Source organism: Lygodium microphyllum, chromosome 10 (assembly GCF_053477565.2).
Source record: "Lygodium microphyllum isolate KBCC chromosome 10, Lygodium_microphyllum_v1.1.10, whole genome shotgun sequence".
Classification (NCBI taxonomy): Eukaryota; Viridiplantae; Streptophyta; class Polypodiopsida; order Schizaeales; family Lygodiaceae; genus Lygodium; species Lygodium microphyllum.
Window position 1 is genome coordinate 146,763,752 of NC_141144.1, and position 144,179 is coordinate 146,907,930.

The 144,179-nt window shown below is 41.6% G+C and overlaps 1 protein-coding gene across 1 annotated transcript; it reads left to right on the forward strand.

Annotated features, from left to right (window-relative positions):
• Positions 1 to 72,215: 72,215 nt before the first annotated feature.
• On the forward strand, positions 72,216 to 73,516 carry LOC148030665 (uncharacterized). The gene is made up of 3 exons (XM_087687300.1): positions 72,216 to 72,660; positions 72,739 to 72,882; positions 73,081 to 73,516. Exons 1-3 carry the CDS (start codon positions 72,348 to 72,350, stop codon positions 73,266 to 73,268), a joined length of 645 nt encoding a protein of 214 aa, XP_087543426.1. The 5' UTR covers positions 72,216 to 72,347; the 3' UTR covers positions 73,269 to 73,516.
• The last annotated feature ends 70,663 nt before the right edge of the window (positions 73,517 to 144,179 follow it).

Sequence of the window (144,179 nt, forward strand, 5' to 3'; positions counted from 1 at the left end):
CTCTGAATGCATCCAGCATTTGATCCGGGGTCGATTGCGACTTGGCAAGATCCCTAAGGGTTTCATTGCTTGTTTACCCTTTTATCCTTTGATTAGGGTTTATATTATGTTAAGCCAAATTAACAAACACCTTAGGTTTCCTTACTTTAAGGTTAATAAATTTGGGACAAACCTCGTTGTCCTAACTTGATTGGTCAATTGCTTGTTAGGCAATACATAACTTCCCTAACTTGGCAAACCAGTCCAAAGAAGGGTGATGTAGCAGGATGTCTACTCATCCTCTTGCAAATTAGACTTGCATTAGAGCTTGCCAACCTTTTCCAAGGAGTGACAAATCTATCTTGTGATTTAAGCACAAAGCCATGTGACGTTGCAACTTGTTGCATGAGACAAGTGTTGCATCTAACTTGTGGGATAGTTTCTCCCATCAAATGATGTTCCTTGGTCAAGAAGTACGTTTGGTCAAGATGTAGGGTTTGGGAGTCCTTTTGACCCAACCCAACCCTAATCTTACTAGGTCAACAACGTTTGGCCCTAGGGTTTCTAAACTCAATCGGAAGTATAGTATTAGGCCAATTTGCCCTAGGGTAAAAACCCTAGATCGTTATTGTATGGGCGTCTAACTAACCCTAACATTCCGTGAATGTGGGTAGGATTTTTGGGGTCAGAAGTCTTGACTTGGCATCCCAAGTGCGATACTAGGCAGAATTTTTAACGTACTAAACTCTACCTAGCACTTTGAAGTGTTCGTCGTACCAACTAGTTATGCTTTTACGAATCCCTTGAGGGTTATGCCATTACAAGTGATCTACCTAAAACGATATAATTGTCTTGGGACAAGAGTGATCTTTGCTTAGAAGAGATGCAAATACTTTTCCTAAGAGATGCAAATAAATAAATTCAAGATACAACATTCCATGCAAGTATGCGAATCATAGACTTTTACTTCTATGCAACTATAAGGTTTGCAATGACCATTTCTTTTCCTTGCTAAAATCATGATGATTGACAATTTGGGAGATAACTTGCATAAAACCTACATAGATTTACATCAAGAGCTATGCCTACAAACCTTTTGTTTAATGCAATTGAATTTCAAGCTTTAATATGAAGTGCATCTTTTCCTAAATACAAACTTCAATAAAAGAAGTCCACGCATGATGAATGTCATAAGGCTATCGTTGACTTAATCCATCCTACGGCACTCAACCCGACTTAAAATGCAAGCATCTTCGCATGCAACAGGCAATTTCATGGTCTCATTTCCATGCAATGCAACTACTTGGACAACATCTAATGGACGACAACGATTATCTCATACAAATCCACAAGTAGAAATTTATTACCTAAATGCCTTTTGCGCCTTTTTTTTTCACGGCCAATCAAGGATGCATTTAAACAATTCCATCTTTTTAACCTATGCAATATGCGCTTAGGATTTGCAACTTGGAAATGCAAGCAAACCCAAATGCACGATGTCATGCTGCTGCGCATCCGAGCCGTAAACATCTCCATTTTTGTTGTGAATCTGTGTTATCTGTTCATGTGTGTTTCATTGTGTATGATTGTTGCATTATCTTTCCGTCCTTCTTAGTACCCGCATCCAATGTACATACTCCACTTGTGTGTTTGTGTTTGCGTGTGTTTGTGTTTGCGTGCATGTTGTGTGTGCTAGAAAAAAAAATATGAAAAACTGATGCCAAAGAATATTATTATGCTGTCAATTTCAATGATGAATTCCAAGAAATGCACAGGACAGGCTTCTAATTCCCAAAACAAACAAGTTGTGCTTTGGCATTGGAGACCCCCAAAAGCAATGGGGACATCGAAGTTGATATTGAGGATGGAGATGATGGTGAAATTATGAAGTTTGTCTATGGCTTTTGGGAGTCAAGCAAATCTTACATTTTCAAAAGGAATTGGGGAGTCTATAAAAAGAAGAAAAAGCACTTAAACATTTTAGAAGGCGACACAGTTGCATTTTACAGATTACAACAAAGTTATGATCAAGGAACCGATAACTCCATCCCAAGCTTTGATCGCCTTAAGGCCACAACAAGCCAATCGTAACCAACGGCACTCCACAAGACCGAGAAAAACCATGGCAGAAGCTACTTATTTGATCTAAACTATGCACCCCAGAACAAAGATGACGTGAATGATGAGAATTACGAGGATCACCTTGCTAATGGGAATGGTGAAGATTTGTCTGTGACAGGAGCCTTTTTGGGCTTAGCCTATTCTTGTCAAGGGGGGGAGCTTTTCCTGGAGGGCACTTTTTCGCAATTATCAGAACTTGGGGCTGGATGAATATCTGGGCATTCTCATCTCCTGCGGCATTTTTTACCTGTTGCTTTTTGGGGCTTCCTCCTGCTGCTCTGTCGAATGTGGGTGCCCCTGCCCACGTCCCAATTGTCGTCAACTCAGCAGTCATGGCCCCTGCAGATCTTGCCAGTCCAGTTAACAATGGTTGTCATGGCTCCCCTGCTCTGTTAGCTTGCCTATCTTGACTTGTCCTATCCGCACCCTGCTATGGTTTCCATCGGCAAATTTGCATTGCTGTGACGGTCTCTCTCGGTTTTTCAAGCCATTCCTTATCCCTGCCCAGCTTGTAGAAGAAAATTCGTGCAACAGAATGCCTTCAGGAAACACTCACAAGCGACCGACATCTTTGTCCATGCCCGGAACCATTGCGAAATAGGGGAGCTGCTGTAGGTGATGAAGAAAAAGGAAGCAGAAGACCTCAAGATTGGATCAGAGTGAGGTGATTGGTCATCACATTATCATTAATAATGGACTCTTCAAGGGGCATGCTTGCTGGAACAGTTGATAGATTTAAAAAGAACAGCACCGAATTGCAATACTCGGGTTGATCTGTCTTCTCTTCGTCCTTGGAAATACTGTTCGCGATCCTGCAGCGTCAGAGGTGCCCGTCATCAGGCCCTCATGAATTTCCGCAGGGATTAACGCAGTGGGTGATCTGCTTTGTTTGATGGGCTAGAAGAAGGTGTTAACAGAGCTTCATCATCATATGCATCACTTGAAATTTTTGAGCAAGAAAATGACAAAGACATAGTTGGACTGCAATATAGAGTGAGCATATTGAAGATGTTAACAACTGATATACATGAAGAAGTTGAGTCCCAAAATACAGTGCTGGATTGGATGGAAAACCAAATGGACTCTTCATCTTTCAGAACAAGATGAAGATGATTTCTTGGAAAGTTGAGCGGCAGCAAGAAGAACATTGAGCCTGCAGTGAAGTGACTCATGTCTAAGTTAAACGACTTACAATACTTTGTGGATGAGAGCATGAAGGATGACGCTTCTTTGGTCTTTGCATACTACAAGGAAGGAGCCACAGATCCTACGTTCCTTTACTTCACAGATGCTTTGAAGGAAGTTAAATGATGAGGATGCTCGAATGCAATTTTGAAGATGCTGTTCGTGATCTTGTACTGTTTGCTGTAAAACTGAGTGAGACTGTTAGTTAACTGTTGTTTTTTTTACACAGGCTACAGTTGATGATGAGGATGTACGAGAGCTTGTAGAAGGAGAGACATTCTGCCCAGCTTGCTTACAGATCACCCAAATCTCTATTAACACCTAAAGAAGAGTGGAGACAGGGATGCAGAAATAAAGAAGAAGGGCAAAGCCTTCATACTGAGATTGTTCAGAAAAGTTTTGACAAGGTTTTTCCAATTGGCAAATCTTTGGTTATCAAGGTGTGGCTCACTTGTTGAGATACCAGCAGGATGTATCAAAACTATTCATGACAACATATAATGAACATGGGCTTGCTCAGGATACTTTGACACTTTATGAACTGATGAAGCTACAAAATCTTTGTCCAAAAAGCTATATGCTGAGATAAAAAGGACTTGAAATTATTTTTTTTGTTGACAGTATCTTTGTTGTAATTCACTTGACAAGCAATATAGTGATCTTTGGCATCAAAGATTGAGATCTTCTTGTTAGCCTCTTTCCTTGCTGCATCTTGAACCCCGTGTTCTGCAGCTTTTGCACAAACTCCACGACATTTCTGGTGAACCCGACGTGAAAGCGTTGAGTCAATTTTCAGCAAGATGGGAGACTCGCAAGAAGAGATGACAGATGAGAATGTCATGAAGCATCTGTTTCAGTCGTTTACATCCTATATGCAGCAGCAAGCACACGCAAAATGCGATAGTGATGCCATGGATTCCTTGAAGGCTGTCCAACAGGAGATGAAGCAGTTCAATGGCCAGCAAGTTTCAACTTACCTGCATTTGTATGAAGAAAAGATGAAGTTTTTTGGGGTTTCTCAAGACATTTGGAGCCGCTACTTCTTGCGGATCGTGGTTCACGCGCTTGAGGTCTGAATTTCAGAAATTCAAGGAACACATGCTAGTTGGATAGAGTTTAAAAAGGTATTAAAAGATGAATATTTCCTGGAGGATACAGGTCTTATGAACTGCAGGAATTTCTTAGCATGGGTTTCTATGCCTAATAAGGGACTTTCAGTTACCGCCCTTCTGCGAGAGTTTGAGAGCCACTATGAACAGTTGGATGGAACTGAGCATAGCAAGCTTTGGAGATGCAGAAAGTGGAATTATTTTTACAAGCTGCTGATGCTGATTTATAGGAAAAGTTGGATGATCTTTTGGAAGATCAAGCTACTGATTCAGGTTTAAAGATCGAGTGGAGACATGTCATTGATGCTGTGAATGCGCTTGTTAAGAAGCAGCACAGGAGGGTACGATTGCATCGTAATACAGGATCTGCTTCTGAAAAATCCTTGGAGACCTCTACTTCTACCCCTGCTACAAGTTCTATGCCTAAGACTACTCCTCTTGTTGTAAATCCACCAGTTCCTGCTGCTCCAGTGCCCTTATCAGTAGATGATTTTATTAAAGGCTTGGCAGATTTGACGATAGAGGCAGTCAAAGCTGAAGTTGGGAAGTTAAAAGAGCAACTTATGTCAGTACCTGCTGTAGCACCTGCTCCAGTGACTGCTTTTCCAGCTAGCCAAAGAAAAGGGAGACGATGTATTTGGTGCGATAGTACAGAGCATCAACATTGCAGAGATTGTGATGCTTTTCAGGAAGCGCGTAAAAAGAACGTAGTGTTTTGGAGCCCCGAGAGGAACACCAAGGAAAAGGGAATTCTCTTGCAAGAAAATCTATCTTGTAACATCAACAAGCTTGTTTTTCATATTTCATATGATCACAATGAAGAAAAGAACACCAGGCATAACAAATCTTCATGCAGCATCATGTAAATCTCCCACGGTTTTAATAGAATCAACCATATTCTTCAACATCTTCACAAAATCCATCAATAGAACAAAGAAAGCAAAGAAATACACCATCTTTGAATGGAAATACATCACATAGTATTCATCTTCAATATCTCCATATAGTCTTCTCTCTCAATCTCTCATATACAATCACTCTGTTTTAGTAGAATTGGCTATCTCTGACTCTCTCTCACACACTCCATCAATAATACATCATATCCTCACTACAATCTCTCAAAAATTACTCTCAATAATCACTCTTAGGTCGTGGATACCCCTCCCAAGAGGTATGTCTGATATGAAAGGTCACCAGAGCCACTACAGTGTCTCTTCACAGCTCACTACTGTCACTTCACTCTAGTCTTCTCTTGAGTCTTCAGCAGCTACTTCTTCCACTTCCTTCAGCTCTTTTGCACTTGTATTCACCTCTTTCCAAGGCTAGAAAACTTTCCCCAAAATCACACATACATTCCACAGAACACTTACAGAACAGTCTACAGAACAGTACCAGAACAGTTACAGTACAGAACAGAACAGAAGCAGAAGCTCTACAGAAGACCTACAGAAGGTTACAGAAGGTCATCAAAACTACATAACTCATTCTCAAACCATTCAAAACTCTCACAAACCATTCACTAAGCTTTCACAATATCTCATTCTTCATCAATCCATACTCCATCCCTCCTTACAGAAGACAATCAGATCAAAAACAGACCAAAACAGAACAAAACAGAAGGTATACAGAACCTATCAGAACCTATCAGAACATCACAGAACCATCAACAAACATCATGATCTTCCAAAACACAATCAATATCATCCAAAACATTCTCAATCCACTTTTTCCCAATCAATCAATCATCCCATAAAATCAACCATTCAGCTCTCAAAAACAACAAAAATCAGCCAAAAAACAAGTCATTTCAACACTCAACATATCCCCACACTTAATAAGGAAGCGTCCTCGCGACCCAGGAAAAAGGGAATACAAGTTCATTTCAAAGCTTCACTTTGATCTTCATTATCTTCTCACAAAGAATCCATCCACCACGACCCCATCTTATAATCTGTTTCTGATATAAAAATACGAAGAAAGGAAAACTCTATTGACATTAACACCTCTTATTAAACTAAAAATCATCACAAATTTGTAAAGGATATAAGAGTTTGCTTCTTCTTCTTCTGCATCAGCTTCAACTCTCCAACCACGACCCCAACTCGAAAAATCTCCAAAATATAGCTCGTACACAAGATCCAATACGTTCGTTTGACATAAATGAACTCAGAACACGAATACACAACACAACCATCTGAATGACTTCTTCAAAAAGAAGAGTTTGGCATTAAAAAGCTTTCACCATACATTGGAAAGGTATCAATGAAGATGATCCCTCTTAAAAGATTGATGTTGTCTGAATCGATCCATAGATAAGGATTCATCTACAAAGTTTTTAGGAGGATTTTGAAAAAATTGGAGACAGCACATCCTTTCCAACAGGACTAGGTATCTGCTAGGTAAACAAAGGGCATGAAAATACAATATCTCCAACTGTTGAGAATCAATGCTAACATTGACATTCATGCACAACTTTGGAATAGGCTTTGAATCAGTATGGGAGTGCCTATGCATATACGCCAGATACCAAGCAAAGTGAGCAGTTAATCTCACTGAGGGATCTGCAGACTGTGAATATTGTTGGGCAAAATGAACATAGTTTTGATAAGCTTGACTTGAAACTGTCCATTCCCCTGGAATTACTGGCCAATTAATCTGCGGTCCTGTAAGGCAATCATCCGAACTCCATCCCCTTCTTCTGGAAATCTGAGTATCAAAACCAGCACAGTCACTAACCAACTGAGGTGGTTGAGATATGGAAGTGTTAGGAGAGGGTAATGGAATAAGGGAAAGTGGATGTAGGGAAGGATAGGAAAAATCATAAAAGGAAGAAAAGGTTAGAGAAGGAGTGGCAGAAATTTGTAAGGAATCACTAAGGAAAGGTGTTAACTGATAAATAGGAAATGTGGAGGGTACATTTATGAGGGGTGAAGGACAGGGTGGGGAAGGGGAAAATACCCTATCCTCAATAAAGGAACAGTAAGTGAAAATAGGAATTTGAGGGGAAGATGAAGGTTGGAAAAGAAGGGGTAAAATTACTGTGGAATTAGATTGACAAAGGGAAATATATACAGCATAGCGGTGAGCCAATTGTTGGTAATAAAGGAGGGTAGGAACAGAAGGTCCTAAGAGAGATCGTCTCTGATAGGCATCAAAGAAAATAGCATCAAATGGATTATGTTTGGAAAGATAGGTTAAGAGATCCATCCTCAGTTGGTTAGTACTCTGTACAAAGGTAGGAGCTATGTTTTGTCTTTGATTGAGGACCACTGACTCAAGCATGGGATGCCACGAATTATCCTGACAATCAGCTACTTTGGAGGAATAACTTTGAAACATATCAGCTATGCGCAACTCCAAATGATTGACATATAGAACAGCCTGTAAGACCACATCCCCCACATACCATGCCATATCTACTTCATCTGGAATTAACAAATCTCCTCGGAGATACATGTATGACATCAGCATGGTGTCTGGCGTGACAGAATCTTCAAAGAGCATTCTGACTACCTCTGTCAACAACTCAGCAGACCAAGCCCCACTCCAGCCATCCTCTGGAAAAGGTAAATCCATCGTGGAAAGCTTCATATAGAAGACCAGCTTCTGTAAATGGTAGTGGACAAAGAAAGAATGGTCTGGTAAGACATATTCCTGAAACTGTTCAAAGGTAGACCATAACAAGTCCATTCTGGACTGCAATCTTTCCACTTTGTCTTGGAATAGAGGGCACAAAGTAGCCTGTCTCTGTAGGGCAGCCAAGTCCTGCTGTGAAAGAGAGGGAATTAATGGAACAGGAGGGCTTGGAGGAACAGAGCGGGACTTTGCAAGCTGATCTTGCAACTGCTGGATTTGGGAGGCTTGGTTGGCCACTGTGTCATTAGCCATTTGTAAAGCTGAAAGCTTGTCATCTAATTGAACTTGGAATTCTTTCGCTTCGGTGGACATCCTCTCCTTCTCTGCTGAAAGGCTAGTAACCTGTGACTGAGCCTCGAATAACTGGGTCTTCAATGAAGAAATCTCATCACTTTGAGTGGCAACCACTTGGGTTTGCTGTTCCATTTGCTTGAATAGATCTGCTAGGGTATCCTTAGTAGAAGCTAATTCAGATGTTGCCTTATGCAACTGGTCTTTGGACTGCATGAGCTCCTCATAGAAAGATGCGTACAGCTGTTGAACACAGGCTGTCACTGACAACTCAATGGAACTTTGAATATCCTTGCAGAGGAAAGGAATGGCATCTCCTGAAACGAGACTGTTCAGGGAAGGAACTGAGATCTCCAAGGATCCTTCTCTATGTGCCCTGAATAGGTTATTGCAAGTGAGATACCCAGGGAGTTCACTGCCAGAAGTAGCAGGGATAGGCACTGAGGGAAGTACAGCAGGGGCTTTGTCCGCTACCCTCTTCAAGCGTTTACGCTGTATGACCAGGGGAGGCGGAGAATCATCATCCTCAATGTCAATAGGTGCTGACTCTTGTGAAGGTGGAGGAGGAGGTACTGGATCTGATGGAGGAGGTGGAGGTACAGTCTTCTGTAAACCTGAATAGGTCAAGAAGGCAGACAAATATGATCCGTAGGTAACATTGGTAACATTACCCCTCGTGACTTTAACAAAATGCTGATCCATCTTAGTAAGGAGGTATGTGCTCCAATCAATGGCAACTCCTTTTAGCACCATCCTGGAAGCTGTGAAAAGCTCTTTGGACAAATAGTGGGATGGCGTTTTGGCAGGCATGAACCTGTCCTGAAGGAACTGGCACATCGTCTTCCAGACGGGATCAGTGATCATAGAAAACAAAACTCCGGAAGAGTTTATCACTTTCTTAACATCAAGGACTTCCCTTGTCTACTTCTGCAACAGTTTGAGAATCTCTTCATTAGAGAAGAGCTGTCGAGTGGTCACGAAAGGTTCTCCTTTGAAGGGTAAAGACTGAGCCTTCCCTAAGCCTCGAGACGTCAATGTCATAGACATTCCTTGAAATACTCCTGTCTTCTTGCTGTAAGAGGCCAAGAACTCATCACATACGGACGGATCCTTTGGAAGTAATGGAAAAGGAGTGGCCACAAAAGCAGCAAGTCCTGCCTTCGTGAGGGGCTCAAAAGTAAGTAGGGACGAGTAATCCCTACTAACTAATGGGACGTACTGGATAGGGGGAGGAGCATGAGAAGGCGCCATTCAGATGGTTACACACACACCACAAACACAGACAATCAAAGAGAATGCCTGCAAACCAACAGACAAAAAACGAAGGATAAGAGAATTACCAATAAAACGTGACCCGACCTACTAACCCCAGGCAAACCACATCCTAGAAAAAATTTGACATGACCTCGAGACAAATGCGACCGAAAGCTTCATGCGATGCATCAAACAAACACCCTGAACCCCGTATCAGGCAATAAAAGAAAAAACTGCATACCGTACTCGTAACCGTAACTAAGACAGGAAACCAAAACCAGACCATATCCAACACATATCAATACGACATCTGTGATAGAACCAAGACTGGACCATCGAAAATAACACTAATGACTGCGTATACCCATCCCACGAAACGGTTCATTAAAAAGGGAATTAAGTGCAGTGAGGGGGGATTAATTGAATGAAGGATTGATTTTAATCAATTATTAAAAATGGGTGAATTTTTATTAGGTGATAAACCTTAATAAGAAAACGGCGGTTCCTTATTATAAATTTAATTACCAATTATTAGGTTAAACGGTGCAGTTATACGAGTCCCGGACTTCGATTCTCGACTGGGTCTCTAAATGCAATTCATTGATTATAATTAAAGTGATGTGGAGCGCTTTTTTGCCAGCGCGTGCTCATGTGACGGCTGGTTGATTTTATTAAAATTTTAGAGTGCCTCTGTAGCGCACGTAGCGCGTGCTAAGTGAACGGCTGGTTTATTTTATTAAAAAAGGATGTGTATTTAGCGCGAATGCGCGTGGAAATGGTGGGTGGATTAAAGGGTGTATTTTAACAATTAATTCGTGATTAAGGGGGAAAAGAAATAAATAAATAACAGAAAATAAATACCTGGCAGGGTGTGTATGAAATGCAGGAATGCGCACGAAAGAGTCCCAGGAAAGGAAAAGCAAAAAGCACTGATGAAACAACAAATAACACCTTAGCAGATGTATTAAGTTGATTGATGTTGGGTTTTTATTTTTATTTATTTAATTTGATTTTTAGGTATGATTTTTTATGTTGGAATAAATGGAAAATGAGCAAGGGAGGTGAGGGAAATTTTTTAGAATGTTGTTATAATTTTTTTAGAATTTTTTATAATTTTTAAAATGATTTTTCTATATTTTTTGGCAATTTATGGGTAATTTAGGAAAGATGGATTTTTCTAAAATTATAGGAAAGGCAATTCCTAGCAGAAAAAGGTCCAAAAATTAACAAAAGACAGAAGGAATTTTTTAGAATTTTTTTGAAATTTTTTTATGAAAAAAATGAATGTTGTGATTAAGTAAGTCACATTAATCACATAAATCACATAAGTCACATTAGTCACAAGTCACGTAAGTCACTTAAGTAAAGCTAATCAGTTAAGGCAGGAGTTCCCTTACTCTAGTGGTCATGATTTGGAGTCCCATACCCTACCATGGCTAGGCCTCATCCTTATGATTGAAGTTGTTTTACTAACAATTTTGGAAGTTGTTTGTGTTAGACAGTGGTTCTTCTTTGACAAGGTTCGCGAGGACGCTTCACATTTTAGTGTGGGAGGAATATGATGACACTCAAAAGAAGCATAAAAACAAGGCACAAAAGAATCCAAGCATGCATCATATTTTCATTTTTTGTCAAGAGAATAACATTTACATTGTTTCAAAATCACTAAAATTCACACTTATATGAGGGGGCCACATCCACATCCACATCCACATCCACATCCACATCCACATCCATAATAAATAAATGGTATACAACAAAAGTATTATGTGCATGCATTTGTAAAGGGTAGGAATACTCAAAATTAAAGGCCAAAGGTCTTATAATATCAAATGTATCAAAGTTTCAAAGAAATAATAAAAATACGAAGGGGTGTGCTTTTTGGGGAAGAGGTGGGGTGGAGTGCACGAATGGTTATGTGCCTCTTTTCCTTCCTTCTCTTGTCCAATCGCACATTCTCCTTTTTGGTGGTGCAAAAAGTTGTTCTCTCTCCTCTCTCCTCTGTCTTTTGTGCAGAAATTCTTCTTTTCCCTTTTGTTCTTGTATAATTGTTGAAGCTATGGATGAAGATGATGAAGATAAAGAGTTTGTTCATTATTAAGTGAAAGATTTATGGTTTCTTTTTAGTTTTGAGATTAATGGCTCAGCCATGTGCATAGATTTTGCATGCTTCTACCTTGGTTTCATGTTTATTTCCTGCCGTGGGAGGGTTGCTGTCATTTTGGTGCGAAGCCGGGGAACGAAGCTGATCTCAAGTCTTGATTGAGGCTATTCATGGATGGCCTTGCTGCACCTTTGCCGCTTTGGGATATGTCCTGTGAAAACATTATAGTCCAATCCATTATCATCCACAGCATGAGCAGTGACTTTTATATTCGAGCTTTGAAGAGCATAATCGGATGAGGGACTGGAAGCATCCTTGACAATCATGTGACTAGATTTGTGCTTTATGACCAACTCTTCTTCACAAAGACACCAGTTACAAACTGAGACAACATTATGAGGGTAGGACCTGCTGCAGTACATGTTAACAATGCAGATCTGGGACAAAATGGAACATTTGAGTGCTCTCATTGCAAACATGAAGTCATGTGATGGTTGCATGGCTGTACATTGAGGGAGAAAATTTGAAGAGAGAGAGAGAAAACCGCCTTAGGTCAAGCTCGGTGAGAGAAAGCAGAGAGACTAGGGATTCGACTGTATAAACAAAGGCTACCTACAAAGAGAAAGGAAGAGAAAACGGTTGCATTCAGAACGTGTGACACAGAGAGAGAGAATGTCCTCGAGTAGTGGTGGGAAGTATAGAGAATTGTCATCATATCCTCGACCCAACAAAGGCCTTTACCCTTTGCCTGAATCAACCTGTGGGAGATGTCAGCAGCAGATCAATTCGAGAAGGGTTTGGCTCCCTCGAGGCACCTTCGTGGCACCTCTTCGACAAAAGTGGAACACAGAGAGTGGTCCTCCTACGCTTGTGAGCATGATGACTTGCGTGACAACCTCATGCCCTTGTCTTCTTCCGACTTCAAGCACCATTGATGTCGTGCAGTGCAGACGTCCTTGGAGGAAGAAGAAAACGAGGATGAGAAAGAAGAAGAAGAAGCAGGTCGCCCATGCCTTCTCCTTCCTCTTCTTACGCAACGTCCTACGGTTCTTCCAAGGAGCATTCCCAACGCCAGGAGCACGACGATTCAGGGATAGAAGAACAGAAGACACAGAGAGAGGCAGTCGCGGAAGAAGAGAGTGTGTACCAGAAAGACAGATCAGAGACGTTTTTGTGAGAGAGAGACATAGATTAGAATATCACGATTTCATCAACATCCTATGGAATTATGATAGATTTGCCACAACGACTTAGCTCCTAATGAAGACCTGCAGTAGGAGACAAGTTAACAATCATCATCTACGATCGAATATTGATCTATGTCCAAGTGTTTCAAAACTTTGGCCTTGGATTCCAACTGCGAGGAAAATGCCATGGCATCTACAGTGTGTAGCCATAAGAAGAACGAAGCAGAAGAGAGAGATGGAAAGCTGTAACAGATCATGAAGATGCATCAGAGGAATGGAGAGACAAGAGAGAAAGAATGTGCAACAGCAATGCACCAGCCCCAAACACATCCTGCTCCCCTGCATCTGCCATAGCTAAGACCATGGTTTTCTTGGTGTAGCAGTATAAAAATGCACTAATAACCTCTATTCACCATCCCCCATTCCTGCCATAATAGCCATATAGGCGTATGCCATAAAGGAAGGGCAAAATAATGAAAATTCCTTCTTCATCGACCTCATTCCAGTGCATTTGCAAGGCCTGGTCAGATCTCTGTCGATTCCTTGCCTTCCGGCTGTGCATCAGTGACATCGCATTTTGCTGTGAGATGATGCATGTTAAGCGTGTCACAATTCTAGGTAGCAGGCTCACCAAGCTCCTCGACACCTCTCATATCTCTCTTTTGACTGAACATGGTGATCCTCATGCCTATCCGTCCTATCCTCCTATGGTTTTACCTAAATGTTGCTATCGTTGGCCTCAAATCCCAGTAGCTCACCCATTCTAACTTTGTCTTATCCTCTCCATGCGGCATCTTGTTTTCCCTAACCCTAAGGCTTTCACCTAAACAAAAAGAAAACCGGTAATATATGCCTATTTAATTCAATAAATCACCTTTGAAAAAGGGAGGCCCTTTTGTAGTCCCACGTTTGGCCCTCAAACGAATTCCCTAGAGTACACATCTCAACAACCACAACCTACCAGCTTACTTAGAATCCCCAATATTTTCCCCCTTTCACTCTCTCCGAATTCCCTTGTCCCGCACCATTCCTAACTTTCCCTTTCCTTCATCTCACATTGGCAACAACCACAAGGAAGCGCAAGAAAAGGTTTAATAAAGAATAACCTTTTTTTTAAAAAAATACACTCTTCACGAAAAAAAAAAAACCTTATCTCAAGAGGAACAACCAAGCCCTATTCCCAAAGTATCCTTGGGCCTACATGATGGAGTCTTATTTCTTCCTTCATTGGAATGGAGGAGTTGTGCTTGTGATCCCTTGTCAACGACAAAACCCTATCCTTTGAAGACTAGTAAAGTTTTTCAGTGTGGGAGTATTGGAGGCAGGAGTTCCCTTACTCTAGTGGTCATGATTTGGAGTCCCATACCCTACCATGGCTAGGCCTCATCCTTATGATTGAAGTTGTTTTACTAACAATTTTGGAAGTTGTTTGTGTTAGACAGTGGTTCTTCTTTGACAAGGTTCGCGAGGACGCTTCACATTTTAGTGTGGGAGGAATATGATGACACTCAAAAGAAGCATAAAAACAAGGCACAAAAGAATCCAAGCATGCATCATATTTTCATTTTTTGTCAAGAGAATAACATTTACATTGTTTCAAAATCACTAAAATTCACACTTATATGAGGGGGCCACATCCACATCCACATCCACATCCATAATAAATAAATGGTATACAACAAAAGTATTATGTGCATGCATTTGTAAAGGGTAGGAAATTAGGAATACTCAAAATTAAAGGCCAAAGGTCTTATAATATCAAATGTATCAAAGTTTCAAAGAAATAATAAAAATACGAAGGGGTGTGCTTTTTGGGGAAGAGGTGGGGTGGAGTGCACGAATGGTTATGTGCCTCTTTTCCTTCCTTCTCTTGTCCAATCGCACATTCTCCTTTTTGGTGGTGCAAAAAGTTGTTCTCTCTCCTCTCTCCTCTGTCTTTTGTGCAGAAATTCTTCTTTTCCCTTTTGTTCTTGTATAATTGTTGAAGCTATGGATGAAGATGATGAAGATAAAGAGTTTGTTCATTATTAAGTGAAAGATTTATGGTTTCTTTTTAGTTTTGAGATTAATGGCTCAGCCATGTGCATAGATTTTGCATGCTTCTACCTTGGTTTCATGTTTATTTCCTGCCATGGGAGGGTTGCTGTCATGTTTTGGGGACAAGATGGGAAGATATGGCTGACAGAGAATGGTGCTCCTCTTGACACGAACTTTGGTAAGGGAGGCATGAAGAAGCTCATTGATGATATGGCTGCGCGATCAGCTTATGTGAGTGTTAGAGGAGATGCTTCAGCTTGAGCAAAAATCAGATGGAGACTCTGCCTTATGGTCCTCTGCCTTGGAGATAGCGAGAAGAGGAAAAGTTCAGGCATCCACTATGACTTGTGTGGGCTCCAGCATCCGAGGAGAAACGGGATGGGATTCTCCTGTTGACAGGTATTCTATTTTTGCTTATATGGTGAAAAAATAGGGTTTAGATGTCATGGTTGAGGAAAAGAGAAGAAGAGATGAGGAGGGTCTCAGCACCTCCAAAAATACTAGAGGGGGTGACTTTGTTTCACCACCTGTTACAGCTCCACCTATGATGAGTTCTCCTGCACAATCAGGTCCTGAGCAACCTATGGGAGACAAATAGATGAAAGAAAAGAGACAACCAAGAAAGGAGCTAGGATTCAAGCTCTTGTCAGACCTTGATATGCAGACGGATATGAGTAAGATTTTTCATGAAAGAATTTTGAATAGTGAAGTCACTTTTACTGTTGGAGAAGCTCTTGGGATTGCTAGAAGAGAAATATAGGATCAGATGCAGGATCTTTTGCGGAGGAAACGACATGCAATGGAAGGACCTGCTTTACAGGGGTTATGGCATGGAGCTCTTGGGGAAGAGCATGATGATGCAGTGATGGTTGAGAATGCTTTTGTCAATCCGCAGTTGGAGAAAATAGTTCAGCCTACGCAGTATGAAGATGATGATACCCCTATCCTCATTCCTCGCAGTCATTTTTCACGCAGTCATTGGGCTAGAGCAACCACTGAGATGGTAGTAAGGATTGGAGAGAAACAGGTTCCTTTGGTTGCTTTAGTTGATCATGGTTCCGAGATTAATCTTATTGCTCGAGGTGTTTATGAAAGTGGCAAGTGGCCTATGGATGCAGAACATGGCTGGCGCATGAGAGCAACCAATAATACTTCTGGTGATATGTATGCTGCTTGTCCGAGCATCAGAATTTCTATTGGTAATGTTGAAGAGGATTATCATTACTTTGTTCAAGATTCTTTCTCTTATCCGATTATTCTTGGATAGCCTTTCATTACAGAAGCAAGAATGGAGACAAAAGTGATGGATGATGGCTCAGCCTATGCACGGATACGCAGTAAGGATGTTATGCGAGCTATTCAGTTTATGACTGTTGGAGTAAATCATCCGAGAAATAGGGACTCCTTGCGTGAGGCACCACTACCTGCAAAGGAGTTGGATTTTCATTAGGTACCGCTGTCTTGCGAGACACTAGTGGTACGGAGCAGAGAAAAGAGGAGATCTCGCCTCCTAGCAGCCAATCTTTCTCCACTAAGTTTTTTTGTTTTTCTTCAGATAGTTCAGTGAGTTATCAGAAAATTTCAGATTTGTCTAGAGCTGCCAGGCAGTACATTGGTCATAAGGAGAAAGAGTTGAAGACTGCAGGTATTTTGCAAGCAGAAGAGCATGTGGATGGGCTGTATGAAGGAATGCCTTATGCAGATACATTGTCTGAGATGGGAAATATGCTGAAAACTGATTTATGTAAGGGTTCAAGGATCATACCTATGCAAACCTTGGATATGTATCAGGAAATTTCTGATTTTATACTGAAAACAGAGTTAGAGGCTAAGAAAACTCAGCAAATCGAATCTATGGCTGATCTTGATCAGCTTTCAGAGTTGCAGAGGGCTGAAACCTTTCAGCCAGTAGAGTTAAATGCTGGAAAAATTTAGCATATAGAGTATGAGTCTGCATCATGGCAGTCCACAGAGCAGAGGGCTAAAACCTTTCAGCCAATAGAGTTTAATGCTGAAAATTTTCAGCATACAGAGTTTCAGACTGCACCCATGCAGTCCATGGAGCAAAGGGCTGAAATCTTTCAACCAACAAAGTTGAGAGTTGCTAAAAAATTGCAGAAATTGTAGCAAAGAAAAGAGTGCCTGACTGATTCCAAGGTTGACACGAAGTATAAAACAGTTGATAAGAAGGTTAAACCGGTTGCAGGGCCGCTTCCTCCTGATAGTGATGACCAGATAGAAAAAGCTATGAAGCAGCCTATGTTGAGAGATCCTGCAAATATTGGACATGAATTTATAGTTGAAACTCTTGCAAAATTGAAGATTGGAAATGATGATTTCTTGCTTCCAGTGGAAAAAGAATGTTTTAGAGAGATGCTTGGACGACATGGTAAGGCATTTGCTTTCTTTCCTCATGAAATTGGCTGCATTAGTCCCGAATTGGTTGCGCATATGGTCATCTTCACTGTCCCTCATGTGCCATGGAATATACGTCCTATACCTGTGCCTAGAGCACACTTGCCAAAGCTAATAGAGTTGCTGAATGAGAAGATTAAGATGGGGATTTTGGAACCCTCTTATGCGCCCTACTCTAACAAGTGGTTTACTGTACCAAAGAAGAATGGAACCTTGAGATTTATTCAGGATATGCAGCCCGTGAATAAAGTGACCATCAGGAATGTGCGAACAGGTCCAGTTGTGGATGAGTTTGCCGAGGCTTTTGCAGGATGAGCCATCTATTCCCTAGGTGACTTGTATTCTGGTTATGATCAGTTTCAGCTTGCCTTGGAAAGCAGGGATATTACCACTATGCGGACACCTATTGGTCTTGTGAGGATGTGTACCTTGCCTCAAGGTGCCACTAACTCGGTTGCTCATATGATGAATGCTATGCATAAAGTTCTGTGAGACTATATTCCGCAGTATACCATGCCTTTCTTAGATGATGTGCCTATTAAGGGTTGTGCAGAAGAAGAAAAGAATGAGAGTCTTGATTTGCGAGGATGTAGACAATTTGTGGCTGAACACTTGGTTGCTTGTGAGAAAATATTGACACGATTAGAGGAGGTGAATTTGACTCTTTCAGGGCTGAAATCTATCTTTGGTGTTAATGAAGTTATCATAGTTGGGCATATGGTTGGTTATTATGGCAGAAAGCCTTCACCTGCAAAGGTGGATGCCATAAACAGGATTGCAGAGTATTGCTCGACTACTTCAGAGGTGCGGAGATTTGTGGGAGCTTCTGTATTTTACATGATTTGGATTCCTCATTTTGCTCACATAGCAGATGTTCTCTATCAGCTGCTTCGAAAGGGGCAGAAGTTTCATTGGGATGAAAAGCATTCGAAAGCCATGCGTAAACTTAAGAAGCTGTTGCAGTCAGCTCCTACTCTTCGCAAGGCAGATTATCAGTGTGGACGGCCAATCATGTTGACAGTTGATACTAGCCCTATTGGCATAGGTTGGGCAGTGGGACAGGATGATGCTGATGGGAACAGATATGCAATCCGCTTTGGAGCTAAATTTCTTAATGAGCGGCAGAGGAGATATCCGCAGATTAAAAGAGAGTTGTGGGGAGTAGTCACTGCATTGAAGTGTGATAAAGGGTATTTTATTGGTGCTTCAGTTGTTGTGGAAACAAATTGCTTGCCTTTGCTTGGCATGATTACTAGCTGTTCCACTCCAGATATAGCGATGCTTCGGTGGATTGCCTACATCAAATCATTGAATCTAGAATTTTGACACATAGTAGGAAAAGATAATCCAGTTTTGCTGACATGCTGTCTAGAGCGAGATATGAGGATGAGGAGTCAATGCTTGCAGAAGATGATGAGATAGAGTTTGCAGCTTCTGTCCTTGTTCATGATTGTCATGTATCTATTGTTGAAGCCTTTACTGAAGAACTCTATGTTGGCGAGTGGCTGCAAATTGGTCAGTATCTGAGTTCATTGACTCGAAGAGCTGATTGGACAGATGATGCATTCAAGAAAATCAGAAGAAAGGCTTATGGGTATTTCTTGAAAGATGGTTTTCTTTGGAAGCACCCAAAGAAGAGAGGCGGCCTACCCTTGAGAGTAGTTTGTGAGGCAGCGATGCAGATACAGATTATGCGAGAGTTTCATGAGAGTTCTTGGGCTGGACATAGAGGTGTGTGGGCTACCTATGAGAAAATCAAAGAAAGATACTGGTGGAAAGGGATGTATAAGGATGTTTTCCACTTTGTGGAGACTTGCAGGGACTATCAGCTTTACTCTTTAGTGCGGCATCGTGATGAGTTGCATCCGACCTATCCGCTATGTATGCATTATAAGTGGGTGGTAGACTTGGTTACTTTGCCAGTGGGACTTTGGCAGATGAGATATCTTGTCTTGGCCAGGGAGGATCTTACAAACTATGTTGAAGGCAGATCTTTGCGGACGAAGACCACTACTACAGTATGTAAATTCTTGTTGGAAGAAATATTTTGCAGGTATGGATGTATAGGCAAGATTATTGCTGATCGTGGAGAGCTAGATGCAGATGAAGCTAGAGAATTTTTCTCACGACTTGGGATTAAGTTGACTCTTACTACTGCCTATAATCCAGAGGGGAATGGTAAGAGCGAAAGAGGACATCCACCGATAGTTAAGGCATTGGCAAAATCTTGTAGAGGTCGGATTGGAGATTGGCCGAGATTACTACCTTTTGCATTGTGGGCAGACTGCTCTACACATAGCGTGACTACTGGATATATGCCTGTAGAGTTGATGTATGGGCAAAAACCTGTCATGCCTACTGAAATTTGTGCTCTCACGTGGAGTGCTCTTCCTTGGCATGAGAATTTATCAAGAGAGGAGCTTCTAGCTCTTCGGATTCATCAACAAGAGAGAAGGGCAGAAGATGTGTAGCTAGCAGTTGATCGTTTGAAGGCAACTCGACTTAGAAACAAGGACAGGTTTGATTTGAGGCATCACTTGAGGCCTAGAGCCATAAAAGAGGGAGATTGGGTTCTAGTCTACAACAGTAGCCTAGAGAATCAGCATAGCATCATGAGAAAAATGGTTCAAAGATGGTTTGGACCGTATGAGGTGAAACAGGTTTTTGGCAATGCTACCTATGAGTTGGCTGAATTGGATGGGACGGTATTGAGGGTGCCCATTGCTAGAAAACGAGTCAAGATTTTCAAGAGAAGAGAAGATGAAGAGTATGCACTTGAAGCATTGGCAGAAGAAGAGCAGTCAGAAGAAATTCTAGCAGAAGAGGCAGAGAATATGGATGATGTAGCTGATGGAGAAACAGGTCTACTGGAAATTGATCAAGAACTGGACCTGTTTGTGGACTTAGATGATCATGGATAGTTGGCTCATCTGGAGGATGCGCAGGTTTAGAGGGGGTGGATGTCGTGCTGTTGTGCATCCGAGCCGTAAACACCTCCATTTTTGTTGTGCATCTGTGATATCTGTTCACGTGTGTTTCATTGTGTGTGATTGCTGCATTATCTTTACGTCCTTCTTAGTACCCGCATCCAATGTACATACTCCACTTGTGTGTTTGTGTTTGCATGTGTTTCTGTTTGCGTGCATGTTGTGTGTGCTAGAAAAAAATAATATGAAAAACTGATGCCAAAGAATATTATTATGCTGTCAATTTCAATGATGAATTCCAAGAAATGCGCAGGACAGGCTTCTAATTCCCAAAACAAACAAGTTGTGCTTTGGTGTTGGAGACCCCCAAAAGCAATGGGGACATCGAAGTTGATATTGAGGATGGAGATGATGGTGAAATTATGAAGTTTGTCTATGGCTTTTGGGAGTCAAGCAAATCTTATATTTTCAAAAGGAATTGGGGAGTCTATAAAAAGAAGAAAAAGCACTTAAACATTTTAGAAGGGGACACAGTTGCATTTTACAGATTACAACAAAGTTATGATCAAGGAACCGATAACTCCATCCCAAGCTTTGATCGCCTTAAGGCCACAACAAGCCAATCGTAACCAACGACACTCCACAAGACCGAGAAAAACCATGGCAGAAGCCACTTATTTGATCTAAACTATGCACCCCAGAACAAAGATGACGTGAATGATGAGAATTACGAGGATCACCTTGCTAATGGGAATGGTGAAGATTTATCTGTGATAGGAGCCTTTTTGGGCTTAGCCTATTCTTGTCAAGGGGGGGAGCTTTTCCTGGAGGGCACTTTTTCGCAATTATCAGAACTTGGGGCTGGATGAATATCTAGGCATTCTCATCTCCTGCGGCGTTCTTTACCTGCTGCTTTTTGGGGCTTCCTCCTACTACTCTGTCGAATGTGGGTGCCCCTGCCCACGTCCTAATTGTCATCAACTCAGCAGTCATGGCCCCTGCAGATCTTGCCAGTCTAGTTAACAGTGGTTGTCATGGCTCCCCTGCTCTGTTAGCTTGCCTATCTTGACTTGTCCTGTCCGCACCCTGCTATGGTTTCCATCGGGAGAATTCGCATTGCTGTGACAGTCTCTCTCGGTTTTTCAAGCCATTCCTTAGCTCTGCGTAGCTTGTAGAAGAAAATTCGTGCAACAGAATGCCTTCAGGAAACACTCACAAGCGACCGACATCTTTGTCCATGCCCGGAACCATTGCGAAATAGGGGAGCTGCTGTAGGTGATGAAGAAAAAGGAAGGAGAAGACCTCAAGATTGGATCAGAGTGAGGTGATTGGTCATCAGATTATCATTAATAATGGACTCTTCAAGGGGCATGCTTGCTGGAACAGTTGATAGATTTAAAAAGAACAGCACCGAATTGCGATACTCGGGTTGATCTGTCTTCTCTTCGTCCTTGGAAATACTGTTCGCGATCCTGCAGCGTCAGAGGTGCCCATCATCAGGCCCTCATGAATTTCTGCAGGGATTAACGCAGTGGGTGATCTGCTCTGTTTGATGGGCTAGAAGAAGGTGTTAACAGAGCTTCATCATTGTATTCATCACTTGAAATTTCTGAGCAAGAAAATGGCAAAGACATAGTTGGACTGCAATATAGAGTGAGCATATTGAAGATGTTAACAACTAATATACATGAAGAAGTTAAGTCCCAAAATAAAGTGCTGGATTGGATGGAAAACCAAATGGACTCTTCATCTTTCAGAACAAGATGAAGATGATTTCTTGGAAAGCTGAGCAGCAGTAAGAAGAACATTGAGCCTGCAGTGAAGTGACTCATGTCTAAGTTAAACGACTTACAATACTTTGTGGATGAGAGCATGAAGGTTGACGCTTCTTTGGACTTTGCATACTACAAGGAAGGAGCCACAGATCCTACGTTCCTTTACTTCACAGATGCTTTGAAGGAAGTTAAATGCTGAGGATGCTCGACTGCAATTTGAAGATGCTATTCGTGATCTTGTACTGTTTGCTGTAAAACTGAGTGAGATTGTTAGTCAATTGTTGTTTTTTTACATAGGCTGCAGTTGATGATGAGGATGTACTAGAGCTTGTAGAAGGAGAGACATTCTGCCCAGCTTGCTTACAGATCACCCAAATCTCTATTAACACCTAAAGAAGTGTGGAGACAGGGATGCAGAAATAAAGAAGAAGGGAAAAGCCCTCATACTGAGATTGTTCAGAAAAGTTTTGACAAGGTTTTTCCAATTGGCAAATCTTTGGTTATCAAGGTGTGGCTCACTTGTTGAGATACCAGCAGGATGTTGCATCAAAACTGTTCATGAGAGCATATAATGAACATGGGCTTGCTCAGGATACTTTGACACTTTATGAACTAATGAAGCTACAAAATCTTTGTCCAAAAAGCTATATGCTGAGATAAAAAGGACTTGAACAAAAAAATTTTGTTGACAGTATCTTTGTTGTAATTCACTTGACAAGCAATATAGTGATCTTTGGCATCAAAGATTGAGATCTTCTTGTTAGCCTCTTTCCTTGCTGCATCTTGAACCCCGTGTTTTACAACTTTGCACGAACTCTACGACAATGACATGTAAATCGGCCAAGGAGATAAATTTTCCAAATGTATTTTAACTTGACTACGTGAATTAGAGACATGCGTAAATGCATTCTTCCCATTAAACGTGCATTCTTTTTATACAGAATTAATCTGTTAAGAACCTGGGCATGAGGACTCGAAGGGATGTCCACGCGTAGACTTGGGTTGGAGGCTCCCGCGTGTGCACCTTGCGTCTTTAACTTTGGGGCCATTTATGTAGTGTATTTTTTTGTTGCAGCAGCTTCCCTTGGGTTACTCGCGCATCCTGAAGACTCACAGTCCGCGATCTCCCTCTCTCCACGTAGGATCAGGGGCCTTGGAGGCTTGAGTTTAAATTCCTGGGGAAGCACGAGGAAACGGGACCTTAGGAAGCTTAAATTTAGAAGCTTCTAAGGAAGCTTTTATGCTTCTGTGAGACTGACAAAAAATGTGAAAGAAGGAATCGTGATGATGGAGAGGGTGAAAAAGAGGACGATGGCGATGATTATGAGGAGGTTGATGGTGAGGTGGAGTGGGTGATAGCAGCGCTGCAGTAGGCGGCAGCAGGTGGCAACACGGCATGAAGGCAGCAGCCTGGGCAGCACGACAGTTCCTCTCTCTTCTCTCCCCTTCCCCAAGCTTGGGGAGGGGGTGGTTTTATAGGGCTAAGGGAGGGGGGGGGGGGGGGGGAGATAGCCTCCCACGTGGGTGGCTTGCATGCTTCCTCTCTCCCCCATGCTATCCACATAATATCACTCCTCTCACACTCCCTCTCCCCCTGCCATGCATTGGCTGAGGGGAAGGGTTAATAATTAAAAAAATTTCCATAACTTTAACCATTATCCATTTGCCTTTCCCATAAAGGGTGTTCTCATGCAGCCTTGCGGGTTTTAGCCTTGGCCTTATTTGCACAACACGGTTGGGGTTTATTATGCACGCGCAGGGTAAGGACTTAGCCATTGACATTATTCCATTGCGGGAGATGACTTAGCACTGCTTTTTTGTGGGGCGGGTAGTGGTTAAAATTCTTTAATATTTCGTGTGGAAATATTACAGTAATTCGTATAGGACGTGGTCTCCATCATAATTTGTACTAAAGCTAGCTTGTAAGAGAAAAATTTGTTAGGTCATCCTTTCAATGGTAACAAACTAAGAATTCGACCATAAGATAGATCAAAACGCATTACACTGGAAGTAGGAGGGGATCAGAAATTCATAATGGATTCTCAAGGAGGTGGAGCCACCCTCAAATGGTCCTTGTGGATCTGAGATTGGATTATCTAGATCTTACCGAAAACTCAACCCAAGAGCTATGGAACCTAGAAAAAATTTACCATGCGAAAACTAATGGGTGTTGCTAATTGGATGTAAGAACAATTGCGTAAATTCTTATTCTTATTACATAAGAATGAGGGATGAAACAAGGGTATTCCCTATCCCCACACTGGGGTATTGCAGTTGACACCAAGTCAAGAAAAATCCGAAGGTTGAATGCTAAGTGTTCAAAAAGGAACTCCACCTTAGCAAGTGTTCTGAGCACTTGCCCACATTATTGTTTGTACTTGTAATTTTAGGAGTAGTGTTCGTGGAAGGATTGTTTGACCAAAGCTCTTATAAGAATCTTGTATAAAGAATCAAGTTAAATTCTTGAAAGGCATGCCAAGCCACCCCCAGCTGACCACCAACCCTATCCAAGGGGATTCTAAATAACCATGACGGGAATATGGACCAAACCTGTCATGAGAGGTCTCTCAGTGGATTAGTTTGATCGTAGGAGGATGCTTGGATGTCAGGGGGGACTCTTGTTGTAAAACCCCTGTCTCTAGGTCCTACTCAAACGGTCTACGTGACTTGAGATGGATTCTCAAGGCCATGTTACTAGTGCAAGGTGGAAACTTGGAGGATAATAAGATGCATCCTTATGGATTCCGGGAGTTGTCCTATGGATGGGATTTTTATCTTAGTTGACAATTAAATATAAAGTTTACTTTCAAGAAATTTTTCTGAGCTGTTTTCTTGTCAGTGCATAAAATTATGTAAAGGAACATGTGACTAACTGGTTAATTAAGAAAGTTGTTTGAATGTGTTACCACTAATGTACCCTCAGGTAAGTAGAAAACTAAAGCTATCAAGGGAAGCGAGTGGGTGGAACCCCCGACAGGTTCGTCCTATGGTAGGGTGGTCCCAGAGAATTAGGACGCTTCTCAATACCCAAACCACGATGACGTATTAACCTTAGTTAATGTAGGGTAGAACACTAGCTCATATCGTTTTAGGGGACCAGAATGGGACTTTACCCCACAAGTAGAGAGGTCAAGTGATGCATCCTTCTCATTTCCCATTCTGTTTGAACCAAGTGTGATATGAGTCCGCTTCGTTTCAAATGCTTTGCCTAAAGGAGATTGTCTAAAGACCAATGCTAGAAGGTTGTGGAATGACTTGATTATTAGAAACCTAGTAAGATTTAGGTCGATCCTAACAGGGTTGGCCAATATGTTTTGTTGGAGAATAGACTCAGGAGTCACTAACCAACAAATCCAATGACATTCCATGGGAGTGCCAAGCAGCATCTTTTAGATCAGACTCCTGATAGACTACTAAAACACGTCAAGGACCATACGTGTTACAGGAGTACAAAGCTCATGGCCACTTCTTAAATGCCAGGCAGTGTCTTTTAGATTAGACTCCCGATGGACTACTAAAACACGTCAAGATCCATACACGTCATAGGAGTATGGAGCTCATGGCCACTCTGTAAATGCATGCACTCTTAGTCCTTTTCCTTATCATTGTTTGTTTTGTTTGTTTCCTTGTTAATATATTTTCTTGTTACATAATGTCCCTATTTGATGTGATGTGTGTCACTTACCATGCTTGAGTTTGTGATGAATAGTGTAGTGTGGTGGTCTATAGTGCATTCCTAGCTAAGTGTGTAGGTCTGAGTGTGTGTGGCACTAGTGGACGTGCTATGTAAATACATGCCAACATGTGATTTAAGGCACCCTTTCACGCGGGAAGGTGTACGCTACACACCAATGCAACACCTCGTATCTCCTTCCCCGTCTCTTCTTGCTATCCTCTCATTGGTTGAATTTAAGGTCAAGGCATGGGAAAAGGTTGGTTAGCATGTGCTAACTATGAGGAGTTCCCTTGTGTAGGTGTAAGGTGTGTTCACCTCGTGTTTTGTGTGTGCAAAAAGATGACTATGTTTTGCATGTTTTGTGCAAGCAACACACATGGACAAAATGGTGACTTTTTCCCCTTCTCTTCACCACAGGGTCGTCCCTTGACAGATAGCGGCAAAGTGTATTCTTATGTGGCATTGTTTGTTACCCTTCCCACAATCTTCCCTACATGTTGCATGAGAGAGGTGACCGAGTGAGGAGGGTTCAGAGATGGGCAGTGTGAGTATGTGCCAAGGTGCTTGTGTCTCTCTATGCGTGGGTGTGTTTTCTTGTGCGTGTCAATGTGTGGAGGTGTGTGACACACCAAAGTGCCTCCTGTGTGTCTCCTCCCATAGCTGTCACCATAGAGAGTGGATCGAAGGTGGGGTGCAAAGACAAGGGAGATCGCGTGTGTGTGTGTGTGTGTGTGTAGGGGTTGCTATGTGTGTCATAGTCATCCTTGGTGAGTCTTGGGGGAGAAGAGGGGTGTCAAGTGGATCACACCATGTGTGTTGACTGACTAACTGATTTAAGTACACTTTGCCTTTATTTACATGAGCATTGTACACATTACTGAAACTATTTTGTATGGCCCAAATAAAGCAAATAGTGCTGCCCTGCCACAAATTTTTTTCCCCTATTATTGTCGCTATTAGCATCGCAAATTTATGCATGCATCACTATTAGCGTTGCAAAATGTGTCACAAAGCATCGTTATCAACGTTGTTATTTGACATTGATAACGATGCAAATAACGGCGTTGATAACAACGCTAATACCGACTGTTCTATGGAGTCGCCAATAATGATGTTTTTTGCCATGATGGGGATAAATTTCTTTATGAACATTTTTATCGCTTTTAACGTCGGTATAAGGACTATATCTTGTAGTGTATGGGGATGATTATTTAATGCTTTCTCCCTCTCTAGACATAAAAAACGTCATGTATTTTGGTCTATTTTTTCAAAAATATATTTTTCTCTTCAAAACGACTTATTATGGTGGTTTTTGGTCTAGTTACTTCATGACATATCTAGTATATAAAGTCATGTCATACTCTTTAACACTTAACTTACTCAAGATCATGCTCATTCTTGCACATTCTTCATCTATCAATTGAGGCTTTTGCGAATTATCTTGCGATTATGAAATCAATGCGATCTCCTCAATGCATTAAATGGAATTGGGAATGCCAAATCAAATATAATGTGGAAAATTTATATGATCAAGCCGTCATAATATTATTTACGAGGTGTCTTTGCTTTTTGTTGAGGAATATTGAGGCATTTGTTTGTCTCGGATTGCAGAATTGATTTCATGTGAGACTCCATATCAAGAAAAGTACGTGCGGTCATCTCTTTGTCTCAGATTGCAGAATTGATTTCATATGCTTGTCTCGCATCTGTTTGTCTCGGATTGCATAATTGATTTCATGTGAGACTCCATATTAAGAAAAGTACGTGCGGTCACTTATATGACAGCTCAATGAGTAATTTTTAAAATGCCTCAAGCTCGAATTCGTTTCTTGATATGAAGTGCTGTGGTGGTAATATTACATCAAAAGAGATATAGAATGAACCCTAACTATGCTAAATAGGTCAAAGAGAAAATTGACAAGCTTTTGAGAGTTGGGCTCATCAAACTAGTTCATGAGGTTACTTGGTTGTCTCCTATTATTGTGGTGCCCAAGAAGATTTGAGTCTATGTGGATTACAAGAAATTAAATGCAGCCACCATTAAAGATCCCTTCCAAATTTCTTTTATCAAATCTCTCCTTGATGATGTGGCAGACCATGAGATGTATAGTTTTTTGGATGGACTTTTAAGATACAATCAAATTAGGATGCATCCGGAAGATATGGATAAAAAATATTTTATCAGTGAGTGGGGAGCATATGTTAACACAATCATGAACTTTGGACTAAAGAATGGACCTCCTGAGTTTCAGGGAGCTACTCATAAGACATTTTAGCCATACCTGACAACTTTTATGTAGGTATTTATTAATGATTTATATGTTTTTAGCAAGAGGAGAGAGCATTTAAAACACCTCATGTTATGTTTTAAAAGATGTCGATGATTTGGCATGTCATTGAACCTCTTTAAATTGGTCTTTGCAGCAAAGAGGGGTGTGCTTTTAGGCCACATCTTGTCTGAAGAAGGTATGAGTATAGATCCAAGAAAGATTGCAACCATCCAAAAAACTAAGGCTCGAGTTACTATGCAGGAAGTTATGAGGTTTGTGGGGCAAGTGAAGTCACATATTTGTTCTCCTCTTACAACTGTAACTAAGAAAGGGATGCAGTTAGTTTGGAGGGAAGACCAAGACAAATCCTTCAATATTCTCAAGAAGATGTTAGTGGTAGCTTCTATGTTGCAACCTCCAATATGGGATTTACATTTCCATGTTTTTGTTGATGCATCTGATCTTGATGTGGGAGCTGTATTGATGTAGGATAAAGTACCCAACTCGTATAGACCAATCTATTATACTAGTAGAAGATTGAGTATTGCTGAAATGAATTATTCAATTACAAAAAGAGAAGCACTTGGCATGGTTTTCTCTATGCAAAAATTTAGGCATTATTTATTGGGAAATCAGGTAATCATTCATGTGGATCATTAGTCACTTTTATTCTTGATAAATCAATTTCAATTGATAGGTAGATTGTCAAGATGGATATTACTATTACAAGAACTTCAAGGTTATCCATACCCTAGGAAAAGAACATGCTATAGCTGATTATTTAAGTAGATTACAAAATGATGAGGTTGAAGAAGGTGTTTCTAATCAGCTCCTTGATGTTGAACTCTTTGAGGCTCAAGTAATAGACCCTGATTCATATTATGAACAGTTGTTGCATTTCTTGATAGAAGGGATTATGTCAGCACACACCTTACAACAGATCAAAGAAGAAGACTGGCACTAAAGAGTAGAGCATTTCAAGTTATTATGAACACAATGTATAGAAGGGGAGTAGATAATGTCTTAAGAAGGTGTGTTCCTAAGCTCATTTTGGACTATGTGGTGATCATTTCTGAGGGGAGATTATAGGCAGGAAAATAGTGCAAGCAGATCTATGGTGGCCTATTGTGTTGAAGGATGCTCATTAGTATGCTAAAGAACATTTGCAATGTTTAAAGGACAGTCAACCTGTTGATAGGGACATGATATAAGATCATCCTATACTACCACTTCAACCATTTCAGAAGTGTGGAATTGATTTTACTGGGCCTATTAAGCCAGCTCTGCAAAGAGGACAGGAATTTGATATATCTTGGTTTGCACTAACTTATGCTACAAAGTGGGTGGAAGCTCAAGCCTTGAAGGATAATAAACCATCTAGTGTAGCCAAATTTCTATATTCTAATATTATGACTAGGTTTGAATATCCTATTGAGTTGGTTAGTGATAGGGTAAATATGTTTTAAATCAAGTTATCCAGGAATGGACTATCATGCACATGATTTTACAAAAGAAGTATAACCCCCTATAACACCATATTAGAGATTTTGGGAATTTTCGAAGTCCCACTTTGAATTAATGTCTTACTTTTGTGAATGAAAGAGAGCACTATGTTTATGTTTATCTTTAAAGGGCACTTTGTATGTTACAAATATGAGATCACACATCTTGAGAGCTTAAATGATGAATGTAAGCTATGCGGCTGTTACGAGATTTGGATTTCACCTCTATCTTTTCTAGCATACTAACAAAATATGATGTTGTATGGTGGTGGAAACATCAAGAAGGCTTAACTAGTATATACCTAGGGCCAGCGCTTCCTAGGGCTAGCGCTTTGGTGCTTGATCAATCGTTTTCCGCACGTACCCATTCCAATCTACTTCGTCTAGGGTATGGGCTGCTACATTCTCTAGCACAGGTATGCTAATTCGATGCATCAAGGAATTGTAACGCTGGCTGGAGAAGAGCACATGTACCAACTTGGTCTGCAACCTGGCTTCTGCATCAGGGATGTCCTGGATGCTTATGCCGTCATTTGTGAGCACCTCTTCCTTCCTCATTTTCAGCATGGCATAAACATCCCTTTTTTGTTTCCTTTCCATCTTTGGTACCAATCCCAAAGCCTTCTCCACCAAGGCTGGATCCAACCAGACTTGTACCTGCTTTGCACCCTCTCCTCTGCCTACTGTTACAATACCACTTTCTTAGTCTAGGTTGTATGTTCTGAGGAATTCCACGCACTTTAGGTGGTCCGACTCCTACGAGAATTTTTCAATATACTTTGTGAGGTTGCATTGTTCTACCACCCTCATGGCTGCTTCCTCCTTGGCCACCACGACTTCTATGTTGTGGATGGTTCGGAACTTGAGCTGGCCGAAGGCGCGGTTCTCTAGATGGATGCGATACTGCTCCCTTTCCTCGTCTATGAACGGGAGTTGATGGGCACGTTCTTGCTGTGACATTTTATGCTTCTGCCATAATTCGTAACTTTCATTAGTATTTTTCTCATATCACTTCGCTGGTTGCGTGAGAATAAAAACTCTTGAATGAATCTCTTAGGAAGCCATTTTTTCATACTATATGCTTATGCTTTTCACTACCTTTACTTTACTGTATCCCTTTTGATTCATTTCCCATCTGATTCCTTTCACCTTCACCATACCCCCTCCCCTTCCATCTTGAAAAGAATCCTTCCTAGGATTGGGGGTCAAAAGATTAGGGGCTTTCGGCCTGTTGGGGTAGGAGTTACTTGTGAAGGAGCCAAGTATAGAAATTTGGATTGTATTCTAGTTAAGCGGCACAGTCCAGATCAAAGGGTCGAATTCCTACGTGTGTGACATATGTTAGGACATCTGTGAGGAAGTCACCAGAGTCGACCCGACTCGCGATGTGGAGCTCTTCCTCTGTTAAGAGGTGATCAAGATAGGGATGCCCCTTGATATGCTCGTCCATGGGTCGGCCCCGAAGAGTGGTTAACACTCTATACGAGGTAGGCGTGACGTAAGTGGGATCATGCTCTATCGTTTTGATGGCTCGGCGTTGCTTGACGTTGGTCATTATGCGACATCCGTCAACCTCCCATTGCAACCTAAGAGCGTACCACTGCCTCAAGAAAGGGGATCCAGTGTTAGCAAGGTGGGATAACCTTGCGATCTCTTGGTTAGTGATAGTAGAAGTGGTCCATGGATCGTATGACATGATGAGACATTGCTTAATGGCTTGCTCTTTGGAGACCTCGCTACCTAAGAGCAATCCACAGTGAGGTATTTTCCTCATAGTAGCCTTGCATATGCAAGAGGTCTTTAGGGACCCATCTTTGCTTAATTACGTGGCTCTTCCTGTGATGGCGTCTTGGCCTCCTAGGTTTAGAGTGCTGGGTCTTATGAGGATAGGCGCATCTAGTCCTAGGCGGTTCTTGAGGCTGTTTAGGCACCCACTGGAGGCGAGGCTGTTGGGTCCTTGCTTTGGTCGCTGCAGGTTGCGGTTTATGGAAGCCGAGGAGTGGCAGCCGCGTACTACCCCCCTCCTTAGTCTTGCCTACGGATGTTTCGATGGGTGGCTTTGCGGACGGTGATAGTGTCACGCAGCCCTTGCTAAAAGCTGTGACAATGCGCACGTTGCCTATTGCCAGGTGGATGCGCTGCAACTCATAATCAATATTGCAGTGAGTCTGCTTTTTGAAGGTTCGCCCCAACAGTGACTCCGTGCCTGCGTCTGTAGCACTTGGCTATACGTAAAAAAGCATTGGAATAGTCTCAGACTCGATAGAAACGACGACTTTGCACTTGTCGAGAAGTGAGTACGATTGAGCTCCATATGGGTTTAACTTGACAGTTGTGCGTTGAAGCAATGGTTTTCCAAGTTGGCTCCAATGATTGTGGGTTAAGACATTGAAGTCTGCTCCCTCATCGATCAAGGCATTGAAAGTGCATGTTTGCTTGGCAGTGACCATGACACGGAGGTAGGCGGGTTCTACGGCTTCCTCATCATCTTCGTTGATTTCTGTGATTGTGTGATGGAACCTAAAATGTGCCGGCACTGGCTTGTGCACTAGCCGGACCTCTATCTCACGCGCTCAACAACCCCACGGTCTCGCGGCCAGGAGCATTGATGACACATACATTGCCTTCCTAAATGTCTTGCGTTTGTATTACGTCGTTTGTAATCCACTCTTCTCTCACCTACTACTCCTCATAGGGAGTCCCTTACAATTGCCTAATGGCATGAAGCACAGACATAGGGGGTCCTCCAACGGCTGAATGCCGCCACCCCTCTGCGACTCTTCTACACCTTGGGGATTGGCCCCTCGATGCGTCGCTCAACATATAGACATTTCGCACAAAATCCACTCAAGGTACCATTTAATCGTATACAAGAATGTACCATTGTCCTTACTTCTCTTTCCCCTAGACCCCCCGACTAGCCTATGGCTTAGGGTGTCCTGTCTCTCACTCAACGTGGGTCAAGGTCCTAATGAAAGCAATTGATGTGCATCCAGGATTTCTGATACCTTTAAATATTTCCATGATTTATGCATATTGTGGATGCCAAGTGCTCAAACAGTTATGAAATCAATATTGTGCACATGTGCAAAACATGCTTTCAATGATTTTCAACTACCGTTCTTATGTGGCGTTGCACGAACCTAGCACCGAGGAAACCCTCGTGCTACTAGGCCCTTATTTTATAATTATTCACCGACCTATATGGCATGCAAACAAAAAAAGCAATCTTTTCCTCATTTGACTCCACATTTAGACACATTTTAACCACTCTACCCTCCCATCGATCAAATGTTGCATTGTTGTATAGATTTATAGAGCATTTTGCCATCATTTTATGTGTAAAAAGCGGAAAAAGATGCACTAGAACAAGAAGGTGGGGATGAACTGAGGCAAATCCTCATGCTTCAGTCCCCTCAAACATTCACAAACATTGTTTTTAATTTTCATTAATTTTTCGCACCCAAAATGCATTTTTTCCCTATTTTTAGTGATTTTTTCTATATTTTCCTTGTATTTTTCCTTATTTTTTGCATTATTTAATTACTGAAAATTCAAAATAGGTTATGGGCTGTGGCCCTTAGTTCCTTCTTGCAGCAAAAATGAACATTTAGTTGGTGTTCCTATTCATTTCTCCATTTTTATGCCCAAAAATATCATTTCCCTTGATTTTCCATATTTTACGTGTTTTAGTGTATTATTTTGAGCCACAAGATGCATATTTTTCTGATTTTCTGATTATGATCAACAAGTACTCATGGAAAACAGCAACATAAACAATTTTTAGCCCACATGAACAACGTTTTATCAATCAAAAGCCATGAAATCTCAAATTTCCTTTGAAAAATTTGAATTACCGCTTACTTGCATGTTTCGGGTTTCATGTCCATGGCTGCAAATCTGAAAATCAGCAACATTTCATGCTCATGACGATCACAAATCACCATTTCCAGCCCGTGGAGAAATCCAATCCATGCCGGACAAGCCTCCACCATTCTTTCTTCTTCCTTTCTCTTCCCACATGAACTTGCCTTTAGAAGAGAGAGAGGGAGGAGAGAGAAATACTAGATTTCTATCTCAGCATTCAGGCCATCAATTGACGGGCGAAGGGCGGTGATAGAGTCAGCAGGCAGAGGGGAAGCAAGGGCAATGATCACTCGGGTAGGTTGTTTGCAAGCTGCCTCCTCCCTCTCCATCTTCTTGGCGCATTTTTCGGCGCCATCCTGCGTGCTCTCTTCCCACGATTTTTCATCTTCATTCTCCACCTTTCTTTCATGTGACATTTAAAATTGGGCTCCCAAAGGTCATGCCCACTTTGGCAACTCTAATGTCCACCTCTTCGCATCTTGACCGGTTTCTTGGCCATTTCCCCGTCCGGACTCAGAATTGAGTTCTGAAAAAATCCTGGGCGTCCGGCTTGGCAAGCATTGGCTAGTAGCTCGTGTCAACCCGCACGACTGTCTGAAAAATTATGAAAAATCAACAAGTGTCGCTCGGGCACCTTTAAAGCACTTTGGCGCTTAAAATCGTCCTAGGTCGAACCGCCGCATTTGACGGTGAATTTCTGATTGCACTAATACTATGACTGCCTTGCAGGTCTAGGAGAGAGCGATCAAACATCTGCAAGGAAATCGTGATAGAGGTTGATGGGTCATCTGATCCCTTATTTAGTACACCCATATTTAGAACAGAGGTATCATCAGGGAAAGCTCATTTGGTGGAGCAAAGGATACAAGATGATTGAGCAAGAAGGCGGGACATTTATTTGGGAGATCAAGGTCTTCTTCCATCACTGCCTACAAATGTTGACAAGCATCCCTGTTGAATTCAATGATGATGGAGGGATGGAGCCTACGGTCCACCCGTTGAATATGCTGAATTTCGATTACCATAATTACGAGTAGAGTTCCGGATGGCGGGATATGTAAACCCTTTATGGACGTACACCTTGTACTTTGATGGGGCGTCCAGGGGTGCATGCAAAAAAGGAAGTGTAGGAGTTGTCATCCGAGACCCCCGACGATGCATTGTCATGAAGTTAGCTGCTTATCTCGGGGTGAATTTTACCAATAATATGGCAGAATACAAAGCTCTGATTATGGGTTTGAACATTGCAAAGAAGGGTGGTATCCGCCAGTTATTGGTGAAAGGGGACTCTCAGTTGGTTTTAAATCAACTCAATGGGACGTACATGGTGTGAAACCCCATCCTTTGCATGTACCATCATACTGCCATAGCCCTGCTAGACGAATTTGATAGAGTGTCTTTTCAGCTGATTCCATGGAATTGGAATCAGTTTGCCGATTCATTGGCTAATCTTGCGTATGAAGAAGACCTCTTCTTTAATTGTGGCCCTTGTCCCGATATATCTATTGATGGTGAGACAGGACCTGGTCGTTTGTGGGGTATGCTTTCTGAACATGCCCTCTTTGGCAGATGATGGTTGATCTGGGTGATGCAGAGGGTAAGCGAGACTCATCTGCCTTTATTATCTTGGACCCATAGACTGATTAGATGACATGTGATGCGAACACCTCTTGCAATATACGCAGGAGGGATGGGTCATAATTTAATGCACCTAGTTTAGGGCTACGAGCCATGTTCCCCTGGGAATGGTATGCTTTGATGTCTATCATAGTTGTTTCCAGGAGGATGTTATGCGAAGTCATGTTTTATTTCATTAGGCCAAGAGGGCCATTTCCCTGTCTAGTGCGGGTGCGTTTAATCGGGTTTTTGTTTTAAGTGTTATGCTGGACAGGTTTCGTGATTCGTGGAATTTGGTGGAGCCTGGAGGAGCCTTTGCTGCGATGGAAGCTTCTTGTGGCCAATCCAGGTGATATCTCTCCTTTACGAGTACCTTTCTTTTCTGTTATATGTGTTTTTGTACTTGTCGAGGGGATATATTTTTGTTGGGGACCGGCAACCAAGGCATGAAGTCCCAGGTTTAGGCTAAGTATGTTTGAGGGAGGTCGGAGTAGTCATTGCCTCCTGTAAAGACATTGTCAGGCATCGAAAGACCTGTTTTAGAAGGAAGTCCTAGTGGCCCTGTTCTGCTAGCCTGCTAGGCAGCCGTTCTAGGAGTTCTTGTTAGTAGTGAGGCAGTTAGAGAAGCCTGCCAGAAGATAATAATAATAATGCCAAGAAACCCTGAACATCCTAAAAGATGAATATAAATACGAAGGTGTGTAAAAAGGGGTTCTAACCCCTATTAAAAAAAAGAAAAAAAAAGAAAATATATAAGCAGTTAATCATTGCCTTGCGAGGGCCTGGTAGGTTCCTGGGGATGAGTCAGACCCGGGGCCGATACCTTGTCTTCCTAGGGGTGGCGTCTTGCTAGAAAAAACAAATAACAAAACAAGGAAGGTTGGAGCGAAAATAAAAGTGAGCGTTAGAAAAGGATTAAGTGTCGCCTTGCGAGGGCTTGGTAGGTTCTTGGGTGCCGAGACAGGTCCTGAGACCGATGCCCTGTTCTCCTTGGGTCACTACGCTCAGCTCCCTCCTTTTTACATGCCCAAGTATGTTCATCCAATACAAACCCTAAAAGAAGAAATGTACTGAAAAAAAATACTCCTTGATCAGGCTATAGGAGTCCTTGCCTTGTAGGAGCTCCTCGTTGTGTTGTCTTTAGTCGGTAAGTAGTTCAGACTACCACTTAGAGCAACCTCTTTGATAGGTTTTTTAGTGTGGCTGTGTTGGAGCAGCTGGTCAGTGACTTGCTTCGGCTCTTCTATTAGATAATGCTAGGCCTACTCCTTGTGGATGTCATGCCTTGGTTCTGTCCAGAGGTAGGGGGAGCATTGTGATGAGTTTTATTATATATTTGTTTTGTATCAGTTTGATGCTTCTTTGGTTGTTTATGTGCAGATATGTTCGTGGATTCGACGAGCTGAGTCGCCCTATCCCGTGGTCGCCAATGAGAGCGGAATTTCTTGGCTTTGAGGTCGTGTAACTGCTTCATTCGGCGCTTCGTCATTTCTTGGTGCAATAAGCTCTGCAACTTAAGCTCATCTAAATGTGCCAGTGTCGTCAAGCGCTCAAAAAGTGCTCAAAGAATGATTGATGGCAAACCGAATAGTCGGCAGCTCAATCTCTAAAGGCAAGACACACTCCTCCCCATATACTAGCTTGAACGGGGTATGGCCAGTGGCTCGTTTGAAAGTCGTATTATAGGCCCACACTGCCACGTATAACTTTTTATCCCAATCCCGTTTCTTTTCCGACACAATTTTGGACAGGATACCCACAAGCTGCTTATTGGTGCTTTCAACTTGCCCATTGGCTTGCGGGTTATATGGGGTTGTCTTGTTATGCTTGATTTGCCAAGACTCTGTCAATTTGATCACCTTATTCAGGAAATGGGTTCTGCGGTCCGACACTAATTCTTTCGGCGGACCAAAACGGCATATTATCTGCTCTAAAAGGAAGCTAGCAGTTTCTTTAGCATCATCTTTCCTTGTTGCACGTGCTTCTGACCACTTGGTGAAGTAGTCAGTTGCTACAATGATGTACCTCTTTTGCGTAGTCGACGACGGAGTAATAGGACCCACAAAGTCTATTCCCCACTTCTCAAATTGAAGTATCGCCATAATAGGGGTAAGTGGTCATTTCCTATTCTCTCGACTATCATGTCATTGACAAATATCGCATCTCTTAACATACGCAAACGCATCCTGGAAGATGGCAGGCCACCAATAACCTGCTCTTAAAGCCTTTTGTGCTATAAGCCGTCCAGCAAAATGGCCACCGCAAGCAGAATCATGGCACTCTTCCAAAATGAATGGCACCTCGTCAGGCATCACACACCGGCGATAGATGTCATCAACCCCTTGCCGATATAATGTACCTGCGATCAAGGCAAACTTTAACGCTTGCTGCTTAATTTTCCTTCTCTCAGCTTTAGATAATTCGGATCCCGCCTCTCCCGCCGATAAATAATGTGTTATTGCTGCATACCAGGAGGCAATAGATGCCGTATCTATTTTAAATAGCAACTCCATGTCACTACCTTCAGCCACAGATTCTTTCCGCTCCCCAAAGTCCACTAGACATTTCACGATGCCTTGCAACTTTGGTGCCTTACTCCTGATTTCATAATCAAATTCTTGCAAAGTGATCAACCACTTTGCTAGACGATCAGGCGGCTGTAGCTTATTCATCAATAATCGAAGTCCCTCCGCCTTCGTATAAAGCACAACTTTCTCATAGAGAATATAATGCCTGAATTTCTTGGTCCCAAAGACCATCGCTAAACGCAACTTCTCCATGTAGGTATAATTGATTTCGGATATCCCCAGCTTCTGGCTAGCAAAAGCAATCGGGTGGTACCACTTCTCTTCCCAAATTTGGGCTAAACAACAGCTGATACTATACATGGTGGCTGTTGAGAATATATAGAACACCTCATCTCTTTTAGGTGCTTTTAAAACGGGAGCTCTTGCTAGCTCTTGTTTCACATCCTCGAATGCTACCTTACAAGGGCCACTCCATACAAACGAACAGCTAAAGGACAATAAATTTGTAAGCGGCAACGTTCTTTCTGCCAAGGCGTTTATGAATCTACGGTAATAACCAACCGAAGACAGAAAGCTATGAACTTCTTTCGGAGTGCGTGGTGGACCCATGGAAACTTTAACTTTTACCTTCTCGGGGTCTGTCGCAATTCCTACCGAACTGACCACATGACCCAACAATAGCCCATAAGGTACTCCAAAAACACACTTCCGCGGGTTTAGAGCGATGCAAAATTGTCTACAGCGCTCAAAACATTTTCTTAAAATGATCAACTGCCTTCCTCTCACGGTGGCGGCCCCTAAGTCATCAATAAACACCTTCAACTCTTCAAGGGATATGTCACCGAATGTCTTATCTGCTGTTCATTGCCACGAACCAGGCGCATTGCATAAACCAAAGGCCATCACATGGTACGCAAAAGTACCAAATACAGTGATAAAAGTTGTTTTCAACTTGTCCTCTTCTGCAATTGCTATCTGGTTATATCCTGCAAAGTAGTCCATAAACGAATATATATCCCTACCCGCTAATTGATCCAAAATCAGGTCAATAAATGGCAATGGGTAGTAGTCCTTAACTGTCTGCTTATTCAGCTCCCTAAAGTCTACACATAATCAAATTTGATTATTCTTCTTCTTTCTGATCACAACTGGCGAACACCATTCCGTGTGTTGCACAGGAAAAATCAAACCCGCTTTTCGAAGCTTTTGTAACTCTTCAAACAGCCCATCCCTCAGTTCGAAAGGCTTACGCCTTACTTTCTGTCGTACAAGACGACTGCCCTCTTTCAACAGAATTGTATGAACAGCAAGACTAGGAGGAATGCCTCTCAACTCATCATAACTCCAGGCAAAGATATCACGGAATTCCTGGATCAAGGCCACATAGTCCTCCCTTTCTGTTGTGCTGAGCATAGAACCTAATTTGATTGGCCGTGAATCATCAGGCGTACCAAGGTCTAGCTCGATAACATCTGCATCTCTTATACGATCTTGGCCCTCTATCGGCTCGTTCAAAGTAATCTGATAGATGTCTTCCGTGGTGGATCCCTCTTTGGACTCATCACTCGATGATGTCTCACTGGCCGATAAATCTTCTAATGTCTCCAATTCTGTAGAAGATAGAGGAGCTCTCTCACTCTGCGCGGACTCAGGATAAGCATCAACCACCACACGCTGGGCACCTCTATCGAATATTAGTCGACCGGCGGGTATATCTACTTGGCAGTCCACTTGCAAGATCCAAGGTCGTCCGAGTAATACTTGGTGACTTGGACGGCCTGCAAAACAAATCACCCTAAAGTCCAACAGGCATTCTACATTTGCAACAGTGACATGGACCTTAGTAATGCAGCCTTCCGGCTGTCTCAAACTATCATTTGCCATTCTTAGAATTGTGGAGGTATCTTTCTGGATCGCAAGACCCAACCTTTCCATCAGTTCAAAACTCATAATGTTAACAGATGATCCCGTGTCGACAATGGCATAATCTACTAATATCCCATCGACATAGGCTGCAACCCTTGGGCAATGCTTCTCAGCATGCTCGAACCAGTCATCACCAACTCGCGCAATACCCAAAGGTTCTACGATATACCCGGTACGTAGGATCTTTCTAAATTCCTTGCGTACTCCTGGGGAAAGCTTAATAAGCTGTAAAAGATTCACATCCAGCTTCACTTCGCAAAGAGAGCTCGCCAAATCAAATTCATGATAGTTCGATAGAGCTCGCTTTTCACGCCAAACCATCCGCTCTTTAGGTCGCTGAACTGGCTTTATTGCCTCTTTCTTAACTTTCACTTTCTTCTTTGGTGGTTCCTTATCGGCTTTACTTTCCACGGGCTTCAAAGGTCCCCCTTCCATGGCAGGATCCAAAACTTGCGTTCCTTTGTCGCCTTGTTTAGGGTTTCCGTCGACAGGCTTATCCTTGTCGGCTTCTCTACCCTTTTGACCTCTTGTAAGAACAGCTCGCTGATTAGAGGTTTCAGCATCATTAACGCGTACAGCCTCAATCAAACTAACCCCACTACCACTAGGTAGCTCCTCCACTGTAGTCTTTGGTCGTTGAAGTATTTGTTTAGGCCCGTCTTCTCGCTGGGAATCATTTCCTTGCGCACGATGATTAACAGGCCCTGGTTGCCGACTACCTCGCTGGAGGGAACTGATCTTACTCCAGCAAGTAGCTGCTAAATGACCGGATTTTCCACAGATGTCGTACTTAACATTTGGGCAATTTCTTGGATAGTGCTGCCCACCACACCATTTGCAACTAAACCTCGAAGGTGCACCCTCATCTGGGTATCTACTTCCTATCAAATTTTGTTGTTTTTTAAGGAAGTTGACATCAACGGCTATTTGCCGATATTGCTTCGTAATCATGTTGGTATAATGCTTCATTGTGTCCTTAACCTCACCAAGAACATTGGAAGCGCTCGACTCATAGCCTTGGTCATTACCATGTCGTTCCATCGGCCTAACAATTCGATTAGGTACTAGTTGTTGAGCCACAGGCATGGTATTAGAATTGACCGCCTGGACTCCACCATTTAGAGCCATTTGACCGCCCGTAGGCATCGACATGCTAGGGGGAGCTGGTAATAAAGGGACATTCTGCATCATGTTCCCTCTCCCATTAGGGTTAGCCATCGCTATCCCTTGGCCACTACTGCCATTGGCCATCGCCATATTGTTTCCCAATACTAAAACCATATTTGAATTGCCTCGAGAAGCATAGGCTGCTTGTAGTCGGGATTCCACCTCTTGTGCTCGTGTAATGGCAGTATCTATATCCCCCAAGGGGACACTACTCAACTGCAATCAGATATTAAAGTCCAAACCATGTAGGAAATATTGCAATTGGGCAGCTGCGGGGATAGGAATAGAGGTGTCCAACTTACGGAAAACCTCTTTTATTTTCTTCGCATAAGGACGAATATCCTCGTGTGGTTCTTGACGGGTCATGTTGAGTACACGCAACCAATATTGCCCACCCCTTTCAGGGGCAAACTCCCTTCGAAAAGCTCCATAAAATGAATCAATATTCAATATGGTTCCGGCTTCTAAACCATGATACCATATAGCGGCTCTTCCTTTGAGAGTCATGTTGAAGAACATCATTAAATGTCCTTCTTCTTGGATGCGACAGTTAAACATCAGCTTTTGAAACTCCCTAATGTGGAGTTCCGCATCCTCCTCAACTAGCCTATTAAAAATGGGTAGCGGATAACCTAGAGCCGGCAAATCCGTCGTTCCTGCTGGAATTGCAATAGGCTGCGCCATGACGAGGATTGGATTTGCACTAGGAATAAGGGATGGTGGGGTTACACCTCCCGCACTTGATGACTGGCTTATGGAAGAAAGGGGAGCACTAGAGCTTCCACCTTCTCCTGACTTACTACTTGTGGCCCCTAGACCACTAGATCCACTCCCTCGTAAGGGTTCAGCACCGCTACGCTTAGGGGAATATTTTCTAAAAATTTCAGCACGTCGCCTAGCTCTTTCGTCTCTCTCTTGCTTTTGGATTTCTGCTAGACGATGCTTATCGATAAATAACGGATCAATCACAGTATCCTTTGGCATAAACTGCTAGTTGGTTCCTAGACAACCAAGATTCGAGGACCGCCACTTTTAAGCGGCTCTCGGCAGACGCACCACTGATGGAACCTAAAACGGGCCGGCACTGGCTCGTGCACTAGCCGGACCTCTATCTCACACGCTCAACAACCCCACGGCCTCGCGTCCAGGAGCGTTGATGACACATACATTGCCTTCCTAAATGTCTTGCGTTTGTATTACGTCGTTTGTAATCCACTCTTCTCTCACCTACTACTCCTCAGAGGGAGTCCCTTACACATTTCCTAATGGCACGAAGCACAGACATAGGGGGTCCTCCAACGGCTGAATGCCACCATACCTCTGCGACTCTCCTACACCTTGGGGATTGGCCCCTCGATGCGTCGCTCAACATATAGACATTTCGCACAAAATCCACTCAAGGTACCATTTAATCGTATACAGGAATGTACCATTGTCCTTACTTCTCTTTCCCCTAGACCCCCGACTAGCCTATGGCTTAGGGTGTCCTGTCTCTCACTCAACGTGGGTCAAGGTCCTAATGAAAGCAATTGATGTGCATCCAGGATTTCTGATACCTTTAAATATTTCTATGATTTATGCATATTGTGGATGCCAAGTGCTCAAACAGTTATGAAATCAATATTGTGCACATGTGCAAAACATCCTTTCAATGATTTTCAACTACCGTTCTTATGCGGCGTTGCACGAACCTAGCACCGAGGAAACCCTCATGCTACTAGGCCCTTATTTTATAATTATTCATCGACCTATATGGCATGCAAACAAAAACAGCAATCTTTTCCTCATTTGACTCCACATTTAGACACATTTTAACCACTCTACCCTCCCATCGATCAAATGTTGCATTGTTGTATAGATTTATAGGGCATTTTGCCATCATTTTATATGTAAAAAGCGGAAAAAGACGCACTAGAACAAGAAGGTGGGGATGAACTGAGGCAAATCCTCATGCTTCAGTCCCCTCAAATATTCACAAACATTGTTCTTAATTTTGATTAATTTTTCGCACCCAAAATGCATTTTTTCCCTATTTTTAGTGATTTTTTCTATATTTTCCTTGTATTTTCCCTTATTTTTTGCATTATTTAATTACTAAAAATTCAAAATAGGTTATGGGCTGTGGCCCTTAGTTCCTTCTTGCAGCAAAAATGAAAATTTAGTTGGTGTTCTTATTCATTTCTCCATTTTTATGCCCAAAAATATCATTTCCCCTTGATTTTCCATATTTTACGTGTTTTAGTGTATTATTTTGAGCCACAAGATGCATATTTTTCTGATTTTCTGATTATGATCAACAAGTACTCATGGAAAACAGCAACATAAACAATTTTTAGCCCACATGAACAACGTTTTATCAATCAAAAGCCATGAAATCTCAAATTTCCTTTGAAAAAATTGAATTACCGCTTATTTGCGTGTTTCGGGTTTCATGTCCATGGCTGCAAATCTGAAAATCAGCAATACTTCATGCTCATGACGATCACAAATCACTATTTCCAGCCCGTGGAGCAATCCGATCCATGCCGAACAAGCCTCCACCATTCTTTCTTCTTCCTTTCTCTTCCCACATGAACTTGCCTTTAGAAGAGAGAGAGAGAGGAGAGAGAAAGACTATATTTCTATCTCAGCATTCAGGCCATCAATTGACGGGCGAAGGGCGGCGATAGAGTCAACAGGCAGAGGGGAAGTAAGGGCAATGATCACTCGGGTAGGTTGTTTGCAGGCTGCCTCCTCCCTCTCCATCTTCTTGGCGCATTTTTCGGCGCCATCCTGTGTGCTCTCTTCCCACGATTTTTCATCTTCAGTCTCCACCTTTCTTTCATGTGACATTTAAAATTGGGCTCCCAAAGGTCATGCCCACTTTGGCCACTCTAATGTCCACCTCTTCGCATCTTGACCGGTTTCTTGGCCATTTCCCCGTCCGAACTCGGAATTGAGTTCTGAAAAAATCCTGGGCGTCCAGCTTGGCATCCCGCATTGGCCAGTAGCTCGTGTCAACCCGCACGACTATCTGAAAAATTATGAAAAATCAACAAGTGTCGCTCGGGCACCTTTAAAGCACTTTGGCGCTTAAAATCGTCCTAGGTCGAACCGCCGCCTTTGACGGTGAATATTTTTCCCTTGATATTCATAATTTTTAGCTATTTTTAAGCAATTTCCGGCACCAAAATTCCGCTCTCATTGTGGCTACTCGTACTTTGACTGGCGGTTCTAACATGGGCGGCTCATGCAAAGGATGCGTGGGAGGGTAGTACTTCTTAACACGACTGCCATTGAAGAAGCCTATTCCCTCTCCGTCTAGTGTCTCAAGCTCGACATTGCTGGTTCGACTGATCGCACGAACCTTGAAGGGTCCGAGACCTCTAAATTTTATTTTTTGCTTATGCCCCTTAACTGAGTAAAGGAGCACTAAGTCCCCCCGTTCGAATTCTCGCTGCTTGACATGCTTGTCGAACCAGCTTTTGCGTCGGGCTTTCTTACAAATAAGCGTGTGGGTGGCTAGAAGACGTTTCTGATAGGCGTTCAAGCTCGACCAGGCGTTGCGTCCATGTCTTCTGCCCTTCCCATCATTCTTGAAGTGCTATTCTCAGGCTAGGAATGAATAATTCTAATGGTAGAATTGCCTTAGTCCCATAGGTCAGCCTAAAGGGTGCCAAGAATTGCGTGGTGAAGGGGGTTGCTCAAGATGCTGCGCCGAACACACACAGAATGCACAAGGAGAAGCTCACTCAAGAGACAAGAAGAGAGATGGAGGCCAAAACGTTTTCTTGCTGATTTCTTCTTCTTCTTCCACACTCTTTACAATGTACACAAAGTATAGATAAGATACAACATAAAAGGAAAGTGGCTTACTAAGTCAAACAATGCATAACCGACTACACTAGTCGACTGGCGCTATAACTATGCCAGCTGTAAATAGGTGTAACAACCTGAATATAATAAGTAATGAGTCAGTGGTGGCCATGTGAGAGTCATAATGACCACCGACGTACTAAGTGTAGACGTGTGGACCCATCTAACCAGGCGGTCCATCATCAATGTCCGCATGTGTTGAGCTTGTCATCTCAACACTCCCCCTCAAGCTCAACTGCATCTCTGCAACTCCAAGTAAGCTTCGAAACTTTTGAAGCTTCTCTGTATCCAAGGCCTTCGTGAAGATGTCAGCTATCTGATCATGTGTGCTGACATACACCAAGTCAATCTCACCTGCTAGTACCTTCTCTCTCACAAAGTGGTAGTGTACCTCAATATGTTTTGTCCTGGCATGGAACACAGGGTTCCTAGCCAACTGTATACTGCTCATGTTGTCACAATAAATGACAACTGGACCTTCCACCTGGACATCCAAATCAGCCAATAGCTTTTGCAGCCATACTACCTCACATGCTGCAACAGCAGCACCTCTGTACTCAGCCTCTGTACTCGACAAAGCAACTGTAGATTGCTTTTTGCTGCTCCATGCAATTGATGCACTACCAAGAGAGAACATGTATCCGCTGGTAGATCTTCTATCAGACATACTACCTATGTATCCACACAGATGCATCTACCAGAGAACATGTATCCGCTGGTAGATCTGCATCTGTGTATCCAAACACCTGTACATCTGTACCTGCCTCATAGAAAAGTCCATAATGTAATGTGGACTTCACATATCTCAATATGCGTCTGACTGCATCCAAATGTGGCTTTCTAGGTACTTGCATAAACTGACTCACAAGACCAACAGCATAGCTCAAGTCTGGCCTTGTAATGGTCATGTAGATCAAACTCCCCACTATCCTCCTGAACATAGTAGGGTCTTCTATCTCATCCCCAACATCAGCACTCAGCTTTACATTCTGCTCCAACGGGATTGAAAGTGGTTTGCATGCAGTCATACCATACTTGGACAACATATCCAAGCCATACTATCTTTGGAACAGCCATATACCATCATCACATCTGATCACCTCAATGCCAAGGAAGCACCTTTGTTCACCTAAATCCTTCATCTCAAACTTCATCTTCAAACAGCCCTTGACTTCAGCAATCCCACTATCACTATCACCTGTAATAATCAAGTTATCCACATAGATGACTATGATGACCAAACCTCCATCTCCCTTTCTCACATAAAGTGAGTGATCAGCATCAGAAACATAAAAGCCAATATTGACAAGATACTCTCTGATCTTGTCAGACCATGCTCTAGGTGCTTGCTTGAGCCCATAGAGTGCCTTCTTCAACCTGCACACATACGTGGGATGCTCTAAATCTTCATAACCTGCTGGCTGATCCATATACACTTCTTCCTGCAAATCACCATGCAAGAAGGCATTCTTTACATCCATTTGCTGCAACCTCCAACCTTTGGCTGCTGCCAAAGCAATCACACATCTGACAGTTGCCATCCTAGCAACTGGACTGAAGGTTTCATCATAATCTATGCCATATGTTTGGGCATAGCCTTTTGCAACCAACCTAGCTTTGTGCCTGCTAATAGAACCATCTGCATTGTGCTTAATCTTATAAACCCACTTACATCCAATAGCTTTCTTTTCCTTCGGCAATGATACTAGATCCCAAGTCTTATTAGCCTCTAATGCAGCAATCTCCTCATCCATTGCTGCATCCCAATGAGCATGACCAACAGCCTCCTCAAAACATGTGGGCTCAACAACCTCAACTAGTTTCACCATATAAGCATAATGGTGAGCTGCATAACCCTCAAAACCAAATCTTTTAACAGGGTATCTCACCCTGCTAGACCTACGTACCACTGGATCACTCAATGGATTCTTTGCATTAACACATGCTCTCTGCACACCTGGAGTCCTCAGTGAAGGAATGCCAAGCTCATCATCCAAGCTCTCTGAGCCACTGGAGTCTCTATCAAGAACTACATCAATGCCTTCTAACACTTTATTCTTTCCTTTGTCTTTACCTGTAGTGCTACTAGATGCACTCGAAGATGTAGAGGTACTCCTTAGTCTCCCAGACCAAGGACTACCAGATGATGTCTCTGGTCCACTAAGAGTCCGTGATTCTTGCCTTTCAGCCTGCACATGAGTGTCATGATCATCATCAACATCCAATGTATCACCACTAGATGCATACCAACTGCTCATTTCATCAAAGATGACATCCCTGCTCACTCTGAACTTACATGTGACAGGGTTGTAACAGCGATACCCTGTCTGCTCTAAAGAGTATCCAATAAAGATACACTTTTCAGCCTTTGGATCCAGTTTCTTCCGCAACTCATCTGGGACATGAACATACGCAATGCAGCCAAATACTTTCAAGTGTGAAACATCAGGCTTCTTACCTGTAAAACATTCTTCGGGGGTCATACCATGAACTGCAGCTGTGGGAGTTCTGTTCATAATATAAACAGTAGTATGAACAGCCTTAGACCAAAAATGCTTAGGCATATTCTTTTCAGCCATCAAGGCACGTGCAACTTCTGCAATATGCCTATTTTTCCTTTCTGCAATCCCATTTTGCTGTGGGGTATACCTGCATGTGAACTGTCTCTTTATCCCATGAGACCTCAGAAAATCACTGAACTCATTTGAGAGGTACTCTCCCCCTCCATCTGACCTCAGGCACTTTACTTTCAAGCCTGTTTCTCTTTCAACTGCAGCCTTGAAAGTTCTAAAGTGCTCAAATGCTTCACTCTTTTCCTTCATAAAATATACCCACAGCTTTCTAGAACAATCATCAATGAATGTGACGAAGTATGAACTACCTCCAAGAGATACATTTTGTGTAGGCCCCCAAATGTCTGTATGCACAACATCAAGGATATTTCTGCTTACATCTCTGTCATGTGAAAAGGGTTGTCTTGCCTGCTTACCAAACTGACATGCTTCACATACCTTCTGAAATTCTGCAACTTTAAATGTAGGAAAACCTGTAACCAACCCTTTGGACTGCATTAATTTCAGCCTTTGTACATTTGCATGTCCAATGCGTTTGTGCCAAATTTCAATGTCTGCAACAACACCTTTTCCTTTAGCATACATAGCTGCATTCATAGTAGGAATTTCAGCATCTAGAGTGAACATACGTCCAACCCTACTTCCCTTTGCTACCAACCTGCACTTGTCATTGAAGTCTTCTACAAAGCAGCCCTTTGCATTAAATCTGACTTGCAGCCCTTGCTCTACCATTTGACCAACTGACACCAAGTTCTTTGTAATAGATGGTACATGTAATACATCTGAAAGACTCTTTGTCTTACCATCATGCAAGGACAAGGGAACTTTTCCAATGTGTGAAATTGGGTGGTATGAGTCATCACCCGTCTGCACATAACCTGCATTCTGCAAATCCTGCATCTCTCCAAACCATTCTGCATGGCTGCTCATATGATTGGATGCACCTGAATCAACATACCAAACATCTTCATGTGTTCCCTTTCCTGTAACAGCATTCAGCATATGCTGCATAACGAACAAATGTTCAATTTTGTCTTCATTCTGTCGTGAAGACGATGCATAGTTTCCTTGCTGCAACTTACCACTGCGGATATTATCTCTCTTAGCATAACATTGGGCTGCAATATGACCTGTTTTGCCACAGTAGTGGCACACAATACCAGAGTTGTTAGAACCTCTATTCTGCCATCCACCTCTTCCTCTAAAGCTCCCCCTGCCTCTAAAGTTACCACGACCTCCTGAAACCTGCATATCGCCAAATTGCTGATTCAATCTATTTTGCTGGTTGTCACTACCACGTCCTGTACCACGGCCTCTTGAAGAGAACCTGCCACGTCCCCTTCCTGAACTGGAGTAGAAAGCTTGGACCTGTTCACCACTTCTTTCAGATGTCTCACTCTGCATGTTGATCTCTTCAGTGATCATAAGGGAGACCAACTCATCGAAATCTGGAAATGGCTTTCTGACATATACAGAAGTTACAAAAGACTTCCAAGCCTTTTCATTGTTAAGTCTACCCAAGGTAGACGACACCAAATCATCATCATCGGGCATTGCATCAATCGCTGCCAATGCATCTGCAATGCTTCTTACCTTCAGTGCATACTCATTGATAGACATCTTCCCTTTCTTTAATGTATTCAACTCTTGCTTGAGTTGAATCTTTCGTGCCTTTGTATTTACAGAGAACATACTTTCAAGTATGGTCCAAGCTGCATATGAATTCTCTGCATTTCTAATGTGTCCCAGCATATTATTGTCAATTACTGCAGACAACCAATACATGACCTTTTTATCCTTTGCATTCCATTCCTTCCGTGCCTTTGTCTCTTCTGCAGTTGGAGGATCACTCATCTCCGGTTCCTTTTCTTCACCTGAAACAAACTCGTAGAGGCCTTTTCCAATAAGGAAGTTCGTGACACGGAACTTCCATGAAGGGTAGTTGTTCTTGTCGAGCTTCTCAATGATAGGGCTTCCACTGTTCTCTGCCATTATCACAAAATTAATACCAACAGCAAGTAAATCTTCTGCAACCCTGGACCTGTAGTGCACAGCAATACATCAGACAGCCTTTTTAACTGTCTGCTCAACAATACATGCAATCTGCAACCTTTTTGCAGATAAACCTTGTGTTTACTCACTGGTAAAGACCTTTGAACTTAGAGATCTGAAATCTGTAACCTGAGCACCCACTTTCGGTCAATACAGTCGAAGTCACAGCATACCCTGAAACTGCTATCCGCAACCTTGCGGCTCTAAAACGGGCCCTGAAACGGCCTCAGATGCAGAATACACAGAGCTCTTCGCGCACACCAAATCTCACTGCAATCTGAGATTTTTGCTCTGCCCTGCTTCCAGTGCCTCCACAGGCACTATCCAAGAGAAAGAGTTGAAGGATGGGAGAGCTTCTTACCCGTGGCTTGCTTGCTCGAACCTTGCTTCTTCTCCTTTGCTTCAACCTTCGAAATCAGCCTCTCTCAATGGCGCGGCTCTGATACCATGTCAAGAATCGCGTGATGAAGGGGGTTGCTCAAGATGCTGCGCCGAACACACACAGAATGCACAAGGAGAAGCTCACTCAAGAGACAAGAAGAGAGATGGAGGCCAAAACGTTTTCTTGCTGATTTCTTCTTCTTCTTCCACACTCTTTACAATGTACACAAAGTATAGATAAGATACAACATAAAAGGAAAGTGGCCTACTAAGTCAAACAATGCATAACCGACTACACTAGTCGACTGACGCTATAACTATGCCAGCTGTAAATAGGTGTAACAACCTGAATATAATAAGTAATGAGTCAGTGGCCATGTGAGAGTCATAATGACCACCGACGTGCTAAGTCTAGACGTGTGGACCCATCTAACCAGGCGGTCCATTATCAATGTCCGCATATGTTGAGCTTGTCATCTCAACAAAGGGGGTTTGGCCGACAGCTGTTTTATAAGCTATGCGGTAGGCCCACAAGGCTGCCATCAACTTGTTATCCCAGTCGCTTCGTGAGGCTGAGACTACTTTAGTCAGGACGTTGATAAGAATCTTGTCAGTTGATTCTTCCTGGCCATTAGCTTGAGGGTAGTATGGTGAGGATTTGCAATGGATGATGAGAAAGGTGGATAGGAGATGTGCTATAACTTCATTGATGAAGTGTGTGCCTTGGTTGCTAACCAGTTCGATGGGGCAACCGAAGCGTGAGATCACTTGCTCCCATAAGAACTTGGCAGTCGTCCTAGCGTCGTTTTTTTGTATGGCTCTTGCCTCTGCCCATTTTGTGAGATAATCTGTGGCCACCACAATGTACTTGGCTTGTGAGTACTGCGCCGCAGGGCTGATGGGTCCTATGAAGTCAATTCTCCATTTTTCGAAGGGTTGGCGGGGTTAACTCCATTTTATCTTTACAAATCGGGACTTTTGTCCGTTGGCACTCGTCACAATGCTTGACGAATCGCTTGGCATCGTGGAAAAGTGTGAGCCATCATAGTTGAGACTGTAGCACCTTCCGTGCTGTCGTGTCTCCGCTAAAGTGTCCTCCCGCGATGCCACTATGCGCCTCCGAGAGCACATGGTGCATCTCATGCTCACACATGCACCTACGTAGCAATCCGTCTTGCCCCAGCCTATAGAGTTGGCCTGCAATCAGCTGGTAGGGCTGGATCTTTAGGATCAAGCGCCTAAGTCGGGCCGTTTCTATTGATCGCTCAAGTAGTCCATGCTTGAGCACTTGGACTATGTCGTCCACCCAGTAAGGCGTTAGATCAGCCTTAAATAAGTCTCTCTCGCTGGACAAGTGGAATAAGTGGGCGTCAGGTAACTCGTCAACGATGCCTTGTCTAGCGGCTTCTCTTGTGGGGATGCATGACATGTGATCAGCCATGTAATGTTGTTTTCCCTTTCGTACTACCACAGAGAAATCAAACTCTAGGAGCAGAAGGAACCATCAAGCTATGCGTCCTGTAGCACAAGGTTTGTTCACTAAATAGATCAGGGCTTGATGGTCCACGAAAAAGATGAAGGGTGTGGCCAATAGATAATGCCGGAATTTCTTCACAGTGAACACCATGGCTAATCCCTCCCTTTCTGTTGTCGAGTAATTCATCTCCGTCTCAGTGAGTTGTCTGCTAGCAAATCTCAATGGGTAATCTAAGTTATGCTCACCAGGTTGGCACAACACTGCCCCCACGGACAACTTAGAAGCATCGATGTGCACGTGGAAGGTAATGGTCCAATCTGGTCCTCGTAGAATTGGTGCTATTGTTAGAGCATTTTCCATTTCTTCGTATGCTTGTTGGCATGCCTCGGTCCACTCGAAGACAATCAGTAGCTTGTACAATGGCCTAGTGATCAGCGTGTAGTTTAGTACAAATCGCCGATAGTATCCTGTATGGCCTAAAAAACATTGAACTCCGTTGTAATTAATTGGGGGTGGAAGGTCAACAATAACCCTGACCTTCGAGAAGTTAGTGGCAATCCCGTTCTTCGACACCACGTGTCCTAAGATGCATCCGTGCTTTACCCAAAACTGACACTTCAAGGGGTTCAAGGAGAGACGATATAAGTGGCACCGTTCAAAGACTGTGCGGAGTTTGTCTAGGTGTTCGATCTAGATCGAATGGACACACAGGTCATCGACAAAGACCTCTAACTCTTTGTGAAGCATGTCCTTAAAGATAGTGCACATGAGACGTTGAAAAGTGGTGGGGGCATTGGTCAACCCGAAGGGCATGACTATGTATGCAAAGACTCCCCACTCCCTGGCAAAGGTGGTCTTATGCCTGTCTGCAGGATGCACTTGCACCTGGTTGTACCCTGAGAAGCCATCCAGAAAACTATAGGCTTCCTTGCCTGCCACCGTCTCAAGCTTGTGCTCGATGTACGGCAATGGATAGTTGTCTCTCTTCATAGCAGCGTTCACTTTCTTGTAATTGACGCACACTCGGGATTTTCTGTTCTTCTTCATCACAATGACTATGGGTGATACCTAGTCTGTGTGCTCAATTTTGTAAATGAATCCAGCTCTCATCAGCTTGTCAATTTCCTCTTTGACAGCATGAGTGTGTTTTGGATTCATAGGGTACGGTCACTGCTTGACCAGCGTTGCGTCCGACGTCATGGGTATGTTGTGAGTCACAACACTCGGATCTACCCCATGTAGCTCCTCTAAGGACCAGGCAAACACATCTATATACTCTCGCATGAGAGCGACAAGACATGTTTCTTCTTCACCCGTTAGGTCGTTGGCAATGAACACTGGTCAGGGTGTTTCCCCTTCCTGGGCTAGGTCTACCTCCTTGACCTTGGCTGGTCCTTTGATTGGTTCGCTCGTCTGCCCTTGACGTTTGGCACCCAACAGAACTACTACCCTATCCCCTTTTTTGAATTTCATAAAGCGTTTAGGAAGGTCTTGTGGCTTTCGCTGCTCTTCCAATCGTGTATCCCTGGGTTGCCTTGCCTTTTCCTGTTTTAACTGTCTGCGCCTCAGGTGGACAGGTAGGCCCCCCTTGGTGCGTGTGGTCATGGGCAGCCTAGGGATCTCTAGATCATTATCCGAAGTAACTTCCGATTCAGATTCAAACCCTCCATCTTCACTAGGCGAGGTGGTCTCCCTTGGTGGCCGCAGTTCAAATGGCTATTTAGTCCTAAGTATTGATGTCATTCCTAGCTGGGCTAGGCCTGCTTGCTCAAGGTCTATGGCTCCTATGCATTCCAACCAAGTGCGATCACATTCCATGCGCATGACTCCTCGCTCTACTCTCAGGACCTACCTTTTCTGCGGCTTGGCATCTCCTCGTATCTGCTCAATTTCTCGTCCTTTAGTGTCGTATTCTATGATATCTATTTCACCCTCACTCTCATCACTGAAGGATTGGCAGTCTTTGTATTCGTCGCTGGAATCTTTGTCATTCGACTACTCGTCGTCTCCTAGGCCTTGGTATGCCTCGTGTCATCGATCAGGAACCAGGGCCCAGTTATACATGAGGTTTAACTCGTGCACCCTGGTCCATTACCACTTGGAATCCTCTAAAAGATCCTGGAGTGGTTTGAATTTTGCAGCTAGGTTGCCAGCTAGCTGGTCTGTTAGGTATTCCAGTATCCCTTGGAGTTCCCTTTTGTTGGAAGGTACATGGAAGGTGACATGCTTAGGTTTTCCCCGACGGCTTACTGCCATCATGCAGACTGGTGTAATGAGTGCTTCATTGGTCTTGCCGATCATTTTGATGGCTTGCTTGTACGCCTCATGGTCTGAGAATGGCAAGTCGATTGTAGCGAGAACGTGCATCCAATCCTGCTTATCCTCTGGGCATGGGATATACTTGGTCAAGGACCCATAGGGCTTCTTGACCTGAGTGTTCCCCTTGAGCATAGTAGAGATGGCGTCTAGGTCGACTGATGAGGTCTTCCCAGTGTCCATCTCTATTCTTACGGCGCCCGTTCTATTGCCAAGGAAGATCAAGTCGTTACCCCAATCTTCGATGACTCTAGCGTTGCGCATCCAGGGTTGGCCTAATAGGATATCGTAGTCCACTCCCTTCATGACTATAAAGTCAATAGAGAACTGGACACGTGCGATCTTCACTGGCCAATTCTTCAGTACCCCGAATGGCTTCACTCTCATACCATTTGCTAGCGTGACATTAAACCTAGCAGCTTCGACAGGCGGGTTTCCCCAACTCTGAAGCACTGCGTGGCTAAGCACACTAACCCCCGCTCCCGTATCTACGATTCCCTTCCTTGTTGTGTCACCCAGGGCTAGGACCGGCAGGACCGCGTGCATCTCAGAGCCTTCCCAAAAGGCATTGACGTGCAAGGATTTAGGCACGGAGTGCAGCGTCAAACTTGGCAATTGTGTTTTTGCATCCTGGCCTTGAGGGTTTGCCGTGACCTACTCTTGTGACCCTTTGACCCATTGCTTAAGGTCTTGCCATAGGGTAGGGTGCTAGTTAAGCAGATCTCCCAAGCTAAGTGTTACAGGGGTGGTCACTAGCGTGGTCAGGAGATCGTTAATTACTCGTCCTTCCCTCAACCTAGATTGTCTGGGCCAATGGCCGCGGTTGATCTGTGGCTCTGTCGCGTCTAGGCTTGGTCTCAACGGCACTGCTTGTGGCACAGTTGCTTCTGCCGACTTAGGTTGAGGAGGTGATATTGGCGTGCTTACGCTAGAGAGATCATTGATCTCGTCCTCTATGATGGGCTCAGCATCTTTGAGATGCTGTTGAGCCTCCCTCACCCATTCCTTCACCTTTTCTATGGCCTCTAATTGTCACTTCGGATGCGGGTATTCCCCTACCTTAGCGCTTCCCTTTTCAGCTATCTTAGGGGCTGAAGTCTCTACCTCCGGGTCTGAGACCTTCTTCCTCGTAGGTAGAGTCGTAGCACTCTCAGTCTTTAGTGCAACCTTAGCTTCCGATCTCTTCTTTTTCTTCCTGCGGCTTTTCTTTCCTATCAAGGTTGTGTCAAGATTGCTAGGTCCTGGTAGAGAGATGTCGGCCTGCTTCGTTTGGGCTCGAGTCATAACCTGCAATGGAATAGGTGTGGCTTCCCCATCGGGGTTTTCGACACCAAACAGTCCCAATGGGACAGATGGCAAGTTGGTTGAACTAGAGGGTGGCTTTCGCTTTGGGTAATCTATGAAAAGATGGTGATTCTGCACTCTGTGCACCTTTGGTCAGCCTTATCTCTGTTTTGCTGCTCTCTTTCAGGGCAGCGTGATGAGACATGACCGGGGTGACCACAAGTCCAACAAGTGACCGGATCCTGTGGCTGCCCTCCTAGGCCTCTACCTCGCCCTCGTCCTAGCGCCATCACCGACACGGGTCGATAATCCATGAGGACTGCGTTGCCCTTGTCGTCGTGCGAGATGTAAGGGTATATATAAGTCTCTTCATCGTTCGGCTCCTCCACGTAGTGTACTGAAGCATCGCTCGGTGGGTGGGTCACGTAAGGACTAGGTGGTCTAGGAATGCATGTAGGATTTATGTCCATTCTAGGGATGGTTGGTTTCATATCGTTAGGTGCAGGAAGAGCCAATGGGGCTCCCCTTCCGAAGAATGGCTGCGGCCTGTTCGCTAGGTAAGGCTGGCCGTAAGGTTGCGAGTATGGAAGTCTTCTTGGTAATCTACAATGTGCGACATCATGGCCGAACCTACCGCAGTTAGCGCAAGGTCTTGACCTAGGGTCTTGACACTCAGCCGGCAAGTGGTTTCCGCCACAATACATGCATTGGACATGCGGGCACATTGGTCATCTTAACATGTCTTGTAACTTGGCTAATTCCATCTTGACCTCAGCCAATGTCTTGGTGGCCTTCCCCTTATCTTGGGATAATGGAATGGACCGCTCACTAGAGGCTGACATTCTCTCTAAGCTTGCAAGTTGGGTTCTTCTAGATTTGAGCTCCTAGAGCTCCGCTCTTTCAGTTGGTCATCGACTCTGATGGCTTCCTCAAACACTCTAGCCACCACGTCCCGTTGCAAGCTTGAATTGCCTGCCAAAGCTTTATATAACTCCTCGTCCCGAATTCCGCTGATGAATACAATCGAAACTGCTCTGTTAGTCGGTCGCTCGCCTAGAGGGATTCTCTTAAAGAGACTCCTCACATGGGTCACGTAGTCGCAGATATCCTCCTTCTCTTTCTACTTGACGTTCATCAAGCGCACCAGCAGATTATCGGAGTATCCGAGCTCGGCAAATCTCTTGACGAAGAGATCCTTGAGATTATTGAAGTTGGCTCGTTCTACGGCATTGAAGCTTGTATACCACGTCCTACCCTTGTCGCCGAGGCAAAGCTCGAATGCTTGTGAATGTTGAGTCTGGTCGTTGAGGCCGTTGGCTTTGCAGACTTGTTCAAACTGCTCAACAAAGCTGTAGGGATCGTCATGAGGTTGGTACTTATCGAGTTGCTTGGCAACAATGGGTATTTTGGTCTGGCTCTTTGAGCCTTGGTTTTCCCCTAATCCTGCAAGCAGCGACGTCCCTAGTGCGGTGGCACTCTGCTCTACTGCGGTATTATCGAGCAGCCGTTTCATGAGGAGCTCGCTTAACATCAAGTCTCCCTCTAGCGCTCTCTCATGGTCCGTTCGGTTTCGGCCAGCCAAGTTCAGCACTCGCTGCACCTCATGCAGCTTTATGCTTTGCCTTTGGCTCCTAGCCTGCTGATCCCTATTATAATCAGCTATTCCCTGCAATGCCTTGCGGGCTAGCCTTCTCTCCTCCTCTAGATCTGCAATGATTGCGTCCACTGTCCTGCCTCGGTGCTCGTACCAGGCGTGCGCGTCGTAATTGCTCACCATCTGCTGGATAGCATTTGGGAATACACTCAAATTGAGCTCCTCATTAGACTGATGATCTGAGCTTTCTTCCATCATGGTCAAATTCTTGCGCTCCACTGCGCTGTCGATCAGGTTGAATAGTCTTGACAGATCCTCGTCGTTGGCGCTCCTTGCTTGGTCCTACCCTGTGCTTCAATTGTTTGTCTATGTCTTGGGTCCTCTCCTATTGGTGGGTTCCTTTGGTTATTGAATACAAACCTCAATTTATGGTCACTCGGTGAGTGTGTCATTCCTCGTGCACTTGTCCCCAATCAGGCTTTCAGCTTTCTTAAGTGTACTTCAAGTGTAAAAATTCCGTGTGAGTGCAGCGACCAATTCCTCAGCGTCCTGCACACTCGCTTGTTTCGGGCCTGATAGGCTTGTAGGTCCATTTTATGGCCGTTTAGTCAGGGTTTAGCATTTCCTTGTATATTGCCTTGTTCACTTTTGGTCGATCAGGTTTTACGGTTCAGCGGCTCGCGTCCGAGTCCTTGGGGTCCTGCAACTGTCCACTTCTAGCCGCTAAGCGACTGCGCACTACAATTTCTCTTGTCACGTGTGCCAGAATCAAGTTCTGAGCGCCCGAAGGGTTTTGACAGTTTGCGCTAATGCGTATTTGCTGGGTCGGGTCAAATTTCTGACAGATTTGACAAAAAGTTGCACTCCGACCAACTGGTCCGAATTGCAGGGTCCAAGTAGGTCACTTGGACGGGCCGAGGCACGGGGTCGAGGGCCGAATTTCCAGATTTGACTCAGACGATTTTGATTCAGACGGGCTGAATGGCGGGTTTGGACAGGGTAATTCGGACGGGCTGAACGGCACTTGGCCGAGGGCTGAATCCCGGGTGTGGCCGAAGGCCGAATTTGAGACTCGGATGGGTGGCTCAGACGGACCGAGGCCGGATGTTCCACGTGGCAAAGAGCTTTGACTCGAACGGCCGAGTGGGTTGACTCAGACAGTTGCCTCGGACAGCAGTCCGAGGGCCGACTAGGGTTTGGCCAAGTGGGCTGAGTGACAAGGGCCGAGGGCCAATTCTGGGACTCAGCCCAGGAGAGGCCACTCAGACGGGCCGAATGCGGCGCACGTAACCCGCGCGAACGTGATTTCGATCGTTTCACCCAATGTAGGCCAGCACCATGGTCATGCACTTCCAGATCCTATCTAGGGAAGTAGAGGGAGAGGTTTGTATACCTGAACGCGGGCCGGTAAGTGCGTCGATGATGCGATCGAATCAACACGGCCTAGAGCTCTCTATCTCTCTCTCTCTCACTGAAATGGCACAAATGAGCTCTCTTTTGGCCTCCTGGCTCTTATATGCCTTCCCAAATGTGGCGTTGACGCCCCCAATCACTCACTTGCCGATCTTAGGCCTCATTAGCGAGCATTTTACATATTTTGCACGATTTTTTCCCTGTTTTGCCCTATTTTGAAACCGTAAACCCTACCCTTTTCCGGTTCGATTTCCTAACTCTAACCTACGCTAAATGCAACAAAGATCGAAGGCCAAAAACTGAAATAGATTCTCCATGCTTTCCAATCATCAAACAACCAAAATATCCCAAAATACTTACTTGTTTTGAAGATTAAAAACACCCAAACTTCCTACCTATCTCAAGCTCCATTTCGGGGATGAGTACCCTACTTCGATGCTCGATATGAGGCACGCAAGTGCTCAAGCTTGAATCCGTTAGTCCCGACAACGGAACCAAAATGTGGGAGCTCACACTTAACAACCAAGACCCATGGACCACTTATTGTTTCAAGCGTTCCAAGCGAGCTCTAATGGCTATCTCTCACCTACCCGACGCACCGTCGATCCTACGAGTGTAGTGAGCTTACCTTGATGCTTGATCGAGTACCCTCCTCTCTCTTGCACTCCGGTAGCTCCACGATTCTTGATGCTAGCTCAAGCATCCTCAAGCCTCCTCCATCTCCAAGCTCCATCCTCCATAGTCGCGCACGCAAGAGAAGAGAAGAGAAGAGAAGAGAAGAGAAAAGAAGAAGAGGAGAGGAGATGGTGAAGAGCTTCACCCTCTTGATCCCTCACTCCCACACGCACTCACTCCCTCACACTCTCACACTCCCTCTCTCAAGAGCACACACAAGTAAGAAGGAGAGAAGAAGAGAGGAAGAAGAAGACTCTTTTTGCCACACACCAAAGAATGAGCTTCTCATTCACTTTTCAACTTTATATACAAAGCCCTAAATCATTTTTGGACGGTCATCCCCTTTTCCCTTTTTTACATGGCCGGCCGTAGCCTAGGCCCTTTTTCCCATTTTCCACCATTCTAATTTATCCTATTCCCAACTAATGTGTACACTTTGCACAGGAGTGAGCCTGGCACTCTTTTACAAAGATTCGGGGGCGCTCCCACATTTTAATGGTGCGCCCTTTTACTCTTTTGTTGTCTCGGGGCGACACCGAGGCTTTTTGAGGGTCGTGCCCGAACATTTAAAATTTTCAGGGTCTAGTTACCGGTCAAGGCGCCTTCTTCTGCTTTTATCCTACGCCTTTTCTGCTATTTCCTTTTTTTCCATTTTCCGCTCCTCTGTGTTGCGGGAAACACGGTAACATGAGGACTTGGTCTTCTGAGATCTCCATTGCCAAGTCCTAGTGAGGGTTAGAGCTAGATTGAGACTACGCAATGTCTGATGCTGGTGGAGTCTACAAAGGAAGCAATGGAAGCTATCATGCCGGGTCAATGATAGTGGGCAAGGGAAAAGAGCAAAGAAAAATGATGGTCACACATTCCCATCCGGCCTATCTCCCGCGTCCGGCCTCAGATTTGGCCATTGAAAAATTCTGGGCATTCGTCTCGAAGTCCCGCACTGCCAAACATCTCTAGAAGTCCCATCTGACAGTCAGAAAAAATATAAAAATTTCCCAACTGCCACTTGATGGGTCTTTAAAGCACTTTTGGGCATTGCCACTTAAAATCATACTTATTGCAGCTGCCGCCTTCTCGACAAAGTCTATTTTTTCCTGAAATTTGGATTTTTTGGCTATTTTTAAGCACTTCTCGGTGTCAAAAATCATCTATCACATAGACCCCAAACAAACTTAAACTGAGTAAGACGGCGCAGCAAGAAACCCTAAAACCTACCAAGATGGCCAAAAATTGATCGAATAAGCCTATCAGGCCTAACACAAGATGAGAGTGCACATGCCACTTAGACACTTGCTCTTCGCACTCACCTTGACTTCCAGCACTTAAAGTACACCTAAAAATAGCCGAAAGCCTGAGCAAGAAGAGGACCAATCCAAAACAACCTTCACCACAGAATGGGGGACCTATGCCTACAGAGTGATGCCACTTGGGCTCTGTAATGCGCCTGCCACCTTCCAACGAGTAATGATGGTTGCCTTCCAAAATCATCTTCATGATTTCATTGAGGTGTATCTTGATGACTTTTGTGTCTATAGTTTGATCCGTGAGCATTGGGGACACCTAGAGCAATGTCTTGACAGATGCCGAGAGTATGGGATTTCTCTGAACCCCAACAAATGTGTCTTTGGTGTCTCCTCAGGAGTTCTTTTGGGCCATATTGTCTCTGCACAAGGGATTGCAATAGACCTGGCGAAGATTGAGAAGATTGCTGCCTTGACAGCACCAACAAACCTCAAGCGATTGAGAGGATTTCTTGGCCATGTGGGCTACTACAGAAGATTTATTACACATTTTGCAACCAAGGCAGCCCCTCTGCACAAGTTCCTAAGGAAAGATGCGGATTTTCTTTGGACTAATGATTGTGAAAAAGCCTTGAATACCCTAAAAGAGTGCCTTATCCAAGCACCTATCTTGCAACCTCCTGAATGGACGAAGGAGTTCCATGTGCACACAGATGCATCAGTTGAAGGGCTAGGTATTGTCTTATGTCAAAAGGGCCCCTCTAAATTAGATCAACCAATATATTATGCAAGACGGAAGGTCACTGATAGGGAACAAAACTAGACAGTGCTAGAGCTTGAGTGCTTGGTAATGGTGTTTGCACTAGACAAGTTTCGAAACTATCTATTGTCAACACATTTCAAGTTCTATGTGGATCATGAAGCCCTATCCTTCCTGATGAACAAAGCAAATGCTAAAGGACGACTGATGAGATGGTTTCTCCTATTCTAGAAGTTCGATTTTGAAGTGGTCACTAAGCTTGGCCATCCCCATGTCCTAGCCGATCATCTACTATCGCAGATCCCTCAAACTGTAGAAGAGAAACAGGATGATCCAGACCTTCTTGGTGCTTCCTTGTTTCTAATTGAAATAGTAACTCCTTGGTATGCAGACATAGCCAACCTCCTAGTAACTTAACAATATCCTCCTCGCATCTCAAGATGTGAGAAGAAGAAGCTTATATTAGAATAAGCCCCCTACACCTTGCTAGGCAGTGCACTGTACAAGAGAGGCAAATATGAAGTGTTGTGAAGATGTGTTGGCGGGAATGAAATCAGCATAGTATTGAAAGCATGCCATGACGAACCATGTGGTGGATACTTTGCAAGAGAAGCAACAACCAGGAAGGCTCTATTAGCAAGATACTAGTGGTCGACCCTCCACAAGGATGCATATGACTATTGTAAGAGATGTGATACAAGTGTCAGCGAATGGGGAAACCCACCAAAACAAGTGCCATGCCACTGCAACCTATTCTTCCCCTAAATCTGTTCGAGAAATGGGGGGATTGATTTTGTGGGTCCCATTGATCCACCTACCAAACGGAAGCAGAACAGATACATCTTAGTATGTATAGATTATGTTACAAAGTGGTGTGAAGCTAAAGCACTAAAGCGGGACGATGGTAATAGCGTAGCCCTGTTCATATACGAGAATATTATCACCCGTTTTGGCACTCCCCTTGAGTTGGTAAGTGGCAGAGGTACTTATTTCCTTAACAAAATCATGGAGGACCTGACAGAGTTGTATAAGATCCGCCATCGCAAGTCCACTCCTTATTACCCCAGAGCCAACGGCCAAGTTGAAGTCACCAATCACATCCTTTGCTTGATCCTGACAAGAACGATTGCCGCATATCGTTGTGACTGGGACAATCGACTTACAGAGGCCCTCTAGGCATACAGAACCTCCCATAAGGTAGCTACATGACATACCCCTTTCTAGCTAGTGTATGGTACATAAGCCATCTTCCCTGTTGAACTAGAATTGTCCTCTTTGCGAGTGGTAGTTAAAGAACTCTTGGGAGATGATGAGTCACTACAACACCACCTCTTGCACTTGGAATACTTGGATGAGATATGGCGGATGGCCCTACAGTGTATGGAAACCACTCAAGCATGACGCAAGGCCTATCATGATAGTTTCATCAAGCACAAGGAGTTCAAAGAAGGTGATCTTGTCCTAGCCTATGATTCAAGATTTGGCAAGTTTCCTCGCAAGCTTCAACAATGGTGGATGGGCCCGTACAAGATACTTGCTGTCAATCCTAATGGCTTTGCTCAGGTGTAGACTGTTGATGCCTCTGATGATCCTTTCCTGATCAATGGCTATCGTCTAAAGAAGTACTTCCCTCCCTGGGGATCTTGACAATCACAGTCGACCTACCCTTCCCCTTTTGGGCGTTGCATTGTCCTTCTCTTCGTGCTTCTGATAGCCCTTATAATTCTCCTCATGAGGCGGTCTCATTCTGTTAGCCCCTCACAGATACCTCTCAACCCGACCTTGTTCTCTTCTCCTCTGATTCAACAACGGTGGTGAGGTTGGTCCTGACACATGGTATTTCTACCATTCTCTTTCTTAACGAAAAACACCAAAAAAAGGGAAAAATAAAAAGAAAAAGAAAAACAAACAAAACTGTTATGGGAGAAAAGGAAGAAATTCCCTGTCATAACAAGCCTCGTTCCAAGAAAAGGTGGAAACACCCTTGGGCGGGAAGCTGACTGTCAAAAAGGTGCAGTTCAGGATAGCTAACTCACCAGCTGTACCTTTTCAGCAAGTAATTTGAAGCCACCTCCCTGGGCGCGCTGTCTCTGCAATATCAGTCCGCATATCCTTCTTAACAAATTATCTTTCTTACAAATCATTGAAGTACGAGACTTGTTGGTTGCCTCCTTATGTACGCCTCGTCTTCAAGATCCTTATGACAATAGCCAACATGATCTTAATCACCAATCCTTTGAGTGATGTTAACTTTCATCCTAACAGGGTGGGGATGTGAGTATGGGCTGCCCTCTGTATATATCAGCAAGTGAGACAGAGGGTGGGGTGAGTGACCAGTCTTTCCCTTCAAATCAAATGAGAGGTGAGATGTGTGAACGGAGTGTTGCACACAAGGGATGGGCCTCTCAATGCACAACACACGATCTGTTCATGTGCACTGCACCATAAGGCTCCCTGTCCTTCCTTCTTGCACTGTATACCGGCATAGGGCGGGATGCGCTGTTACACCATCAAATGCGCACAAAAGGCATACAACCTCTGCATAAGTGATAGCAAGAATTATATCAATGGATTTCAGGAATAGGCTGCCCTCCTGTATCTATCAACAGAGCGTGAGACAGAAGGGGGATTGAGTGTGATGTATGTTTCTTCAATCAAGTATTGAGAGGTGAGGATTGAGGGACATTACGATAATCGGAGTCCGGTATGTTCACATTTCCCTCTACACCCACGGGATGGGTCTCTGCCACCATCAGCACAGGACTTGTCACTCTGTTCTATACACTGCACTGCAAGGCTCCCTAGCCTTCTTGCTTGCACCTATGCCAGACGGGTTGGAGGCACTAATGCACCATCAATTGTGCACCGTGGTATACTCCCTCTGCACCACCCCCTTGTCAGTTCCTAAATCGGGTGTGAGATCTGGGTTTCCATCAATATTACCTCGAGTGATGTAAGTTATGGGGTGAGCGATTGTTCTCTCATTTCTCTTGAGTGCTAGTGAGTTGAGTGAATATCCTTCGTCAACGATACCTCCCTCGATGGGATTCATCAACCAGCTACCTCCCTGGGTGCTGCTGCCTGGTCCCTGCCATTGTGGTTGAACGCTAGAGCGAGCCGTGGTACCTCTTGCAGCCGACTCCAACCCTTCTGTAGTAGTGACGGTTCCTTCGACCATCTGCGAAATGGGCCAAGTGTTTCTAACCCTACTTTTCTGTTTGCAAGTGTACGTGATGTCTTAAGTGTGGGGACGCTAATGTTTAGTCAGTTGACAAGTTCTAGGTTATGTTGTTGCATCTAACCCTGCCCGATAAGGTCTTAAGTGTGGGGACATTTCCCTACACATCAGTTCTGCATATCATCATGGAAATACATCTATCCACGTCCAAATGTGGAAATTCATTTTTTATGCTCTGATGGGGTCCCTTACCCACTCCTTCGTTCTATTTCACCCTATCCCTGGGGCTATTCCTTGTTCGTTTTCCTTTATCCTTTATTTTACCATTTTTCCATGTGAACGTATCCTACATTTACTAAGAATCACATCCAACCTTACAGCCATGTTCATCCCTTTGAACTGCCCATTTTTCCTTTATACCAACCCCTGTTCCGACCACTAGTTCTTGAGTTACTAATTTTTGAAGCAATTCCCATAAATTGGATGGTTTTCCATGTGAATGTACTTTTATTACTTTGGAACACTAATCTGATGTGCCAGCCCTGTCCTACCCATTTCTCCTAATATTTTTCCTTTTTTCACCTTGTCCTTCTGATGAACGGTTGGTCCGCTATTAATTTTTGCAGGTTTTCAAGCCCTTTTCGTGCCTATTTTTCGCATTTTTCCATGTGAACATGCCCTATTTTCACTGGAATTCCAGTTTCATTTGACAACCATGTCCCTCCAGCCTTTCCTCCACTTTTTCATTTTTCCTCCCCCCTCTTCTGACCGCTGAATTTTTAGTTATTAATTTTTCCATGTGTTTTCGGGTGTCGTTTTTGTATTTTTTGCCTGTGAACCCCTCCTCACTCCACCAACAGTGCGTTTTGACATGACAGTCCTGTGCATTCCCTTCCTCTGGACATTTTTTCTTTTTCCTATCCTCTATTCCGGTGCACGGATCATTCCATATTAATTCCCAAATCCCTTTTCAGGTATGATTTTTGGATTTTTCTTATGTGAACGCGTCCTATCTCGATCGGAATTGCCATGATAGGGTTGTTGGGCACGTTATTCCACACATTTTTTCTTCTTTCCTCACTTAGTTCCAACGAGCGAATTTTCCCATATTAAAACGTATGTGTTTTCGGGTCTATTTTTTCGCATTTTTTCTATGTGAACACCCTGATTTTGCCCGAAACCTGTGTCACATTTTTCTATCATCTTCCTCTCGTCTCCCGAAAATTTTTTCCTTTTTTTTATTTTTCAATCCGATGTATGGTTTGGGTTTTATTAAATTTTATTCCTTTTTGCCGTGTGGCTGCGTCTCTCGTGTCGCGCGTGAATGCGCCTGTTTTTGGTTTTACGTGCCTCGGGACGCCCCCGTGGCCTCTGTGCCTCACGTGTCACCGTCCCCGCCCTATCTGATCCTGTAGATTCAAATTTTTTTACTTTCGCCCCGCGCATACGCGCGAGTCGGGGGTGCGCTCACTTTTTCCTGGATTTCATCAAACCCCACCAACAATAGAACGAAAAATAAACCCAAAAAACCATAATAATAATAATAATAATAATAATAATAATAACAAAATAATAATAATAACAAAAAACACAAAAAAAATCCTCAAACAAAAAATAAATAAATAACATCACACTTTCAAAAAAGGAAAAAAAAAGAATTAAAAAACACAAAAGAAAACACACAAAAAAACAAAAAAAACACAAAACCAAAAACAAAAAAAAGGCAAAACACCACCCCCAAACAACACCTCCCAACACACAAAACACACACCTAAATCTCAAAAAAACCATAATAATAATAATACAAGAAAAAAACAACAAGTTACTTGTCGATTCGGTTGCCTCCTTCCTCCCCCACGTGCCGATCTCCCTCCCCTCGGCCATGTCTCCTACCCCACGCGTCGATCTCCCTCTCCTCGGCCCTATCTCCTACTCCCTTCTCCTTCGCCGATGACTGCCTCCTCCCCTCCCACCTCACTCCAAACCTCCTCCCCTCCCTCCTCCTTCGCCGACTACCTCCTCCACTCCCTCTTTCGAACGCTCCTCCCCTCCTTCTCTTCTTTCACCACCCGCCGTCTCCCCCTCCTCTCCTCCTCCCATGCCACCCCCCCGGCGCTCTGGCAGAGCCCCTGCTGTCGCTGCCGCCTCTGCCCCCATCCCCTCCGCCCCTCCCGTCACCACCTTCGCCCCCGCCCGCTTCCTCCTCCCTTCGTGACGCTGTTTCCAACCTCCTCCTCCCCTGATCCCACCTCATGCCGAACTCCTCCTCTCCTCCTCCCACCACGACACAGGCCGCCGCCTACCTCCCCTCCTCCTCCTGGTTAGGTCCCTAACTTTCCCCAACTTAATTAACTTTCTTAACTAACCTAACTTAACTCACTTACTTAACTTTATTAACTAACCTAACCTAATTCACTTAATCACCCTACCTAACCTAACTAACTTAATTAATCTAATTTACCTAACTCATTTAATTAACCTAACTTACTTACCTCACCTAATTAACTTAATTCACCTAATTTACTTAACTAAACTAAGTTACTTAACCTAACCTAACACACTTAGATCACCTAGTTAACTAGCCTCAACTAACCCCTGTTTCCACCCGTTTTAGTCTCCCTTTCCTGCCCCTTCTCCACTCTACCCCCCCCTCTTCACACGCAGTGCGGGCGCGCGTACAGGAGTGCCAGTGGGTGTTCACACGCGAGGATGCGCATTTGGTCTTCTCCGTGCGATGGAGCGTGCCTTCCTCGAGCACACACAACTGTTCACACGCAGCCCGGGTATCTCTTTTGATTTTCCACAAACCCGAGAAAAATACATTTAAAAATACCTAAAAACACTTAAAAACATTAAAAATTTCATAAAAAATCAATTTAAAAACAAAAAAAATATTGAAAATTCCTTCCTCAATTGGGTAATTTTCTAGCTGATCTTGCTGATTATAATATAGAGAATTAGCTGATATTTGGGCTGATATCTTCAGCTATATTCACAGAATTAGCTACATCAGTGTTCGTTTAATTCATTTCTTACTCTACAGAAGACATCTTGTCAAAATATGCAAGTATTGTGTGCCCCTATGGCAGGGCAATGTTTGTAGATCATTCATAGATGCTTTGAGTTGAATTAAGAGGACATTTTTCTCTTATTTCTTGGCTGTGCTGGCTAATCTTGCTGATTATAATATAGAGAATTAATTGCAAAAAAAAAACAATATTTCAAATCCTTTTAAAATTCCCTAAAAATTCATTAAAACACTGATGTAGCTAATTCTATGAATATGGCTAAAGATATCAGTCCAAATATCTTTCGAAATTCACCTTTGATGATAGCGCAAACTTCCCCTAACACGATGTCGGTGCGAGAGTCTGCCACAGGGATAAGAGACAACAGGTGAAGGTAGATTCAGGGAGAGGAGTAGACGGAAGAGAAGGGGTTCAAAGAAATTAAAGACGTAGAAGAATACTCCCAAAAGAATTTAGAAAATGTAGAAGAATACTAACACAGATGAAGCCTGTCAATTTATTTTAGCATTATGAGAAGATAGAACTCTAATAGACAAAAACGTGTATAAAATAATACCTTTCTTTATGTTGCTCAGATCACCAATTTGATGCTTCCATTGGCTTTGAAAAAGGGTAAAATATCATCACACCTGACCAGAATTTTTCTAGATCACTCCTTCATCTCCCCCTTCAGAGTGTTGTTCACTGCTTGAAAACAACGATCGTGCATCAGGCGATTTCATCAATCTCTATTTTTACATAACATCCTCTCAAATTGGCTGAAAGCTACATGCTTTCTTTTACATGTCATCCTAATCTAGAAGTTTTCCACAGTTTTATGAATTTTTACAAGACATAATATCTAAAATATCAAAAATTGGCTACAACTTGTCTAAAAATCTAATATTTTTTAACCATGGACACTAACACTAATGCCTAAAGTAGCATTGGCTCTCTAAATCTAAAAGGAAGCCACACTCTAGATTTTTTTACACGGTGTGTGCGTAGCAGCACGACATCCACCCCCTCCTAACCTGCACATCCTGTGGCATGTGCCAAAGTCTTACAAATTCGCATTGTTAGAAGAAGTATCTTCTATCATGTCAATGTCTTCATCTTTTGCCTCTTCTTGTTCCTCTATGTCTTCATGCTCTTGAATTATATCCAAGTCTTTTTAACTCATATGTTGAACTTTCTCTTCGTTTGAAGAGCTTGATTTTTTTTCTAGCTATGGGTATCTTCATGCTTGTTCCATCCAATTTAGCCAATGAATTTGTGGCATTGTCATGAATGGGCTTTACCACATACAGGCCAAACCAATGCTTTACCATCAGCTTCCTAGAAGCACTATATTGATTGTCATGGCTGCTGTCATAGATAAGCACCCAATCATTTTCTTGACTTTCTCTTGGCCAAAGTCGATGTCGCTTATCAAATCTTCTTTTGTTCTTTATTCTTGCTGTCTTTAGCTTCTCAATAGTTGCTTGAATATCTTCAGACCTTCTTTCTGGTTGCCATATGCGCAAAGTCAGCAACTCTTCTCTTCCTCCCAAGGTAGAAGACTCCATGTGAGAATAGATTCTTCAATTGGCATAATTGGTTGTTGTCCATGCATAAGTTCAGTTGGCATATAGCCAGTCACTGTACTATGAGTAGTCCGATCAGCCCATAATGCAAAAGGTAGCATTCTAGGCCATTATTTGATCTTTCCTCTACAAGACTTTGCTAGAGTTTTGAGAATAGGCTAGTGCCCTCTCTCACTTTTCCCATTGCCTTCAGGGTTGTAGGCTGATGTTAAATCCAACTTAATACCCAATTGAGCAAAGAAGTTGCATGCCTCATCATCATCCAACTCTCCTCTATTTGCAGTTAGTTACTTTACCCACACAACCATATCTACAAAACACTTCTTCAAGCAAAAAATGACAAATAGCTTGAATGGTCTTGGTTGTAAAGGCTTTGCCTTCAACTTGATTGGTTAGATCCTCTCTTGCAAGCACTAAATATCACATATTCTATATTCTTGTCGGCATAGTTATAAGATCAATAAGCTATCTATAATGTATAGATTCAAGGGATAAGTCGGTTGTAACCCATCTCGATGCTTGACCATAGAATACATCTGACACATATAACAAGTTTCAACAAAACGTGTTATGTCCCGATATATGTTTTGCCACCAATTTTGGGTTTGTATATGCAGCGATTGAAAATGTACTTTCAGCAACGATGGAATGAAATTCAGCAAGTATAGATTCTTCAGCTTCATCTTCTTCCATAAGCTCTTCTTCATTGTCATATCTTGCATGTGATAGCATATCAGCAATTGGATTTTCCTTGCTTGCAATATGCTTTAATTCGGGGTTGAGAGATTTAATATATGCAATCCATCTTAGCATAGCAATGTCAGGTGTAGAGTAGTTAGCAATCATGCCCAAGAGTGGAAGACAATCAGTTTCTACCATTATGGAAGCACCTATAAAGTATTCATGATCACACTTTAATGTTATTATAACTCCCCACAATTCCCTTTTTACTTGTGCATACATTCTTTGACATTCATTGAGAACCTTTGTTCCAAAATGAATTACATACATGTTACTATCAAGGTCTTCTTGGCCAACATCCCATCCTATCCCAATGGGACTTGTATCCACATTAAGGATGATGGGTTGACCATTTGAATAATTAGTCCTTTTGAGAGTGGGGACTGAAATTAACAACTTTTTTAGTTTGCGTACAGTGAGAGTATGCTCTTCCCCCAATAGAATCTTTGGCCTAATGTGCTCAAACATAATTTTCAATCAGAAATATGTCGTGCACAACCAGGCTTTCCAATGCTCATTTACTAACTCGTTGAGGCAATGTAAGGATAGCATCGAGACAACGCTCATGCTACTATTCTCTAAATTAAAATACAACGAACCCTATATCATGCTATGCATCAATAAAATTGGCAATAAATAGTCCCCCAAATCACATCATTCAAACATCCCACCCCCTACTTTTAGGTAGTGTTTCCATTGCATAGGTGTAGGGGTTCATTTTGTCATGTTTTGATGTAGGAAAATTGATAAATCATGAAATTTGACAAAGAGACTCGGGGGGGTTCACTCATGAATATATGTATATATAACGTGAGTTCAAAATAAGGGGTTTTTAAAACACCATTTTTATACATTTTTTACATACAGAAGGGTATCATATAAAGGGATTACTTACATATTGAATAGATAAGGGTTGTGTTTCATTCAAGAAAAATTCATAGATTAGGATATTTATAAATAGGCCATGAACGCATGTTATATAGAGAATATATATATAGTGAACCCCCCGAGCAAAGAGATAAAGAAAACTAAGGCTAAACCTCATGCTCCACCACTACCATAATTCACAAACACTCATTGTATTTTTTCTTATTTTTATGAAGTGTAATCCTATTTTTTCCCTATTTTTTATTTATTAGTATTTACTTAATAATAATCACTATTATTTTTTATTTTTTCATGCCAAACCATTTTATATACTAAAATTTAATTTAATTTTCTATTTTTCTCCATAGAAACACATTCCACCCACCCAAAATGACAAAACTATCATTTTACCCTTAAAATTTGCATTTCGGGTTTAAAAGGGTTTAAATAGCACATGTAAATCATTATAAAATCAGAATTTTCTCATAGACAACAATTAAATATGACGCAACCAGCACTCAAACAAATTTTCATCACATGAAAACATCATTTCCATCATAAAATGTCAAAAAAGCTTCATTTCCTTCATAAAAAATAGTCATACCATGTTTCTACGAAACCCGAGACGCATTAAATGACTGCGTGATGACTAGCGGACGAAGCCTCCATTGATCTCAATTCCATGGTGTACATCAAGCTTCAGCATCTCCATTGATCTCCATCATCATTTACTTCAATCTCCTTCCTGATTCCTCCTTCAAGATAATGCACATGAACAACCCATAGAGGGGAGAGAGAGAATAAAAAATAAGATTTTTAAATCCTCCATTAAAATGGGCAAGCTTACAACCATCTTGTTCCTCTCTCTGCCCTGATCGAGAATCTCCCTCTCTCTCTCTCCAAACGGGTTTGAATCGATGAGGAGGCGCATTGACGTTTCTCTCTGTTCGATAGTTTTTGCATTAGTTTCAAGGCTTTTATTAAGCCTAAGATTCAAAACATTAAAATAACTGGTTCATGCTTTTGTGTTTACACTGTCCCGCAAGTGGATTTTTTGGTTTTGAGGGGGCAAACGAACTCCGATTTGCAATCCGACTGAATAGGCGGCTTCATGGCATCGAACTCCATCAACTTAGCCTGATCTCTCATGACACACTCTATGGCTTCCCGATTTGGTAGCTGCTTTATAATGTTGAACCTTGTGGGAATTAAATGGGAGGTCAAACGACCTTTGATTGACGAACCGAGACATGCGTTGGATTCTTGATGTCGAATTGCATCTAGGAAAACTCTAGCTTGATGGCCATCGGCCACCATTTGATTTTTCATAAAAATTGGCTCTTTAACGTCACTTGGGCACTTTCCAGCTCCAAAACGAGCTTCAACGCTTCAAGAACATGTCCAAATCGGGTCCTAAAATCTAACTCTCACATTCTCTTAAGCTTGGGTTGGTTGCATATGTTTTTAGTTCCATGGTAAAAACATTTTTAGCCACCCGCTTTTTGCCCTACCTTTATAGTCTATGATTCTTGTGCATAGTACTCTCTTTGGATCACATAACACATAATGAGACGATTGAGAATACTACCAACCAACTATGCAAAACCCTCTACCTTTAAGTCATGTAAAGACAATAAAGTATAATTTTTTCTACCCTCTTTAGTAATTTATAATTTGCAGTGTATAATTAAACAAGTGGTCACAACTATTGGCCTATTCCCACCCCATGCAAATTGACTTCCAACCTACTCCCCGGGGGGTCCACCTTATAGAACATGTAAGATATTACGCGAGTTTGAAAGAAATGGTATTATATTTAATAAAATTTATAAGATTATATTTATGAAATGAGTTTTTCAATTACAATTTTTTTAAAAATTCATAAGTTTAGTAAAGTAAAAAGTAGTTATTTTAAGGCCTTATAGCATATAAAGAAAGTGTATTTCTTAATATCTTTTGAATGCATATTATATGCATGATTTTTTATAGGTGGGAACCCCTTAGGACCTAATGGAACACGGGTTGAAAGCCAATAACAACTAGTTTGCTCATGTAAGTAAATTTTTGAGAAATAATATATGATTTTTAGAGCATGGAAAGTTGTGCTAGCCAACATAAAATCCCGCATGTGTGTAGTTGCGACTGAACCCTTTTGAAGAATGCTTTCACAATTCACAATTTGGTGGCAAACCCCACGGCATGCGAATGGGCCTGGTGGGAAGAGGTCCTAGATGGCCAACCGAGGTACCAGCCTTAGTGCGTAGAAGCCGTTCGCAGCACATGCAAATTTGGCTGCACGATGAGGGGAGGCAAAACATGCACTCTATCAACTCGTCCCTACGCCACTTTGCCTGGCGGCGAATGGCTCTAAAATGTACCTCAGCCTCATATTGTGGACAGCTTCCTGGGAAAAAGACTTGGGGTTGGTAGACGGAAATGGGTCCACGGGACCTTTGAATGCTGTCACGGCCAAAGCCAAGTTGGAGCATGGAGGGATGCAGTGGTGGTTGGATGAGCAGGTAGATTTCTCTTTCAAGGAGTTATGAGATGATTAGCAACGCTGACGCTCGGCGCCGCGGAAACGAGAGAGAGAGAGGCATACGTAGTCTACATGGTGGGCCATATAAATGAAGAGTCGATCGGGGGGAGGCAGGCATCGCTGTGAGAGCCAGCCTTGTCATGTGCACTGAAGTTGCTTAGTTTGATCTTAGCCCCTCTAGTTCTGTGGCCAGCTGCTGAAAAACTGTAGCGGAGGTAGGGGAGAGGTTTAATGGCGGGAGAGCTATGGCGGAGGAAGCTGGTCTTCGTCCTCCTGTCAGTCTTCATGGCTTCGACTTACTCAGTGGTGGCTGGTCCTGAGGAGGAGGAGGGAGCTCCGTTTGAGCTGTTTCAAGCGGACGGTTTGGAGTACGCCAAGTGCACCGGGATGGGCGAATGCTCAGGTATAGTACTGAGCTGTCCGCGGGCGTGCAGCAGCAGCGGTGTCGGTGAGATCCTGAGAGCTGGCTTCCGGAGTCTGCGAGGGAATGGAATCGGGAACAGGAGGGGTGGGGGTGGCGGTGGCGGTGGCGGAAACGGGCCGGGCAAGGGACCTGGGTTTGGGAAGGGGCCAGGGTTGGGGCCGGGACCTGGATTGGGGGGCAATAGGAATGGCCCGGGAGGAGGGGGCGGGGGAGCAGCAGGCGGTGGCGGTGGTGGTGGTGGTGGGGGAGGAGGTGGCGGCGGCGGCGCTGGTGGCGGTGGCACTGGTGGTGGGGGGGGAGGAGGTGGTGGTGGAGGTGGTGGTGGGGGAGGTGGTGGCGGTGGTGATGGCGATGGCTTCTCTACCAGCGTTAAAGGCCGAGGCCTCTCTGGTGGGGGAGGAGGTGGTGGCGGTGGTGGTGGTGGGGGGGGAGGAGGGGGTGGTGGAGGTGGCGGCGGAAATCGAAGTGGTGGTGGGGGAGGTGGTGGTGGTAGCAGTGCCTTTTCTGCTGGCATTAAAGGTCGAAGGCTCTCTGGTGGAGGAGGAGGTGGAGGTGGTGGTGGTGGCGGTGGTGGGGGAGGCGGGGGTGGTGGAGGTGGCGGTGGAAATCGAAGTGGTGGTGGGGGAGGCGGTGGCGGTGGCTTGTCTGCTGGTGTTAAAGGCCGAGGCCTCTCTGCTCGTAGCTTCTGCTATTATGACTGTGTGAGTTGCCGAGCCACCTGCCAATGATCGGCTAATTTTAGCTTCTTATATATTTGTAAAATCTTTATCTACCTACTTCTTATCATGCATAGATTATCCATCATCTCTCATTTCAAAATTGGGCCTGTCTATCTCAGTAGCATGGATGAATATCTCTTAGTTCACATCTTGGCTTTATCTTTCAAATCTTTTATATTTGTATCCAATCCTCCATATGCTTTTCTATAAAATAAAAATATCATAATTTAAATTAACTAAGAATTGTTTTTATAAAAGCTCATAATAGCAAGCTGTTATTAACATGCTTCTTTACGATATTATAGTTGGGACTTTTACGTACCTCATGGAAATCTAATGAGGGTCTCTCTCTCTCTCTCTCTCTCTCTCTCTCTCTCTCTCTCTCTCTCTCAAATTTCAATGATTGCACATCTTAGATTGGTGATGGTGCAAATTACATGTAAGAGCCTCTTCATGTAGAGGGTTGAAGAACAAAACCTTATGTGTTTGTATACAATGCCTCCACTTCTTTCTTTCCTTCCCACGGTATAATTTTCCATAGAACAAGTAGGTCACAAAATCTATATTGGTACTAGCAACTGGCATATCTCATCCAAAAGGTTACTTTACTATTATTAATGGTACACAATGTGAAGCTTGCCAAATGCATGGGTTTCCTAAACTTATGAAAACATAGCAAGAACTAATGTGTTGTGAAGCAGTTTCGTGATGAAAACAAAGTTGTCATGTGACCTTTGCTTCTCTCACTTCCTCCCTACATATTGTATTTTGGTTTTCTCACCCCACCCATGTCCTCCTCCTCCTCCTCCTTTTGTGTGTGTGTGTGTGTCTATGTGTGTATATGTGTTGTCTGCACGAGGCTACTATGGTCTTCATTGGCCCACTATGCCACTGTAGAAGAGAGAGAAAGAGAGATCGTGTGTGTGTGTGTCTCAAGGGGGGACATACCTATAAGAAATCATATATATAATGTGCATTCAAAGAATATTAAGAAGTCCCCTTTCTTTATATGCTATAAGGCAATAGAATGACCCCTCTTACTTTACTAAACTTACAGATTTGTTCTCAATTGTAATTTTATAACCCCCATTTATAAATATAATCTTGTAAATTTTACTAAATAAAGTACCCTTTCCTTTGAACTCATGTAGTATATTACATGTTCCATAAGGTACACCCTCCCAGGTTGTGTGTGTATGTATAAGTGTGTGTGTGTGTGTGTGTGTGTGCAAATGCTACCATCACCCACTTGCCAATGAGAGAGAGAGAGAGAGAGAGAGAGAGAGAGAGAGAGAGAGAGAGAGAGAGAGAGAGAGAGAGAGAGAGAGAGAGAGAGAGATTTGCCTTGTTATGAGACAACAAAGAGAAAAGAGACATGAGGGACAAAGGAAAGGAGGGAAGGAAAAGGGGGAGAGAGGAGAGGAACAAATAGTCCTCCCTTACAAAAATGGTGTAATAAAGACCATTGAAATGTGTGATTATGAGGAGAAATTTGAAATTAGGTTTGGGACTTTGTCAGGTTTGGGAGCATTTTGGTAGTTCACTTATTCCTGAGGCTATAGTCACAATAATAATATAGTATAGATGTGTAGAATAAGGATTCTTTTCCAATGATACATTGTGGAAACCCCTATGAAGTCATGCGACAAAGACATGAAAGAAAAATCACCATTTCCTAAATACACAATGGTGGATGCGATTCAACATGTGCCCAAATATGCATGTGTGAATTAGTGAGGCACCCAAGACACGAAATGGGTGTGCCCAGAAATATACATGGACAAATGATCGTGTGAGCACATGGAAGAATGTTGTAAGATTGTGTGTGGAGCAATGATTTCCATTCCAAACAAGACCTTTCCACATATTGTTTTCTACTCAATACCCAAGTCAAAGAATTCTCTAGCAAACCAAATCAAGACCTAAACAACCAAAGATATATGAGATGTACAAGGACTCCAAGTTGTAGAACATGGATGATTCTAATGATCAAAACTCTTGTTAAAACTCACCAATTGACTAGAACATAGAGTTAATAACAACTTCTTGAAATAGTATTCACCATGAGTCTTTCTCATAGCACTTCGGCTAGTGGTCTAAGACAGGGTTTCCTAGATTGGGACCTTCAAATGATTTTTTTGATACTTGTTGGGAACCAAGTCACAACAACCTATTGTTGAAAGCTAGCCACCCAATTCACTACTCCATCCAAGTTGCTTCATAGGCAGAATTTAGCTATAAAGCTATACAATGTTTGTCAAAATTTCCTTCTTAAATACTTCTAAGTCTTGCCTGATAGTAAGAAGGCATGGGGAATTGATTGTTTGGATTATCTACTCTCTAGCTTCTTGGAAAGCAACCAGAAATTGAAATTTTCACTCTAGGATAGCTTTTCTGTGGAGAATGCTAGTAGGAGCTATTTTAGTAGTAGCACAATATTTTTGATGGGACAATGCCCATGTGGAAATGAAGAGCCCCTTAAATGTCCTTTCTGGATTGGTTGTATAGTTAGAGATATATGGAATTGAGCACTAAGTCACTCTAGGATTGAAGGGGACAAGCACAAGAGAACGTTTGCATTCATTTTTGGATGATTTCTAGGATCATATGAGGTGGAAAGGTTGGCATTCCATGCTATTAGGAGCTTCACCCTTAGGTCAATTTGGGAAGCAAGAATTAACTTGGTCTTTGCAACCCCCTAGAACAAAGGTCTCTTGGTCCCAAATTGTTTATAAGGTCTTATGGTATTGGGAAGTATCTTGTAAATTGAGAAAGAGCAAATATACTGAGCTAGCTAAAACTACCCATGCTATAGCTTAGCTAGCATTTTGTTATTGCAACAATGTTTTAAACTGAAGATATTTTTGGATCTAAGTCAATATTTATTTTTTCTTTCACAAGTAATTGAATGTGTGTCAAAAGATGGAGAAGAAGCAAAAAAAAAAGAAATGATAATGACAAAGGAGGAGTTGTTGACTAAAGTTATATTCCATGTGCATGCACACACATCTCAAAGAACTGCCAAGACAAAAGCAAACACATACACTTGGGACAATAGCCTAGTACAACTGAGTTTATGGCTCAAAACACACATTGATACATGAATTATCTCTCCTAAATATAATTTAATAGCTATAGTTTTCACTCCAAATTCTCATACATACATCAATCTTCTATCGTTAGACAATATGCAGCATCCACCATTTATCAAATGCATGCACAAGAATGCATAAAAACTTGTAATACCCTGTATGGACTTTCAGTAGCACTTCGACCCTATAATTATAATTTTATTATAGCAATATATCATGGTATATCTGCCATCCCAAGTCCTAGAATAACTTGGTCTTCATTACCTAGACTATGTCTAGTAATGATAAAGACCAAGTATCTTGCTTTCAACCTTCAAAAGAACCCTATAGGGGCTTCAAAACTCCATTTCCAATATGCTTCTCTCTTTCTTAGTGTTGTGCATAATCTAAAATAGGCCTCAAGTTGCATTCCTTCATAGTGTCTATAGATACATCCAACCCAAACTCAGAAGCAACCTAGTAAAGGTGGTGGTTGTTAGCGACCTGTAAAGCTAGGAGCTGCCAGCAGCACATTGATGAGCTGACAGATGCAAAAATAGTAAATACTACCTAGCACAATACATGGGTAGAGGGAATGTTGTTGCATGAAGTCACCTATATAAAGAAAGGGAGAAAAACATTGTTGTTGTTGTTCAAGCATACACATAGCCCTAGAGATCAAGTATCAAAGGATTCTCTTGCTTCACTACCATATTGTTCCTAAGTCCCTTCCACCAGTCTCTCTTGACTAGCATCCTCAATGCTCTCTATCAGGAGAGCCTATATTGTATCGACTACAATCACTACATTCAGGAGTAGTATTGCCTTGGTCTTGTATCTTACAGTTGTCTAGTACTTATGATCCAACACTAGCTATACCCAAAGTGCTATTTATGACTATATCGGTCTCTAATAGTTGTCTTGTCCTTATTTCATCAATATATTTTGGATTGATCTTTAAATACATTTAGTGTTTGATATCTTTGTGTTGTGATTATGCCTCGCTCTGCAATGTGGATGTGGACTACTACTGAAAGTGATGTTGATGTCTGCATGTGCCAATTTTGATCACACCAATCATCTTTCATGTGGCAGTAGTGCTTGGACACTGGTTACACATGGCGAACAAGATTACAATTCCTTCATGTGCTAAGTTGAATGCATATGTGTTCGCATGATCCACGTGAGACAATCTAGCATTAGGCCCCACCCAAGTCTCGACAGTGCCAAATGATAACATGTTCTAAGGCTATTTTTATCCTCAATGAGGCTATATCAAGAGAAAACAAGCTTCTTTGAAATTTTTGGAAGTGTTGTTCACATTCCACTCGTCTAATTTGGCAACAAACTTGACCTTTCTGTCATTCCTCCCAATACGCTTTTAAACCTAACAAGTCATTTCCTAACTTTGCTTAGTAGGTGTCCCAGAAAGATCCCCAACTCTAATTGGTATCAAAATTGACCTTTATGTCATTCCTCCCACTACGCTTTTAAACTAAGAAGCCGTTTCCTAGTTCGCTTAACCTGGTAGGTGTCCCAGAAATAGCCCCAACTTCACCCTCACTTTTGATTTCAATGGCACACCAACCCAACATATCCCTCCCCAAGTTCTTTAGATTTTCTGATGAAGATTCAAGTGCTTTTATCCAACAGTTTGATGTGGCATACACATTCAACTACCTTGGCTAGGTCAATGAAGCCCACAAGATCATTGTATTCAAATCCTTGATGTAGAAAAAGGCTGAATTGGCTAGTGGCAACGTGGCTGGCCATCATGGAATGAAGCATTGAATGCATCATGTATTTGGTTCTAACCATGTCGAATGGATGTGCAGAAACTTGAAAGACTCTACCACCTTAAGTAGGGTGACAGATCTATCTAAGTGTTTAATGCTAAGTTCTCAATACTAAATAGTTACATTAATCCCAATGATTAGCCAAAAGATGAAATGTTGAATACCCTTATATTCAAGGTTTCAATAAATATATTTGGAAAGGATTTGCTTCTAATGATATATTGGGTAACATCATTGACCCATTTTGTAAGAAAGCTCTCAGCTAGAGTAGTTCTTGAAAAAAAAAAAGTGAGGAAAAGGGAATAAATACAATAAGTCTTCCCCAAAACATGTACAAGATGACAGTAGTGAATTCACTTTTGATTCTAACCTCAAAGTGGAATCGAGTAGTGTAAAATCTGACTCCAAAGAGGAGGAAGAAAAAAAGAAACCTAAGAGTAAGAAAAAGGACAAAGGAAAGAAAATAGTGGAAAACACCAAGAAGAATGTGGTCAAAAACCTCTAGTACACATAGTGCAACAGTACCAAACATGTTCAAGCTAAATGTGACCTAAACCAAAGATGGTGTAGCATTTACAACATGGCCACACACAACACTGAGTACTTTTGCTACAAAATTGCAGGTACAAGATGGACCATCTTGGAGGATGACAAGGGACCAAAGCAAACACTTTCGGGCAATGGATAAACCTCAAGGAAAATCCATTTTCTACCCCGGTTGTGGTGTATACAATTAGAACTACCAATAGCCAAGTAATGGCTATGATGGATTTGGTAAAGATGGAAGAGGCCAAGGGAATTTTTGGCCCTTTGTTGAGCATTGCTTCTTTGTATGTAGGAAGGACATTGGTGATCCAAGTGTCCATACACCCAAGCCTATGATGCTCAGAAAAGATAGGGACAAGGCCCATCATATATGCTCAATGCTAATATAGTGGAGATCAAGGAGTTATTTGAACTAGAGGTGCATGTTTACCTAGTCTGACAAAACCTACAAGGATGTTGTGTTGTGATCCACAAGCACTTTGTGTGCCCAACAAGAGAAAGTGTACCACCAAGTGATAAGATGGACCATAAGCGAGTCAACAACCATGCAACATTTGGCCTTGAGCTTTAATTCAAAGGTTAAACCTAGTAATTGACCTTGTAGCTCAAAGAAGCCACAGTCTACTCAGCATATCCCACCCAGTCCATCAAGGAATGTGACAATCTGTGAAGACTCATTCAACACCTAGTTAGTATGGAAAAGCCCAACCCCCAACTTGATCATAAATTTGGAGTTTACGAGTAAAGAACAACAAACCCAACAGATGAGAAAAATAAACAAGTTGCATGAGAAGATCTGTAACCAGGTGGAATGAGGAACCTAGGCAGTTGCCCTAGAGCTCAAATAGGAAAGCAACTAGAAGCTCATATTGGCAAGCAAAAAAATCAAATTTTGGATGCCAACATCAGAAAAGCTCACAAGAAGACTTTGAAAGATCATCCCAGACAGCGGCAAAGTAAAACCCCAAATGTTAATCTTGGAGGTACTAGAAGTCAAAAAAATGAAACCAAACTTGTATCAATAAAATGGAACATGCCAAGCACTTCGGCTGTTTCGAACATATCTAAAGCATTAGACAGATGGGGCCCTATCAATATTATCATTCCACTAGGTGATCTACTAAAAGTGGTGCCAACTTTCAAAGATCACCTATTGAAAATGTTTCAATCCGAGTGCCCCGAACTGAAAGTAGGGACCATGGCAATCCATGCTTTAAAGAAAGTAGTTCACTGTCACAATGAGAAAGAGGAGTTCTTGAAGGCTAATGCCAACCTTCAACCTTGGTGTCTCATAAATGTTATAGTACCTGCAATCCCCAAGTCTAAAGTCCCAAAATAGTAGGAAAAGGACAACAATCCACATAGTTCCAAAATTCAAAGCCCAGATTACACAAAAAAAGTAACACCAATATTGACACAATTAACAAATTGAACTATTAAAAAAATACTTGAAAAAATATCTAAAAGTAATAGAATGGATACTCACAAAAGGGTGAGAGCTGGAGGAAGCCTCCTCTGAAGGGCTCTATACCCCTCAAAAGTCGATGTTTGAATCTCTATTGTCATCGCAAGGATGACCGTAATCTTTGGTCTATTTAAAAACAGATCCAAAATTAGATTATTTTGGTTATTTTTCTTTCTTCTATTCTTCTAATTACATAAACAATAAAAACCTATGTCATATAATTACAAAAGTAGCAACAAAACCATCTCTCCCCATGCGACCCTAGGTGAGATATATGTCCACTCGAGACTGACTGCTGCTGCCTCCTATATCAATTCATTGAAATCAAATGATAAATTATATTATAAAATTTTAACTTTATAGGAATTTTGAAGTCAAAATACTTCAATAAAGCTATTAAAAAATGTACTCTCTAGTGTGGAAATGTCACTTGTAAACGGTACTCCCGACAGAAGTATGTCCACGACTCCTTGAGAAATCCAGTAGGCCTCTTGTTGCTTGGATCATGTGCATACCTCCTAGTTGTGTTTAAAAAAAGAGTGACAATATACTATTTTGATTTTATATTCCTCACACTAGCACGCACGCTCTATTTATGAGTCAATGAATAAAAAAGATCAGCACCAAGTTTAATCTCTTTTATCTCTACTTATGCTGATTCAGATTCCTCTTGTACACCATCACCTCCGCATTATAGTCGTGGTGGTCGTGCGGCATTCGTAATTCTAGAGAGTGCTCCTTCACGTGAATCAGAGTCTTCATCTTATTATGAGGATGAGAAACTTCTATGTTGGTGTGATAGATGTCGAGGCTCGTATCGGAGGCTGCGATGCCAATGTCGTTTCCCATGAGATAGAATATGGTGGTTTTGTTCATGCACTAGTGCTAGCACAATTCCATCGGCCTATGGTTAGTGTTCTTTACATCCTATTTACATTATTTTCATTTTTTTGAAGGTACATATTAGTAATCATCACATTACACATGTAGGAATATGCAACTTCATTTGATGGTGAAGATGACATCTATGGTTGAGATGCTTGTCATTCTCATTTACGGCTTGGTCAGCTACAACTTGATATCTTGTGAAGATAGCCCCTACCTTTTGGCCTTGAGAGTGATACATCTCACAATTATGCATTTCCTGATCATCTACAATCTCTTGTATAGACGTACAATCGCAGGCTCTACTATGGCAGATGGCAAGGAGAATCACTTCCTAGAGATGGGGAGACTTTTAGCTTTTGGGGTGCTCACTACATGATAGCCCCTTCTAGTACTCCAAATGGAGGATATGGTCTCTTCATTGCACAAGACCTACAAGCTCCACCCGATTCAAAGGTGACACTAAGCGCTTTTGCGGACCCATATATGGATAGGGTCCATGGCACCAACCAGTGTGTATACTTTGAGCATGAGCACTTATGGTATGTGCCTCAATGCAGTCTCTCTTTTAGATAGAGGCATCACTCATACTCAAGAACAAAAGAGACTTTATGTAGATTGGAGACCATACACACAAGGAAACATAGCAGGTCTAGTTAATAGAACTCGAGGAAGAAGTGCAAGAACCAATTGCACATTTGTGGAATGTGAAAATGGTCATGAACTTGGATACATGAGTAGAGATGTTCCAAGATATATTCTTGTCAATGCCATTAGATCATTGCATGTTGGTGATGTGAATTATTGGAGAACTATGGATTTCATTGCAAGAGCATCTCCACCTTTGGATTGAAGTTCAGATGATTTACTTCTCTTAGGATGGTCCTTTTCCTTGGATCATCCCTTTCTATGTATATTTGTTCAACTCTCTATATATGGAAGCATGAATTGTGTTCTTTGTTTTTTCGGACTTCCTCAATCTTTACATTTATATTTGATAATAACAAGATCTTTGTTTAGTCAGATTGTCTCCTTGCTTAATGATGAAGATAGAGAATGATGTGACAGGATCCAGCTTATGATATAGAGAATGATGTGTGTCTACCCTCTCATGGCACCTCTCGAATTCCAAATGAGTATATGAGACTGCTTCGCAAGAGTGATCCAAAAAGTAATGACAGTTTGAAGAAACTTTATGACACAGATTTTGAAAAAGTGCACGAAGACTTCAACAACGATGATGACATGGACGAGTTTATTAATGGTTGGTATGAAGAAGATGAAGCATGCGAGGATGAAATCTTTCTTAGAGGTGAAGCACTTCAGCAAATCTATGAAGGCTCAAAATTGTCATGATTAAATGTGACTTTACTTATCTTGAACCTCCAAAGTCGTTATGCTTGGAGTAACACATCCGTTTTAGCACTATTTAAAAAGTAAGCTACTTCTCCCATGTCAATGTTGAGTGTGTTATTTAACAAAATCTAATAGTTATCTGTACTTGAAATGCTATAAGCTAATATCACAAAAGTTTTTACCTACAAACAATGTCCTTCCTACATCAAGAGACGAGGTGAAGAAGATGATAACCAAGCTTGGATTGGACTACAATACAATTCACGCATGTCCCAATGATTGTATTTTATATAGAGGTGAATACAAGAACGAGGAGAGATGCCCAAAATGTGAAACTGATGCCAGGAGGCATATTACATGGTGGATTCCGTGCCACGGTGGATTCTGTGCCATGGTGGATTCCGTGAGGTTTTACAGTGGATTTCGTAAACTTTGTTGACTGGCGCTCATACACAAAGTGGATTCTTTGTGTGAGAAGTTGATGGGGACACCTATCCTTTTCGGGCGTTTTATTAATTTAGTGTATACATGGGTGATTCTATAGTGGGTGATTCCGCAAAATACATATTAAATTAATAAACTTTTATGAGTTTAGAGTGCGCACTCGTGATAAATTAAGGTTAGGATTGATTTCTAACCAGTTGATTTATTTATGTAGCTGAAGACTGCTAGGTATTCACTTTTGTCAGTTTAATTGTATTATTTTACTAACGATTGTGAATGCTTCAGTTGATGTGTAGAGATAGCAGCAGTGGTAGAGGAAAGCATTGGAGGATAGCGTGTATTCGAGTTATCACTTATATTTTGATGGGCGCATACCTTAGGCATGGCACCTATATTTTGTCGCGCCTATTTATTAAGGCGTTGGATATTTATTTATTATTTTATATGTGCATGGGCGCACGATTATGATATTTGTATTTGGATATTGTATTGGGTATGCTTGACTCTTTGGGCACCGCCCATTAGCTTTATTTCTATTTTGTGCTAAAGCAAACTCAAAAGCCAAAAGCGTGCTATTTTGTAATTTGGGCTATTATTTGAGCTTGAAGATGATTAATACATAAAAATACATGCTTTGTGGAGCACTCACACAGGGCATGGGGGGAGATTGCACCCAATTGGTCTCCTGTTCATATCATGCATGCTTTCTACCTTGAGTTTTGTGCAAAAAGTAGAGTTCTTTTGTTCTTGGGGACCTTCGAGAGCTTCCAATCGCTACCCATCTTACGCAAAGGCGGAGCTCCTAGAACGATCGAGCTCTACAGTCAGTCTCATCGCGAACGGTCGATATGGGTGGATTCCTGGTGGTCAAGAACCTCTGTCTACAACCTCTGATCATGAAGGACCGGCCTGGGGAAGCGGAGGACCACGTCAATATCTCCCTATTCAAGTCATTTTTATCTCAGACAAAACAGATAAGCTCCCATAATCATCAAAGTTTAAGCTTAAGTTAAAAGCTTAAGTAAGCTTAAAAGGCTTACTTAAGCCCACAAATTTGACATTTTCGTAATTCGGCATGTACTGATCTGATTCGCGGCGGAAAAAAATTGCCCCCCCCAAAATCCGTAATCAGTTTCATTCTATTCAAAAGCTTAAGTCATATAAGCTTTACAAGCTTCAATCACTTAAATCCTCCAAGTTATATTACTCTGCAAGCAATGAAGGTCCATCAAGTCAGCAGAGGTCAAAACTAACTTATGCCAAAAAAATCCCATAAGGAATGTTCTTGCACAGAAGCACTGAATTGCAAAGTTGTTCCTTGGAAGACTCTGTTCACATACGCAAACTTGCTGAACCAATTTCAGCACACGCAGAAGGTCATATACAGATTTTACGAAGACTTTAAATCCCGCAATCGCAAAAGTCGAAGACCGTGAAAGCCAAACAAAAATCTATAAGGCTTGTATACCTGACTTTGAGCTACGCTCATCCCGCTAATTGGATTTTGAGAGTGTGAGGTCTTTTGAATTTTTTACAGGATGACGGAATAAAATATGGATGATTTAATGGCTGAAGGCGATCTTCTTGAACCTACGATGGAACAAAAGTTGGATTTAATCATGACGCAGTTGGATGAAGAACGAAGAGCCCGGCAAGCCTTGCAAGTTCAATTGGCAAATTTACAACGATCGACTACCGACAAAGATGGACCACAACCCGAAGATCTTATCTGATGAACCATTGATGCGACTCTCGAAGCTCAATCCATCCACAAAGAAACAAAGATAAGTAAAAGAAATTTCAAATTCCGTACTTTCAATGGAACTCGAGATGGAAAGACTGTTCTTGCATTCATCAGTCAGTTTGATGATTACTTCCATGAAGAGACATACGCTAAAAAAGATAAAATCAAATGTGTCACTAATCATTTAGTAGATAGAGCATCTCTTTGGTGGACCGTGGTTCGTAAGAGCATAGATTGTCCCACTACCTAGGAGAGTTTCAAAAAGAAGTTTATGCAGAATTTCCTTCCTTCAAAATTCCATGAAAAAGCCATAAAGCAATGGGACATTCTTCAACAAAGAGATCGTGAGCCTATTTCCCAATACACCGAACGCTTTTGGAATGCCTTACTCCAACTACGCATGCTTGAAGACGTACCTGAAGAGACTCACAAGCGCAAGTTTATGTCTGGATTACTTGGGCATTACTACGTTGAAGTCAATATGTTCAAGCTTGCAACCTTTGAAGATGCAATTTCTTTAGCTCATGACACTGAAGACAAGATTCGAGGAAGAGACAAGAGTCCACAACAATTTCAAGCAAATGGTAACTATGGTTCAAAACAATTCAATTCAAATTTTAGAAGATTCAATCAAAGTCGATTTCCTTCATCATCTTTCCGTAAGTCTTGGACAAAACTACCTTCTTTGCCATCAAATACCAATCAAAACCCTAAGCCATCCTCACAGCCAAATCCTAATATTCCTAGACTTCCTGCCATTGCAAACAATGTATCTAAAGCCAAACCTATAGTTTGTTACAAATGCCATCAAGCTAGACATCTAGCAGCCAATTGCCAATCGAAGAAGCCACCTGTCCATATCAACTATCTTGGAGCAATGGAAGATGTAGAACATGAGGAAATGCCTGACTTTACGAAAGATGAGGATGGCATTGCTACTCCTTTGGATACTTTACCAGGTACGCCAACTCCACATTCTTTGTTGACAATGAAATGTTTAGAACATGGAAAAGAAAATATTATTTTGCATGATGATGGTAGTACACATGATTTTATTTATGCAAAGTTAGTGAAAGAATTGAAATTACAAACTATTCCTACACATTATCGCATTAAAGCAGCATTCTTAGGCACAATGTATAATGGAACACAAGAGGTGCATGATTTAGAAATTCAAATTGGTGAATACACTGAAAGAAGGAATTTCCTAGTTGTACCATTACAGTCCAGTGATATTATCCTAGGTATGCCTTGGCGTCATCAGCATAATCCTGACATAGATTATTCCACACATTCAATTAAAATTCATTTTCAAGGAAAACACATTACATTGTATGGTATGCACGCATCCAATAATTTTCCACTGCTCACTCATACTCAAGCTAAACGTGCATTATGCAAAAGTAGTAAATCTTATCTAATTTGGGTGAATGAACTTCAAGCTAAAGAAAAACATATGCACCCTAGGCATCAAGAATTCCTTGCACAATTTAAAGATTGTTTTGTTGAAGATCTACCACCTGGACTACCTCCTTCACGTCCTGAAGACCACAAAATAGATTTAATTCCTGGTACACAACCACCTTGTAAAGCACCATATAGGCATAACCAGATTGAACAGAAAGAAATTCAAAATCAAGTTGAGGAATTATTAAACAGACGATTAATTAGACCTAGTAGTTCTCCATTTGGCGCACCTGTTTTGTTAGTAAAGAAGAATAATAATACTTATCGCATGTGCATAGATTATCATGCCCTAAATAAGATTACTATAAAGAATAGATATCCAATTCCTAGGGTAGATGATCTTATGGATAAACTACAAGGTTCTGCCATATTTAGTAAAATAGATCTTAAATCTGGTTATCATCAGGTGAGATTAGATAAATCTGATATATTTAAGACTGCATTTAGAACACAATTTGGTCATTATGAATTTTTAGTGATGCCTTTTGGATTGACTAATGCACCTGCTACATTTAGTAGAATGATGAATCGCATATTTGTGAAATATCAGCATTGTGTTATAGTATTCTTCGATGATATTTTGGTATTCAGTAAAAATGAGAAAGAGCATTATGAACATTTGTCTTTGGTTTTCATGTTGTTGAAAGATAATCAATTGTATGCTAATCCGAAAAAGAGTGAGTTCTTTCAAACAGAAATTGAATATCTAGGTCATATTGTGTCATCAGAAGGTATTAAGGTTGACCCTAAGAAGATAGAAGCAATATTAAATTGGCCTATACCAAAAAATGTGCATGAGTTACGTTCTTTTCTAGGTCTTGCTAGTTTTTACAGGAAGTTTGTGCGAAATTTTTCATTACTTGCTTTGCCTTTGACTAAACTTTTAAAGAAAGGTATTGTTCATCATTGGTTTGAAAATCAACAGAAATCTTTTGATTTATTGAAACATGCATTAACCCATGCTCTTGTATTACAACTACCTGATTTTAATAGACCATTCTTTTTAGTAGTTATTGATGGTAGCGGATCTAGAATAGGAGCCGTACCTATGCAAGATAATCATCCTATAGCCTATTCTAGCTGTAAACTGAAACCATCCGAACTTAAATATTCCACATATGATAAAGAATTGTTAGCTGTTGTATAAGCTTTAAGACAATGGAAATATTACTTAATGGGTTTTGAGTTTATGATTAAGACTGACCAACAAAGCATTAGACATCTCCTTAGTCAACCCCAAATATCTGACCGACATATCAAATGGGCAGCTTTTATTCAGAGTTTTCATCCCCTTATTCAATACCAACCAGGAAAAGAAAATGTAGTAGCCGATGCTTTAAGTAGAAGATCGACCATTCATAATATTTCTGTCATATCATTTGATTCTCTAACTCCTATGAAAGATACTTATCATCAGGACATTACTTTTCATGCTGATTGAAATAAATTAGTTAGAAATAACTGGATTCCTATTGATTCACTGTCTTATAATGATGGATTCATGTTTTATGAAAAGAGATTATGTGTTACAATCCCATTTAGATCTTTTGTTTTAAATGAGATTAATTGTCCTCCATATCAAGTTCATAGAGGTATTATATCTACTTTGCGTACATTGACTGAAGATTTTTATTGGCCACATATGGACACTGATGTATCTAACTTTGTTTCTGAATGTTTGGTTTGTCAAAGAGTTAAGAGACATCATGGTAAACAGTATGGTTTACTTATGCCTTTATCTATTCCATCAAGACCATGGGAACAGATTTCTATGGACTTTATTACTGGTTTACCTAATACTAAAACTAACTATGATATGATTTGGACTGTTGTAGACAGGTTTAGTAAACAAGCATATTTCATTCCATCCAAGAAAACTTTAACAGCATCTCAGGCAGCACAATTGTTTTTGAAAATTGTTTTCATTAATCATGGATTACCAAAAGTTATTATTTCTGACCGTGATTCTAGATTTTGTAATAACTTTTGGATTACTTTGTTTGCTAACCTAGGAACAAAGATTGATTTTTCATCTGCATTTCATCCTGAAACTAATGGTCAAACAGAAGCCATTAACAGTACTATTTTAGATCTTTTACGTGCTTACACTATTTCTAAACCACAGACATGAGATACACATTTACATTTATTGAAGTTTGCATATAACAATACACCACACACAACCACAAAGAAAGCACCGTTTGAAGTGATTTATGGTTATAGATTGTCTACACCTGTTGCATCTTTATCAAATAGAATTCAGAGTGCTGATGATATTGCTAATATGCACGCTACTATTTTTGATGAGGTTAAAGACATGATTGCCAAAGCCCAGCAATCATATACAAAACAAGCCAATAAGAAAAGACAGGCCATGAATTTCAAAGTTGATGACTATGTTTGGTTAAGAATAGAAAAACGTAGATTACAAAGTGTAGATAAACACCCAGTTGTGAAATTAGCACCTAGATTATATGGACCATTCAAGATCATTCATAAAATCAATGACAATGCATTTAAGTTAGAACTACCACCACACTGGAAAATTCACAACACCTTTCACATTAGTTTATTACAACCCTTTAGAGGCCAATTACCTGTACACCTTGTTTATGAAAACCCACCTTTGCTAGATGAAGAGACTGAAATCCTTGAGCCTGAAGCTATCATAGATACTGCCTTCATGACCACTAGAACTAGCCGTAGATATTCTAGATATTTGGTCAAGTTTAAAAACCATCCTGTTGAAGAGGCCCAATGGATGCACGCTAGAGACTTAAATGCTTTCCCCACTCTGCTAGCTCCACATTGAGCTAATAGCAATTGAAAACAATTGCTATCCCACCCCGGGGGTATGATGCCAGGAGGCATATTACACGGTGGATTCCATGAGGTTTTACGGTGGATTCTGTAAACTTTGTTGACTGGGGCTCATACACAAAGTGGATTCTTTGTGCGAGAAGTTGATGGGGACGCCTATCCTTTTCGGGCGTTTCATTAATTTAGTGTGTACATGGGTGATTCTATAGCGGGTGATTCTGCAAAATACACATTAAATTAATAAACGTTTATGAGTTTAGAGTGCGCACTCATGATAAATTAAGGTTAGGATTGATTTCTAACCAATTGATTTATTTATGTAGCTGAAGACTGCTAGGTATTCACTTTTGTCGGTTTAATTGTATTATTTTACTAACGATTGTGAATGTTTCAGTTGATGTGTAGAGATAGTAGCAATGGCGGAGGAAAGCATTGGAGGATAGCATGTATTCGAGTTATCACTTATATTTTGATGGGCGCATACCTTAGACATGGCGCCTATATTTTGTCGCGCCTATTTATTAAGGCGTTGGATATTTATTTATTATTTTGTATGCGCATGGGCGCACGATTATGATATTTATATTTGGACATTGTATTGGGTATGCCTAACTCTTTGGGCGCCCACCCATTAGCTTTATTTCTATTTTGTGCTAAAGCAAACTCAAAAGCCAAAAGCGTACTATTTTGTAATTTGGGCTATTATTTGAGCTTGAAGATGATTAATACATAAAAATACATGCTTTGTGGAGCGCTCACACAAGGCATGGGGGGAGATTGCACCCAATTGGTCTCTTGTTCATGTCATGCATGCTTTCTACCTTGATTTTTGTGCAAAAAGTAGAGTTCTTTTGTTTTTGGGGACCTTCCGGTGCTCACTACGCGAGCATACATCATCCGATCTGTGCACTAGAAACATCACATTACAAAGATGCAAGTGGAAAGATCCCTCACAAGGTGCTTCGACATTTTCCATTGGCTCCCCATATACAACATATATTTTGGACCCCAGAGTTAGTAAGACTTATGGATTGGGGAGCAAAGAATGTAAGTACAGATGAGAATATGTGAATTCCCTTGGACTAGCTTGCCTTCAAGCATATCAATTCAAAGTGGCCAGCATTTGAACAAGAGTTGCGACACATTAAGATGGGTGCTGGATTGGATGGTATGAATCCTTTATCCATGCGTTCAAGTAAATGGTCCACTTGGCCAGTAGTTCTTATGAACTACAACTTGACACCATTTATTTGTTTAAAGAAACAACACCTAATTTTGTTCCTCGTAATCTTAGGAAAACATCAAGTCAAAGACGTTAATGTTTATTTGGCTCCTCTTATTGATGATCTCCTAGAGTTATGGAGAGGCATAGACATACTTGACGTGTCAAAACAAGATGACAAAGGAAGGTTTCAAGTTTGTGGAATTCTAGAATGGACTATACACGACTTTCCTAGCTATGGATTTTGTTTAGGCATTCGATTGTGATTTAAGTAGCACATGTGGGAGTATTTTCATTTCAATTTGATCTTTCATGCTTATGCTAAATATTTTACTATGGATGCATGGTGTTCAACCAAGGGTTATAAAGCTTGTCCCCTATGTGGTGATTGGTTGAAATCTACATATAGTAGGCATCTCAACAAGAACGTATATCTTTGGCATAGACAGTTCTTGCATGAAGATCACTCACTACGTCGAAAGACACAAGCTAGACACTTCAATGGAAAGATTGAGAGTGGCCAATGTCCAGTACCGATGACACCTATAGAATGGTACAAAAAGTGGACGGAAGCTCAGGTAAGGTACTCATGAATATATGTGTGCATCACGTGGGTTCAAAATAAGGTGTTTTTAAAATATCATTTTTATACATTTTTTACATACAAAAGGGTGTAATCTAAAGGGGTTATTTACAAATTGAATAGAAAAGGGTTATGATTTATTCAAGAAAAATTTATAGATAAGGATATTTATAAATAGGCCTTGAATACACGTAATATAGAGGATATACATATAGTAACTTCCCCTCTAGCTCCCTCTATCTCTATTTGGTTTCGTGTAGAGTATTGGAAGGATTTGAAGATTTGTCATCTTCTTGATCCTATGCATATATTTAAGAACGTAGGACACTCTTTATATGGAAACATCTCATTGGTTTGAAGGACATGATGCAAGATAGAAACAACTTAAAGGAGCAAAATTGCAAGCATGTTTTATGACCTCGAGCCACAAGAAGAAAAGAGTATGCACATGCACCATGGGTGTTAACCCCCATGGAGATTTCAACAATCAATTGGTGGATACGGTCTACTCAAACACCCACAGGATACGATGCATCATTACAAAACATATTTACTGTGGATGACGTGAGTCTTTTAAACTTGAAAACACATGAGTGGCATAATTTCATTAAGGTAACTCTTACTTTTTTCAGTCTGCAGTTCCTTGTTTTCCTGACAAGTCCTCTTGACTCTATCGTAAAACAAATGTATGCAACATGTCCTCCCTCTTGTCATCGATGGTTGTATGACGAGTGGTGTTCGCAATGTTACCTACTTCTTGGGAAAGATCGCAAGGTAGGTCTACACTTTGCACATGCCTATATCTATGCTTGGAATGGGATTTCACTTAATGTTCATCCATTTTTTCAGATGGATCACATCTAAGGAGATAGATGTCTTGTCAATAGCACAAAAGAAAAGGGAATGCATTGAGCTCCTTTGCTTGATATAGAAGGAGCTACCAACTTTTATTTTTGACATTCAATTCCACGTACTAATCAAATTGGTGGATGAGATAGAGATTGTAGGTGTTATTAGCACTCGTTGGATGTTTTGGGTAGAGAGGTTCATGGGAGTCATGAAAGGGCTTATTCGCCAAAGAGCCCGCGATCAGAGGGCTCAATGTTGGATGGATGGTTGCTCAGAGAGTGCATGTACTACCTTGTTGAGTACCTTGAGCATGTTGATGAGGATGCTCCTCGTAGATGGATCATGGATGAGCCCACTACATTATCAGATGAGGTATTATGTGGTAAGGGCATTCCTTTTAGGGTCTCATGTGAGGAATGTACGAACTTGTCCACATTTTTTATTCACAACTCACAATGTAAAGAAGGTCTAACCTAACAATGGGTCTTGGGCACCTTCAAGAAGACCCAATCTCCAACATCAAACTCCATGTGCTTGCAGCTATCATCAGCATAGGACTTCATGATATCTTGTGCCTTTCGAAAGTTTTCTTTACGTTGCTTCATAAGTATCTCCATTCTTTCTAACTCATCCTTTGCTTGTGGATTCACGTCTTCATGAAACATGGCTGAAGGAATTTGAACCTTGTATCCATAAAGTGCTTCAAAAGGAGCCATCCCAATGCTCATATAATATGTGTTGTTGTAGCAAAATTCAGCAAGATGCAGCCAATTATCCCAAGATGATTGCATGTCATGGCAATAGTGTCTTACGTATACTTCCACCCATCAGTTAGCTCTTTCAGTTTGACCATCGGTTTGAGAGTGGTAAGCTGTACTACGGGTAAGAGTAGTGCCCATGGAAGTAAACAAACCCTTCCAAAAATTTCCCATAAATCTAGTGTCTCCATCCCGACACTATACTCAAAGGCATACCATGTAACTTGAACACTCCTTCCATGAATTGACCGGCCACTCACTTTGCTAGAAATTGTGACTTGGTTGGAATAAAATGGGCTGATTTGGAAAGTCTATCCACCACAACAAAAATGCTATTCCAACCATGCCTTGTGGTAGGGATGCCCATAATGAAGTCCATTGAAATGTCGGTCCCTTTTCCTTGTGGGATAGGCAAGGGTTGAAGGAGACCTGCTGGTAATAAAGACGAATCTTTATTTTGTTGACATTCCAAGCAATGAGAAACATACTCCTTCACATCCCACCATAGGCCTTTCCAATAGAAACTCTTGTGCACCTTGTCAAAAGACTTAAAGAGACCAAGATGACCAACCAAGGGCAAAGAATACATTTCTTGAAGGACTTTTAGCCTAAAATTGCTTTGAGGGATCAAATAAACCTTTCCTTTGTACCATAAAAGTCCATTATGCCATTTGAAGTTTGGATATTCTTCATTTACCCCTTGCTATATTTTTTGCATTATTGTGCTAGCCTACTCCTCCATCATATATTCCTCTTGTATGTCATTTATCCAATCTTTATATATAGTGGAGATGGTAGATACACTACATCCCCACATCCTAGAGAGCGCATCTGCCACTACATTGTCTTTTCCAGTCGTGTATGCTACCTCAAAATCATATGATTGAAGATTTTCCAACCACCTTCTTTGTTTAGGAGACAAGTTGGGCTGTGAAAGGAAGTACTTCAACACCCTATGGTCACTTTTCACTTTAAAGTGACTTCCATAGAGCTAATGATGCCATTTTTTAACTGCACATAGTATAGCTAGCATCTCTTGCTCATATACATGAATTTGTCTCTCTTTTTCATTAAATGTTTTGCTCTCATATGCAATGACACCATGTTCTTGGCTAAAACAGCCCCCAATCCTCTCCCATTAGCATTCGCATAGATCACAAAGACCTTAAAAAATTCGAGACAAACCAATATGGGTGCTGAAATGAGGAGTTGCTTCAGCTCATTGAAGCTTTTGTCGGCTATTTCATCCCAAAAGAAAGCTTCTTTCTTAAACCGATCAGTTAATGGTGCAGCCACATGAGCATAATTCTTGATAAATCTTTGGTAGAAAAAAGACAAACCAAGAAAACCACTCAATGAAGTGGTATTTGTTGGAGTAGGCCAATCTTTCACACATTGGACCTTTTTTAGGTCAACCTTGATGTCATTTTCTCCAATAATATGTCCCAAGTATTCTACTTTTTTGGCCATGAATGTACACTTGGTTGCTTTAGCAAACAACTTGTGACTCCTCAATATGTCAAAAACTTCTCTAACATGCTGTAAATGCTCCTCTTTGTCCTTACTATATATCAATATGTCGTCAAGGAACACCAAAATTGTCTTAGACAAAAGTGGCTGAAGTATTTTGTTCATTAAATCTTGGAATGTGGCTAGAGCATTTGAAAGACCAAAGGGCATAACCATGAAATGACACAATCCGCTTTCGGTTCTAAATGTAGTCTTGTATTCATCCCCTTCCTTCATGCATATTTGGTGGTATCCTGATCACAAATTGATCTTTGAAAAGAACTTGGCATCCTTCAATTCATCCAAGAGATCATCAATCCTTGGTATTGGATATATATTTTTGATAGAGGCCTTGTTCAAATCCTGATAATCTATGCATATGCAGAATGAACCATCATTCTTCTTGACTAGAAGAATGGGAGAAGCTGTCAAGAATCGCGTGGTGGGGGGAGTTGCTCAAGATGTTGCGCCGAACACACACAGAATGCACAAGGAGAAGCTCACTCAAGAGACAAGAAGAGAGATGGAGGCCAAAACGTTTTCTTTCTGGTTTCTTCTTCTTCTTTCACACTCTTTACAATGTACACAAAGTATAGATAAGATACAACATAAAGGAAAGTAGCCTACTAAGTCAAACAATGCATAACCAACTACACTAGTCGAGTGGCGCTATAACCATGCCAGCTGTAAATAGGTGTAACAACCTGAATATAATAAGTAATGAGTCACTGGCCATGTGTGAGTCATAATGACCACCGACGTGCTAAGTTTAGACATGTGGACCCATCTAACCAGGCGGTCCATCATCAATGTCCGCATGTGTTGAGCTTGTCATCTCAACACTCCCCCTCAAGCTCAACTGTATCTCTGCAACTCCAAGTAAGCTTTGAAAATTTTGAAGCTTCTCTGTACCCAATGCCTTCGTGAAGATGTCAGCTATCTGATCCTATGTGCTGACATACACCAAGTCAATCTCACCTGCTAGTACCTTCTCTCTCACAAAGTGGTAGTGTACCTCAATATGTTTTGTCCTGGCATGGAATACAGGGTTTCTAGCCAACTCTATACTACTCATGTTGTCACAATAAATGACAATTGGACCTTCCACCTGCACATCCAAATCAGCCAATAACTTTTGCAGCCATACTACCTCACATGCTGCAACAACAACACCTCTATACTCAGCCTCTATACTCGACAAAGCAACTGTAGATTGCTTTTTGCTGCTCCAAGCAACTGCTGCACTACCAAGAGAGAACATGTATCCGCTGGTAGATCTTCTATCAGACATACTACCAGCCCAATCTGCATCTGCGTATCCAAACACCTGTATATCTGTACCTGCCTCATAGAAAAGTCCATAATGTAATGTGGACTTCACATATCTCAATATGTGTCTGACTGCATCCAAATGTGGCTTTCTAGGTATTTGCATAAACTGACTCACAAGACCAACAGCGTAGCTCAAGTCTGGCCTTGTAATGGTCATGTAGATCAAACTCCCCACTATCCTCCTGAACATAGTAGGGTCTTCTATCTCATCCCCAACATCAGCACTCAACTTTACATTCTGCTCCAATGGGACTGAATGTGGTTTGCATGCTGTCATACCATACTTGGACAACATATCCAAGTCATATTGTCTTTGGGACAACCATATACCATCATCACATCTTATCACCTCAATGCCAAGGAAGTATCTTAGCTCGCCTAAATCCTTCATCTCAAACTTCTTTTTCAAAGAATCCTTGACTTCAGCAATCCCACTATCACTATCACCTGTAATAATCAAGTCATCCACATAGATGACTATGATGACCAAACCTGCATCTCCCTTTCTCACATAAAGTGAGTGATCAGCATCAAAAACATAAAAGCCAATATTGATAAGATAATCTCTGATCTTGTCAGACATGCTTTAGGTGCTTGCTTGAGCCCATAGAGCGCCTTCTTCAACCTGGACACATACGTGGGATGCTCTAAATCTTCATAACCTACTGGCTGATCCATATACACTTCTTCCTGAAAATCACCATGCAAGAAGGCATTCTTCACATCCATTTGCTGCAACCTCCAACCTTTGGCTTCTGCCAAAGCAATCACACATCTGACAGTTGCCATCCTAGCAACTGGACTGAAGGTTTCATCATAATCTATGCCATATGTCTGGGCATAGCCTTTTGCAACCAGCCTGGCTTTGTACCTACTAATAGAACTATCTGCATTGTGCTTAATCTTATAAACCCACTTATATCCAATGGCTTTCTTGCCCTTCGGCAATGATACTAGATCCCAAGTCTTATTGGCCTCTAATGCAGCCAATTCCTCATCCATTGCTGCATCCCAATGAGCATGACCAACAGCCTCCTCAAAACATGTGGGCTCAACATCCTCAACTAGTTTCACCATATAAGCATAATGGTGAGCTGCATAACCTTCAAAACCAAATCTTTTAACAGGGTATCTCACCCTGCTAGACCTGCGTACCACTGGATCACTCAATGGAATCTTTGCATTAACGCGTGCTCTCTGCACACCTGGAGTCCTCACTGAAGGAATGCCAAACTCATCATCCAAGCTCTCTGAGCCACTGGAGTCTCCATCAAGAACTGCATCAATGCCTTCTGACACTTTATTCTTTCCTTTGTCTTTACCTGTAGTGCTACTAGATGCATCCGAAGATGTAGAGGTACTCCTTAGTCTCCCAGACCAAGGACTACCAGATGATGTCTTTGGTCCACTAAGAGTCCGTGATTCTTGCTTTTCAGCCTGCACATGAGTGTCATGATCATCATCATCAACCAATGCATCACCACTAGATGCATACCAACTGCTCATTTAATCAAAGATGACATCCCTCCTCACTCTGAACTTACATGTGACAGGGTTGTAACAGCGATACCCTTTCTGCTCTAAAGAGTATCCAATAAAGACACACTTTTCAGCCTTTGGATCCAGTTTCTTTCGCAACTCATCTGGCACATGAACATACGCAATGCAGCCAAACACTTTCAAGTGTGAAACATCAGGCTTCTTACCTATAAAACATTCTTCGGGGGTCATACCATGAACTGCAACTGTGGGAGTCCTATTCATAATATAAACAGCAGTATGAACAGCCTCAGAGCAAAGATGCTTAGGCATATTCTTTTCAGCCATCAAGGCACGTGCAACTTCTGCAATATGCCTGTTTTTCCTTTCTGCAACCCCATTTTGCTGTGGGGTATACCTGCATATGAACTGTCTCTTTATCCCATGAGACCTCAGAAAATCACTGAACTCATTTGAGAGGTACTCTCCCCCTCCATCTGACCTCAAGCACTTTACTTTCAAGCCTGTTTCTCTTTCAACTGCAGCCTTGAAGGTTCTAAAGTGCTCAAACGCTTCACTCTTTTCCTTCATAAAATATACCCACAGCTTTCTAGAACAATCATCAATGAATGTGACAAAGTATGAACTGCCTCCAAGAGATACATTTTGTGTAGGCCCCCAAATGTCCGTATGCACAACATCAAGGATATTTCTGCTTACATCTCTGTCATGTGAAAAGGGTTGTCTTGTCTGCTTACCAAACTGACATGCTTCGCATACCTTATGAAATTCTGCAACTTTAAATATAGGCAAACCTATAACCAACCCTTTGGGCTGCATTAATTTCAGCCTTTGTACATTTGCATGTCCAATGCGTTTGTTCCAAATTTCAATGTCTGCAACAACACCTTTTCCTTTGGCATACATAGCAGCATTCATAGTAGGAATTCCAGCATCTAGAGTAAACATACGTCCAACTCTACTTCCCTTTGCTACCAACCTGCACTTGTCATTGAAGTCTTCTACAAAGTAGCCCTTTGCATTAAATCTGACTTGCAGCCCTTGCTCTACCATTTGACCGACTGACACCAAGTTCTTTGTAATAGATGGCACATGTAATACATCTGAAAGACTCTTTGTCTTACCATCATGCAAGGACAAGGGAACTTTTCCAATGTGTGAAATTGGGTGGCATGAGTCATCACCCGTCTCTCCAAACCATTCTGCATGGCTGGTCATATGATTGGATACACCTGAATCAACATACCAAACATCTTCATGTGTTCCCTTTCCTGTAATAGCATTCAACATATGCTGCATAACGAACAAACGTTCATTTTTGTCTTCATTCTGTCGTGAAGACGATGCATAGTTTCCTTGCTGTAACTTACCACTGCGGAGATCATCCTTCTTAGCATAACATTGGGCTGCAATATGACCTGTTTTGCAACAGTAGTGGCACACAATACCAGAGTTGTTAGTGTCAAGATTGTGGGAGAGAAGGAAGGAGTCTCACTTGTAGCTTTCTTGCTTGCACAATGGGGGAATACACACAAAGGTGGAGGCTGAAAACAGTTTTTCTCTTCTTAGTTGTGTAAGCCAAAAGAACTCAAGTACAAAGAAATAGAAGAACCCTATATATGGGTCTCAAACCAAACTCAACTAACTAAGGTGGCATACTAACTGAGCCACGAACTAGAGTAGATAAGGATAGCTATCATGTAGCTATTATTCATGGGCGGTGTACCAACCGCATCTGCAAAACTGACAAGTCGGTGACATAAATGCACAACGGTCACCCTGGCATATCACAAGTGGAGCTCGATATCTCAAAACTCCCCCTCGAGCTCAATCCCAATTCCTGCACACCAAGCAGGTCTTTGAACTTGCGCAGCTTCTCTGTGCCCAATGCCTTCGTGAATATGTCAGCTACCTGATCCTCTGTGCTGACATAAACTAGATCAATAAGACCTAGTAAAACCCTCTCCTGCACATAGTGATAATGCACCTCAATGTGCTTTGTTCTAGCATGATAGACTGGGTTATTTGCCAAGTGTATACTACTCATGTTGTCATCACAATAAATGACAACTGGCCCATCTGTAGGCTAATGCATATCATAAAGTAGCTTATGCAACCAAGCTACCTCACATGCAGCCATTGCTGCACCCCTGTACTCAGCCTCTGTGCTCGACAAGGCAACTCTAGGCTATTTCTTGCTGCTCCAAGTGACTGCAGCACTCCCAAAAGAGAACACATATCCACTGGTAGATCGTCTATCAGAAATACTACCAGCCCAATCAGCATCAGTGTATCCATGCAACTGTATCTGAACCCCAGTCTCATAAAGTAGTCCATACTGCAATGTGGACTTCACATACCTGAGTATGCGTCTAGCCGCATCCAAATGCAGTTTCCTTGGAGCCCGCATAAACTGACTTACCAATCCAACAGCATAGCTCAAATCTGGCCTGGTAATAGTCATATAAATCAAACTTCCTACTATGCATCTATACATAGTAGGGTCTTCGAGAAGCTCAGTTGCATCTGCACTCAACTTCACATTCTGCTCCAAAGGAACTGAAATAGGCTTACAGCTTGTCATCCCATATTTGGACAGCATGTCCAATCCATACTGCCTCTGTAAGAGCTGTATCCCACTTGGTGATCTAATCACCTCAATGCCTAAGAAATAACACAGCTCTCCCAAATCCTTCATCTCAAACTTCTGCTTCAATAGCATTTTCACATGAAGGATATCTTCATCACTGTCACCTGTCATAATCAAATCATCAACATAAATGACAAGTAGCATAATACCTTTCTCTATTTTTCTCACATAAAGTGAGAAATCTGCCTTGGAAATCTGAAAGCTAATAGTGATAAGATACTGTCCTATCTTGTCGGACCATGTTCTAGGTGCTTGCTTCAAGCCATACAAGGCTTTCTTCAACCTGCAAACAAACTCAGGATGAACAGCGTGCACATAACCTGGTGGCTGCTCCATATAGACCTCTTCTTGCAAATCACCATGCAAAAAGGCATTCTTTACATCCATCTGATGTAAAGACCATCCCTTTGATGCAGCCATAGCAATGACTGCTCTTACGATTGCCATCCTTGCAACCAGACTGAATGTTTCTTCATAGTCAATGCCATATGTTTGTGCATATCCCTTGACTACTAATCTTGCCTTGTATCTGTTCGCAGAACCATCTGCATTGTGCTTCACCTTATAAACCCACTTACAGCCAATTGCAATTTTACCTTTAGGCAAAGATACCAACTCCCATGTAGCATTTGCTTCCAAGGCATCCATTTCTTCATCCATGGATTTCTCCCATTTTTCTTTTCCCATGGCTTGCTCAAAAGAAGTGGGTTCTGGTTCCTGTATCACTTTGACCATATATGCATAGTGAATGGCTGTAAATCCATCATATTTCAGTCTATCCACTGGATACCTAGCTCTGGTAGACCTGCGCAAAGTAGGTTCACTCCCAGGTGCTCTCAAAACATCCCTGGTCTTCCTTACTCCAGGTGTAACAATAGAAGGAATACCAACTCATCATCAATGCTCTGTTCTGAGCCACTGGATTCACCATCCATATAAGAGTGACCTGCATTCACATCAAACATGGGCTGATCTACCTTCTCTTTTCCTTTTCGTGAAACCTGCATACCACTATCTGCATTGCTTTGAGAAGATTCTCCTGATCTCAATCTGCCTGTCCATGGCGAAGCACTGCTAGAGGACGCTCCAGGTCCACTAATATCTTGTGACTGCTGCTGTGAGTTCTGTGCAGCGTTACCATTTTGTGCATCTACATTATCAATCACATTTACTGGTTTATACCAGCTACTCATCTCATAAAAAACAACATCTTTGCTCACTGTAAACTTACGAGTAGAAGAGTTATAGCATCTATACCCTTTTTGCTGCAGAGAATAACCAATAAAGATGCACTTCTCAGCTTTTGGATCCAACTTGGATCTCAACTCATCTAGCACATAACATAGGCAATGCAACCAAAAATTTTCAAATAAGAAATATCTGGTTTCCTACCAGTATACCTCTCCTCTGGAGTCATGCCATGTATTGCTGCAGTGGGAGTCCTGTTCATTATGTAGACTGCTGTAGCAACTGCCTCAGCCCAGTAAAAATCTAGCAGGTCTTTTTCATTGAGCATGGCACGAGATACCTCTCCAATATGCCTGTTTTTTCTTTCTGCAATTCCATTTTGTTGTGGGGTATGACTACATGAATATTGCTGCTTTATGCCATGCTCCTGCAAGAACCTTGCAAACTCATTTGAGAGGTACTCTCCCCCTCCATTTGACCTTAGGCATTTTATTTGCAGGCCTGTTTCTTTTTCAACCATAGCTTCAAGAGTTTTGAAATGCCCAAAAAACTTCACTTTTCTTTTTCATAAAATACACCCAAACTTTTCTGCTATAGTCATCAATAAAAGTGACAAAATAATGACAGCCTCCAAGAGATGCAGCTTTAGTAGTCCACACATCAGTGTGGATTAATTCCAATGGCTTCTTACTCTCTTGAACATGTCTAGGAAATGGTTTCCTTGCCTGTTTTCCAAATTGACAGACTTCACATACCTTATGCATTTCTGCAACCTTGAATTTAGGCAATCCTGCGACAATATTTTGGGCCTGCATTGATTTAAGTCGTTGTACATTAACATGACCAATGCGTTTATACCAGATATCAATATCTGCAACTACACCAGTCCCATGTGCAAACATTGCTGCACTCAATTCAGACATGTCTACATCCAACGTAAACATTCTGCCCTTCTTCTTTCCTTTTGCTATCAAGCGACCTTTATTTTTCATATTCTCAACAAAGCATCCATGAGGATTAAATCTGACCTGCAAGCCCTGCTCAACCATTTGACCAATAGAAACCAGATTCTTGGTGATATTCGGGACATGAAATACATCGGACATGTATTTCTTTTTCCCATCCTGCATAGACAAATGAATTTTTCCAATCTGCACAATAGGATGTGCAATATCATCACCAATCTCCACAAATCCTGGTTTTTCCATTTTCCTTGCATCCTCCATCCATTCTGCATGACCTGTCATGTGGTTTGATGCACCTGAGTCAACATACCATACATCGTTGCTTTCTTCTATACTTGTCACAGAATTGTTCATGTGCTGCACCATGAACAAATGCTCATTTCTATCATCACCCTATCTACTAGAAGATGCATAATTCCCTTGTTGCAATTTTCCATTCATGATGTCATTCTGCTTTTTATAGCAGTCTTTAGCCATATGACCCATTTTACCACAGTAGTAGCATTCAACATTACTGTTTGCATTTTGGCCTCTTTGCCATCCACCACGACCTCTTTGGCTCCCCTGCCTCTAGAGTTACCACGTCCTCCTCCATAGGACTGGTTTTCTTGAGTTTGCTACATATTCTGATTTCTACCAAGGCCTCTAGATCGGCCTCCTCTACCTCTGCCTCTACCTCTTCCAGAATTTGAGTAGAAGACAGCTTCTTTTGAAGTTCCTCCTAAAGAAGATGCACCACCATTTCTTTGCTCCTCAGAAATTAGAAGAGCAATCAACTCCTCAAAATCAGGAAATCTTTCACGAACTGAAATGGATGTCCGAAACTGTGCATAATCCTTTCCTAGACCATTCAAGGTCACAGAAACTAAATCATCATCTTTCACTGGCGACCCAATGGAAGCAAGTGCATCTGCAATCTTCTTCACCTTCATGTGGTAGTCATTGATGCTCATATTTTCTCTTTGCACATTATGCAACTCTTGCTTGAGCTGCATTTTCCTGGCTTGCGTATTTGTGCTATACATTTTTGACAAAGTATCCCATGCCTCCTTTGGCGTACTTGCATCTTGAATATGCACAATCATAGAGTCTGAAATGCTGATAGATAGTCAGTACATAACTTTCCTGGCTCTCTCATGCCATGCTTTAAATGCCTGCATTTGCTGTTGATTGGCAACATCAGGAAGAACTAGTTCTTTTTCATTTCCTGCAACAAATTTCCAATATCCTTTTCCCATAAGGAAATTCATCATTCTAAACTTCCATGCTTGGAAGTTGTTCTTGTCAAGCTTTTTAGTGACAATTTGTGAAAGAGAATCAGACGCCATTACAGAACACTGCAAAAAATTATGTCACTGCAAAAAACACAGCTTCACCCTCACAAGGGCAAATCTGCAAAACTGGCGAAAGTGGTATTTGACCACACAGTCACTTCCTAGTGACAATTTTGCATAAACAGGAACCAAGGATGATTCTGTAACCCCCAATGTCTCTGTGCACAGGTATACGATGCAATTTCTACAGTAACTTTTCACCGACCTGTAGAACAGTGGCTGCACAGCATAAAACTGGGCCTTTTCTTGAGTGCGTGCAGAAAACTTCCGCCTTCAAAATAGGCCCCGAAATGGCCTCAAATAAAAAAAACAAGGTCACCAAGGGCTAAAGCCCACTCCCGCAGCATATACTGCTCTCTTGCTTCACCGTGAAGGGCGTCTCAACCTGAGACAATGCACTCTTGCAATTTCCGGCTGTGCTACCTGCAGAGATCTGCTCCCAAAACAGAAAATGAAAGCAACACTGCTCCTCTTACCAGAACACCACGAGCTTGGATTGCTTTCTTGAGCTCCTTACCACGAACAAGGCTCTGATACATGTCAAGATTGTGGGAGAGAAGGAAGGAGTCTCACTTGTAGCTTTCTTGCTTGCACAATGGGGGAATACACACAAAGGTGGAGGCTGAAAACAGTTTTTCTCTTCTTAGTTGTGTAAGCCAAAAGAACTCAAGTACAAAGAAATAGAAGAACCCTATATATGGGTCTCAAACCAAACTCAACTAACTAAGGTGGCATACTAACTAAGCCACGAACTAGAGTAGATAAGGATAGCTGTCATGTAGCTATTATTCATGGGCGGTGTACCAACCGCATCTGCAACTGACACGTCAGTGACATAAATGCACAACGGTCACCCTAGCATATCACGAGTGGAGCTCAATATCTCAACAGTTAGAACCTCTATTCTGCCATCCACCTCTTCCTCTAAAGCTCCCCCTGCCTCTAAAGTTACCACGACCTCCTGAAACCTGCATATCGCCAAATCGCTGATTCAATCAGTTTTGCTGGTTGTCACTACCACGTCCTGTACCACGGCCTCTTGAAGAGAATCTGCCACGTCCCCTTCCTGAACTGGAGTAGAAAGCTTGGACCTGTTCACCACTTCTTTTAGATGTCTCACTCTGCATATTGATCTCTTCAGTGATCATAAGAGAGACCAACTCATCGAAATCTGGGAATGGCTTTCTAACATATACGGAAGTTACAAAAGACTTCCAAGCCTTTTCATTGTTAAGTCCACCCAAGGTAGACGACACCAAATCATCATCATCGGGCATTGCATCAATCGCTGCTAAGGCATCTGCAATGCTCCTTACCTTCAATGCATACTCATTGATAGACATCTTCCCTTTCTTCAATGTATTCAACTCTTGCTTGAGTTGAATCTTTTGTGCCTTTGTATTTACAGAAAACATACTTTCAAGTATGGTCCAAGTTGCATATGAATTCTCTGCATACCTGATATGTCCCAGCATATTATTGTCAATTACTGCAGACAACCAATACATGACCTTTTTATCTTTTGCATTCCATTCCTTCCACGCCTTTGTCTCTTCTGTGTTGGAGGATCACTCACCTCCGGCTCCTTTTCTTCACCTGAAACAAACTCGTAGAGGCCTTTTCCAATAAGGAAGTTCGTGACATGGAACTTCCATGAAGGGTAGTTGTTCTTGTCGAGCTTCTCAATAATGGGGCTTCCACTGTTCTCTACCATTATCACAAAATTAATACCAAACAACAAGCAAATCTTTTGCAACCCTCGACCTGTAGTGCATAGCAATACACCAGACATCCTTTTTCACTATCTGATCAACAATACATGCAATCTGCAACCAGTTTGCAGATAAACCTTGTGTTTACTCACTGGTAAACACCTTTGAACTTACAGATCTGAAATCTGTAACCTGCGTACCCACTTTCGGTCAATACAGTTGAAGTCACAGTGTACCCTGAAACTGCAGTCCGCAACCTTGCGGCTCTAAAACGGGCCCTGAAACGGCCTCAGATGCCCAAAATAACTGTGGGACGGCCCTAAAGGGCTTATCTACAAAATACACAGCACTCTTCGCGCACACCAAATCTCACTACAATCTGAGATTTTTGCTCGACCCTGCTTCCAGTGCCTTCACAGGCACTATCCAAGAGAGAGTGGAAGAATAGGAGAGCTTCTTACCCGTGGCTTGCTTGCTCGAACCTTGCTTCTTGTCCTTCACTTCAGCCTTCGAAATCAGCCTCTCTCAGTGGCGCGGCTCTGATACCATGTCAAGAATCGCGTGGTTGGGGGAGTTGCTCAAGATGATGCGCCGAACACACACAGAATGCACAAGGAGAAGCTCACTCAAGAGACAAGAAGAGAGATGGAGGCCAAAACGTTTTCTTGCTGGTTTCTTCTTCTTCTTTCACACTCTTTACAATGTACACAAAGTATAGATAAGATACAATATAAAGGAAAGTGGCCTACTAAGTCAAACAATGCATAACCGACTACACTAGTCGACTGGCGCTATAACTATTCCAGCTGTAAATAGGTGTAACAACCTGAATATAATAAGTAATGAGTCAGTGGCCATGTGTGAGTCATAATGACCACCGACGTGCTAAGTGTAGACGTGTGGATCCATCTTACCAGGCGGTCCATCATCAATGTCCGCATGTGTTGAGCTTGTCATCTCAACAGAAGCAAAGGGAGATTGACTTGGTTGTATAAGACCCATTTCAAGTAGCTCCTTTACTTGGCACCCAACTTCTTCTCTTTCCACCTTTGAAAGGTGATATGGAGGTTTATTGATAGGCTTAGTATTTGGAAGCAAGTCGATGGGGTGATACACTTCTTGCTTTGGAGGAAGAGAGGTAGGTGGCTGAAATAAATCATCATACATACTCTTCCAACAATTTGCAAAGACAAGGATTCGTATCTTTTTGAAGGAGTAGAGGGCTGATCCTCATCAATCTTTGACAAATAAGGATAAACATACATGCCTTTGCATTAATCTCTCTCTTAATCTTCTTGGTGCTGATCACCTCTAGCTTCTTCTTCTCAATCCCTTGAAGAGTAATTTGTTGTCCATGCCATTGAAATTCCATTTGTAGCCTATTCAAATCCATGGTAAACCTACCAATACTTTTCAACCAATTGCAGCCAAGTATAACATCAATAGGTAAAACTGGGCCTTTTCCTGAGTGCGTGCAGAAAACTTCCGCCTCCAAAACAGGCCCCGAAATGGCCTCAAATAAAAAAAAATAGGGTCACCGCAAAGGGCGTCTCAACCTGAGACAATGCACTCTTGCAATTTCCGGCTGTGCTACCTGCAGAGATCTACTCCCAAAACAGAAAATGAAAGCAACACTGCTCCTCTTACCAGAACACCGTGAGCTTGGCTTGCTTTCTTGAGCTCCTTACCACGAACAAGGCTCTGATACCATATCAAGATTGTGGGAGAGAAGGAAGGAGTCTCACTTGTAGCTTTCTTGCTTGCACAATGGGGGAATACATACAAGGGTGGAGGCTGAAAACAATTTTCCTCTTCTTAGTTGTGTAAGCCAAAAAGAAGTCTCGTACATAGAAATAGAAGAATCCTATATATGGGTCTCAAACCAAACTCAACTAACTAAGGTGGCATACTAACTGAGCCACGAACTAGAGTAGATAAGGATAGCTATCATCTAGCTATTATTCATGGGCGGTGTACCAACCGCATCTACAACTGACAAGTCGGTGACATAAATGCACAACGGTCACCCTGGCATATCACGAGTGGAGCTCGATATCTCAACAACAAGTGCCATGCCACTGCAACCCATTCTTCCCCTAAAGCCGTTCGAGAAGTGGGGGATTGATTTTATGGCTCCCATTGATCCACCTATCAGACAGAAGCAGAACAGATACATCTTAATATGTATGGATTATGTCACAAAGTGGTACGAAGCTAAAGCTCTAAAACGGGACGATGGTAACAGCGTAGCCCTGTTCATATATGAGAATATTATCACCCGTTTTGGCAGTCCCCTCGAGCTAGTAAGTGACAGAGGTACTCATTTTCTTAACAACATCATGGAGGAGCTGACAAAGCTGTATGAGATCCGCCATCGCAAGTCCACTCCCTATTATCCCAGAGCCAATGGCCAAGTTGAAGTCACCAATCGCATCCTCTGCTCGATCCTGACAAGAACGATTATCACACATCATCGTGACTGGGATAATCGACTTATAGAGGCCCTCTGGGCATACAGAACTTCCCATAAGGCACCTATAGGATAGACCCCTTTCTAGCTAGTGTATGGGACATAAGCCGTCTTCCCTGTTGAATTGGAATTGCCCTCTTTGCGAGTGGCAGTTAAAGAACGCTTGGGAGATGATGAGTCATTGCAACGCCGTCTCCTGCACTTGGAATGCTTGGATGAGATACGGTAGATGGCCTTACAGTGCATGGAAACCACTCAAGCGCGACACAAATCCTATCATGACAGTTTCATCAAGCACAAGGAGTTCAAAGAAGGCGATCTTGTCCTAGCCTATGATTCGAGGTTTGGCAAATTTACTGGCAAGCTTCAACAATGGTGGATGGGCCCATACAAGGTACTTGCTATCAATCCTGATGGCTCTGTTCAGGTGCAGACCGTTGATGCCTCTGATGATCCTTTCCTGATCAATGGCTATCGTCTGAAACAGTACTTCCCTCCCTGGGGATCTTGACAATCACAATCGACCTACCCTTTCCCTTTTGGGCGTCACACTATCCTTCTCGTCGTGCTTCTGATAGACCTTATGATTCTCCTCATGAGGCGGTCTGGTTTTGCTAACCCCTCACAGATACCTCTCAACCTGACCTTGTTCTCTTCTCGTCTAATCCAACAACGGTAGCGAGGTTAGTCCTGACACATGGTATTTCTATCATTTTCTTTCTTAAACGAAAAAAAAGAGGAAAACAAAAAAAAGAAAAAAAAACTAACAATAAAAATTGTTATGGGAAAAAATGAAGAAATTCCCTGTCATAACAGGCCTCGTTCTAAGAAAAGGTAGAAACACCCTTGGGCTGGAAGTTGACTGTGGAAAAGGTAGTAACGCCCCACAGTTCAGGATAGCTCACTCACCAATAGAACCTTTTCAGCAAGTAATTTGAAGCCACCTCCCTCAGTGCGATATCTCTGCAATATCAGTCCATTTGTCCTTCTAAGAGAGGACCTTTTTTACAAAATCATTGAAGTACTAGACTTGTTGGCTGCCTCCCTGGGTACACCTCGTCTTCAAGATCCTGATGACAACAATAACCGACACGATCTTCATCACCAACCCCTTGAGTGATGCAAGCTTACATCCTAACGAGATGTGGATGCGAGTATGGGCTGCCCTTTGTATCTATCAGTGTGAGATAGAGGGTGGGGTGAGTGACCAATTTTTTCCTTCAAATCAAATGAGAGGTGAGATGTGTGAACAGAGTGTTGCACGCATGGGATGGGCCTCTCAATGCACAATGCATGATCTGTTCCTATGCACTGCACCATAAGGCTCCTTGGCCTTCCTTCTTGCATTGTATGTCGGCACAGAGCGGGATGCACAATTGCATGATCAAAGTGCACAAGGCATATAACCTCTGCACTAGTGACCGCGAGGATTACAATTGGTTTTCACGAATGGGCTACCCTTTGTATTTATCAACAGAGTGTGAGATAGAGGGTGGGTTGAGTGTGACTCGCATTTCTTCAATCAAATTAAATGAGAGGTGAGGATTGAGGGATGTTACGGCCATTAGAGTCACGTACGTTCCCGTTTTCCTCTGCACCCCTGGGATGGGTTTCTGCCATCAGCACAGGCCACGTCACTTTGTTTTGTACATCGCACTGCAAGGCTCTTTGGCCTTTCTCCTTGCACCTATGCCAGACGGGTCGGACGCACTAATGCACCATCAATTGTGCACCCTGGCATACTCTTTCTACACCATCCCTTTGTTGTCGATACCTTAACTAGGTGTGAGCTCTGGGTTTTCATCATTATTTCTTTGAGAGATGTTAGTAATGGGGACGAGTGACTGCTCTTTCATTCCATTTGTGTGATCGTGAGTTGAGTGCAATATCCCTCGTCATCGACAAATTTCTTGTGATTCCTTCAACCAGCTACCTCCCTGGGTTCTGCCGCGTGGTCCTTGCCACAAAGGACATGTGTTATGACAGCACCTGGGTACCTCCTGCAGCCGACAACAATACAAGACGCAACCTCGATAGTCGGCATTACTTCTCGATAACACCTTTTGTTTCTCAGTGACGGTCATGTCTTAAGTGTGGGGACATTCGTGGTTGGTCTGATGTGTGGTACTAGGTCCTTGTTGTTCGGTTTACCCTCCCTACTAAGGTTTTAAGTGTGGGGACGCGTCCCTACGCGTCTATGTTGCATACCTCCATGCATAAACCCTGCTATGATCATGCATTTATGCCATGACTTCATTTTACCTTGATGGGGTCCCTTCCTCACTCCTCCGTTCTATTTTACCCTGTCCCCGGAGCTGTTTCTTGGCCGTTTGCCTTTATCCTTTATTTTGTGATTTTTTTCATGCGAATGCATCCAACTTCACTGCGACTCACATCCAACCTTATAGCCTTGTTCGTCCCTTTGAACTACCCATTTTTCCTTTTTAGTAACCCCTGTTTCAACAAATGGTTCTAAAGTTATTAATTTTTGAAGTAATTCTCGTAAATTGGACGATTTTCCATGTGAATGTATCTTTATTGCTTCAGAACACTGATCTGATGTGCTAGCCCTATCCTACCCCTTCCTCCTGACATTTTTCTTTTTTACTACATGTCATTTTGATGCACGGTTTATCCATTATTAATTTTTATGGGTTTTCGGGCCCTTTTCATGCTTATTTTTCACATTTTTCCATGCGAACCTGCCCTATTTTCACTGGAATTCCTGTTTTATTTGATAGCCGTGTCTCGCCAGCCCTTCCCCCACTTTTTCTTTTTTCCTCCCCCTCTTTCGACTACCATATTTTTAGTTATTAAAATTTTCAAGTATTTTCGATGTGTTTTTTTTTTGTTTTTCCCATGTGAACCTCTCCTTATTCCCCCCAAACTAAGTTTTGATGCACTAGCCCTGTGAATCCCTTTCTTCCCATTTCTCCTTTTTACTGTCCTCTATTCCGGTGCACGGTTTTTCTCGTATTAATTTTCGAGTCTATTTTCGGGCCCTTTTTTAGAGTTTTTTCCATGTGAACGCATGCTATCTCAATCGAAACTGTGTTTTGAAATGATAGGGTTGTTGGAAACCTTATTCTGTACATTTTTCTTTCTTTTCACCCTTCATTCCTATGCGCGGGTTTTTTTATATTAATACCCGTATGTGTTTTCAGACTTGTTTATTGCGTTTTTCCCATGTGAACACCCTGATTTTGCCCCACACCCGGTGTTGCATTTTTAAATCATTTTTCCCTTGTCTTTTGACACCTTTTTCCTTTTTATGAATTTTCGATTCGACGTGCGGTTTAAATTTTATTAATTTTTTATTTTTTTTACCGTGTGATCGCATTTCTCATGTCGCGCGTGAATGTGCCTGTTTTTGGTTTTACGTGCCTCAAAACGCCTCCGTAGCGTCTGTGGTTGGCGCATCATCGTCCCTACCCCGTTTGATCTCATCATTGCAAAATTTTTTACTCCCGCCCCACGCATGCGTGCGGGACAGGAATGCATTCCTTTTTCACACCCATAACCAAATTTTTTTAATTTAATTTTTTTAAAAAAACAAAAAGAATCAAAAAACAAAAAAACAAAAAAAACACAATAATTTATTTCAAAACAAACAAAACTGAAACAAAAAGAAAAACAAAACAAAAACAAAAACAAAAACAATCCACATTTTAAAAAAAACAAAAAAAACAACTCATACTAAACCTCCAAAACACCACACACCATTAATTAAATATTTTAAAATTAAAAAAAACACAAAAATAACACAAAACACCCCTTATAATTAATTTAAATTTTTATTAAAAAAGCACTTACCTGCGGCGTGCCGTTATCTCTCTCTTCTTCCACCCGTCGTTCTCTCTCCTCTCCCTGCACTTCGCCCTCCTCCCACATCTCTTGCCCCGCTAGCAGCACCACACCCTCCCCTCCCTCCCTTCCGCCCTGTCTTCGCAACCTCCCGCCTCTGTTGAGATATCGAGCTCCACTCGTGATATGCTAGGGTGACCGTTGTGCATTTATGTCACCGACTTGTCAGTTGCAGATGCGGTTGGTACACCACCCATGAATAATAGCTAGATGACAACTATCCTTATCTACTCTAGTTCGTGGCTCAGTTAGTATGCCACCTTAGTTAGTTGAGTTTGGTTTGAGACCCATATATAGGGTTCTTCTATTTCTATGTACTAGAGTTCTTTTGGCTTACACAAACTAAGAAGAGGAAAACTATTTTCAGCCTCCATCTCTATGTGTATTCCCCCATTATGCAAGCAAGAAAGCTACAAGTGAGACTCCTTCCTTCTCTCCCACAATCTTGACATGGTATCAGAGCCTTGTTCGTGGTAAGGAGCTCAAGAAAGCAAGCCAAGTTCGCAGTGTTCTGGTAAGAGGACCAGTGTTGCTTTCATTCTTCTATTTTGGGAGCAAGTCTCTACAGGTAGCACAGCCGGAAAGTGCAAGAGTGCATTGTCTCAAGTTGAGACGCCCTTCGCGGTGAAGCAAGAGGGCAGTATATGCTACGAGAGAGGGCTTTAGCCCCTAGTGACCTTATTTTTTTGATTTGAGGCCATTTCGGGGCCTCTTTTGGAGGCGGAAGTTTTCTGCACGCACTCAGAAAAAGGCCCAGTTTTATGCTGTGCGACCACTGTTCTACAGGTCGGTGAAAAGTTACCATAGAAATTGTATCATATGCTTGTGTGCAGAGACATTGGGAGTTACATAATCATCCTTGGTTCTTGTTTATACAAAATCGTCACTAGGAAGTGACTGTGTGGTCAAATACCACTTTCGCCAGTTTTGCATATTTGCCCTTGTGATGGTGAAGCTGTGTTTTTTGCAGTGACAGAATTTTTTGCAGTGTTTTGTAATGGCGTCTGATTCTCTTTCACAGATTGTAACTGAAAAGCTTGACAAGAACAACTTCCAAGCATGGAAGTTTAGAATGACGAATTTCCTTATGGGAAAAGGATATTGGGAATTTGTTGCAGGAAATGAAGAAGAACCAGTTCTTCCTGATGTTCCCAATCAACAGTAAATGCAGGCATTTAAAGCATGGCATGAGAGAGCCAGGAAAGTTATGTACTGGCTGTCTATCAGCATTTCAGACTCTATGATTGTGCATATTCAAGATGCAAGTATGCCAAAGGAGGCATGGGATACTTTGTAAAAAATGTATAGCACAAATACGCAAGCCAGGAAAATGCAGCTCAAGCAAGAGTTGCATAATGTGCAAAGAGAAAATATGAGCATCAATGACTACCACATGAAGGTGAAGAAGATTGCAGATGCACTTGCTTCCCTTGGGTCGCCAGTGGAAGATGATGATTTAGTTTCTGTGACCTTGAATGGTCTAGGAAAGGATTATTCACAGTTCTGAACATCCATTTCCGTACGTGAAAGATTTCTTGATTTTGAGGAGTTGATTGCTCTTCTAATTTCTGAGGAGCAGAGAAATGATGGTGCATCTTCTTTAGGAGGAACTTCAAAAGAAGCTATCTTCTACTCAAATGCTGGAAGAGGTAGAGACAGAGGTAGAGGAGGCCGATCTAGAGGCCGTGGTAGAAATCAGAATATGCAGCAAACTCAAGAAAACCAGTCCTATGGAGGAGGACATGGTAACTCTAGAGGCAGGGGGAGCCAAAGAGGTCGTGGTGGATGGCAAAGAGGCCAAAATGCAAACAGCAATGTTGAATGCTACTACTGTGGTAAAATGGGTCATATGGCTAAGGACTACTATAAAAAGCAGAATGACATCATGAATGGAAAATTGCAACAAGGGAATTATGCATCTTCTAGTAGACAGGGTGATGACAGAAATGAGCATTTGTTTATGATGCAGCACATGACCAATTCTGTGACAAGTGTAGAAGAAAGAAATGATGTGTGGTATGTTGACTCAGGTGCATCAAACCACATGACAGGTCATACAGAATGGATGCAGGATGCAAGGAAAATGAAAAAACCAGGATTTGTGGAGACTGGTGATGATACTGCACATCCTATTGTGCAGATTGGAAAAATTCCTTTGTCTATGCAGGATGGGAAAAAGAAATACCTATCGAATGTATTTCATGTCCCGAATATCACCAAGAACCTAGTTTCTGTTGGTCAAATGGTTGAGCAGGGCTTGCAGGTCAGATTTAACTCTCATGGATGCTTTATTGAGGATATGAAAAATAAAGGTCGCTTGATAGCAAAAGGAAAGAAGAAGGGCAGAATGTTTACGTTGGATGCAGACATGTCTGAATTGAGTGCAGCAATGTTTGCACATGGGACCGGTGTAGTTGTAGATATTGATATCTGGCATAAACGCATTGGTCATGTTAATGTACAGTGACTTAAATCAATGCAGGCCCAAAATATTGTTGCAAGATTGCCTAAATTCAAAGTTGCAGAAATGCATAAGGTATGTGAAGCCTGCCAATTTGGAAAACAGGCAAGGAAACCATTTCCTAGACATGTTCAAGAGAGTAAGAAGCCATTGGAATTAATCCACTCTAATGTGTGGACTACTAAAGCTGCATCTCTTGGAGGCTATCATTATTTTGTCACTTTTATTGATGACTATAGCAGAAAAGTTTGGGTGTATTTTATGAAAAAGAAAAGTGAAGTTTTTGGGCATTTCAAAACTCTTAAAGCTATGGTTGAAAAAGAAACAGGCCTGCAAATAAAATGCCTAAGATCAGATGGAGGGGGAGAGTACCTCTCAAATGAGTTTGCAAGGTTCTTGCAAGAGCATGGCATAAAGTAGCAATATCCATGTAGTCATACCCCACAACAAAATGGAATTGCAGAAAGAAAAAACAGGCATATTGGAGAGGTATCTCGTGCCATGCTCAATGAAAAAGACCTGCCAGATTTTTTTTGGGTTGAGGCAGTTGCTACAACAGTCTACATAATGAACAGGACTCCCACTGTAGCAATACATGGGATGACTCCAGAGGAGAGGTATACTGGTAGGAAACCAGATATTTCTCATTTGAAAATTTTTGGTTGCATTGCCTATGTTCATATGCCAGATGAGTTGAGATCCAAGTTGGATCCAAAAGCTGAGAAGTGCATCTTTATTGGTTACTCTCTGCAGCAGAAAGGGTATAGATGCTATAACCCTTCTACTCGTAAGTTTACAGTGAGCAGAGATGTTGTTTTTTATGAGATGAGTAGCTGGTATAAACCAGTAAATGTGATTGATGATGTAGATGCACAAAATGGTAATACTGCACAGAATTCACAGCAGAGCAGTCACAAAATATTAGTGGACCTAGAGTGTCCTCTAGTAGTGGTTCACATTCTTCGCCATGGACAAACAGATTGAGATCAGGAGAATCTTCTCAAAGCAATGCAGATAGTGGTATGCAGGTATCACGAAAAGGAAAAGAGAAGGTAGATCAGCCCATGTTTGATATGAATGCAGGTCACTCTTATGTGGATGGTGAATCCAGTGGCTCAGAACAGAGCATTGATGATGAGTTGGGTATTCCTTCTATTGTTACACCTGGAGTAAGGAAGACCAAGGATGTTTTGAGAGTACCTGGGAGTGAACCTACTTTGCGCAGGTCTACTAGAGCTAGGTATCCTGCGGATAGCCTGAAATATGATGGATTTACAGCCATTCACTATGCATATATGGTCAAAGTGATACAGGAACCAGAACCCACTTCTTTTGAGCAAGCCATGGGAAAAGAAAAATGGGAGAAAGCCATGGATGAAGAAATGGATGCCTTGGAACCAAATGCTACATGGGAATTGGTACCTTTGCCTAAAGGTAAGAATGCAATTGGCTGTAAGTGGGTTTATAAGGTGAAGCACAATGCAAATGGTTCTGTGAACAGATACAAGGCAAGATTAGTAGTCAAGGGGTATGCACAAACATATGGCATTGATTATGAAGAAACATTCAGTCCACTTGCAAGGATGGCAACCGTAAGAGCAGTCATTGCTATGGTTGCATCAAAGGAATGGTCTTTACATCAGATGGATGTAAAGAATGCCTTCTTGCATGGTGATTTGCAAGAAGAGGTATATATGGAGCAGCCACTAGGTTATGTGCATGCTGTTCATCCTGAGTTTGTTTGCAGGTTGAAGAAAGCATTGTATGGCTTGAAGCAAGTACCTAGAGCATGGTCTGATAAGATAGGACAGTATCTTGTCACTATTGGCTTTCAGATTTCCAAGGCAGATTTCTCACTTTATGTGAGAAAAACAGAGAAATGTATTATGCTTCTTGTCATTTATGTTGATGATTTGATTATCACAGGTGATAGTGATGAAGACATCCTTCATGTGAAAATGCTATTGAAGCAGAAGTTTGAGATGAAGGATTTGGGAGAGCTGCGTTATTTCTTGGACATTGAGGTGATTAGATCACCAAGTGGGATACAGCTCTTGCAGAGGCAGTATGGATTGGACATGCTGTCCAAATATGGGATGACATGCTGTAAGCCTATTTCAGTTCCTTTGGAGCAGAATGTGAAGCTGAGCGCAGATGCAGGTGAGCTTCTGGAAGACCCTACTATGTACAGATGCATAGTAGGAAGTTTGATTTATATGACTATTACCAGGCCAGATTTGAGCTATGCTGTTGGATTGGTAAGTCAGTTTATGCAGGCTCCAAGGAAACCACATTTGGATGCGGCCAGATGCATACTCAGATATGTGAAGTTCACATTGCAGTATGGACTATTTTATGAGACTGGGGTTCAGATACAGTTGCATGGATACACTGATGCTGATTGGGCTGGTAGTATTTCTGATAGACGATCTACCAGTGGATATGTGTTCTCTTTTGGGAGTGCTGCAGTCACTTGGAGCGGCAAGAAACAGCCTACAGTTGCCTTGTCGAGCACAGAGGCTGAGTACAGGGGTGAAGCAATGGCTGCATGTGAGGTAGCTTGGTTGCATAAGCTACTTTATGATATGCATCAGCCTACAGATGCACCAGTTGTCATTTATTGTGACAACATGAGTAGTATACACTTGGCAAATAACCCAGTCTATCATGCTAGAACAAAGCACATTGAGGTGCATTATCACTATGTGCGGGAGAGGGTTTTACTAGGTCTTATTGATCTAGTTTATGTTAGCACAGAGAATCAGGTAGCTGACATATTCACGAAGGCATTGGGCGCAGAGAAGCTGCGCAAGTTCAGAGACCTGCTTGGTGTGCAGGAATTGGGATTGAGCTCGAGGGGGAGTGTTGAGATATCGAGCTCCACTCGTGATATGCCAGGGTGACCGTTGTGCATTTATGTCACCGACTTGTCAGTTGCAGATGCGGTTGGTACACCGCCCATGAATAATAGCTAGATGACAACTATCCTTATCTACTCTAGTTCATGGCTCAGTTAGTATGCCACCTTAGTTAGTTGAGTTTGGTTTGAGACCCATATATAGGGTTCTTCTATTTCTATGTACTGGAGTTCTTTTGGCTTACACAAACTAAGAAGAGGAAAATTGTTTTCAGCCTCCATCTCTATGTGTATTCCCCCATTGTGCAAGCAAGAAAGCTACAAGTGAGACTCCTTCCTTCTCTCCCACAATCTTGACAGCCTCTTCCCATCAGCGCTGCCACCTCTTCGTCCTCTCTTTCCTCTCGCTCTTCCGCCCGGGCTGCCCCTCTCCACTCCTCTCCTCCCTACCGCCGTCGACGCCTGCCCCACCATCGCCTGCGTCTTCTCCTCCTCCTCCTCCTCTCATCTTCTCTCCACTCCTCCTCTCCTCCTCGCTGCCGTCAACGCTCGCCCCGCCACCCCCGTCTTCTTCTCCTCCTCACCCCGCCATCGCCTGTGTCTTCTCCACTCCTCTCCTCCCCACCGGCGTTTTCCACCGCCCCGCCAGCCCCACCCCTCATCTCCTCCTCTCTTGGTTAGTTTTAACCAACCTTATTACTTTTACTAGTCTAACCTAACCTAATTAACTTAACACTCTAACCTAACCTAATCAACTTAACAGACTAACCTAACCTAATCAACTTAACAGACTCACCTAACCTAATCAACTCAACAAACTAAACTAACCTACTTAACTTAATTGACTAAGCTAACCTAATTAACTTAACCTACTCAGTCACCTAATTCACTTAGGCTACTCCCTTATAGCCCCCATTTCTACCCCTTCTCCTCCGTTGTTTTCCCACTGAGTGGCCGCTCTCGATGTACGGGTGTGCTAGCGAGCATTCATGCGTGAGGATGCGATTCTGGTTTATTCGTGCGGTGGTGAGTTGCAACCAACTGTTCACACACAGTCATCCTCCATTGTTCACACGAAGCTCGGGTACCGCCTTTTAATTTTCAAACCCGAAAAATATTTTTAAAACACATAAAAACTTCAAAAACTCATTAAAATTTATTTAAAATTTACAAAAATTTACAAAAAAAATTTAAAAATTTTTAATATTACTGAAATGGTTTGGAATATTTTTTAAAGTGGTAATTCGAGAAAATAAATTGCAAAAAATTCAAATTTTAACTTCAAAAATACATGCAAAATGAGTAAAATTCATTAAAACTTGATAAAAATTCAGAAATATTTCCAGAAAAATTCCAAAAAATTTTACAAACCCCCTTTCCCCTTTTGCCAATAACTTCTCAATTGAAAATGCTTCCATAAATGGCCAAAGTACTATTTGAAGCCAAAACCCTAATTTTAATATTTTACCTCATGAAAATTTATTTTAAATTCCAAAAATTAGTTGAAAAATCATGGATAAATTACAACACATTGTTGAAACTTGCTGGATTGCTGAAATTCCACCCTTACACTTCACAACATATTCATGTGTCCTATATCACTATTTAATTATTTAAAAAATAATTTAAAAATAGAAAAAGAAAAAAAAAACAAACAAACACAACCAAAATACATACAAAATACAAACACACCTAAAATACAATTTAAAAAAATACCACAAATAAAAAAAATTAAAAAATTAAAAAAAATCAAACAAAAACACTAAGGTGCTTTATTCTTTCCAGTCACTCAGTGGTGTTTGTTTTCTTTTACTGGATTCCTTGCATTTGGGACTACTCCATGCACCTTCAGTTTTTTGCATACACACCCCTACCAGGTATTTATTTTTGAGCTTTATTCATTTTCATCATCCCTTAACTACAATTAATTGCTAAAATGAACTATATTCAAACACGTTTTCACGCGCACTTGCGCTAAACACACAATGTTTCTAATAATTTAAAAATCAACCAGGCGTTCACTTTGCACGCGCTACGTGCGCTTCAAAGCCACTTTAATTTTTAATAAAAATGAACCAGCCGTCACAAAAAACACGCGCTGCCAAAAAAAGTACTCCACATCACTATTAATTTCTAATTAATGAATTTGCATTTAGAGACCCTAGTCTGGGAACCGCAATCTGGGTTTCGTTAAAGCACCGCTTCACCCTAATAAATTGTAATTAAAATTTTAAGAAGGAACCGTCGTTTTCTTATTAAGGTTTATCACCTAATAAAATGTCACCCATTGTTAATAATTTCTTAAAATGAACCCTTCATTAAAACCATTTCCCCTCACTGCACTTTTTTTCCCTTTTAATAAACACGCTTCGTGGGATGGGCGTGTAAAGTCCTCTTAGCTAAAATTATTGGTCAAAGTTATAGTCAGGTCATGATTAGGTTTTTTATGGTATTATGGTTTGCTTATGTGCTATGATTACGGGTATAGTTTGCAGTTTTTCTTCTTTCTTGCCTGATACGGGTTTTGGGTGCCTGCTTGTTGCATCGCATGAAGTTTTTGGTCGCATATGTGTAGAGGTCATGCCGAATTTTTTCTAGGATGTGGGTTGTTTGGGATGGTAAATTGATTAGTTACGTTTATGTGTGTCCTTCTTTTGATCGCTTTCTTTTTTATAGCTATTTTGGTTGTTTTGCAGGCATTCTTTGTGATTGTCTGTGTTTGTGGTGTGTGTGTTTTCCATCTGAATGGTGCCTCACGCTCCTCCTCCTATCCAGTATGTCCCGTTGATCAGTAGAGATTATTCTTCCCTACTGGATTTTGAGCCTATAGTTAAAGCATGACTTACAACTTTCGTGGCTGCCTCATTCCCATTGATTCCAGATGATCCATCCCTATGTGATGAGTTCCTTGCATCATACAGTAAGAAGTCGGGCCTGGTTCAAGGTGCTTCCATGGTATTGACACCCTGAGGGTTAGGGAAGGCTTTGTCTCTTCCCTACAAAGGAGAGCCCTTTGTTATAGCTAGACAATTATTCTCCAATGATGAGATTTTCAAGCTGTTATAGAAGCAAACCAAAGAGATTTTGAATGTCAAGAAAGTGATAAACACTTTCAGAAGTATATTTTTCCATGATCACTAATCCCCTTTGGAAGTTAGTCTGCCAGTTTCTCCAAGACAGGTTTATGCATGCCAAAACACCATCCCATTATTTGTCCAAAGAGCTCTTCATAGCTTCCAGGATGGTCTTAAAAGGGGTGGCCATTGATTGGAGTACTTACCTACTTACAAAGATAGACCAACATTTTGTCAAAGTAACCAGAGGAAATATCACAAATGTCACTTATAGTTCCTACCTATATGCTTTCTTGACATACTCAGACCTTAAGAAGGATGTGCTTTCACCTCCTCCATCTGATCCAATGCCTCCCCCACCACCTTCCAAAGAGTCAGAACCTATTTACATAGAGGATCTTGATTCCCCTCCCCCACTAGTCATTCAGTGGAAGTGCTTGAAGCATGTGGCAGATAAAACTCTCTCAGTTATTCCTTCAGTCACAATTCCTTTTACATCTGGCAGTGACCTCCCTGCTTACCTCACATGTAACAATTTATTCAGGGCACATAGAGAGGGTTCTTTGGAAATATTAGTCCCTTCACTGAACAGTTTAGTGTAAGGAGATGCTATTCCATTCCTTTGTAATGACATCCAAAGTTCTATTGAACTTTCAGTGATAGCTTGTGTTCAACAACTGTATGCTTCTTTCTATGAAGAACTGATGCAATCCAAAGACCAATTGCATAAGGAAACCTTAGAGTTAGCCTCTGCTAAAGACACACTTGTAGTTCTCTTTAAGCAGATGGAGCAACAGACCCAAATGATTGAGACCCAGAGAGAAGAAATATCTTCTTTGAAGATTCAATTAGTAGAATCTCAGTCAGAGGTCACTAGAGTCTCAGAGGAGAAAGAGAGAATGTCCAAAGAAGCTCAATAGTTTCAGACTCTTTTAGATGCAAAATTGTCAGCTTTGCAGACTGCTCATAATACAGTGGAATCACAAGTTTCCCAGATTAAGCAGCTGCATGACCAGTCACAGTTCGTTCCTCGAAGCCCCAATGTTCCTATTATTCCTTCTATCTCTAAGCACGACTTGGCAGTTCTCCAGAGACAGGCCACATTGTGTCCCTTGTTTCAAGATGAAAAGATTGCAGTCCAGGATGGATTTATTATGGTCTACATTTGAGCACTTTCAGGAGTATCTTCCTTCGGACCATTCTTTCTTTGTCCACTATTAGTTGCAGAAGGTGGCCTTCTATATGAAGCTTTCAACGATGGATCTTCCTCTTCCAGAGGATGGTTGGAGTGGGGCTTGGTCTCCTAATTTGCTGACAAAAGTGGTCCGCATGGTTTTTGAAGATTATGTGATGATGGATACCATGATGTTGTCTTACATGTATCTATGAGGTGATCTGTTGATTTCAGATGATGTAGATCTGGCCTAGTATGTGGGGGATGTGGTTTTGCAAGCTGTTTTGTATGTCAACTATTTGGAGTTGCGGATAGATGACATGTTCCAGTGTTATTCCTCAAAATTGGCTACTTGCCTTGACAATTCATGGCATTCAATGATTGATTCTGTGGTCCTGAATCAACGTCAGAATACAACTTCTACTTATGTGTAGAGCACTAACCAACTGAGGGTGGATATCCTAGCTTATCTTTCCAAAAACCATCCATTTGACTCATCCTTTTTTTATGCCTATTAGAGAAGATCTCTCCTAGTTTCCTCTGTTCCTAGCCTATTTTACTATTAGCAAATGGCTCATCGCTATGATACTTATCTTTCCCTTTATCAAACCAATTCAACGGCTATCTTACCTCTTCTTTTCCAACCTCAAAGTTTTTATCAAATTCCTATATTTACCTATTGTTCTTTCATCAAAGATCGAGTTTTTCCTCCTTCTCCACCATGCCTTTCTCCATCTATCTATATACCTTCTACTTTTCCTGTTTATCAATTGACACCTTTCCTAACTGATTCACTTAAATTTTCAGCCACTCCTTCTTTGGCCTATTCCTCCTTTTATGACTTTGTCTATCCATCTCTTCATCCACTTTTACTTATTCCACTTCCATCTCCTGCCACTTCTATTTCTCAACCCCCTCAATTGGTTAGTGAATACGATGGATTTGATCAGCAGATTCCAAGAAGAAGAGGATGGAGCTCGACTGATTCTCTCACATGACCACAGATAAACTGGCCAATAATTCCAAGGGACTAGACAACTACTAGTCAAGCATACCAAAATTACCTCCATTTTGCTCACCAATATTCACAATCTCTAGATCCTTCAGTGAGATTGACAGCTCATTTTGCTTGGTATCTAGCATATATGCATAAGCATTCCCAGAACGATTAAAAGGCTATTCCAAAGCTTTGTATGAATGTTAATGTAAACATTGATTCCCAATAGTTATATGTCATATATTTTCATACCCTATGTCTCCCTAGCAAATACCTTGTTTTGCTAGAAAGGATGTGCTGCCTGCAGTTTTTTCAAAATCCTCCAAAGACATTTGTGGATGAGTCCTTCTCCATGGATTGTTTTTGAAACCACCAAGCCTTCAAAAGGGATCCCTTCATTGATGACTTTGTAATGTATTTTGGATCATTCTTAATGATATATATATCTCTTTTTGGAGGTGTCATTCAGATGGTTGTGTTAGTGTTTGTGTGTGTTGTAATAATTATATGTGATGAGTTCGTGCTGATTGAGAATAATTTGTTCGAGAGCTCTTTTCAAACTATTGATGGTGGATGGAAAGCCTACGATGGAATGATTGGCCAAAGACCAAGCCACTTTTAACCCCGTTGTCAAGCCAACTCCTAAGAGTTGTTGCACTAAACAGGTGATTGTTACTACTAACTATACTAACTATACTAATTTGGTTTAGCTTTCCATTATTTTTACGACGTTTGTTTGTAGTAGTCCAACTATAGATATCTAAACTCCAGTAAACATACTTAATCTCACACTTCGTTTCTTTTAAACTTTCATAATTAGGTTTTTATTTTGGGCACTAAAACACTAAACCTAGGATAACTACAGTTTCCCTCCATCTTTCAGGAGCAGCTCCTCATAAATTTCTCCTACCATGCTAGTGGCGGTTTTTCCAGGAAGTTTTGATGTTTGACTTTAATAAATTTGTTTCAAGGTATAGATCCCTTGGATCTATTTGAATATCCACATTTAAATTCCTTTTTATATTTCTCTTCTCCAACTGATTAAAATTAATTCATTTTATTTAATTAATTAATAGCAAACATTCAAATCAAAACATCTAACGTTCTAAAAATCCATAATTTTAATTCCTTGTAACATTTCCCCACTCTGTACTGCAATTTCATCGTTGCTTTTTAGTGTTTAAATACTTAATTCGTTTTGCAAGTATAACGTCATTTCTTTCTTCTTCTTTACTAAATACAAATTAGGATAAAAACAGGTACTCTCTGCACTCTAACGTAAACACATACATAGTTCATTTTAAATTCCCATATTTTCCTTTAATTTATCAGTTAGTCCTAGTGGCCCTCCACTCTTCCTTGCGATCATCAAATAATCATTTTTTAATTCGAACAAAATATAGATCCTAAATATGGATGCTGAGGCTTTCCCTCATGCCATCAAAATGATTATCTTATTAAGTTTCTTGATATTTGTAATTTAATTTAAGGTTATAATTTTCTTATCATCAGCAAATATCATAAAATACTATTTTATCTCTCATGTTTTTTTTTTGCCCATCCCTGTGTTATTGAATAGTACATCATGTATCGTTTTATTTTCTCAAAATAAAAATACCATGTTTATATGTAAATGTTTCTTTCAATAGAATATAATTAAACTGTTTTTTCTTTTCGTTTTAAAGCTTACAAAACTTCATCAACAATCAAGAATTATCTTTTCAGCTTTTCATGTAAAAATCTATATTTTTATTGATAAATAATATATTTTACTCAAATGAAAACTATGATTTTTCTTTAAAAATAATACTTTTTGAATTTTTAAATATAAAAAAAGTATTTAAATATTATGAATTTTTTTATAAAAAATTTAAAGACATAATATTTATCAAAAAAATATCATAGGTCATATTGGATCAACCAAAAATTTTATAAAAATTCTTATGTGTCAATTTTGAACCATTTTAGAGCATTTTTTACTATTTTTGATTTTTAGAAAATAATTTTAGATGCACATAAATGCAAAAAATCATTCAGCTCCCAAAAACAGGTTTCAAGGCATTTTCTAAAAATATTAAACTGAACATTTACTAATGCTATATCATTTATTTTAGATAAAAGGTTTAGGCACATACTTCTGCAGTCCAGCCATGGCAAGTCCGTTGTCCAGCCAGTCATTTTGATTGTGAGCTCATCAATGTTTTACTCTCTCACCAACCCTCGCACGACTGTTGCCCTATGGCAATAGGAATGACCTTTTTCTCTTAAGTTAAAGATTAAACTCTTAATCAAGAGTTAATTTTAGCTATGGCTTTTCTATTCTTCCATGTCGACGACCTTAGAAGGGGGTATCTAATCGTATATCTTTGCCATCTGTTCACGGATTTCTGCGCGAGGCCAGGCGATGGAATGAGGAGAAATTCTGCATCACACCCATGACCTCAGATCATATCAGTAAGTTGAGGCTCTAGATTGGCTCTTAAGGAGAATACATGGCGATGAAGAAGAAGAAGAGTCATTGGCTTGAATTCTTCTCTTTTGCTCTTCTTGGTTGCAATTAAGATCTCCCCCTCTATTATCTGAATGATCTTGGTGCCTCCTATCTTTATCTCTGATCAAATTGATGGCTTCAAAAGAAGGCGCCCCCTTTCATGCCTCTCTTTTCAAATAGGAGCAAGCGCAGAAGAATGAAGATGATATTTTAGTGATAATTATAATCATTCTCTAATGCATTCAATGCAATGATCTTCTCCTCTCTCCTTATCGGCAGATCGTGGCAGTAAGCGGATTGTGTGTAGAGGTCCAATTTTTCCCATAGATCCTGAAAAGCTCGGATGCGGTTGGAATTAGCGGCCTAAAACTTGGTATTTTTGTAATGTCTTATCTTCTGAGCATGTCAACCATGGTTTTTCTTTATCTTTTTAAGATGAGAGAAAGAACAATTTGAGCTCGTCCTTGCTAGAACAACACTGAGTCCCTTGATGCTTTTATTCTTCAATATCGAATATGTATGGGGAGGAGGCTATGATGGCATAGCCGACAAGCTTTGATAGCAGGAGCAAGAAATCTGACGGTGGGAATTGGTAATGTCATAGGGAGACACGCATGAGAAATCCATGCTTGCGATAAATCGCAATATGCTCTCTCTCTCTCTCTGTTGTGTTTTCGCGGTCTCTCTCTCTCCTTCTGATCACACAGATCAAGAATGGTGCCCTCTCTTGCTTCACGACCCCCCTTTCCCCCGCATAACTGTCAAGATTTTGGGAGAGAAGGAAGGAGTCTCACTTGTAGCTTTCTTGCTTGCACAATGGGGGAATACACACAGAGGTGGAGGCTGAAAACTGTTTTCCTCTTCTTAGTTGTGTAAGCCAAAAAGAAGTCTCATACAAAGAAATAGAAGAACCCTATATATATGGGTCTCAAACCAAACTCAACTAACTAAGGTGGCATACTAACTGAGCCACGAACTAGAGTAGATAAGGATAGCTGTCATCTAGCTATTATTCATGGGCGGTGTACCAACCGCATCTGCAACTGACACGTCAGTGACATAAATGCACAACGGTCACCCTGGCATATCACGAGTGGAGCTCGATATCTCAACAACCACACCCCTTTCTTTCTAAACCCCTATGGATATTTTTAGTTAATAGCTTGATCTCAGACCTCCACGGTAGCCTCAAGAAATAACTATCCCTTCAGAAATTTGCATCACCCAATAGCTATGGTAACAACTGATTGTTGAAATGATGCATTTTTCTAAATAATAAGGACTTTGATAGTAGCTAGAGATTGTTGTGACATTGATTTCTTTGGGATCAATACTCATGATTGGAGTACTTGCTTTTGTTTAGAAGTCCAAGTAGCAGGGGATTGCATCAAGGCCTTTGTTGTTGATACTATAGGTCCCTCGAATCATAGGTTTAGTAGGTCCCCTTTGTTATTTTTTTAAAAGGGTTCTCACCTAAGATTGTGTGGTCTCTTAGGGTGGTTATTGACGCGGTTATTGATGGCATGAAAATGTTTGAGCTGTTGACAAGAATGTCTTGGTAGCTCGAGAAGGAGTAGATAGTCATTAAAGCTTGGGTAGCAAAACCCATCTATTATTGATATAATAACCTTAGGCACACAATAGGGTCTTGAGGAACTATCACAACTTAGTGTTGATTCTCCTCTAGTATCTACACACATTGGTCTCAAATTGTAGGAAATAGATCCAAGTGACTGTTTTGCAAGAGGTGTAGCAACATTGCTATTGTATTTTGCCTTAAGGATCCATTTGTTCTGGTTGTCTCTAGGCTCAGATGGCCAAGTTTGCTCATAGGCACCACATCCTCCAAATTTCTTATGTCTTAAGCTAATCCTGACCCCCTAATGAAAATTATATCTAGCAAATTATATCTAGCTTTGGTTGCGTGTAATCTTGGGGTTTGCACACATGCAAATCAATTACAACACCAACATGGGACCTCTCATGTAAGAACTCCTTTGGACCGACATTTCCTGGCCAAACTGCAAGGACACGGCCTCCAAAAACAGTAACAACGAGCACCGCATCTGCATTAAATTAATGCAAAAGGTTGATAATAAGATGTTACTTGTGTACAATTTTGCCAAAAATGTGTACAAAGTACGGCAAGTTTCTAGGTGTTCCCCCACTTAATTGCGAAGTGTCCTCAGGAGCACAGCTACATCACGAACTTGCAGCATCACGAACACAGCTACCACAAGCACTGCTACACAACTTTGAAAGAAAAAATATACTCTCCCCCGCTTAATTGCAAAGTGTCCTCACGAGCACAAGTACAAGATCTGCAAAACCGCACATGGACAACTAGTAGACACTACAAAGGTAGAAAAATACTTATTGGTGTCATATTAAAACACAAACAATACAAACATTTCAAGTAAATTGTATAAAAACTTGTGCAAACTAACATTCCCCTTACTCACTCACCCCATTAAAGTGCATAACAGAGCTTCATCCATTGCATAGAATATACCAACTAGGAAGCTGGCTAGAGCCACTAAACAACAATAATCCCTCAAGGCAATAAATTACCACACTACTATCTTACTAGAAATATTGCTTCAGAAATAGCCTCACTAATAAGATCATTACTTAACAAAGAACCCAAACAAGGCAAGCTAATACTATAACACCAAATAGGACTCCTAGGGCTTAGCTGCTAACCCTCCATGTTCTACTGGAACAACCAGCCAATGATCCCTTGCTTCCAAGTGTCCAAAGTTTTTCTTTGAATTTTAAGTTTTAATGGCATTATTTTCAGTGTCAAAAGAGTATATACATTTATTCTCCTTCCAAAAGGTCCCACCCCAAAGAGATGCAAGGCATCGGACGCAGGGCACCCGTCAAGGAAATCCCTACAGCCTACCAGGACCTCAGAGGCGATGGTTATCTTCTTTTGGCCCTTTTTCTTTTCAAACCCTGCAGTCTCAGGGCGTTTTTTTTTCTTTCTTTCTTTCTTTTTTCTTTTTCTTTTATTATTTTTAAAGAATAAATATATAGACTCTTCTGAGCTTGTAATATTTGGATTGGATTTTAAGTAGTTTTTTTTTAAAAAGGATCAACTAGAAGGCTAAGTATACATCACTTAATATGATAAGCAAAGAATACTCACCAGTTCAGCATCGCTCTTCCACGCTACTCCTAGTCAAAATTTCGTGGAGAGAACCTTGTTGCATAGCTACCCTACAGATCGCTAGAAAAGCGACTAAAAGATAGGGGAAAACTCTATATCATTCCTAATCAGATATCCATACAATGGAATTCACTATGTTATACACACACATCACCCCCTTTTTAATCTCGTCCTAGTGCTAAACCCCATCCCTTGTGAGTGGACTTTATATATACGACATTAGATATGTGTCATTCATATTTGTTTAAAATATTTACTTATCTTTCTTCTATAATTACTTACGCTATTGAATCTCTGAGTTAGCTCAATCAATTTCTATTTTTATACTTTGCCTTTATACCGAAGGAATATAAATAAAGAGTATAGATATGAAACAATCTGATTTGTATATGGATATTGCAACTCTGAGAATCATCAATAGAAGCATGCAACAATATATAACTCAAAATCATAGTCAAATCTGCACATAAAACATACACTAGCCAGGACAATGTTAAAGGGTTAGATAAATAAATAATAAAACTTTCTCCCAGAAAAAAGAATTGTCATATACTCATGTCACAATTTTGATCAACTAGTCTATCGTAATGCTTCCACTGCTTTATAGTTCTCCACTTGATAACCATTCTTGCATATAGAATTGTCCATCTCACTAACTTAAGTATCCCAAACTTCAGCACTGAAAGGAATACCCTGACCGTGCGTGCAAGCTAACTACCTAACTATGTGGAAACTAAAACTAGAGTGCACTAAAACCTAAAAAAGACATAAACTCGAAAAGTTTTTTTTTAAGTTATTTGTTCAAATAATCGTCTCCATACGCTCAATGTAATGTTCAACGCTTTCAGTTGCTCCTTGAGATAAATAATCTAATTGAAGAGCCAATCTATCTTGAAAACCTCGTCGCCTAAATTTTTCGAGAAAAGCTCTTGATAAGGCAGCATAGGTTCCTTTATGTTGAGCATCCAGGTTCTTGTACCACCTCGCTGCTTCATCTTTTAATATTGCAGGGAAGATATGAAGCTTTTGGTCGTCGTCTATTATCTCGTTGATGACACAGGTAACCTCAAATATTTGCCAATGGGCATTGGGATCTTCGTCCCACAGTCCCCCGAATTGCGTAAAGTCAGCTAATCTGACTGGGTTTCGAGCCATTGTTTCCTTAAATAGTGTTCCTAGTCCAAAATCTGAAGTAGATTCAGACCACACGGGTTCCTTGGATTCTCTGAATAAGGATCTTAATCCAAAGTCATATACGGATCTTGATTGCTCTCTTTGATGGGGAATACGAAACAAAGAACGTAATCCCAAATCTGTCACTCTATCTATCCACAAGGGTTCTTTTGGTGTTTTAAATAAGTAGTTTAACCCAAAAGTAGATTCTAAATTCGAACTAAATGTAGATTCATTACTCCCTATAGTGGCATTAGCTTCACTTTCCACTCTCTCACTTTGCGTACTCTTTACCTCAGTAGGACTATCAGTGCTTGAAACCACTCGATCCCACTTGTATGAAGCTGCTTCACTTTCCTTTGATGGTGTTCTATCAAATGATATGTTAGGCTCTAAGGATTCTACGTTTGAGTTAGATACAACGTTTATCCCCAAGTTCAGTAATGCATTGACCCTCTCAAGCCTTTCTAATAACCAAGCCTCCTATCGTGCCGCTCGTTCTCTAGCTCGTTGATCTCTGGCCTCGTTTTGCTGCCTCCGTCTTTCTGAATTCATCCACGATTACTAAACTAGCTCTTACTGTCATACTCCAAAATTACGCACGTTTTATTTGAAGCTTTAAGATTAGGTTTTTACTTGTATGCGTGCTTAGAAGGTTCAAAATAGTCAGCAACTCTGGGTTTATTTCCCCATAAGGCAACTTTTCTTCTTACTTTGGGATTAAGCCTAAGATTTCAGCAACCTCTCTAACGTCTTTTGTGTCAAAAGTAATTTTTAGACCTCTGGATACACGTATCTAGGGCAGCACATCATCCCAGACCACTTTTCTAAAGGTTCGGTAAGAGCTGCGATAATACCAATCGAAGTGGTACGATACACTAATTGTATTTATCTCTATTGCGTCTATTAGCCCAAAGTGTGTTGCTAGTAGAACTATGGTTTGTGCACAATCGTTATAACCCCAACTCCAAGAGGATAATTGCTCTATGTCCATAGTTAATTTAGGGCCAAAATATTCGCCTCCCTATACTAACTCTGTATCTCTCGCCCAATCTAGCACTCTTCTTTGGCACCCTTGGGGCAAACTAGGAAAAAAGTCCCTTAGAAAAGAGACTGCGTATTCACTCATAAATAACACCTAGGATTTAACTACCCTAGGAAAATTGAGCACCCATTCAAGCGCACTTGGCTCCCAGCAGACGCACCAAAAAATGACTGGCCAAAGACCAAGCCACTTTTAACCTGGTTGTCAAGCCAACTCCTAAGAGTTGTTGCACTAAACAGGTGATTGTTACTTCTAACTATACTAACTATACTAATTTGGTTTAGCTTTCCATTATTTTTACGATGCTTGTTTGTAGTAGTCCAACTATAGATATCTAAACTCCAGTAAACATACTTAATCTCACACTTCGTTTCTTTTAAACTTTCATAGTTAGGTTTTTATTTTGGGCACTAAAACACTAAACCTAGGATAACTACAGTTTCCCTCCATCTGTCAGGAGCGGCTCCTCATAAATTTCTCCTGCCATGCTAGTGGCGGTTTCTCCAGGAAGTTTTGATGTTTGACTTTAAGAAATTTGTTGCAAAGTATAGATCCCTTGGATCTATTTGAATATCCCCATTTAAATTCCTTTTTATATTTCTCTTCTCCAATTGATTAAAATTAATTCATTTTATTTATTTAGTTAACAACAAACATTCAAATCAAAACATCTAACGTTCTAAAAACCCATAATTTTAATTCCTTGTAACGTTTTCCCACTCCGTACTGCAATTTCGTCGTTGCTTTTTAGTGTTTAAATACTTAATTCGTTTTGCAAGTATAACGTCCTTTTTTTCTTCTTCTTTACTAAATACAAATTAGGATAAAAACAGGTACTCTCTGCACTCTAACGTAAACACATACATAGTTCATTTCAAATTCCCATATTTCCCTTTAATTTATCAGTTAGTCCTAGTGGCCCTCCACTCTTCCTTGAGATCATCAGATAATCATTTTTTAATTCGAACAAAATATAGATCCTAAATATGGATGCTGAGGCTTTCCCTCATGCCATCAAAATGATTATCTTATTAAGTTTCTTGATATTTATAATTTAATTTAAGGTTATAATTTTCTTATCATCAGCAAACATCATAAAATACTATTGTATCTCTCTTTTTTTTTATTTTTTATTTTGCCCATCCCTGTGTTATTGAATAGTACATCATGTATCGTTTTATTTCCTCAAAATAAAACGATATTTCAGTAGAATATAATTAAACTGTTTTTTCTTTTCGTTTTAAAGCTTACAAAACTTCATCAGCAATCAAGAATTATCTTTTCAGCTTTTCATGTAAAAATCCATATTTTTATTGATAAATAACATGTTTTACTCAAATGAAAACTATGATTTTTCTTTAAAAATAATACTTTTTGAATTTTTAAATATATAAAATAGTATTTAAATATTATGAAAAAATTTCAATAAATTCATAAAGATAAATTATTTATCAAAAAAATATCATAGCTCATATTGGATCAACCAAAAAGTTTATAAAAACTCTTATGTGTCAATTTTGAACCATTTTATAGCATTTTTTACTATTTTTGATTTTTAGAAAATAATTTCAGGCGCACATAAATGCATACAATCATTGAGTTCCAAAAAACAGGTTTCAAGGCATTTTTAAAAAATATTAAACTGAACATTTACTCATGCTATATCATTTATTTTAGATAAACGATTTAGGCATGTACTTGTAAATCCCGTGGGTCGTTGTCGCGTCTTTGGAGTCCATGTCCTCCTACAGTTCAGCCAAGGCAAGTCCGTCATCCGGCCAGTCGTTTTGATTATGAGCTCATCAAATTTTTACTTTCTCGCCGACCCTCGCGCGACTGTTGCCCTATGGCAATAGGAATGGCCTTTTTCTCTTAAGTTAAAGATTAAACTCTTAATCAAGAGTTAATTTTAGCTATGGATTTTCTATTCTTCCATGTCGACGACCTTAGAAGGGGGTATCTAATTGTATATCTTTGCCACCTGTTCACAGATTCCTGCGCGAGGCCAGGCGATGGAATGAGGAGAAATTCTGCATCACACCCATGACCTCAGATCATATCAGTACGTTGAGGCTCCAGATTGGCTCTTAAGGAGAATACATGGCGATGAAGAAGAAGAAGAGACATTGGCTTGAATTCTTCTCTTTTGCTCTTCTTGGTTGCAATTAAGATCTCCCCCTCTATTATCTGAACGATCTTGGTGCCTCCTATCTTTATCTCTGATCAAATTGATGGCTTCAAAAGAAGGCGCCCCCTTTCATGCCTCTCTTTTCAAATAGGAGCAGGCGCAGAAGAATGAAGATGATATTTTAGTGATAATTATAATCATTCTCTAATGCATTCAATGCAATGATCTTCTCCTCTCTCCTTCTCGACAGATCGTGGCAATAAGCGGATTGTGTGTAGAGGTCCAATTTTTCCCATAGATCCTGAAAAGCTCGGATGCGGCTGGAATTAGCGGCCTAAAACTTGGTATTTTTGTAATGTCTTATCTTCTGAGCCTGTCGGCCATGGTTTTTCTTTATCTTTTTAAGATGAGAGAAAGAACAATTTGAGCTCGTCCTTGTCAGAACATCGTTGAGTCCCTTGATGCTTTTATTCTTCAATATCGAATATGTATGGGGAGGAGGCTATGATGGCATAGCCAACAAGCTTCGATAGCACGAGGAGCAAGAAATCTGACGGTGGGAATTGGTAATGTCATAGGGAGACACGCATGAGAAATCCATGCTTGCGATAAATTGCAATATGCTCTCTCTCTCTCTCTCTTTGTTGTGTTTTCGGGGTCTCTCTCTCTCCTTTTGATCACACAGATCAAGAACGGTGCCCTCTCTTGCTTCACGACCCCCCTTTTCCCCGGATAACTACCACCACACCCCTTTCTTTCTAAACCCCTATGGGTATTTTTAGTTAATAGCTTGATCTCAGACCTCCACGGTAGCCTCAAGAAATAACTATCCCTTCAGAAATTTGCATCACCCAATAGCTATGGTAACAACTGATTGTTGAAATGATGCATTTTTCTAAATAATGACTTTGATAGTAGCTAGAGATTGTTGTGACATTGATTTCTTTGGGATCAATACTCATGATTGGAGTACTTGCTTTTGTTTAGAAGTCCAAGTAGTAGGGGATTGCATCAAGGCCTTTGTTGTTGATACTATAGGTCCCTCGAATCATAGGTTTAGTAGGTCCCCTTTGTTATTTTTTTAAAAGGGTTCTCACCTAAGATTGTGTGGTCTCTTAGGGTGGTTATTGATGCGGTTATTGATGGCATGCAAATGTTTGAGTTGTTGACAAGAATGTCTTGGTAGCTCGAGAAGGAGTAGATAGTCATTGAAGCTTGGGTAGCAAAACCCATCTATTATTGATATAATAACCTTAGGCACACAATAGGGTCTTGAGGAACTATCACAACTTAGTGTTGATTCTCCTCTGGTATCCACACACATTGGTCTCAAATTGTAGGAAATAGATCCAAGTGACTGTTTTGCAAGAGGTGTAGCACCATTGCTATTGTATTTTGCCTTAAGGATCCATTTGTTCTGGTTGTCTCTAGGCTCAGATGGCCAAGTTTGCTCATAGGCACCACATCCCCCAAATTTCTTATGTCTTAAGCTAATCCTGGCCCCCTAATGAAAATTATATCTAGCAAATTATATCTAGCTTTGGTTGCGTGTAATCTTGGGGTTTGCACACATGCAAATCAATTACAACACCAACATGGGACCTCTCATATAAGAACTCCTTTGGACCAACATTTCCTGGCCAAACTGCAAGGACACGGCCTCCAAAAACAGTAACAATGAGCACCGCATCTGCATTAAATTAATGTAAAAGGTTGGTAATAAGATGTTACTTGTATACAATTTTGCCAAAAATGTGTACAAAGTACGGCAAGTTTCTAGGTGTTGTCATGGAAAGCTGAAGTAAAACCTCTTATATTCCTTACAAATTTTTTATGACTATAAAATGATTATTAGATGAGTTAATGAATAATGAAGTTTTCCTTTAGTATTTTTTAAAAAAAGAAATACAGGTAATAAGTTGGGGTGGTGGTTTGGAGAGATTGTTGAAGATCCTACAGAAGATTAAATTGAGCTCTTTAGTGAACTTATATTCTTCTTTTCCTTAGGTCGCGAGGACGCTTCCTTTCTAAGTGTAGGGATATGTTGAGAGTGGAAAAAGACTAAAATTTTGACTGATTTTTGTTGTTTTTGAGGACTGAATGATTGATTTTTGATGGATTTAGAGTGATGTATAGTTGTTAATGGAAGTGTTTGAGAGTGTTTTGGACGATATTGATTATGTTTTGGAAGCTCATAATGATTTTTAGTGGAGATATGAAGCTCCGTGATGTTTTGATAGGTTCTGTTTTGAGGTTTTGATTAGTTTTGTATACCTTCTATAAAGCTTCTGTTTTGTTCTGATTATCTTCTGTATGAAGCATAGATTGATGATTGATGAAGATTGAAATCTTTTGGAAGCTTATTGAATAGTTTTTGATAGTTTGGAATTGTTTTAGTATGAGTTATGAGGTTCTGATGACCTTCTGTAACCCTCTGTAAACATTCTATAGAGCCTCTGTATTTGCTCTATAATTGTTCTACAATCTATGCTTGTGCAGAGCCCTTACCACACTAGGATCTAATTTGGAGGACCTATGATGGTGTTGTTTTCTCTCCAACCTACTTAGGGGAGGTGCGGACGGGGTAGAGCCCCCTCTATAGGGGTCCAGGGGGTGCAAACTCCCTCGGCCTTGTAGGGCCGTTATGCTAAGCACCATGCATAATCTAAAGGACCATTGTAGCCAAGTTTTGAACCACTTGCTCTAGATTTCAGCCCAGTGATAGATCTATAATGTGCTTTTGGCTCTATATTGTCTTTGGGTCTATATTTTCTTGTTCCGATTTGTTGGTCCAATTCCCACAATCGGATTGGTCAGATTCTGGGTGGTGCTTGACTTTCAGAGTCGGACGATCTAACTGGACTGGGTCCGATTCTTAAGAGTGGTCCATTTGGTAGCTGTGGGTTTGAGTCCTATGGTTGGTCTAACTATAGAGTGATCCGATTGTTGTGTGTATCTGACTGGACTGGGCCTAATTCCGAAGAGTGGTCCGATTGGTAGCTGGGTCCGAGTCCTATGGTTTGTTGGACTATAGACTGATCCGATTATTATGCGCATCAGACTAGACAAATGGGACATCCAATTTGATAGGTGTCCAATTTTGGAGTATTCGATTTCGAGCTTCTTATTCTGGAATGGTTCAATTTTGAAAATCAGAGCTGGTAAGTTCGATCGAACAAGGTTGTTGGTCTGATTCTGTGGTCTGAGTATCGCGATCGGATGGGTTGAGCATCTGATCCTTGTGCGTCCGATTATGGGTTGTCCGATTTTCAAAATCAAAAAGGTGGTCCAACTCTGGGAGTCGAACAAGTCACTTGGTCAACTCTGGGAGTCGGACAGGCTGCCGGGTCTAATTCTGGGAATCAGACACTCTAGGGGACGTCCGATTCCACCATTCAAAACATGTGTTGATAACTTATTTTTCCAAAAAAAAATCTAAGACAGATGTTGGTAGTGGCTACCAAAACTTCCAGGAATCACATAGGGGTGTGGGCCAAGGGCATTCCATACCTGAATCTCACTGGAAGTCTCGATACACTCCGACCAATCTAATGTAGGCCTGGACTTGTGAGCTCTCTCTCTCTCTCTCTCTCTCTCTCTCTCTCAAGCAAGCTCTTCTTAACCTTTCAAATGCAAACTAAGGTCTCCTTGCAACTCCTAGCCTCTTATTGCCTTGCAAAGGTCTGCATTCACCTTAGTCTTGCTCCTCCCACCAGCGTTTAACCCGAAATTTCATTTTTTGCCCTTCTTTTCCCTGTTTCAGCATGTTATATACAGCAAAAACCCTATGTGTGCTACCTAAATGTAAACAGAAATCATAAATGTAAACAGAAATCATAAAGAGAACATCTATACAAATATTATCACCTCCCTTATTTAACTTAGGATGGTGGGACAATGAGGAAAGGCAATGCCGCTGCCATGAAAGGGAGAGGAGGAGTGGAGACGCTGATCACCAACGTGAAGGAGGAAATTGTGTGCCACCGTAGTGCAGAATTCGACCGCCATAGAACGTTAGGAGATGCTAACCGCCTGCTGTAAAGAGTGAGGGAGGAGACGAGCGTTGGTTGCCGTGCAGCTAGAGGGATCACCGCTAGACTACCGAGAGGGTGAGGAGGGGATCTTTGCGCCACTGCTGAAGCCATAGGCCATGCTGCCTCCTGGCCATTGTGTCATCACCTGGGGGAGTTATTCCCCCCCTCCCCCCCACGTGCTTCTAGAAGCTTCCAAAGCTTCTAAGGGGGGGCTCTATATGCCCCCTTTTCCCCTCCCAAAAAGGTTTTACCTTAGGACCCTTTTCCCCGCCCTCAAATTTCCCCTAAGGGCTCCCTTAGGCCTTCGCCGCCCGCCCGCCGCGCCCCCCCCCCCCCCCCCCCCCCCCCCCCCCCCCGCCCCGACTTTTGCCATGAAGGGTCCTCATATGACCCTTTTATACCCTTTTGTTTTAACCCCCTTACAAAAAGAAAAGAGGGTGTTAAGGGTCTTTTGACACCTTCTTTCCTCATACAAAAGCCCTCGTAAGGGTTTCTACACCTTTTATTCCCCTTTCTTGTGAGTCTTTAAAAGGCCATTAAGCATTTCCTATGGCTTTAATGGGCCTTATTCGCGGAGGATTTTGAAACACCCCCTTCCCGGTTTTGAACCCTTTCCGTGGTTTCTTCCCCCCTCCCAAAAAGCAGTATCTCTTCAACGAGCTTCTACGAAAGGAAAGAAAAGAGCACTCATAAAGAACGGTGGAATCTCAAAAAGGGAGTTTCACAAAGCCGCATCCAAGATGGAAGGGCTGCATCCAAGACGGAAGGGCCGCATTCACGATGGCTCCTAAGAAAGCCCAAGGTGCAACCCCAGGAGGATCATCTCCTAGAAACCACGTGGACATCTCACCACAAGTCCAAGTTTTCCTTCCTAATTTTTATTTGGTATTATTATAATGCAATCGTGCATAGATAATTTTTGAGATAGGATGCAATTTCCATCTTGAATACTTTGATTAATTTAAAAGAATTAGCTTACGATGGACAAGTTTGGTCATTAGTATTTTCAATAAAATGAACAAAAATAAAGTGAGCAGAAAATTGATATGCATTTAGTTTTTGTGCATTTCAATGAACTAAACTTAGATTAATGTCCACATTTACAAAACGGAATTAAGATAGTGCACTCCGTTTAGGCATGGAAATATAAATTGCATGTCTCATTATTAGGACATATCTTCTTTGCAATGAGTTATTAAGGAAAGTGCTAATAATCCATGCGAAAAAGCAAGGCATGAAATGATTCTTAAGTTGCATAACTCTAGTCAATTATCGTTTTTCAACTGCATAATTATTAGTAAAAGGTTGCTTGTTTAGCATGAATCTTGTTCGCAAGTTATAGGATGATTCATTGGAATTAGGTCATAACCTAACCTATGCTTGATCTTGAAAATCAATTTATGCGTAAACAGTGAGTCGTGTGTTTATGGAAATGATAGTGTAATTATCTTCTTGAATTAGACAAATTGGCATAAACCTAAACACCTAAACCCGCAGAGTACTCATTTTAGAAAGAGTTAATTCAATTCCAAAGAACTCACTAGGACGTATTGCTAAAACCGAAACTCATATACCCTAAATACTTGCCCACATCCACCGAATGTAGGGATAGCGGAACATACTTGAGAAGTGATCTAGGGTTTGTCCCTAAGAATATTACGCTAAAAAGATGGAACTTGGAACCCTAGGACTGACAACGTCAGCCTAATGTAATCAAGAACAGATTGTTTCGTGACTCCATTTGATGGGTAGAATAGTCCCATAGTTCGATGCGACACTTGTGCAACAAGTGCAGAGTCGTATGATCTTGTGATTGGATCACAAGGGAATGGCTAATTCTTGGAATGAGGTTGGCAGATCCTTATGCAAGTTATCTTGCAAGAGGATGAATAATCGTCCTAATATAGTATCTTTCTGGGGTAAAGATAATTGCTTGAAGCAAAGAACAAACCAATAAATTGGAATAACATATGAACTTAAGGTATTGACCAAGTCAGGTTAATAGGGTACGGCCCTAACCCAAGATATAGGAGATCTTGCCAAGTTGCAAGTCATCCCGGATCGAGTGCTGAATGCATTCGAAAAGAAGGATTCACTCCGTAGTAGTTGGCCAAATAATAAACGACCAATGGAAATGCTTGTGCTTGTTACAGATTTAAGAGCACTTTTTTTCTTTGTTTGATCAATGAATTAAAGGATAAATGGATATCTAATGCTTCAAGATGAAGGCCTAAAGCGAGAGGCAGCTTCCGTTACCCCTGATTGCCTGCCTGAACCTAACTAAGGGGACTGTTAACCGCACCGGGAAAGTGGACCGAACCCGCCGCGAGAGGTATCTTCGTTGAGCACTACTTGGAGCAGGAGGATGCTTGGATGCCAGGGGGGGCTCTGGCCGTAAATCCCTCGCCTTCTGGGCCCTGCACAAGAGGCTAACGTGACTCGGGATTGGATCTCGAGGCCCGCATACTAGTCTATGGGTGGAATATTGGATTAGTGATCCCTGTGGATTGCTGGATAGCCTTCGGACGGATTTTGGATAAGCCTACGGGCTGGACTTTATGTATTTCCAAGATAAATATGATAACATGTTAACAAGGAACTTGTTTGACATTGCTTCTCTATGTCAAGTGCTATGATTACGTGAAGGAACCAGTGCCTAACGACCTAATTAAGGAAGCTGATTGATACATGTCCAACTAAATGTGTTAGGTAATTAAATAACTAAAAAAACTTGAGGAAAGTGCGATGGATGTGGCCGTAGGTCCGTCATGGCTTGGCATGGATCCCTTTTCTCTTCTGACTATACTTTTTGTGGCCACAGAGGGGGCTTGGTTTCTACACTCGTTCTTTTTTCGTTGATTCGATTTAGAGTTACGCCCTTCTTCGTGGGCTAGCTCCAGTGGCTCTTATTGAGGCAGCTGCATTTGCTGTTTTGGCTCCCCAAACCCCTAGCAAGGAGGGTTTTTGTGAGGTTTAGCTAGTTGAGATTAGGGGAGCACATTTCTCCTCTACTCCTAAGCCAGAGTTAGGCTTAGGTACCATGGCATGGAGTCCATGTTGCAGCAATGCTAGCTTGTAGGCTAAATCTTTGATTCCATCTTCATTAAAGTAATCTCCTCCACCCTTTTTTGCCTTAGTCGTTCTTCCTCCTCTTCTAGTGTTTTCTTGCGCTCTTCTTCTAATCTCTTCGATTCCTCTTCCACCCTTTACAGCTCTCTATTTTCTGTGGAGGTGGATTGATTTCTTCTTAAAGGGATTTTGAGAGTGTTATCTTTTCTTTTTGCTTGACTTGACAATTTTTGAGCCTTGCTGCTCGTGGATCGTCCTCTTGCTCTCTTGCTATTGAGATGATTGGTCATTATCCTTTTTCTTAGTAGCTCTCTCCATGTTGTCCTACTATTCCTTGTGGACTTTGTCACCCTCTTGTTCTTGGATTAGTGATGGCTCACCCCCAGCATATTATACACATCCCTCCTTGGGTGTTTCTCAGTCCTGCTGTTGGCTAATAAATCCAGAGCCTTCTCCACCATCACAGGGCTCAACTCCACTTCAATTTGGTGAGCTTCTTCTCCTCCTCTCACCATCACCATGTCACAGTTTCTTTTAGCATGGAAGCTTCTAAAAAATTTTGCGCATTTACTGTAATCGACAACCTGCTCGACCTTCTCTACATATTTTTGTAGACTGCACTGGTCCAAGAGTTGTTTTACGACTGGCTCCTCCATGATGGCATCTTTTAGGTTTAGGGTAAGCTTGAATGTAAACTAGCTGAAACCCCTCATTTCCACCATTAAGCTATACTTTGCTTGCTCTTCCACATGAATAGGAGCTTGCCACCTTAATCTTTCCCCAAATGTAGAATTTGGCCAAGAAAGAGACAATAGCCAATGACTAGGCTTTAGGCCATGCTCAAATGCAATGTGTGCTTTCTGTAGGGATGACTTTCTCTTCCAACAGTGGGGCTTTTGTCATGGCTCTTTGTTCTTAGCATTTATGTTACTTTCTCCATAATGGTTCTTTGTGGGATTGGTGGTCTTGTTGTGATTTGGGCATTGAACGCTTTCGTACAAAGACCTGTGTCATCTTGCATTCCCTTGGCAACTTGTGAGAGTACATGCAAGTCACATGCTTCAACCATAATGAACAGGGGTAGCTCAAAGAGACATCGCTTATCTGAATCCCATGGTGTTGACTTTGATGCACATCACCTACACTTGATTATCATTTTTTGTATGTGTGCTAGCTTTGCTTTATTTGTATTATTTATACACAGTCACGAAACTCGTTGTTTATCTATGTACACATTTATGAATCCATGTCACTTCCTGAGGATAAAAACCAATTTTAGAAGTTAATACTGTGGCACACACATCTAGGAATCATGATAGCCTACTCAATATCAATAGATATTTTGAAACATTGAGTAGCATGGTACCTTATTTGAGTCTATTCGCAACATGTAGCTCCTCCTTAGTGAGATTTTTATCAATCAGAGAGTTTTCTTAGCTAGTTCTGGCTAAGTTCATACCCCGCACAGTAATTAGTACCCAAAAGGAAGTTGTCACCACATAGGTTCGGTCTCTTTGAGACCGCCATTTAGCCAGTCGCTCCTTTAAGACTTTATAATCTAGGCTCCAAGTTCAACCATTGTAGTGCGGTTTTCAAACCAATGTTTTTCAAATTGACTTTGATCCTTTGATTGTTGCTTTAGTTTCTAAGAGATTTGGTTGGCAAAGCACTTCATTGAATGTCACAGTTAAGTGTAGTTCGTCGGCTTCCTCATTAGAGATGAGTTGCATGCGTTTATGTAGGAGCTTGTCATAGTGCTCATCAAGATATTCTTGCTCTTCCCAATATAGAGGATATGGCATGTATTCCTCAAGCTGCTCCCTAGGGAGTGTGCCCATGTCTGCAAGGACATAGACACATGTGAATATTTTGATTTTAGCATCCAACTTAGCCAAGCACTCTATAAAAAATCTATGTTCTATGAAGGCTTGCTCAGTTGATATCTCATGCTAGGAGTTTCCCTAGGCTTTAGCATAGTTGGGGGCTCAAGCCTAATGAGTAGGATTGGTCAATATCAGGATTGCTTTTGGATGTGTCTGAGGTTTCACTATTTTCAGGAGAGATGGAAATGGATTGATTCGTGGGTGGAATCGATGCTTCATTCCTCAGTTCTTCAGCACCCATGGTCTCAATCTTCTTGGCGTCTACCACCACTTGCGACTGCATTTGTTGTTTTCGTTATTTTCTCCTCTTTTTCTTGGGCAATTGAGGTATATCTCTTGAAGACTCAAGACCCTAAACTAGATCAGCCATTGATGTGCTTAGTTGGGCCTCATCATTCTCTTTCTCTAGTGTGTCCTCATGGGACATAGTTGCGGCCTGCTGAATAGCCTCGCTAGGTTGTGAGGGTACAATTGCCTCTCTTTGTAGAGAGTCTAGCTCTTCAGCTAATTCCCCTATGTTTAGCTCCTCATATAATTGCATTGGAAGTTGCTCTTGGTTGGGCATTTGCTCTAGACTCTTGTCCTTACCCATTGAAACATGCCTCCATTGCTTCTTATCAGAGCGGGTGTTGTGTTTAGATCTTTTTTTCTCTTGGTCTGGAGGTTTGGGCGACTCTAGTGTAGAACTAAGAGACGATTTAGGGTTCTTGTCTTGTAGACTTGGATGGAACCAGCTGAAGAAGTCAAGGTTGTATTGATGGGAAACATAGAGATCTAGGATTGCAGGGTCTTCAGTGAGGCAAAAGACATATGCACTAACATCAAGAACTATGCTCCCTACTCCTAGCTTTCTAGCCACATGTAGATCTTCTTCTAGAAGTAGTTTATCATACAAGGGATGTTTTTGGACAGTGGGAGAAAGTTGGATATCATGGACCACTGCCAACACTCGTAATGAGGTTGGGGCAATGTACATGGGATCATGTATTGATGTCCAAAGGGCTTTCCTTTGCTCGGCGAGTGTCATTAGTCAGTGGCCAATTTTGGCTGCCAAACTTTGATTGGAGTACCATTTTTGCACAAACTCACCTTGTCCTTTCCCTTTTCCTTTGATTGCTTTGATCTTTTCCTTGTTTGTCTCACATTGAGAAGTATAGAGTGAGGGTATCAGGTGCAATTAACACCATATTGGGGAATATGGGAATTTCCCATAAGTTTGGGACACGTGGTCAAATCTTTGGATTTGTCACAACTTGAATACTATAACTCCAAATCAAGAGCTCTATAGCTCAATAGATTCCGTTTTTCAAGTGAATTTCAATGATACGTCACATCATATGGTTTTGAGAAACTTATAGATATGTTATTCAGGTGCCACCTTTTTAGTATTCAAAAAATGGAAATTGGGAGATTCCAAAACTCACTAATATTGTGTTAATTCTCTAGTTGTGGCATGTGGGATATCCTTTATGACTTCATTAGCAACAACTACATATCCGGAGCAAACGTGTTGTTGCTCATCCCAAGTCAGGGGTTTGTCTATGAGCTTTGTGTGCTCGGTTGTTGGCCTTCCAATGTCCACATGGTTGTATGTATGTGTGATGGTTGTCAGCTTGTGATCAAGCTTCATCGTGCACTTCATCTCTGGTTCATTGGTCAAATGCACCATCTCCTTGGCCAAATCTTCAAGAGATTTCTCCTCAAGCCTAGGTTTTAGGTGCTTTGAAAGTGCTGGAGGTGTCGAGGATGTTGGTTGTGACACCTCTTGTGCATGTGAATTGGTAAGAACATGTTCCGTAAGAGGCATCGTCATGTCCAAAGAGTGTGACTAATGTGATTCTTGATTGGAAGGAGTAGCAGCTAGTTCAGTTGACTATGGCTACCATTGGTAGACTGCGATGTCAAGTCCTTAGGTAGATTGAAAGTGGTTGTGTCTTTTGTTTCCCTTTGAGCATTCACTTGTGCAAATCAGTATCAGTTGACCTAGTCAGAGTGGATTGCACATGCATATCCTTAGGCTAAGAGCTAAGGGTGGTGTCGTGTCCCACCTCTTGGACATTTGGAATCTTAGATGGAGATAGAGATCGGGATTGAGTAGCTACACTTGACGACTGTTGTTGTGCTTCCTATCTCCATTTAGGGGAAGAGGATGTAGGAGGTTTGGGACTTCTAGCTGGACATCACTAGCAAGAAGATTTGTTCATGGCTATTAGATGACTCTACCATTTTATTTATTGATCAATTAGCCTTATCATGAGCAACATTGCACCTCTCGTGCTCCTTATCCCCTTGGGAAGTCAAAGGATCCTTAGGCACTAGTGGTCTTTGTGCACACTTGACAGTTATACATGACATCTATTTGTTAGGCATGCTAGGCTGAGGATCTACCTTACGAGCAGTCATGTTTGACTTTTTTATTTCAATTGTAAGGGGCTCAGTCACTCCAACGTTGTTGATTCAAGACTTGGATTTTCATTTAGATTTCCTCATGTGCTTCCTTGATTTTGATACGATCTGGCCTTCAGCTAATAGAGCTAGTTTAAAGGTAGATTTGGCACTCAAATCCATCGGTTACCTGTGTAATACCCTTGAGCACGTAGCAACGCTTTGGATATCCATCATGGCATTGCGCTAGCTCTCCATCGATACCTTCATCTATAAGGCTTGGGCTTCTTTTGTGGTCTTCTACGATATTTTCAAGTGCAAAGGCATTATCACCTAACCTTCTTGTTTTAAGCATGGCCTCACTCAGTGGTTCTCTCTGCTCAACATGTGCTTCTATGAACTCTTTCAACAAGTCCTTTCTCTGGTTACTAGGCTTGCATGGCATGTCACAATGTTCCTTGACCTTCCCTCCAGGTTTGATGAGGTTACCCTTACTAAAGGTTGTGATTATCCTCACACCTAGTAGTGTCAAGTGTGTCCTCTGTGCTACATAATCGACCTCACACTTCATCGCCCTTTTGAATGGTCTATCTAAGAGGGTTTCCTTTTTACAGTTTACACTATTTGGAGGAACATGGAATAGGATAGGCAAGCTTTCAGTTTCAATAGTTACAAGGATTTTGCACTTCCCTATAAGTGCTTGTGGGTGTCCCCCATAAGGACTAAGAGTTGCATTAGTCGGTGTGAGCTCTAGTTGGCCTAGTAGGGTCCATGTTTCATAGTTCAAGATATTAAAATCTGCTTCTTCATTTATGAGAGCATCGACACTATGCTCTCTTTTTTCCGTGAGTTTGACCCTAAGATAAGAAGGTGGTACTATGTCTTCATCTTCTGGGTCTTGGCTTGTAAATTCAAGCCTTCTGATACATGCCCTTGAGTCCCCAACTACATAGCTAGATTTGGATTCTCTATTGATATCTTGGGTTGTTTGTGTAGTGTTTTTTAAGGTGCATCTATCGTCAGGACTGTCATGTCTAGTCGTCCTTGTAGTTGTAGCTTGATGTTGTTGTATTCCGCTTTGACTAGATGCAGTTCTGGTGCAACCTATACATGTTTTTGTGGTATGGCCTTTTTGCCCTTGTTGGCTAGATTGGCCCATTGAGGTTCTAAGGTCTCTATTTGTCTTTGTTCGGGTATGGGATTTTGGTTTATGTTTTGCAAGTGAGGATCTATGCTTGTGTAGAGCCCTTACCACACTAGGATCTAATTTGGAGGACCTATCGTAGTGTTGTTTTCTCTCCAACCTACTTGGGGGAGGTGCACAGGGGGCAGAGCCCCCTCTATAGGGGTCCAAGGGGTACAGCCCCCCCCGGACCCGCAAGGCCATTACGCTAAGCACCATGCATGATCTGAAGGACCATTGCATCCAAGTTTTGAACCACTTGCT

Excerpts from the sequence above, each read along its gene's own strand:
- LOC148030665 (XM_087687300.1), top strand. The coding sequence starts at position 72,348 with ATGGCGGGAGAGCTATGGCGGAGGAAGCTGGTCTTCGTCCTCCTGTCA. Across the intron at positions 72,661-72,738 it reads CGGTGGCGGAAACGGGCCGG|GAGGGGGCGGGGGAGCAGCA; the intron begins GCAAGGGACCTG and ends ATGGCCCGGGAG. Across the intron at positions 72,883-73,080 it reads TGGGGGAGGTGGTGGCGGTG|GAGGAGGTGGAGGTGGTGGT; the intron begins GTGATGGCGATG and ends TCTCTGGTGGAG.